This window comes from Amphiura filiformis, chromosome 1, assembly GCF_039555335.1.
Source record: "Amphiura filiformis chromosome 1, Afil_fr2py, whole genome shotgun sequence".
Classification (NCBI taxonomy): domain Eukaryota; kingdom Metazoa; phylum Echinodermata; class Ophiuroidea; order Amphilepidida; family Amphiuridae; genus Amphiura; species Amphiura filiformis.
Window position 1 is genome coordinate 92,241,109 of NC_092628.1, and position 144,179 is coordinate 92,385,287.

At 37.1% G+C, this 144,179-nt stretch overlaps 4 protein-coding genes and 1 long non-coding RNA gene across 13 annotated transcripts; 3 read left to right on the forward strand and 2 right to left on the reverse strand.

Annotated features, from left to right (window-relative positions):
- Positions 1-13,979: 13,979 nt before the first annotated feature.
- On the reverse strand, positions 13,980-45,505 carry LOC140157848 (uncharacterized). The gene is made up of 11 exons (XM_072181099.1): positions 45,214-45,505; positions 27,257-27,361; positions 26,242-26,365; positions 23,386-23,449; positions 22,346-22,429; positions 19,870-20,021; positions 19,392-19,541; positions 18,159-18,198; positions 16,967-17,035; positions 16,087-16,205; positions 13,980-14,933 (listed from the first exon to the last, which is right to left on the reverse strand). The coding sequence occupies exons 1-11, from the start codon at positions 45,356-45,358 to the stop codon at positions 14,897-14,899; spliced, it is 1,089 nt and encodes a 362-aa protein (XP_072037200.1). The 5' UTR covers positions 45,359-45,505; the 3' UTR covers positions 13,980-14,896.
- A 103-nt stretch (positions 45,506-45,608) lies between these two features.
- On the forward strand, positions 45,609-54,238 carry LOC140157856 (rRNA methyltransferase 2, mitochondrial-like). Its single transcript, XM_072181105.1, has 3 exons — positions 45,609-46,026; positions 52,675-52,828; positions 53,102-54,238. The coding sequence occupies exons 1-3, from the start codon at positions 45,820-45,822 to the stop codon at positions 53,524-53,526; spliced, it is 786 nt and encodes a 261-aa protein (XP_072037206.1). The 5' UTR covers positions 45,609-45,819; the 3' UTR covers positions 53,527-54,238.
- A 3,618-nt stretch (positions 54,239-57,856) lies between these two features.
- Positions 57,857-103,516, reverse strand: LOC140157690 (regulatory-associated protein of mTOR-like). Of its 9 annotated transcripts, none has more exons than XM_072180959.1 (33): positions 103,221-103,516; positions 99,705-99,807; positions 96,853-96,935; positions 95,966-96,124; positions 95,264-95,410; positions 93,814-93,998; positions 93,378-93,437; positions 92,914-93,014; positions 92,250-92,394; positions 91,654-91,828; positions 90,799-90,882; positions 90,271-90,381; positions 89,639-89,713; positions 87,025-87,090; positions 83,838-84,029; positions 83,335-83,475; positions 82,603-82,783; positions 75,971-76,108; positions 74,103-74,389; positions 73,056-73,165; positions 72,479-72,659; positions 71,416-71,529; positions 68,904-69,012; positions 67,822-67,936; positions 67,154-67,278; positions 66,763-66,870; positions 65,685-65,729; positions 62,853-62,959; positions 61,547-61,677; positions 60,725-60,814; positions 60,405-60,524; positions 59,780-59,909; positions 57,857-59,168 (listed from the first exon to the last, which is right to left on the reverse strand). In XM_072180959.1, exons 1-33 carry the CDS (start codon positions 103,359-103,361, stop codon positions 59,100-59,102), a joined length of 4,128 nt encoding a protein of 1,375 aa, XP_072037060.1. In that variant the 5' UTR covers positions 103,362-103,516; the 3' UTR covers positions 57,857-59,099. The 9 variants fall into 9 exon arrangements, with proteins under 9 accessions (XP_072037060.1, XP_072037046.1, XP_072037039.1 ...); XM_072180945.1 differs by having other exon boundaries at positions 87,016-87,090; XM_072180938.1 differs by having other exon boundaries at positions 89,603-89,713.
- Positions 103,517-113,347: 9,831 nt separating this feature from the next.
- On the forward strand, positions 113,348-119,278 carry LOC140167572 (uncharacterized). Its single transcript, XR_011861063.1, has 3 exons — positions 113,348-113,499; positions 116,161-116,331; positions 119,119-119,278. It is a non-coding gene; the product is annotated as an uncharacterized lncRNA (long non-coding RNA).
- Positions 119,279-129,520: 10,242 nt separating this feature from the next.
- Positions 129,521-131,451, forward strand: LOC140164360 (uncharacterized). Its single transcript, XM_072187639.1, has 2 exons — positions 129,521-130,440; positions 131,433-131,451. Exons 1-2 carry the CDS (start codon positions 129,521-129,523, stop codon positions 131,449-131,451), a joined length of 939 nt encoding a protein of 312 aa, XP_072043740.1.
- The last annotated feature ends 12,728 nt before the right edge of the window (positions 131,452-144,179 follow it).

Below are 144,179 nucleotides of genomic sequence, written 5' to 3' on the forward strand. Positions count from 1 at the left end.
AAGGTCCCTTAAAGCCCTTAAGCTATCTTGATTATGCTCTAGTTGATAAATTTTTCATAATACTGATCCATCATCTCCCCCTCCACACATACATATTCCTCCCAAATCTCCAGCCCTACACTCCAAAAAAGTCCCCGAACTATTTTCATAATCTGATGGAAGTTTTAGTAAGACAAGAAGTAAACAAGATTAGGCCAAAAATATTATTCATATATTCTGACAAAGGATCAATATTCCCCCAAAAATCATTCATCAATCATGCTAATTCATTATGCATGTGCAGACATGTCTAAATTTTAAAAACATTAGAGCTTAAACGGTGTGTATAAAACATGCTATCAATTGCTAGAACTTGTCATTTTACTTTTAACCACGGCTGAGGAACAACGTTTTTCTCTTACTATGGCATACAAGAACATTAATGACAATTAGGATTCTTTAAGGATATGAATCAATGTCTACCTTCTACCACCAGTTTGTCAGATGATTTACCATTGAAGTTAAAACTTCTCTTCCATATTACACCCCCAGCCATGTTTGGAAGAAAATGTTACAGGATTAGGTGAAATATAATAAATGTATACCAAAGTGTTTGTAATATTAATAATGGTATCAACAACCTAAATAATAATACCAAGCAAGTGGTACAACTACATTTCCCCAATCAGAAATGTCTATCGAATTGTCTTTACTTCAAAGACTGTCAAAGACTTAAACGATGTGAAGAACATTAAGACTTTGCTTTTACTTGGTGTTTTGAAGATGATTTTGAAATACTGACAAGAACCAATGATGTCTGTAGCACCATGAAGCCAGGTACATGTAGCTCCACTAGCATGACCTACATGTATAATGATTTAAGAAAAGACATGGAATGGGTCCGCGCTGCCATAAAGGACACGATCGACTGAACCCAGAGTGTGTATCACAAATTACGCGAACAAATCAAGGACATGGAAGACACGAATGAGTGCTCTTGAATCGGAAAAAAGATGTTGGAAGATAAATTGACAGCGACCAAGATTTGGGCTGAGGGCTGTTCTTCTGACTTTAACGCCGAGAGAAAAGCTCGGGAAAAGATGGCAGGAGAAAGGGAAGATTTGAAGATTAGAGCACAATTACAAGAGGCCAACAAGAACATTTTTTTGAAACAGCTGTTAAACGAACAAGGAATGTCTACAGCCACAACCAATCCAACAGCATCAACTTGCGTGCCAAATGTAAGTTTTAAGTCAATTCTAAATTATTGTTTGATAATAACAATTAATCATTGTGTTTCCCCCTTTTTCAATACTTGATATTATTTTGATAGCGATAGAGAGTTAGCTCAGACCATAAAGATGATGAAGACATGACTGTTAACCAGCAAACCAACCCAGGGTATTTTTTGTATAAAGAGAGAACAGTACAATATTTATTACCAATTTACTTTGTAAGCCAGTATGTGTGTAACACCATCCAGCTCCGAAGAAAGTAAACCTACTACAACCGATATTAACATTAGCAGTAACCAAGCAAGTAATACTACAACTACATTTCCCCAACCAGAAATGTCTATCGAATTGTCTTAATACGCTTACTATCCATAATAAACCCATGGACAAAACGTACAGGAAACATGGGGAAGGGTTTAATACGTACCCTCATGGATACATGTACATAAAGCCTTCCGATTAGGCTTGACTTATTCTAGCGTGCAAAGGTGACACATCGGTCCATACTTAAATCATGCCTATATATAATTATCCCACTTCAAATAAGAGAAAGGTCGCCGACTTATGCAGCCATCACCTATGATGGTTATGAAATTCCTAATGTCGTGACGGTGAGGAGTGATCCAGAAGAATGAGTGATTGATAAAGAAACAGAACCAAAAGATTTTGATGTAAGTTTGGATTTACACCCCTAAACTCTTTCTGTTCAGAAAAACATGGTGCCCTTGGGTGAAAACATCTAAATGTACGTCAGCGTGTGTAACCCTGAAAATAAAATAATGATCGTTAAAAATTATTTTATGGGGTCATCCTCCGAAGGAATATATCCCACCATACGTGAAATACCCTTAAACTTCGATCAATGGAAAAATTTACTATTCTATGCAGATACAATTTTGAATTACGTAAAGGCGGTACAAGTGTCTATAAATGAAGAGACGCCAGGGACTTGTGACTCTACCATTTACTTGCATCGTTGCTGCACCTACAGCAGGGAAAATTTTTGTAAAACGGGTCCTAGAAAATGCGACCAATATGATCAGCCCATCACCAACTACTATTGTCTGGTGTTACGCACAGGCCTACACCCAACTGAGTCAAATTATGCCACATATTCAATTCATCGAGGGTTTAGCAGAGGATTTGTTTAACCCTAATCAAAACAACCTGGTGGTGATTGATGATTTAATGTCAGAGGCTGGTGATGACAAGCGAGTGGCTAACCTTTTTACCAAAGGACCGCATTAAATGAATTTGTCCATCATTTTTATATCGCAGAACTTGTTTCATTTTTGAAGGGATTTCATTTGTGCTATGTAATGCCTTAGTAGCTTAGGAGGTAAATATAGTGGCTATACATATACTCTACTTGGTGACATTCAACTACTGATTTCTTATTGCTTTCCTACCTACACATCTTCACAACATATTAGCTCTGAGCGCACCCTACCTTACCCAGGTTCTTCCCACGGGTGTCATCATGATGACATGGGGTATGTGGAGTCCCCTAACTATCTCAGTCAGTTTTACCAATACCTAATATCGATTGCGGGCTCGTTAACAACTACTGTTTATCACATGAAAACATCACAACTCAGGGTAATTTATGAATGCGATCACTGCAACGCAGAGGTACCCTACCCAGGGGCAAATCACGATTGCCCTGGGACATTGAAGATGAAGGATTTTGTGAGGAGGAGTACTTTTATGATAAGTTCCTAAATTCAGTGGCCTACGATGTTATGGGGAATAGTGAAATTGAGGTGGTGTTGCAAACAGCAGAAAGACTAATCTCGTACCATAACAACAGGCCTTGGTGTATGGTGCAATTGTACCAACCATAGCCAGTCTTCTTCTCAAGTAAATCATGGAACACGCTACAAAACATGCAGTGGTGCTCGTTGAAATGTTAGAGCAGTTAAAGTCCAGTGTCATGGATGCACACGAACCACCCAAGAACTTGTCAAGTATAGACGGACAAATTATCAACCATCATGCAAAGGATATAGATGCTTCGGTCTTGTCAACTACTTAATCTTGCCAACGACTTATAAAGAGGTATATTCACACCACAAACCTCTAGAAGGGTTTATCATTAACATGGCTAACATCAGAGGCATCATACCTCTTGATGGTCTTATCAGTATGGTGAATCCTATTGGAGAAGCTGAGGATAAGCAATTCATCAGAGGGGAATGGGACAGTGAGGACTTTGAGGTAGTCTTTCTTCAAAGCGTTGATAGGCAGATTGCATTACTGATGAAATTGTCCGCTCTAACATTGCGGGCAAATTGCGGAAATGGAGACTGAATCACCCAACGCAAGTATTCTATTCTTTGTGCTTTACTTTAAATCTAAAGTGTAATAGCTTTTATAATTTTTAGGAATATGTAAAATGGGTGAACTTTTATCTTGATTGTCCATCTTGCACATAAAATGTATGCGCTGCAGTTAGAAGATAAATTAAACTGTCGGAGGGAAAACGACTCCAGTTAAGATTTGTCATAAATATTTAGAAAAAATCAAAACAACCATCAGACCTGAAATAAGAGAAAAAGCTGAAAATGCTCAAAAAAGCTAAAAAACAGCATAAATCATTTTAGCTTACAATATGACAGTCTATGAAAGCGATGATGCTATGTCTACGGATGCTTATGATTTCGATTAGAACCCTTGCCAAAGGAAAATCTTGGATGATCTTAACAAGTATCATCAGGATATGGCTAAGCAGGTACATGTAGGTCATATTAATGATTTAGGGCCAGGTGCACCTTTGCCAAAAAGATTAAAAAACCTCAGCAAGGTTTAAATGCTCTTTACTGTTGACTCAAACATGTAAAAATTAATAAAAGGAGTAAAGTTGTGACGTACGAAATTGTACGATTATGGTTTCATAATTTTTGATGTTTTGTAATGAAAAAAAAATCAAATATAACCCAAAGGACATTGCCAGATAACATCACTCATTTTTTGAAAACAAGCGAAATAAAGTGAATCATGGCTACATCAAGACCATCCGGTGATATGGGACCGCCCAGAAAACTTATGCGTATTTCAAACATAAGGGGAAATGTCTGAAGAGGTTGGTTATTCAGGATAACCAACACGCTTACCGTAAGTCGGTTCAGAGAAAAATCTACATCCATATAAGAGATTGCTTTGTCGCCGACGAAGCCAGTTCATCCGGCCAAGCAGAAGCGAAATATATACTCGTTAAGGGGAAGGGGATAGCCCTGACAGTCGAACCGTGGCAGATCTTGACGACGATTGCACCAGACTTGGACAGGGTAGTCCAGGCAGCGAATGCCATGGACAGAGACACGCAGTAAGAAGGTAAGAACAAAATCTTTCTTTACACACATTGTATAATTATTTAAACTATGCTATAATCTTGCGGTCAGAAATTAATAAAAGGAGTAAAGTTGTGACGTACGAAATCGTATGTTTATGGTTTCCTAATTTTTGATATTTTGTAATGAAAAAAAATCAAATATAACCCAAAGGACATTGCCAGATAACATCACTCATTTTTTTTTTAAACGAGCGAAATAAAGTGAATCATGGCTACATCAAGACCATCCGGTGATATGGGACCGCCCAGAAAACTTATGCGTACTAAACATAAGGGGAAATGTCTGAGGAGGTTGGTTATTCAGGATAATCGACACGTTACCGTAAGTCGGTTCAGAGAAAAAATCTACATCCATATAAGAGATTGCTTTGTCGCCGACGAAGCCAGTTCATCCGGCCAAGCAGAAGCGAAATATATACTGTTAAGGGGAAGGGATAGCCCTGACAGTCGAACAGTGGCAGATCTTGATGACGATTGCCCCAGACATGGACAGGGTAATCCAGGCAGCGAATGCCATGGACAGAGACACGCGCAGTAAGAAGGTAAGAACAAAATCTTTCTTTACACACATTGTATAATTATTCAAACTATGCTATAAGTTATGAATATTATTAAAAAACTAAATGATCTGATAATTTCGGTACCACTTGAGCTACAGCGTCGATTGAGAACACATCCTAACCTGTTTCAACGGATTGTCATTTTTGTTAACTTCAATATAAAAAATCTTTTTTACTTTTCATTATAATGCTGCATAACTCTGCCAAAAAGCATGCCAAAAAGCAAACCAAAAAGCATGCCAAAAAGCAAAATCAAACCACCAATGGTGTCTGTTACAGTACTCTGTTGGTACCAAATGTACAGGGCAATCGCGAAGACCTTATGCGCCAATGGACGCGCGCATTGAAAGACCCAAGGTATAGGCGATAGGGCAGTAGCTATAACCATACCAAAGCGGAATATTTTTATAATCCCGGAAAGTACACCATGCACGAGCGTGTTTGATATCATGGTTTTAGCATTGCGTACTGACATTTTGTCGTTGTGGTGGTTGGATGAATACTGCGCGTACGGTCAGAGAAAAAAGATCTTGGGCAAGGCAAATCTGCCTCAATTCTATGCGACAGATGCCCACCATAAATCCAGATAAATTTTAAAACTAGCGAATGTGCTGCCGTTTACCCAAACGGGGCGTTTTTACGCTAGATAATGTTGCGTGGCGGACCCCGGAGCGAGTGTTCGAATAAATCGAACGACCGTTTTGGTGGCCTTCAAAGATAGCCTATGACTATAATACCCTTATGGCTATAAGCACCAAATACCGCGTGTTATACGGGGTTATGTGTCGTTTTTACATGCTTTTCGACCAGTCGCATCAGGTAGAGGACTTAGAGACCTTAAGAAAACTTTTAAACGGACTGACGAAGACGAGAAAGAAATATTTTGGTCATTATTAACCGATATGCCCGGCGAATTGACTGTTGAACAAGAAGCCCATGGCCAAAAAGTACCATCACCAAATTAATTGTACAATTTTGTTTTTTACCTTTGCTTGCTCAGGAGTTACTTGCCTTTTTTTTTTTTTTTTCCATTTGCCTAGTTGGAAAATAGACGAAAAGTCATCAATGGGGTAAGTACGAAGTATATTTCTTGTCCCTTCTTACATTATGGGTGATAATTCTGAATTTTTTGACCGCATTGTTTTAAAAGACGATGAAATTGAACAAGTTAGGTATGAACTTTTGAATGGGGAATTGGGACGTGAAGATTTACCTTTACTTCGTGCAGTTGTTAATTTTCCTTTGGATGTAAAGAAACTGATTACCAAATTAGAAGAAAGTACAGATGATAGTTCTGATGATGAAAATCCATTTGCCAAATTGGAAAGTTTGTTAGGTGTTTCCCGCGATTATGACAGTGCTGACGATTTTCAAAATCCTCTCCCTAATAGTGATAATGATAGGTCTCGAAAAAGAAAAGTCGGTTTGGATCAGCCCTCAAAGTAAGAAACAGAAAACGGACAATAAGAAGCAAAAGCGTAAAAGATCCAAAACAGTTACTGAGTCTAACAAAGAAAGAAAAAGAACGGTAATAAACAAAAACCCGTAAAGGTTCAATGCAGTCTTTTCGAATGCCATGAAAACAAATAGTTACTCATCGTATTTCAATGTAAAGGTTGTAGATGGTTACGATTGGTCTAAAAAGAAAGTGGAATTGAAATCTAAATCCAAATCGTTGCAAAAACATAAGGAAAAACATGAGCGTACAAAAAAGAAGAAAAGGAAATTAAAGAAAATGGCAAAAGCGCGTAAATTGTTGAAAAAACTTTTGGCTCAAAGTCGGAAACTTGCTGAAGAGAGGGTACATGAACCTGAAGCAGCCTCAGTATTGAGCGATGAAATCATTGGTAAAGGCAAAAGACGATCAAAAAGAAATAAGGGAAAAGCCCTAAAGTAACGCTCAAACCAAATAGAAAGTCCTCAACTTGATCCGAGTGATCAGGACGATGATATAATTCTATGAAGATAGCTCTAGCAATTTGCGAAATAGTATTGAACCTGAGAGTACTGCCTTTGACAAAGATTCAGTCGATGACTTTATCGAAATCAAATTACGTAATACTAGGATTAATAAAAAATTCAATGCTAGGGACAAAGATTTTGAAGCAGTTTTCAAACCCATAGATTGTTCAAATTTTTCAGAGATTTTGAAGACGGTAGGAATTCTAGCGGAAAGGGTGTTTGAACGGGCCCTGGACGGTGTCAACGAAAACGATTGGGTATGAATTGTTTGAAGATCGAACAAACTGGCTAGTGCCATTCAGATACCATTTGCTAGGAAAAGAGATGTTGATATTGAGGAGTTTATTAATAGGATGGTGGAAGTAATTAATTCTAACGAAAGTTTTCAATTAAACTCCTCTGTATATTGGCAAGTTGATCTTGGCTAATTGACCATACCTAAATGGTGATGGTAATGACATTGGTATCAGTGTCATATCAACTTGTCATAACACTGGTGTTATTGGAGTATGGTACATATGTGGTAATTGCTGCCGAGGAGTAGGCCTAAGGGCTTTTATCTGGATGGTAAGGAGGACAAAGGGAGTCCTGCCTGCCTGGGATGACGTAAACACAGTCCCTCATATGTAGGTCTAAAGAGAGCCGGTGTACATTGTTGACCAGGATATGTTTTGTATTGGAAAAGAACTGCTGTAGTGATTACAACTTTTGTGTTTTGTGCTTGGACTGGTGAACTACCAGCTCTCCAGAAGAATTGATGAACCGAAAACAAGATGTGAGGCATACATGAAAACTTTTATCTGTACTCAGTAGGGCACCACACCCTGGTGTTTTTTGGTGGATCTTCATATTTCTTTTCATATTACTTTTCCGCCATGGATATACTCAAGATCTTGTCAGTTTTGTTTGCAGACAAATATCTTGCAGCAGTACTCTGCACCATATCATCAGTGAATTCAGCCAATCTTGTTTAATTGTCTTGGATTCTTTTGATGAGACAGAGATGAAGATATTATCTAAGAGGAGGAATTTTAGGAACATTGTGCAAATCATTAAATGCAAGCATCTGAGAAAATGTTGTGTTCTTGTCACAACACGACCGTGGCGCGAAAGTGAAATAATCAACCGATATTCAGTGTATACAAGGCTTCAGCTGAAGTCATTGAGCAAGTCTGATGTTCTTGAAACTGGGTTTCGAGAATGTCTTAATAAGGTATTGGAAAAAAAACCAAGACTTTTTTTTAAAGTTTTTTCCTATCGCTCTGATAGCAAGAATTGTAACTTGGACCAACTTTTACTTTTAAAGCAAGTGCAAGAAGACTGTTACAACAATTCAAGAAATATCAGCTTGGCTGACCTGCTTGCTGGTGATGGGCCTTTCCAAGACAGTCAACTTTCAGTTCCATGCCGACAATCATACATATCATCATCGAAAATATGTGTTTATCAGTCACATCTGAAGGCTTACTTGCTGTGGGACAATACTATGACATGAATGTAAAGATACACAAATTGCAGTAGGCCAGCTTTTGAATGGGGACGGACGTAGTTTGCGCCCGGCACAACCTGGGCAGGTGGCAACCCGTCATCATGCTAAACCATGTAGCCCTGGGTGCCATTATATTGGAACCCGTTCTATGCAGATTGATACATTGGAAAATGGTATTTGAACGGGTTAACGCCAGTTGGAGTGCAAAATTTTACCAAACATAATTTACTCACAAATGACATTATTTAAGGCACCAATCATTTTATAACTGTAATAAATTTTATAATACCTGTCGTCGTTATAGACAATGATTCGGTCTTCGTAACCGCCAATTTCGTTTTCAATAAAGATGTATTCAACTTCAAAATAAAGTAGGTATGTACAATGAAATTCAAGAACAGTTGCTCAGTATTGCCATAGATAATGTAACTCTGCACCAGATCATCAGTGAATTCAGCCAATCTTGTTTAATTGTCTTGGATTCTTTTGATGAGACAGAGATGAAGATATTATCTAAGAGGAGGAATTTTAGGAACATTGTGCAAATCATTCAATGCAAGCATCTGAGAAAATGTTGTGTTCTTGTCACAACATGACCGTGGCACGAAAGTGAAATAATCAACCGATACTCAGTGTACACAAGGCTTCAGCTGAAGCCATTGAGCAAGTCAGATGTTCTTGAAACCGAGGCAATAAAGTACTTCTCAGTCACATCTGATGGATTGCTAGCTGTGGGACAATACTATGATAGGAATGTGAAGATATACAAATTGCAGTAGGCCAGCTTTTGAGAGGGGACAGATGTAGTTTGTGCCCGTTACAACCTGGGAAGGTGGCAACCGGTCATGCTGGACCATGTAGCCCTGGGTGCCATTGGAACCCAATTGGTGGACATCGTAAGAAACGAAAAGAGAGACGTGGTGGTCATCCACCCCGCCTTTGTTTACCAAGAACAATACAGAGGGAAATTAAAAACCCTCACAATGGATGATGACGGCACCCAATGTTCATTCCCAGAGGTGGCAATAAAGGTACTTATCAGTCACATCTGATGGGTTACTTGCTGTGGGACAATACTATTGAGGGAACAGACGTAGTTTCCACAAGGTACAACCTGGGAAGTTGCAACCAGTCATGCTGGACCATGTATAGCCCTGGGTGCCATTGGAACCCAATTGGTGGATGTTGTAAGAAATGAAAAGAGTGATGTGGTGGTCGTCCACCCCGCCTTTGTTTCCCACAAACACTACGCAGGGAAATGGACAACCCTCACAATGGATGATGATGGCACCCAATGTTCTTTCCCAGAGGTGGCAATAAAGGTACTTATCAGTCACATCTGATGGGTTACTTGCTGTGGGACAATACTATTGTTTTTTGCGTTCTATGAACATGAGGATTTCTGTTCTTACAGTTTAAGGCATGCCAATAAAACCAGGGACATGGAAAACCCTCACAAGGGATGATGGCGGCACTGACCCAACATTCATTCCCAGAGGTGGCAATAAATTCTCTCACCCCTTTTTCAAGGGAAAGGTGTTAGCTGTGTGAATGCATAAATGTGAGAATGTACTCTATTGTTGGGAAGGGGCCAAGAAAGTTCCATGGCGACAATCATATCATGTCGAAAATTATGTGTTTATCAGTCACATCTGAAGGATTATTAGCTGTGGGGCAATACTATGATACGAATGTGAAGATATACAAATTGCAGTAGTCCAGCTTTTAAGAGGGGACGGACGTAGTTTGCGCCCGTTACAACCTGGGAAGGTGGCAACCAGTCATGCTGGACCATGTAGCCCTGAGTGCCATTGGAACCCAATTGGTGGATGTTGTAAAAAACGAAAAGAGTGATGTGGTGGTCGTCCACCAAGCCTTTGTTTCCAAATGAAAAACCCTCACAATGGATGATGACGGCACCCAATGTACCTTCCCAGAGGTGGCAATAAAAATGCTTCTCAGTCACATCCGATGGATTGCTAGCTGTGGGACAATACTATGATAGGAATGTGAAGATATACAAATTGCAGTAGACCAGCTTTTGAGAGGGGACGGATGTAGTTTGTGCCCGTTACAACCTGGGAAGGTGGCAACCAGTCATGCTGGACCATGTAGCCCTGGGTGCCATTGGGACCCAATTGGTGGATGTCGCCAACCCTGCCTTTGTTTCCCAAGAACAATACAGAGGGAAATGGACAACCCTCACAATGGATGATGACGGCACCCAATGTACCTTCCCAGAGGTGGCAATAAAGGTACTTCTCAGTCACATCTGATGGGTTGCTAGCTGTGGGGCAATACTATGATATGAATGTGAAGATATACAAATTGCAGTACATGTAGGTCAGCTCTTGAGAGGGTACAGACGTATTTATCTGTAGGGGAACATAACGAAGCCAGACGTGACAAATGCTTATAAAAGAAGCATAAAGACAATATGGGTCCTGTTGTTGGCAGACTCAGGCAGAGTAGAGCTATCTTCAAAAAGCAATGGGAGTCATGTTAGGACACTGCAGCTGAATTCAAGAAAAAGATGCAGCAGCAGTACTTCAGGAAGACATAAGCCTGTTCACAAGGTTTTTTAAGGAAATTTTACCAACTCTTATTATACAAAACAAGATGCTTCTGTCCGTATAATTTGATTTGATACAAAACATTGCTCTTCTGCATTCTCCTAGAGAGTTTATTGAATCAAAGATCACGTCAGATGACAATCCAATTATAACAAACATTTTGCATATGGATGAAGGATAACTTTTTATTATGAAACCATTAGTGATGCAGGAAGTTATGACCTAAATATGGGCAAAAATCCAGTATAGAATGGGACTTAATGATGACCTTGGTGAGTAACATGATTATAACCCGCATAGCCAGTATGTTGGTGAAATTAATCCATTTTAAACCAATCCATCAATCAGTATCCAGCAAATAATTATTGGTTAATCCATCATTTTGAAGGGTTTGAGGATTCCAAAAGCATGTATTTTTGTCAGCCATGTACTGATAACATAAATGCGGTCAGCAACAAAAACTGCCTTGAAAAACAAGAACATGCAAGGCAGCTATGAACTCATTTTTTAGGGATAATAAAGCATAAAGGTACAAGTGACAGGGACAGGGTTAGCTGAACCTCCAGACAAGAGAAATAAAACAAGCAGGGGGGCAGGTGCTTGGGGAAATGTCCAGTCACTTGGAAAATGAGTACTTTATACACACTGGGTACCATTACTGAACATGTTCATCAGGACTGTTATGAAACATAAAATCGGATTATTTCTTACTTCTAGTCCAATAAACAGTACTCACTGTGGACGTTTCGATGTCTACCAGACATCTTTTTCTACACTATTGATGTTGTGACGAACTTCTGTGTACCACTGATGCTGATGGTTGCTTAGCAACGTGGTTGCCAGTTCTCTTTCCAAGAAGATCGTCAAACACGTGACTGATACAAGCGGTGGATTAAGGAGGCGATACAAATCAGAAAACAGGAGACCATCATGAACAGGGACGAGGGGCAATACATTCTCAGTCACGTGTTTGACGATCTTCTTGGAAAGAGAACTGGCACTCACGCTGCTAAGCAACCATCAGCATCAGTGGTACACAGAAGTTCGTCACAACATCAATAGTGTAGAAAAAGATGTCTGGTAGACATCGAAACGTCCACAGTGAGTACTGTTTATTGGACTAGAAGTAAGAAATAATCCGATTTTACACTGGGTACCATTTTGTATATAGCCAACTTCTAATGTTTTAGAAATGTAACTGATGTTAACATAAGGATACCAAAAAATGTCATAAATGTAACTTGCATGACATCGAGAAATGTCACAAACATTGATATTGATGCCTACTAGTTTGGAATACTAGAAAACTTGATTATTATTGAGAACCAGTCCTTGGTAAAAAACTTTTTGGGTCAACAATAGACAATTTTGTGTGAACTGTGTGTGCATGTAAACAAACGAAGTACATGTTGTCCCCAAACTAATCTGCCTGATTACGTTGCTCCATAATTAAATGGTATATTAACTATAAATGTGTGCTGAAAATAATTTAGGAAAATTTGTAGTCTGCTCCCTACCCACTTAATAGATTCTACAGTGCACTGGGCCAAAAAAAATTGGGGTCAATAATTCAAAATTTTCGTCGGTAAAAATATTTCATCGGTACATTAACAAGTTTGTGCTCCCCGGTTCCAAAAACCTGGCTACGCCACTGATAACAGGTATGAAATACTACCAGTCACTGATTGATTGATACAAATGCAGAAATATTAAAACATTAAATAACTACAGCCTGATGGTGAATTGTTCAAAAGAAATGGCATATTAACACTAAGTACTGAGCCACTATAGATTTGTATATTATGGACATCATTTTAGAGCTGCCATTTCTGTGTTTGTGTTTCACAACTGAGGTGTTTTGCATTAGACCCATTCCATGTCAACTCCAGGGATGTGCACCGCAGCACCTCTTCAATTTTTTTTTTTTTTTGTGTGGTGGTAGATATTGATGAGAAAGTAAAATTCAAAATTTGAGCTTCATACTTGATTTCGCATGTATAATGACTTATGTACAACTCTATGGAGAATGCAAACCTTACTGATGTGTTGAAGCCATCGAGTCCCAAAGCCAATATCTCTCAGAAATGTTGTCCAAGGACATATTTTCAACATACCTGAAGTTGATGGTGGATCAAAATGCCTGACATTGGTTTTCAGGGGGGTCAAAATGTACAAAAAATGTACAATTGGGGTTTTGCATGGGTAATATCTCAGCTAAAAATATTCTAATAGGCTCAATATTGGTTAAGAGTAATGTCCTACCAAAGGGCTCCGACTAGGAAAAAAATGGACAATAAAATTATTTTCACTTTTGGAGTTTTGACCCCCCAAAGTTGGTCCCGGATGGACGAAGTTGCATTTTGAGGGCCCTATATCTTTTAAAGTAAAGGAGTTACAAGTTTTCTGATGCCAGATTTGAATTCTACACAAATAAGTACCCCAGCAGGATACATACTTTTCAAAGTTGTAAATGGTTCCCTTTATACATTCATGGACCTCCAAACATCGTCTTTCGCTATGCACACATTTTTACGCTGACCCTCTAAATTTCAAATTGATGCCACGGGAAAACGAAATGGAGTATGAAGCTCAAATTTTCGGATTTTACTTTCTCATCAATATCTACCACCACACAGAAAAGAAAAAAATTGAAGAGGTGCTGCGGTGCACATCCCTGGAGTTGACATGGACTGGGCCATTAATGAGTTCCTACCTCCCCCCGATTATAACTAAATCTTAACAAAGTTGTCAATTGTCATTTTATCATGGGGCAGTACCTTTAATAAATGTCCTAGATCATTTATCAAAGTACAAACCATCCCTATGTAATAGATAGGGAATGCTTATGGTAATCAGTTATCAATGATAATAAAATAACAATGATATGATATGCACCAGGCGATTATGCTATACTCGGAGGCAGATATTCTAGTTCGCGTCTGATGACCCGGGTCAATCAAATACCCTATGGCTCATGATTGGAGAGCATAGTGGAACTAGGGTGGCGCCTTCCCAAGTTACACTATACTAACCAATCTCAGGCCATAGGGAGTTCGATTGATAAGGACATAAGATGCGATCTAGTTTAGTTTCTGCCTTTGAGTGTAAGCACATGCAGAATAACACAAAAACCCTGTCTGCTAATACTGGCCTATAAAAATTTCAGATATTCACATGTTGCATTCATTTGCATATAAATATTAGTAAGTCAAGGGTTCAGTGCAATACTGACTCTCTCATCTCCAGTACGGCTATTTTGAAAAAATTGTGTTGGAAGAAATCTGGCCTCATAGGCCTTTGTAGGCCCATGTCTTTATTTGGGTTGGGAATGGGCATAAATTTTTGTTGTTACTAGAAGTAGAAAGCCCATAATATGTTTGAAATGTTATGGAGATACATCAGTATTGCTTTGAGCCCTTGGATCATCATATATTAACATAATTCAGAATATCCTACATGTACATGCACCATTGTCAATATCAAGTCCTGTTCAGTCCATAGAGCTATGGCATAGTACTATTCAAGGATTTGACATCTAGGCAAGCGCATCTAGCATCTTTTGGTGTCTTTCTTGTCTTCTTCCATAATTCTTTCACAGAGGGTTTCTCAACCAAACTTCAGATATTCTGAATTAAATTACAATGTATTGAATAATTCAAACCAACTCTATCCATTCATTCCTGCATAATGTGGCGTTGCATCATTCTGGCATGTAGTGTTGCATCATTCTGGCATGTAGTGTTGCATCATTCTGGAAGTGGCTGCAAGTCTGGTGCTTGATACCTACACAAAAATGAAAGGCAAATCAAATATAATGTCATTTTGTGAAAGAAAAAAATTATCCCATGTTGAAGGGGCACTTCATAACGATATTCATCACCACTTCCCTCACAGCAATAATGAGATTACTATATCAACAGGTGCATAGCCAGCCTTCTGTTCACCTGGTCCAACATGAAATTTCATCCTGTTTATGTTCAATTATACTTCAATATTATACAAATATTACATGCCTATGAGTGTGATAGTACAAAATATATCATGAGGTCAAATTTTGACTTTTCTATTTCACAAGGTGTACCCGAGTGAAATAGATCAGTCAAAATTTGACCAAATGATATATTTTTACTATTACACAAATATTGGCATGCAATATTTGTTTTATATCATGATAGCACATGGTTTCTTTTCATGCCATGTGATAGTAAAAACTATCACATGGCTAAAGTCACTGTAATCATGATATAACACTTGATGAGCAATATCACTTGATAAGATGAAGAAGACAATTTTATTAGTTTCATTGTCCCAATTTTACAAAATATCCAGCCTATAGCAGTCTGCACCTTTCCTGCAGGCACCACTGAGTATCATTTCATACCCTTTGTCAGAATATATAACTAGTGATATTCCAATCTCAAATATGATTTTGTTTGCAAATGATTTCCATCTAAATTGTTTTCCTTCCTTCATACACAAATAAATCAGACCATATACAAGGCTATGATGATTGTTTATCAGGTGTGAGCCAGCCTTTTGCTGACCCTATGCAAGTCCGGTGCAACATGAAAGTTTCGCACTATTCATCATGTTCAATTATAGTCGAGTTTTACAATTTGTGGTCTGTTGATGTCTGTACCATTTGAATCCCCTGCTTGTTATATCATCAAGTTTGTTCATCTTAAAATTACTCGGTTTTTGTTACTGTGTGCATCAATTAAATACAGACTCACGCTTGTGTAAATTCACATAATCGTGTGCCAGTCACGCAACTAGTGTAAGTTTTACTCCCAACCGCATGCATGCCATTCTATATCAATACACAGTGTTATGAGTCTTTATTGTTTTTGCCAATTATAAGCTGAACAAGCTTTTAAAAAGGCACCAAATATTTTCAGGACAGCATGAAATAGATGACACTTGTCTGTTGTCATACCTTAGTCTTGCTACTGGTGAGTTGATGAGGTCTTCTGAGTAGTACTTGAAAAGAAGTTGTCTGTCTGTTAAGTGTCTGTTCACAGCTAAGAACTCTTCAAATGTTGCATTAGGATCACACTATTGGTTAACAATGATAAAAGAGAACATTCAAGTTAGTGAAGTCTTCACAATTATAGAACAACTTTCAATTCATTTGAAATTATTATACTTAGTCCTCTGGGTTGATAGGGTGAACAAATTTAATCTTTATGCAGAGCAGCCAGCGCACATAAACACTGCTCAGTTTGTTACTGTTTACATTATTTTACATTAAAATATTGGATCAATGTCTTTGTAACAATGAAATTTAACAGGTTTATAGTATTGATAGAATTTAAGCAGAGTTACCAAAATATCACTTTATTTAGCAATAATTTTACATCTACAACTTTGCCTAATACCATATTTTGCAACAATATTTCATTATGATTGCAATGCATACAATATGCAAGTGCATTACCAACAGCCATATTCTGGGTTATAAATCTAGTCAGGGTCAATTTCACTAAATTTACCCTATTGTATCTTGAATAACTACTAATAAAAAAGTATTCTTTACCCATTCAAACTTTATGATGGGTTCCTGCTATAAATCCCTATTACTTGAGATGCATGGCAATGGCATTTATGAGGCATCATAGCTTATAATGAGGACCTAACATGCATGTGAATGTTAGTGAATTCCATCTTTGGACAATCCCTGAACTATACAGAAATGTTCCTTCCTTTCTCTGAATTCTCCTGTCACTACCATGTTCTATGTTTCACCATGTTCCAAATGGCTCATCTAGAATTACATACTCAATATAAATAATAATAATACCAAATCTTGTACTAACCTTCTTAATAGCAAGTGCAACTTGTGAAATATAAAACCTAGTCACTGTTTCATGGTATCCCCTCTCAATCTGAAACAAGTAGAATACAGATATGTTTAAGGTGATCAACCCTTGAAGTGCATTTTAATTGATTGGTGTGCCTTAACAGATTGAAACAACTGCTGGTGTGTGGCTGCTGCCTGGTTTGATCTGCATCAATGTTTCTTTACAACATGTGCAGGCTTTAAGGTGTTAGCAAGCCCAGGCTATATACTTCATCTTGTTGACAGTTCACTCAGTCTGCTCCAAGTGTCCCGGACTTGAGCCATGTGGTAGTGGGTTGAGTGTTTTTGTCCCAGGAACCCTCCCTCTCCAATGCAGCTTCTGTTGTGACATTACATGGATCTTCCGCCTCTCCATCTCAAGTTACAAAGTTCTCCATCACTTACAAATTAAAAGGTTACATACACCAATGTGCCAAGTCCATACCCCCCACTTTGTCTCTGTACTTGAGCGTAGAATTTCCAAGATTTTCAAGGAACAAATCATTTTCTATATATCGTGCTTGCAAGCTCCCCCACAATGCCATATATACTTGACAGTTTCAATGGTGTTTTGAGCTTTAGAGCAGAAATCAAAAAAGAGGCATGCATGGGAATAAGCCCAATCGGCATTAGAAGTTTGCAATGCATTGTGGGACAGTTTTTGCAGTTTTAGGACACTTTGTCCTTTGACCTATCGGGAAAATTGCTGTAATTATTAATAATTTATTTATTATTGTCATAATGTTATCATTAAAAATATTTAAATAATTAATTCATTTAATAATAATGTTTTTTAAGTTTGTTTTTATTCTAGTAACAAGTTTTAAATTATATTTTGTACGCACAAAACCCAAATTTTCCAGATAGGTCAAAGGGCAAAGTGTCCTAAAAAAACCGGAAGTTACAATAGCGATTTGGCTTATTTAGCATACAATTAATTTGCTCAAGCCCTTTGGGTGACATTACACATTCCATCTGAACTGTTGAGTTGTCACTCTGTCAGCTCACTTTCATTCTTGTTATTTTCAGTAATATGATGCCCAAATCTTTAAAAATGAAATATATGGACCTCAAATGAATTCAATTGATGTATAATATTATCATATCATATGCAGAATACCAAATTGATAAATTATTGCTTAAATTTTATAACATGAAATTAAACATACCTTTTCTTTGTTCTGTTCATTATATTTCTGGATACCATTTCTGTTTGTTAAAGTTATAAAATAGAAAAGAGTTAGTTGGTGATGTGAATTAATACAAAATCAAACAATGTGAAATTATATACCATATAAAAACACACACACAACACTAATAATCACTGTGAGCCCTCATGTTTGTATGTCGCTCATGGAAGGCAAAATTAAGTACCTCCGGATAATTTGGCTATGCACCCTGCAAACTTTGACTCAAAGTATGTTGTTGTTTGCATTTTGTTTGTAACATGTTGTGCCAAAGATATGTGCAAAGCTCTGTAACACTCAAGCTTAAGGTTATTAATTATTTTAAACTGTTGTGATTTGGTAGTTCACAGCATCTTGCGAATGGTAGTGAGCTTTGGCAAAAACTGCATTGCTCAATTCATAGCGAGCGTAGAAGAATTAAAATATCACAGATATACTTTTATAGGTGCTGCGGTTCTTGAGTTACGCTGTAAAGAGGGCTGAAACAACAACACTTTTGTAAAACGTACATAACTCATTAACAACAATAAATTAAGCAAGTTTGCAAAGTATACGATTTGTAGAACTAACTTTTGCAAAACATCAAGGTGTTAATTTCTAATAATATATTGATCTAGATAATAAAAATCGATTTTTAGGTTGCTTCGACCAACAATACCTCGTCTACCCTTAAATGCACAAATCACCATTCAATTTTGGGCTTCTGCTGAAAAACACAAGAGGTACACTATTTGCTCTTCATGAGAGACAACCCAAAATGGCAGTTTGACAATATTTATTTAGAGGTTAATGACTGCGCATCAGTTGTTTTGAGGGTATTGTGAAAATATCTAAACATTGTGCTTAGCATAATTAGATATTTCACAATACCCGAAAAATAACTGATACAAAGTCATTAACCTCATTCATAACTGTCACTTTTCACTTTTTAAATTTAATTTACATCAAATTTTCTTTTAAATTTGAAAACAAAATATAATTTTAACTGTATCTTTTGTTTTCCCTGTAAAAATCGAATAGCTCAGTAGTGGGCAATCAGTCAATGTCCAAATACGGCGGCCAGCATACTTTTAGCTATGTCACAAGATGAGGTCATTATACTTTTTCAATAACCTGCATTTGCGTAATTCCTGCATTTGCGTCCACGCATTTTAAAGTTATTATCTGTGATTGGATTAAATACGTCGCGATACTCTTTAGGTATAATTAGCTTACCTTATAATTGGTGTAGCTTGCTCTTCTCCATATTTCTTGACATAATTCCAAGACATTCTTAGATGAGCCTCATGAGTCCAGTCTTCAAATAGAAGTGTTGTGTCTTCAAATGCCTTCATGAAAGTCTCATCACCAACAGAGTGGAAGGACCTGGGATGCGAAAAAGTATGGTAGGATTTCAATGGACAAACTTTATTACAATGTCCAGAAACAACAATGCATTTGAATCCATTGGTGGGTAATGATGGAAGGGTGAAAGCAAAACTCAACAAGCAAGCACTTTCCCAGTAAGGGGTTAAAAAAGTAAGTCCCTTAACCAGCATGCATCTAGAAACGTAACTTTGTATACATGACTCCAATATTTCCTATCTGTTATCAATGAGTAAGTCATTTTTGAAAGTTGGTTGAGTTTTTGACTGGAAATGGCTGAATGGTCAGTTCTCAATGTTAGAAAAATTTGTCCTTGAATTGTCCTTACTTTGCAAAATAAATTAGAGGGTGGTTTCCATTATTGCCATGTATATGTGCATCTAGTACTTCTCCATACCATACATGATGATCTCCTATTGTGTGTACATCATAGGCTTGGCATTGTAATACACCTGCAGCACCATCTATTAATGGGATATCCTGTAATAAGACATCATAATATTACAGCATTTAAGGTGGCTGTGTACTCTCAGACATGCATGTAGTAAAAGTGCAATAACTTTGTAATTATTTGCATAGCAAGACATATAAAAGTATACATTTTTATAAAGGCAAGACATCAATAAATCTTAATATAAATACAGATTTGGGGTAAAAACAACAATTATGAAGAAAATCACAAAAAAGTGAGTTTTTGGCAATATTTGTTAGGTACATCATAACAAAAAAATACTCTTTCCAAAATATTTTATTTTGTTTTTAGCTCAATCTTGAGGCTCCATTCCAAAAACTGTTTTTTTATTTTTTTGATATTGGCCTTAGTTTTAGAGATATTGACCATATAAGGCATCAAAATGAACTTTTTAAAATTCACAAACGCCTATTTTGCACAAAATGATGCCTAAAATCGAAATAGACCAAAATATAAAAAATGAGAAAACCGCTTTCTTGAGTCGATCATGCTTTTTACGATGATCATATTTGCTTACCTATAGATACTGTATTTATTGAGTTATCGTGTACCTAAATCGTCATTTTACCGAGAAAATGAACATTGAAATAATGGCCGTTGAAGTTTAAAGTGGTCACATTTTGCCCTTTTATCGAATCTCACAGGAGAATGCGGCAGTTTTTGTTTTTCTACCTTATATTACGTGAACATCGGGTAAATCCAAAGCCCGTTGAGAAGTTTGAGCGAAATCCATTCATAACTTGATATTCAAATCGAGGGAGAGAACTTGAAAAAACCCACATTTTATCAGCTAAAACGGAGCCATTTGACCACTTGAAATTAGTGTTTCCAAAGGATGCGCCACGCATGCAGATAAGCGTCGGCTGCGTCGCGTATGCGTAGCGTATCTGTGCGTTAACAAATTATGCGCGATGCGTTGTTGCGCCAAGGTACCTCGCTGATACAACAAAGATTTTCTCTCTTTTAAAATTGCAAACACGAATGAAATAGTGAAATAAAATCCATAAAATAGCGCAGTTGGAGTTTATAAATCTGGATTTTCTTTCCTTGTATTTATAAAAAACATAACAAAGTAACAAATATCAAAAATCTCAATTTTATGAAAGAAACAACGCCTTGAGTACACAGCACAAGTAAATAAAAACAACATAACAGGGCACTTTCTGATCTACAGCCCGAATTGAATAATTGATCTAAGTGACTTATAGGAAGGCCAGTGTGTGAGGTTGGGGTATAGCACTGAACTGACCTCAATGTCTTACAACACGACCAAGTGTATGATGTATACCACTGAACAGATCTAAGTGACTTACAGCAAGGCCAAGTGTATGAGGAATAGCATTAAATTGATATAAGTGACTTACAGCAAGACCAAGTGTATGAGGTATAGTATTGAATTGATCTAAGTGACTTACAGCAAGACCAAGTGTATGAGGTATAGTATTGAATTGATATAAGTGACTTACAGCAAGACCAAGTGTGTTAGGAATACTAGCATTGAACTGATCTATGTGACTTATAGCAAGACAAGTCAAGGTGTAGCATTGAATTGATCTAAGTGACTTACAGCAAGACCAAGTGTATGAGGTATAGCATTGAATTGATCTAAGTGACTTACAGCAAGGCTAAGTGCATGAGGTAAAGCATAGAATTGATCTAAGTGACTTACAGCAAGACCAAGTGTATGAGGTATAGCATTGAATTGATCTAAGTGACTTACAGCAAGACCAAGTGTATGAGGTATAGCATTGAATTGATCTAAGTGACTTACAGCAAGGCTAAGTGCATGAGGTAAAGCATAGAATTGATCTAAGTGACTTACAGCAAGACCAAGTGTATGAGGTATAGCATTGTATTGATCTAAGTGACTTACAGCAAGACCAAGTGTATGAGGTATAGCATTGAAATGATCTAAGTGACTTACAGCAAGACCAAGTGTATGAGGTATAGCATTGAATTGATCTAAGTGACTTACAGCAAGACCAAGTGTATGAGGTATAGCATTGTATTGATCTAAGTGACTTACAGCAAGACCAAGTGTATGAGGTATAGCATTGAATTGATCTAAGTGACTTACAGCAAGACCAAGTGTATGAGGTATAGCATAGAATTGATCTAAGTGACTTACAGCAAGACCAAGTGTATGAGGTATAGCATTGAATTGATCTAAGTGACTTACAGCAAGACCAAGTGTATGAGGTATAGTATTGAAATGATCTAAGTGACTTACAGCAAGACCAAGTGTATGAGGTATAGCATTGAATTGATCTAAGTGACTTACAGCAAGACCAAGTGTATGAGGTAAAGCATTGAATTGATCTAAGTGACTTACAGCAAGACCAAGTGTATGAGGTATAGCATTGAACTGATCTTCTTCATCTTTGGCTGGTGTAGAAAAATGTACTCCATAATGAACCTGAAATGGCATCAAACATTTTGTTTATTGTTAGTTCCTTTGGCAAGACATTTGAATAACGGTCCAAAAATGGCTAAACACATGCAGTCAATTGCTTCTCGCAACGGTGGATCTATGGTATTAGGGTTGGTCAGATAAGGACAACTTTTTGGGGGGCCTACAGGTTTTGATTTGTGGTTATGTGTACTTAGGGTTGCAATATTAGGGTTGTGATCAGAATGAAGATAAATTGTGGGCTATAGTAGAAATTCCAATTGAATGAACGCAGCTTTAAATAGTGTGACGTTTTTTGCGTACACTGCACAATGTACGCCAGCGTGTGTGACTATGCATCAGTAACACGGAAGCGAATCCAATCATGCCAACGCACTCGTGATTGGTTAGCATTGTATCCAAGATCGTGTGTTCGCGTCGTAGTTTGAAATACACGATATATGATCATGGTTGGATCGAGTACAGCTGTTGAAAGTTACGTTCATTCAATTGGAATTCCTACTATAGGTGTTAAGAGTTTGGATTAGGATTGGGATAAGCATGACTATGATTTGTGTTATTAGGGGAATACTAGGGTTAGGATTCAGATAAGGAACATTAGGTCATTAGGGTGATAACACTTTTTGATGTAATTTTGAAATATGTCTATATAGCGGAATAGAGGTTATCCGTGTTCTATAAGTTGCATATCCTATCAACGACTGCTATACCTTGTTTAGGACTTTCAAAAGAAGTACCTGCATGTGCAACCATGACTGTTTCAAAGTAGCCCGCCAAAGTCATGCAGGTAACTCCGAGGGTCATGTATTGAATTGTGTTGAATGAGGAATACTACGGGAACCAGCGCCTTTTGTTAGAAGTCACGCATGAGTAAAGTGGATAACCTCTATTGATGTGTTGTGTATTCGTGTGGGTGTGTCTTTCCATTCTGTTACACAAGTTCATTTACCTATACTACTCACCTGTTCTTGGGCTAGTACATTGACTGCAAAACGCTTGGTACGTATCATTAATGAATGCATACGACTGAAAAGAGATTAATATATCAATGCAAAATAATATTAACTTATAACCAATTCATAGACAAGCAGAACATTCAATTAATTAAAATAAAATGAGTCATTTGTCACTTAAGGGCAGAGTAATGGGAGAGAACATGGACCTTTTCGAGCATAATTATTTTTGAATTGTATGTCTAAAGTATATAAAACTATACATTTTTGGAAAGGAAATGAGTCAAGGAATCCCATGGTGACGTCAAAATTGTTCAAAAATCTCGAGTTTTTGAAAAATCACAAAATGCACTTTTTACCCCAATTTTTTGTGACAACTTAAAAAAATTCCGCTCGAGTAAAAAAATTTTAGTTACTTTTTCATGGAGAAGAGACATGAACTTAGGGAAGGTTTTTTTATTTTTTGAAATTGCCTTATTTTTCGAAATATTGCAAAAACATGTGAAAAAAGCACTTTTCTCACTCTGTTAAGCTAAAATTGCACATAATGGTGTATATTTTTGTTTAAAACAAATATTTTGAAAAATGAGAAAACCTTCCCTAGACTTTGTTTGGCTCTAAACGATAGTGCAAAAAGTTTACCTTTATCTTTCATATTTTTCGAGTTATCTTGTCACAAACATCGTACAATGTTGTCAAAAATGAACTCTGAGAAATCGATGTTTTAGTAAAAAATGTCAAATTTATGCACAAAACGTCCTTATATTTTTAAACGGCAAGACTTTCACGCTTGTAAAAGCTGTATCTGGTGCGTGGTCTAAATATGCATCTTTTTGCACCAATGAATCTATAATGTCTGCTTTTGGTGCGCCCAAATCCAAAATAATTAAAAAATCTAAGTGGCTTTTTCACTGCAAATTTTTATTTTGTTTACATCACATTTGCTGGCGTTAACAACATACCCAATGCGCCTTGACTCGTTGGACATACGCCAGAGTTATACGCCGGTCACGCTTGACGCTAATCAAGGTCGTAATCACAATATTTCGATTCACGCATTTCTGACTCATTATTTCCCGCCAATTTACTAAGCTGTTTTGAGCCATGTGACTTTTTAGAGTTAAAAAGAGTGAAATAAACTCAAGCAAAAATACGAATAAATATTAGCAAGTTGTATTTTATCAGTTTCAAGTGAAAGAATACATCTTAGTGTTGATAAATATCGAGAAATCTCAAATTCGGGCGTGGACGAATGTGTCTTCCATTACTCTGGCCTTAAGGGATCTAGAATGAGCGTTTATTATGCTTTCGACAGTATTTTTTGGGACATGAGAGCACCTCAGACCTATCGATTGTATTCTGAATACGAAGCATGTCTTTCTGATATCAAATAATTTTCATTTTTTGAAAATCACAATATAATACAAATTTTATGACAAATTATAAAAATTTGATATTTTTCAAATTTTTGATATATAACAGTCCTCGGTAATTATATAAATCTAATGATATATTTTAAAGTGTATGTAGCAGGAGGAAAAGTCGACGTCAATTGAAAATTTTGACCTTTCATATTGAAGATATGGATTTTTTCCCAAAAAGACCTTTTTTTTTTGGTGTTTTGGGAAAAAATCCATATCTTCAATACGAAAGGTCAAAATTTTCAATTGATCGTCGGCTTTTCATCCCACCTACATACACTTTAAGTATAAATCATCAGATTTATAAAGTTTACTTCAAGTACTGTTAAATATCAAAAATATCAATTTTAATGATTTGCCATAAAATGTGTATTAAATTGCGAATTTCAAAAATAAAATTATTTGATATCAGAATGACATTCTTCAGATTCAGAATGCAATTCGATATGTCTGATGTGCTCTGATGTCCCAAAATAAATACTGTCCAAACGCTCATACCCCAGCCCTTAAGTTTGTCTTTCACAAGATGAAAAATTTCACATCAGGCAAAATAAAATTCTAATTGTGATGGGATATTTACTGCACTGGAGCCTGTAAAATGAACAGGAATATTAACATTTGAAAATCATGGTCACATCATTGACTTCCAGTTGAGTAAATAGCATATTCCTATTATAATAGGACAGAATTCGTTGGTTTTGGGAGTAAGAAGAAAATCAAAGTATTTGAATTCATTACTTATGGACAACTGCTTTAGCCTACTTTTGATTTGATGTACCTCTTAGTGCCCCTGTACTCTTTTATACCTGTTTGTGAGTCATTTAAAATTACCTTGATTATTACCACTAATTTTCACATGATTTATTAAAGATTTTACATGAATATTTTGGATTTGAATGGAATCTTTATTTTCTATAGCATACAAAATCACTATAAATCACTGCTCTTTTTTACTAATAGTAGCCAATCACGAGTGAGTTGGATTCACTTCTGTGTTATACATATTACACACCCCCCCCACACACCCCGGCATTCATCACAAAGTGTATGCCGGTTGGCACCTGTGTACAGTATAGACCACTTGACATGTGACGTCATTGCCCGGCAGTATGCGCACGCATTATGTTACTTTCCATTGTTCTTTGCCCTGCAGTGTGCGTGCGCATCGTAGTCTGCTCAGGACATGTGTATTTTAAATCTCCCACCACATTTCATATAGTACAAGAAAGCCATTGAACAGTGAAGCGGTTCGTTCGGGCATATCGACAGACCAATCCCTCGCCTTTGTTGATAAACAATGATGTAAAGTGGTCTATACTTTCATTCAAATGAAATTTTTGCTATAAATCCTAACACGTACATATGCAGACAATCCAAAGCAAAGGTGTGGCACAAAATGGTCTAATATAATATATTAATGATCAACACTGATCCCAATACTCACCTAGGTTTAGTGATACATAATGATATGATGGGTGGCTGCATGGATACACTGGTAAAGGAACTACAGGTGACACCACGCTTGAAACACTGCCCATCTTCATCTAGAGAACTGGTCACTACTACCACTGAAATAAAACACATAAAACTGGTAATCAATTGATTCAATTCCCAATGCTATCACTGTATCACACATTGCAAACATGGATATCAAGAGAAGGCAATAAATACTATATTCGCAAACAATTCTATAAGGCGTTCCATCACAATTCTCCTGTGTGAAGGAGCACCATCATGCATCTATCTGCAATGATTCGCACAACTGCATTTGTACTCGGTTCACAAAAATAGCCACTGAGTCTTAATTGATGGTCACACGCCATTGATATTACTGTTGTGAGCCCGGGTTGTGAGAGGATAAGATGTTGGTTCAGCTACATGTATCAACTGGAGCATTTGAACCAAATACCTGATGCTTTGTAAAAATCTAGTGGCATTTTTCAAACTACTTTATTTTGATACACCCTGTTGATAAAAAAAGGTAGACCAACATCAGAGCAGGGAAGTGCAAACCACCAGAAAACCATATCTGTCATTTACATCATCTAAGAGAGGCCTTCCTTTGTCATCTGCACCACCTAAATAAACCCAAAGGCCTGCTTCGGACCTTAACAGCACTGGTGTTGTGATAATGTTACTGACCCAGATAATAAATACCATCACCATATAGTCAATTACACAATATTGTCTGCTAACTATTTATATCTAAATAGACAAACAATTAGTGCTGGGGCTATGAGAACAAAAGAGTAGAAGTTTTGTAACTCCTACATGTACCATTAAGTGATTCTTGCAATGCAATAATATAATCGTAATAATATGGGGACATGTTTGGGACATCTTCGCATGTGTGATGGGCATGTAGGGGTGTGTTTGTGGGTGTGTATGTGGGTGCGGAACTGCTGATGTAGGGATGTGTGATAGCAAACCTAGAGGTGTTTGTGTGTAGATAAACCTACCTGGAGAAGGAACACTCCTCATAACATCTTTGAATTTTGGTAGAAGCTCATCAGGTGATGTAGTCTTCTTTGAAGAACTTTCATTTCGTAGTACATTCAGGCATGCTGTAATGTCATCAAAGAAATAAACACAAAGTGATCAGCTACATGTACATACATTTTCCTTTCAAGGAAACTCATTGGGCATTTTCCCAAAGCTGTGCAATATCCTGCCTGTGCATATCAATATCACTTTATTTGAAGCCTCAAGAAACTCCTCAAGCTTTTTTTTTTTTTTTTTCACTCCAGCATGTAGCCCAGCACCTACTCTTATAAAGTTTATTCTGATTTATGTTGAAATGAATACACTACATGTAGATCACAGGCCTCATTTGTTTGGTCACAGGAAACAAGCCCCATGTTACAATTTGCAAATATGTAAATACTGCTTACATCCTGGATCCTGTATGTATTGTTCTGCTGGTATTGGCCATGGTGGGATGATGAGCTTTGCAAAACCTTTTCCCACTTAATTGTCAAGTGCAGACTTCACACTACTGATGACTCATGATTCACACTGACTTTATTTCGGAAGGAAATGAGGGGAATATATTATTTTATAAAATATTGGCTGTCAACCATTAGCGGTATCTGCATATGGAAAAGTAGTCTCTTTTGCTCAAATAAAAGGGGTCCCACAGTAAAGCAATGGGAGAAAATTGTCTTTTAAAAAGGGAAAGTCTCTTATTTTTTGGCTCACTCTTAATTGTCTCATGTATATATTAAACTTTACTTTCCCTGATTTTCAAGGAAATCTGATGAAAGACCTTGTCGTACAGGAGCACTAAACACCGCAAGGTATTCCCAAAATCTCACTCGATTTACGGCTAAATACACTGACATGCACTCCGTTTCATTAAAGAAGCGTGCTATAGACGGCCCTCACTTGATAATAGAAAGTCTGATTGACTTGGCTTAAACGCTATTTCCTAGAAATGCCAGATTCTACTCTCTAAAAAGGAATCCGATTGGTTACAAAATGCCGTCGTACCGTAGGAAAAACCATACCCTCTTCCGTACAGCCCTGCTTAGTGTGCTGTGTGGTAATGTATGCATTGTGCATTGACCTTGAACGCCTCTGTACACACACAGCGTGCACACACTGGAGTCGAGTATAATTTATTTAAAGAGACTTTCATAGGAAAACTTTTCCATATGGATAGGAAGTGAAAGTTGAACTTGAAAGCACATTTAACACAGGAAGAATTTCTTTCTACATTTTGATTTTCTATTTCTACCTCTGCTGGACAATACAATGAAAAAATATTGAAATCCTCCAGTAGGTGAACATTTGGACAGGTTAGCAGGATAAGCCAACTACTGTAGTGCCTTTCAGTAAAGTAAACAAGAGCTCAATCTTATTACCCGATAATAACCAGATAAATTCCAAAACAAATTTAATTGAGATTGAACTAACCCTAACAGGCCTGGGTACCTGGGTACCACCCATAGCAAACAACTTCTTTTGTTTTTTCTCTTTATTCCTTCCTTCTTTCCATTCCAGTTGCCAAAAAGCCTTTTGGGCATTAGGGTTAACCAAATTTAATTTCAACTACATGTATACACAGCTTATTTTTGTGGTTGAACAGTTTCTAACAGCTGGATATTTTAATAGTTAAACTATTATAAAAATAAATATGACAACACCTATAAATAGGCTTTCCTTATTTGCATCTTTTATCTTTTCATGCTCAATTAGGCAAAGCACCAAGACAAACAGTCACAGGCAAACATCTTAGTACTGATTATGTGACTATGTAAAAAAACACATTGTGGTCTTTAACAAAGGTGTTTATCCTGGTTATAAGAATATCCTATCTGGATGGAATTGTTTATCTGAGCTGAGTTGCCAAACTTGTGATTTGGTAGCCCAATTTGAAGATCCCCCTGTGACTTTTGATATTTCCTGTCCCGTGTGATAGAAACCAATGGTTAGGCCCTTTACAATTAATACTTACTGTTTAAGATTTTAAAAAATGCATGAAATAACTTAATTATGGTTGATTTTATACATTGATAATAATGCAGGAGCGTTCTCTGTTTGTTCAGCATCATACTCATTCATAGTTAAGATGATCAAAGTAGAAACTTAAAGTAGCAAATTAATGTAATTAAAATGTCATTTTACAGAGAAACTATCAAATAAAAAAATTAAAAAAATATTTTGCAATTCTCAATTTTGGATGTGAAGGGCCTTTTAAACAATAGTTACGAAAAAAATTAGGTGACTTTTCAACATTGGCTCCTGTGAGTTTCAGATAATTTCCTGTCCCACAGACACCAATGGTTTTAAAAGAGAAAAATTGGGTGACTTCAATTATTTGACCTGTGATTTGTGCTTTTTTTTGTCAGTTTGTTTACAACCTAAGCTAGGTCTAGCTAACATTAAGTGAGTAACAGAAATAGGAATTTTCTTCTAACTTTTCAACACTGCTATTATGGAGGATTAAAAGTAAGACAGTTTTCCAAAAGTAATGTCTTGTTCCTCTCCCCCCTCCCCACCTTGTGGACCAGTAGTAAAAAGATAAGCAGAACTGAAATCAAGTACTGTATGTGCAAGTGCAGAAAAACATACCAAAAAGTAATTACATCCTTTATTATGAGATAGTAACTCAAATGCATCAAAATTTAAAACTGAAATGCCAAAGGAGGCAATTGAATTACTTTTTGGTGGGTGTTTACAAAACAAGCAGGCCATTTGGTAGCCTAATTGGGCAACTTTTGAAGATTTCCTTTTGACCATAGAAACCAATGGTTAGGAAAACAAGTTGGACTGAACCTTTGTGGCAATACTGGCCTAATCAAAAATTAAAATTCCTTTAAAAAAAGGAATGGGGCGCCCAATGGAAGCTTTGATGTTATGTGCTGAAATCTGGGCGGGGGCTTCCTTTTCTAAAATTTTCTTTTTATTGTCTAAAATTTCAGTTGTAACTTTGAGAAGTTTGAGAAGTTCTATAGCCTTCTATAGCCTTACAAATGTATAAGAAGCACTTCAGGACAGTTTTGTGATCAGTAGAGGGGCATAGGTAAGGCCAAAAAAAAAAAGTGTTTGTTTGCCCAGACACGACCGACCCAAAAAATCAAAAAAAATCATACACTTTTTTTTTTTTTTTTTTTTTACAATGATATAAAAATAAAGAAAACAATGTTTTTTCCCAAAAAAAATGCCAAATGACACTTGAAAATTAATATTCCTGGCAATCACAGCTTTCATTTTTCCCATTTAGCCCTCCCCAACCATGCCAACAATATTTTACCATCAATCAACATCAATATAGAGAACCAAGCATGACAAGTACATGTATGGTCTGGGATTTTGTACTCCAGCCCGGTATTGTTACAGGTTAAACTTTTATGGCAAGGTGGAAATACATTTATACTCCTATATCAAAGCGAGCCAATCAGAAAAGCGGTTAGAAAAGTATCAGTGCAGAGTACATTGATTGTGTGCAATCCGCGTACTATGCGCAGTGCTTTCGCACACTAGGGTTTATTTATTTTTTCGGGCGGGTTGATGCATTTATATTTGGTCTTATTTCCAACATTTTTAGTGATAGTTTTGTTGTAAAAACAGCACTAAAATCACATGTATTTTTCTTCTCGGGTATTCAAATAGGCTAATGAACACGTATTACTTGTTGCTCGAGAAATTAGACAAAATAATGCACTTGTGCTACGCATCGACGCTAGCGCGCATGCATTATTTTTGTCTAATTTCTCTTCCTACAAGTAATACACGCTCATTAACCTATAATTAAAGTTTGACACAATTAGTACAAAATGTAAGGCTGAATGTCGATATTTTCTCTTACCCCACTTGCTGCAACACATGTACAGATCTAAAAAAAAAAAAAAAAAAAAAAAAAAAAAGGAAATCGACCTACCGACCCACTCCTTTCTACCCCATGTCTGGGCAAACAAACACTTTTTTTTTTTTTTTGCCTAACCTACCAGAAAAACGAAAAAAAAGGTCTCCTCCTTTTTTCCCAGGTATCGTAGTGCATGCAAATACATGTACAGACCAAATAAGGGTTTGCACCATTTTTCAAAAAGAAAAAAGCCCCTCCTCCTTCCTTATTTTTCAAAAACCTGGACTCTATTTTTTTATTCGGCCTAAAGCTTCATTTTTCAAATTCAACAAAGGTTCCAAATCTAGCCAGAACCAAAAATTCTCATTACTATTTTTAATGACAGTTGTGTCATTAATTCCTGTTTCACATCTTTGTTTCCAATGAAATACTCCAATGCTATTTTGTTCAGTGAATATGTATTGTATAGTATTCAAATTCACTGGCCATTTGCTGATTTTATCTGACCGTACCATTCAGAACATACTTATTTCAATGTAAACATTTGATTGTTAAATGCCCCAGACATATGAGACGAAAAGAGAGTCACAGATCAATCATAAAATAGCCAGAAAGAACCTGGAGAAGAACATACCTTTTTGTTCTTTCATTATAGCCCCAGGGGTACTCAGTACAAATGACCATACGGGGGCGTGCATAAATATGGGTAGCATTTTCAGCCTTCTGGTATAGCAATGACCCCTTTTTCAAAGCCTATTTTGGTATATGATTATGAATGGGTCCTTTTTTCAAAATTTTCTCAATTTTTTCGAAAAATAGCCAAATTTTTCCTTAATCTAGCCCAAAATTTTCAAAATTTCCACAAAATTTTGGGAAAATTTGTAAAAATTAAGACAATTTGGGTTAAATTTGCCCGAAAATTTTGACTTTTGGTATATAAATGGGTCCAAATTTGAAAAAAATTGGTATATTTATGGGTCCACTTTCAAATTCTCAGCGGCACGTCCCTACCAAAACCAAACTTGAGTACCCCCGGGTTATAGCCCCTCAATAATTTATTTTTATGACATTTGAAACAACAGTCAAAATGCACATTTTCAGCTTTCTGTACAAAATATTGTGTATAATTAGCAAGGCAAGTAAGCTGGGCTTTTACTACAGGTTTGCGCTCTGCACACATGGCAGAAAGTGCTCAAAAAAAAGTTATTTTGATTGAAGGAAGCAGATTCCCAGCCTGCGCCAATTTGAGCGCCACCGCTGCTTCGCACCTGTGCAAACTATCAAGTTTAGGGCGACGTCATCATTTTCAAACTACAATTATCAACTTCTGAAATTGCAGAAAGTTTCCTAGATTTATTTATTTATTTCTTATTTAACCTGGGGTGACCAATCAATGCACTGGCACTGTTCTCCCTTGGTTCCTAGGGTAATTTATTTTATTTTATTTTATTTTATTATTTTATTTTATTAGATCTTATTTTGCCTGGAGAACAAACTCAGTGGTCCACACTGATTTCCAGTCTGGCCCAGGGGTCAAACAAAATACATCAAAAATACAAATGAAATACATACAAAAGAATTACATACCATGGAATTAACAAATAACATCATAAATGAACACACCAAGGAAGCACATCTGTGCTGGCCGGCTGCAGTGCAGCAATGTCGGCAGGCTTCTAAGACAGCCCGCAATCAAAGTTGGTGAAGTACAGCATGTCTGGCAATGCCGACTCAACCAGAACCAGAACCAGGACAGAGTCCGCACTGCAGCAAATTAGAAAATTCTTGTACAGGGATGCACCACACAGACTTTCAGATGCTGACTTTCTCTATACCTACTTTTCTTGCTATTTTTGCAATCCATTTATACCAATTTTTCACAAATTTGCCTTAATTGTGTAAAATTGGGCACTTTCGCTCAAATGTGCCCAATTGGCCACATTGGTCTCTACTGAAAACAACAGCTCTTACTGAAAACCCACCCATTGCTGAAAAGGTATTTTGTTATTCAGATTTCCTTTTACAAATTAAGCGTATTGCTAGCCGTCCAGCGTGTATTATTTTGCACAAGGTCCAATGCACACGCTTGATGTTGCACACGTATGTACGTGATGGTTAACGCTGAAAAGGAACCTTGGAAAAAATGATACCCCAAAACCGTGGCACATATGCACATACATATAAAAGTCTTGAGTACATGTATGATGATACAGGCAGATAGTGATTAATCACAGAAAAAAAAGTATTTGGATGGTTATAGTTGGTAGTACATGTATGTATACATGTAGTTTGGCTTGAGACCTCGATTCAAAATTGAGTTTGTTTGCCACAAATTAAACAAATTTATTTAAAGGAAACAAAGTAAAAAGGAGATATAGTATAATACTAAATACAACTTCAGGGTAGCACAAAAGGAATTAAGCGCACCTAAACAATTACAGGACTTTTGAACAAGCCGTGCAGAATCAGCACTACCCAGCTTGCATAAAGCTTGTTTTAAAATACAGTATAAAATGAAAAGAAATAATTATAACATACCTGTGTAAGGTGCAGAGAAGATGAGAAAAAAAAGCCTCTCTATTAAATAAATTTGGCGAGAGCTATATCCTGTAGGTGTGTCCCTACTGGTATCATGAAGGCAACTGCATCAGCCCAAGCAAATCTTTAATATTATTTGCAATGTTATATATCACTTGTGCTGTGGTTTTAATCTATGTGGGGCGATTGCACAATGCACAGTGTTGCCAAAAACTTTTCAGCTCAATTTGTGGGTCAAATCATTGAAAAGGCACCCATTTTTTTTTAAAAACCAGTGGTTTCTATGGGACATGTGCACAATGTTGAAAGTCACCCAATTTTTTTCTTCACCATTGGTTTATGGACAGGAATTTGTCAAAAGTTGTGGGGAAAATCTTCATAAGTCGCCCAATTGGGCTCCCAAATTGCAGGTTTGGTAATCCTGTTAACAACACAGGATGTATGGTTTGCTGGCTTCATAAACTGCTAATGATTGTCCATGTATTTAAGTTATTGATCTGTAAAAAAAAAAAGCTTCACTGTGTTTACCAAAGGCCTTCAAACAATAGTCCTATTATGTCATACCATTATACCTACAATTTACAAGTTTCTGCAATAAATAGATTTGGTCAGAAACTTTGATTTTTTTATGCATACTGGTAATATTTTTTGCTTTATACATACAATACATGTAGGACAATAAAAAATGTTTGCTTGTCCTCCACAGCTTTTCTATGGCAGGAAAAATGTTTTTATTTTAAAAATGTCTTCCTTCTATAATCTGTGACTGCATCTAGACAAACTGTTAATTTTTTTTTTTTAACAGTTAAAACATGAACTATATTTATTTGCATCATGATGGAAAAATATCACAATAAACATACTATAGGCTAAAATATACTTGAAAGCAAATCAAGTCAACAACATTAATATATCAAATGTTACCAATATACAAAATTACCTTAGTGTATGATTAATTTTTCCCTTCCAGTAAGGAATATGACTTTCTACTTTTATCATAAAATGAACTCAGCCAAAAATATCTGCTCTTCAGGGTCGGCACTCACAAAAAACCAAAAAAAAACCCCAAATTTTATCTTTTTACAGATTCCGGAAGTGGATGACGATATTTCATCATAAAAAGAGCAAAAAACCCCTTTTTTTAGGGGAGTGGAACCCTCAAAGCCCATTCCCCGATCCCTAGCGTTCACTAAAAAGATAGTGCGAGGCGCGAGAGCTTTGCTCGATACGCTTCGCCTTTAATTAATATTTTAACCAGTACTTTTTGGTCCTGGTGACAACCCTGCTGCTCTTGAATGTTTACTTTACATAATACTGTTTCTGAACAAAAATTATGTTTACAATTAATAAAAAGGCCATGATCAAAAATATTGTATCCCAAAATAATTGACAAAATAGTTTTAAATCTATTCTTAATCCACAGACTGTTTCAAAATACGATGACAATATTCCAAAAATTATTTACAATCTCAAATTTAAATGTACCAACATTTCAATGTTCTCTTCAAAACTGTCAAATTAGTCTTGAACGTGGTATACCAAAGTCAAGACTAATTCACCAGTTTTTTGTGGAAATATACTTACACTTACACTTTAAAAGGTATGATGGGAATAATTTAGGCATCAGCCTTTTTGACCCCATATCCATTTTCGCTCTTATACCAAAACTTATCAAGCTGAGACTTGAACTGGTTTGTTGTCTTAGCCTCTACCACTATTTCTGGGACTGAAAAGAAATTCTTCCTGCAGTTGAGGCCCTTCTTCAGTGCTGACTTGTACAACTTGTAGTTGTGTCCTCTACCTCTATGCCTCTGCGTATTCTTCTTCGTTGCTGCAATCCCTTCCAGTCCTTTCATGATCTTGAATGTTTCAATTAGATCTCCTCTTAAGGGGTACTACACCTCTGTGGTAAATTTGTGACTATTTTTGCATTTTTCTCAAAAAATAATAACACACTGGTAACAAAAGTTATGTATATTATTATTATTATACCACACTGAAATGTCAGTGACTCAAGACAAGCGGTTCAGTATATATGACCGGAAATGAGGTACATCCTAACGGTACCTTATTTCTTATCATAAATAACAAACCGCTTGTCTTGGGTCACTGAAATTCCAGTGTAGTAATTGATCTTCAAAACTGTCAAATTAGTCTTGAACGTGGTATACCAAAGTCAAGACTAATTCACCAGTTTTTTGTGGAAATATACTTACACTTACACTTTAAAAGGTATGATGGGAATAATTTAGGCATCAGCCTTTTTGACCCCATATCCATTTTCGCTCTTATACCAAAACTTATCAAGCTGAGACTTGAACTGGTTTGTTGTCTTAGCCTCTACCACTATTTCTGGGACTGAAAAGAAATTCTTCCTGCAGTTGAGGCCCTTCTTCAGTGCTGACTTGTACAACTTGTAGTTGTGTCCTCTACCTCTATGCCTCTGCGTATTCTTCTTGCTGCAATCCCTTCCAGTCCTTTCATGATCTTGAATGTTTCAATTAGATCTCCTCTTAAGGGGGTACTACACCTCTGTGGTAAATTTGTGACTATTTTTGCATTTTTCTCAAAATAATAACACACTGGTAACAAAAGTTATGTATATTATTATTATTATACCACACTGAAATGTCAGTGACTCAAGACAAGCGGTTCAGTATATATGACCGAAATGAGGTACATCCTAACGGTACCTTATTTCTTATCATAAATAACAAACCGCTTGTCTTGGGTCACTGAAATTCCAGTGTAGTAATTGGATTCCTTGCCCCTATAAAATACATAACTTTTGTTCCCACTGTGTAATTAGTTTTTGAGAAAAATGCAAAAATAGACACAAATTTATCGAGGGGTGTAGTACCCCCTTAATCTCCTTTGCTCCAAACTGAACAGCTTCATCTCTTGTAGTCTTCCTGGATAGCTCAGATGTCTAATGCTAGGGATGAGTACAAGTTTTGTGGCTCTCCTTTGGACTTTCTCCATCATAATGATATCCTTCTTGAGGTATGGACACCATGCTTGGACTGAGTACTCCAGGTGAGGACGGATGAATGTTTTGTATAACATTGTGAAGCTTTTCTTGTAGAAGTGCTTGAAGGTGTGCTTTATTACTCGTAAGCTGTTCATTGCCTTATTTGCTGCCGCTGCACACTGCTTACTCGACTTTCCGTCTTCTGTAATTATCACTCCAAGATCTTTCTCTTCTGTGCCATGTGAGATAACCTCATCACCAAGCTTATATTCTTATTGAATATGATTTTTTTCAAAAGGAGGATTAATGATTACTGTGTATGAAAGCCATTTAGTACGAGGAACCCATACCGTACTTAGGGCAGCATCAATAACGAAAATGTCATACCGATAAATGACACGTCTGTTATGCCCGTTTTTTTTAGTTTGCCTTGCGAACTAAAAGCCATTTGGCAGTTCATAGTTTGATATATTGCTTTCTATTTGAAATAAATTCTTACCTGATGAATTTTAAAAGAATGTGTACATTGTAAATCATTTTTTAGCCATTGTAACCCTCTCCATTAAAGTGTATTGTTGATATTAATAAAAAACCTGCTAAGGGGTCCAATTTTGACCAGAACCTGTTTAGGGGTACTTTTTTTGGGGAAAGCGTGCTAAAACCTACAGGTTAAGGGGTGATTTTGAAAAACAGGGTAGAACCTGTTTACGGGGTGTTTTTAAAACCGTTGTTCACGCATGTGTACACCAATATAGCTGAGTGCCCCCCTGGAAAAACTGTTTTGACATGTACTGTAAACAATTTTTCACCACGGGGATCCATTTTAGACCAAAGCAATTTTATTCAATGAAATCTAACCTGAGACGAATATAGTTAAATAGTCTCAGATCTAACTATCACTGCATGATATTAAACTAATTCTGTATCAAGGATAAAGTACCAGTAATTTTTGCCTGCATCACTATAAAGTTTCTGGTGTCCAAATTTCTTCAAAATTTTGTACTTCCTTGGGGATTACAGTAATGCAGTTTTAGGGTATCTCCAGCAATCACAACATTATGCCTTACATATGTAAGAAAAATAATTATCAACCACAAATCACATGGTTTTATTTAAAACAAGCTCATAGTGACCATAACAATTTCTTAAATTCGGGTTCGCCAAAATCTTGCATGGGGGAGGGCAAAGATTTTTGGCACATCAAAAGGGGAGGCAAAGGTTTTTTGGCACATCAAAAGGGGGGGCAAATATTTTTTGGCATGGCCAAAGCTGGGGGAGGGGGGGTTGGCAGACCATTTTGAGAATTCACCACCCAGGGGGTACACATAATTATTGCACCACCTCTTTATATGCTTGAAATGTTAAGGGCAAATTTGCAAAAGTGTCCTTGGAATTGTAAAATGGGCATTTCAAAAGTTACATGTACCATTTGGGGTAAAAAAAGGGGGTAACGGTCATGGAAGTGACCCCACTGGTTCCCCGGTGCTTTTTGGCAAGGCAGGGGGTGGGAGGGGGAAGAATGAAGGAAGAAAGAACCGATACCGTAAGAAGAAGAGAAATTTTTTTTTGGGGGGGCGGGCAATTTGAACCACTGACCCCTGCACGGGGATACGTTGCCACAGGGGCTACCTTGGCCGGCCAAGGTTTCTGTGCCATGATTCTTTTGCATGATGATGCAATATTTACATATTTTACATACGGTACATTAATTTATATGATAATTAATTAAAGGAGTATTTCGTGATCCTAGCATCCTCTTTTTATGACATTTTTCAGTACATATCCACGAAAAAAGCATATTCCCAAAATTTCAGTTGATTCCGATATTGCGTTTGCGAGTTATGCATGATTACACTGCAAAATTCCTGGCGCCAGAGTGACTACATCGCACTGGAACTCTGAAGTCACTACCGCCGTCACTCCAGAATAACCTACCCTATGGTGGCCGACAGAGTCACTACAGGAGAGTGACTACATCGGAAACAAGGCAGTAGGGCACTATGCAGCAGTGTCATCACGTAGTGACTACAACTGCTAGCCTCCGATGTGTTACCTGCTCGATGCAGCATCGGCGACTCATGATGTACACCACCGACTAGATTCCGACAGTGGTCCACATCTTGTAGTCACATCAAAGTGACTTCCGTATCCAGTGCCCCATGCGTCGCCTGCTCGGTGCCCAGTCGGCGAACTTCAAGAATAACACACTGGTAACAAAAGTTATGTATATTATTATTATTATACCACACTGAAATGTCAGTGACTCAAGACAAGCGGTTCAGTATATATGACCGGAAATGAGGTACATCCTAACGGTACCTTATTTCTTATCATAAATAACAAACCGCTTGTCTTGGGTCACTGAAATTCCAGTGTAGTAATTGGATCTTCAAAACTGTCAAATTAGTCTTGAACGTGGTATACCAAAGTCAAGACTAATTCACCAGTTTTTTGTGGAAATATACTTACACTTACACTTTAAAAGGTATGATGGGAATAATTTAGGCATCAGCCTTTTTGACCCCATATCCATTTTCGCTCTTATACCAAAACTTATCAAGCTGAGACTTGAACTGGTTTGTTGTCTTAGCCTCTACCACTATTTCTGGGACTGAAAAGAAATTCTTCCTGCAGTTGAGGCCCTTCTTCAGTGCTGACTTGTACAACTTGTAGTTGTGTCCTCTACCTCTATGCCTCTGCGTATTCTTCGTTGCTGCAATCCCTTCCAGTCCTTTCATGATCTTGAATGTTTCAATTAGATCTCCTCTTAAGGGGGTACTACACCTCTGTGGTAAATTTGTGACTATTTTTGCATTTTTCTCAAAAAATAATAACACACTGGTAACAAAAGTTATGTATATTATTATTATTATACCACACTGAAATGTCAGTGACTCAAGACAAGCGGTTCAGTATATATGACCGGAAATGAGGTACATCCTAACGGTACCTTATTTCTTATCATAAATAACAAACCGCTTGTCTTGGGTCACTGAAATTCCAGTGTAGTAATTGGATTCCTTGCCCCTATAAAATACATAACTTTTGTTCCCACTGTGTAATTAGTTTTTGAGAAAAATGCAAAAATAGACACAAATTTATCGAGGGGTGTAGTACCCCTTAATCCTTTGCTCCAAACTGAACAGCTTCATCTCTTGTAGTCTTCCTGGATAGCTCAGATGTCTAATGCTAGGGATGAGTACAAGTTTTGTGGCTCTCCTTTGGACTTTCTCCATCATAATGATATCCTTCTTGAGGTATGGACACCATGCTTGGACTGAGTACTCCAGGTGAGGACGGATGAATGTTTTGTATAACATTGTGAAGCTTTTCTTGTAGAAGTGCTTGAAGGTGTGCTTTATTACTCGTAAGCTGTTCATTGCCTTATTTGCTGCCGCTGCACACTGCTTACTCGACTTTCCGTCTTCTGTAATTATCACTCCAAGATCTTTCTCTTCTGTGCCATGTGAGATAACCTCATCACCAAGCTTATATTCTTATTGAATATGATTTTTTTCAAAAGGAGGATTAATGATTACTGTGTATGAAAGCCATTTAGTACGAGGAACCCATACCGTACTTAGGGCAGCATCAATAACGAAAATGTCATACCGATAAATGACACGTCTGTTATGCCCGTTTTTTTTAGTTTGCCTTGCGAACTAAAAGCCATTTGGCAGTTCATAGTTTGATATATTGCTTTCTATTTGAAATAAATTCTTACCTGATGAATTTTAAAAGAATGTGTACATTGTAATTCATTTTTTAGCCATTGTAACCCTCTCCATTAAAGTGTATTGTTGATATTAATAAAAAACCTGCTAAGGGGTCCAATTTTGACCAGAACCTGTTTAGGGGTACTTTTTTGGGGAAAGCGTGCTAAAACCTACAGGTTAAGGGGTGATTTTGAAAAACAGGGTAGAACCTGTTTAGGGGTGTTTTTAAAACCGTTGTTCACGCATGTGTACACCAATATAGCTGAGTGTTTCCTGGAAAAACTGTTTTGACATGTACTGTAAACAATTTTTCACCACGGGGATCCATTTTAGACCAAAGCAATTTTATTCAATGAAATCTAACCTGAGACGAATATAGTTAAATAGTCTCAGATCTAACTATCACTGCATGATATTAAACTAATTCTGTATCAAGGATAAAGTACCAGTAATTTTTTGCCTGCATCACTATAAAGTTTCTGGTGTCCAAATTTCTTCAAAATTTTGTACTTCCTTGGGGATTACAGTAATGCAGTTTTAGGGTATCTCCAGCAATCACAACATTATGCCTTACATATGTAAGAAAAATAATTATCAACCACAAATCACATGGTTTTATTTAAAACAAGCTCATAGTGACCATAACAATTTCTTAAATTCGGGTTCGCCAAAATCTTGCATGGGGGGAGGGCAAAGATTTTTTGGCACATCAAAAGGAGGGGAGGGCAAAGGTTTTTTGGCACATCAAAAGGGGGGGGGGGCAAATATTTTTTTGGCATGGCCAAAGCTGGGGGGGAGGGGGGGGTTGGCAGACCATTTTGAGAATTCACCACCCAGGGGGTACACATAATTATTGCACCACCTCTTTATATGCTTGAAATGTTAAGGGCAAATTTGCAAAAGTGTCCTTGGAATTGTAAAATGGGCATTTCAAAAGTTACATGTACCATTTGGGGTAAAAAAAGGGGGTAACGGTCATGGAAGTGACCCCACTGGTTCCCCGTGCTTTTTGGCAAGGCAGGGGTGGGAGGGGGAAGAATGAAGGAAGAAAGAACCGATACCGTAAGAAGAAGAGAAATTTTTTTTGGGGGGGGGGGGCGGGCAATTTGAACCACTGACCCCTGCCCGGGGATACGTTGCCACAGGGGCTACCTTGGCCGGCCAAGGTTTCTGTGCCATGATTCTTTTGCATGATGATGCAATATTTACATATTTTACATACGGTACATTAATTTATATGATAATTAATTAAAGGAGTATTTCGTGATCCTAGCATCCTCTTTTTATGACATTTTTCAGTACATATCCACGAAAAAAGCATATTCCCAAAATTTCAGTTGATTCCGATATTGCGTTTATGCGAGTTATGCATGATTACACTGCAAAATTCCTGGCGCCAGAGTGACTACATCGCACTGGAACTCTGAAGTCACTACCGCCGTCACTCCAGAATAACCTACCCTATGGTGGCCGACAGAGTCACTACAGGAGAGTGACTACATCGGAAACAAGGCAGTAGGGCACTATGCAGCAGTGTCATCACGTAGTGACTACAACTGCTAGCCTCCGATGTGTTACCTGCTCGATGCCGCGATCGGCGACTCATGATGTACACCACCGACTAGATTCCGACAGTGGTCCACATCTTGTAGTCACATCAAAGTGACTTCCGTATCCAGTGCCCCATGCGTCGCCTGCTCGGTGCCCAGTCGGCGAACTTCAAGGTGACTACGCTGCTGAAAGGTCGTAGACCGAACCCTGTTATGAGTTCGAACACTCTGGGGGCGCAGCGCGATATCTACCAAATACTGGCGCTGATGATGACAAATCGCCGTATCATGCTTGTTTTAATGCTTGTATACGCTCATGAATGGAATGAGTTGGTTTTATAATTAATTGATTGATGCATGCTGTACAGTGCAGTGGGTCTGTGGTTCTCTACTGCCGTCTTTGTTTTGTTTTTATCGTGCTTTTGCATTCTTTATCATTTATATTTCAACTGTGAGACTTCCGATTCATTTTGTTTCATTTATTTATTGTTCTCTTTTATAATATTTTAATTCTTTTCGTGCTGCCTGTTTAATAATCTCATCAACTGTGTGTGTTTTATTTGCAGTTCTTGTTCTTGGTTTATTTGTTTGTTTCATTTCAAACATTTTTATTTTGTTTATTTGTTTGCTTGTTTTCCCACAAAACTTATATCATTGCTTTGTTTACTTCAGTGGTTAGATGACATGTTTTGCTTTTTTCATATTTTGCATGATAACGTTATATAGGCCTATTGAAATGCTATTTTTTTAATATTTAAAACGAATTGTGTTTTTAAATGTTTTGAAAGAGATACCGTATTAATTTTCAGCCTATTATAGGCCTAGCATTTTCAATTTATACATTTTAATTTGCCAAAACTTTACTTATTTTGAAGCAAGAATTTTTCTGTTATATTTAAAATTGATTTATAGGCCTAGCATGCATTTTGTTTTACTTTTGTCACTTTCCTGAAAGGTCTACTGCAAATTTATACTTTTACTGCCGTAAGTTTATGCAAAACTTTGGCTTGTGCTATTTTCTTTTCCGTTTTTCAAAATGGTGTTTTTATAGGCCTATTAGTTTGATTTGTTTTTCATGTTGGGTTTTTTTTACGTTATCAAATCATGCCTATAAATCGGTGTCACATCAATATAGGCCTGTTGCAATGTTTGTTTGAAATTGTCTTATTTTTTATCGCAAATATTAATGCTTGTTATGAATTATTATTGTTATAATTATTTATTTATTTTACACATTTAATATTTTAATTCATCAATAGGCCGACATGCTTCTTATAATATTCCTACTTTTAACTTCTTTATTTGCAATTTTTCTCAAGTTTTTTTTTTTCGAAGTGTTTCTTTGTTTCTTCCATTCTTCGTTTATTGGTTTCTTCCTGTTTATTTATTTCTTAACTTTTTATTTATTTAGTTATTCAATTAACCACCAATTAACAAAAATGTATTTTATTCATCATATTAGTTTATCATGAATTAGGCTAATGAAAGTTGATCCCCAGTTTCCCGTTACATAGTTTTTCATGACTGGGTAGGTGACTGTTTCATTATTCATTATTCATTATTTTCAAACTTTCATTATCGGTGCAAAGTTAATTACGGAATGCTATGTTTTGAGGCCCAAATAAAATAATAAAGTATAGTATTAAATGACCATGCTTCACTCAAATATTTTACCAACTTAGTCTTCAAAACACATTTTAATTAAGCACATCTTCTTTGGAATCTTCAAATTAGCCTATAGGTTGTGCAACATATGAAAGCACCAGAAGTCCATGATAGTCTTTGGAGAACCTGGACTACAACTTGCTTTCCCCAAACACTGCATCTCACTATCTCGAGATCAGACAGCGACAGTCCGGCAAATAAAACATTAAATGATTGACCAATGTCGGTTGTAATAATTGTCCACAGCAGTCGGACCTTGCCCTCCTCCTCCACCTTCACAGAAATGAACATATTTATCAAAAACGCCAGTAGGGGAAAGTAAATTATCACAGTCAAAATGAACAAATAAACAAAATTGAAAGCAGAAATAAACTAAATTTGACAATTCGAACGTTCACATGGAGGTTGCTGGTAAAAATCATCACAGGGTGCACGTGTTAATAATAAAACAACCATGCAAGAAATTGACAAATAAATCATTTTATTTATAAGTTTATTTTATTAAATACATATATTTGTAAGAAAAGCAGAATAAATTTGACTTCAAATTTTATTTATTTTATTTATTTTGATGTTGTCTATAGCGCTACATAGTGCACGTAGAAATGCTTTCATATTTGTTCATACGCTGGTTCCTTGAACTTGGCTGCCTCTCTTTGTGTTCGGTCTATCCATTTAGTGGTAGGAGAAACTTAGATGCAGGGAATTGCTAGTCTCCAGTAAATGCGCCCTACGATATCGCCATTTTACCACGTAGTTTAACCCAGCGTTTGCAAAGACTATTCGGGCCGGTCAGGGTCGGCGTAAAAGTGCTTAAAATACGTGGCGGACGTGAAAGATGACATTAAAACTATCCCTCAATTTTTTCTTAAAAACTTGAAAAATGAGAAATAATGAAATAATGGAAAATAATGAAATATTTGATCGGCATTTTTTTCTGACCGGAGTCGGGTAACGGGAAACTGGGAGTCAACTTTCATTAGCCTTATAGCCTACTTTGTTTACTGATCATGTTTATTTCTTTTATTAACAAATTTATTTTATTCATCTAATATTTCCCTTATTTTTAAAGTCCAGTTTGCAATTTCCCTCCCTAATCCCCTAAAAAAGCAAGAAATAAAGAATATTATTTGAATAAATCAAGAGAATATAAAAATATGGCAATAAAAGCAAAACCGCAACCCAAAACGCCGGTACTGAGCACCCAGGTCCAGTCGCGTAGTCACACCGGTGTGACTCTCCTGCGAAGTCACCGCGCCGCGAAGTCACTCTGTAGAAACCTAGGAGGCTGGCTACCTGGCTATTTCGGACCGGCGATATGGAAAACCGAGGTGTAGTTTCCGATGGAGTGACATTCTGGTGACATCGGCGTCACACAGATGAAAATCTTGCAGTGTATGTGTATTACACTGCTCCATACTCCCCATAGACAATACGTTGTAATTTCGTTCTGGTGCACCAGAACGAAATTAAAATTTCACGATATCTTGGCTAAACGAATTAATCTGCAAGAGATATTTTGTACATAAACATTATGTAGCCAGAGGTTTCCAGTGATATAAAAATCTCAACTTTTTTTGAGTAAAGTGGGGGGATGAGGCTGTGGATCACGAAATGCCCCTTTAAAAAGTAAAAAAACATGCATTTATTTAAATAATTCTATACTTACGTGAGGTATTGAGATGTCTTTTGATCATGCATTTGTTTGCTGATGACCTTGTTAAAATTCTGAAAACGTATCTAGACCGCATTTTGACGACAAATGAAAGATTTTCTCGAAGTTTTAGACACAACCCGGCATAATTTCTTGTCATCTTGAGAATGTCGTCTGGAGCTGGTGATCACTATTGGCAGCATGTCGCCTAAAAATTGGATTATGCAAGTAAAATAATGATTTAGTGACAATTAAATAAAAAATAAGTCTCCAAATATGCCATCGAAATATTGGAATTGAAACGCTATATATTTCAAGCAAGAAAATACCTATTTTACATCGTAAGTTTGGATTTTTTGGTCGGCCTAAAATTTGAGACCGGCTCTCTGTAAATCAATTACACATGCGCAGTACAAGTTAGCTGTGAACATCGACATGCAACAATTTTTTTAGCCAAAAAAAGATAATAATCCAACAAATTTACCGTGTTGAGTCATTCATATTTTTCCAATTTCTAAACAGAAGAGCTCAGAAGTGTTCAGGCTGCATTCATGCTGAAAATAACTCTGACCTGTGCTATGCCTGGGGCTCTTCTCTGACTCATTTTATCTGAATTTTCTGATGTTGTCTGTTGATATGTTCATCATGACAAGCACAAGTAAGCTAAAGCTTACTCTCTCTTTGCAGCCGCAGCTTTGGATTAAACAGTTTCATCTTTCATGCTGCATGCAGAAGAAGAGACCAGTGAAACTGAAAAGTAAACATTCACATAGTTCACAGCAGTGGCTTCAACGTCAGATGAAGGATCCATTTGTTCAACAGGCAAAGGTAGGTGACATGTAGTCCGAATAATCAGACCCAGAACAAAATATTAATTTCTGACATCCTGTACTGGGTCTGAACTGTTTCAATATGAAATCTTGATGGCAAATTGGACAATAGAAGCACATGGTTCTACGTGACAGCTTTTTAATCCCTATTCATGTTACGTGAATCACGCTATTGTGGACCATCCTTCTGATACTTGAGTGTTTGGACAAGCGGAGCGGTCTTTTGTCTACCTCTCTGTTTGTAAAACAAACCAGGAGGTCGAAATCGCCCTCCTCGTCGAATCACGAAAGTCAGCGTAATAATACGGCACTAGGTGACATGCACCGGGGACATGCGCATGCATACCCAGTGGGCACAATTGGTTGCTACTATGTTGTGTCAACGTCAATATCTAACGTTGGACGACGGTTGCCTGGAGGATGGATATGAAAGTTTTTTTTATGCCAAAATAGAACGTTGGTGCGACGTCCACATTCAGCGTTGTGCAGACGTTAGCCAACGTCGATCCAACATTGACCCAACCCTAATAAAGATGTAATTTGTGACGTTGGGCTAACATAATATCGTTGATGTTGGGCCAATGTTATTAATCCATCCATTGACCAACGTTAAACCAACGTTGAACCAACGTTGATCCAACCATTGGCAAGTAACCCCAAAGAGACGAAAAATCATGAAAAAAAGAAAGAAGAATATTATTTAGTAGCATATACTCTACTTACACAGAGTCTTACACTTACTACTGTCTATATTACAACGGAAGCAAATTTCCTAGCTTAATTTTAAACATAACACTTACCTTGATGTACTGCCGGGATTCGAACCCATGACCTTTGGTTTATGAGACTGATGCCCTACTGACTGAGCTAACGGGATTTACATATTCTATGAAGTGTTTTAAGTTAATATAAGCAATATTTTGATGGCTAAACCTGCTAAAGTGCATTATTTAAAGGATATTGATCAAATTTACTGTAAATATTGATAACATTTACTAAATTTGTTGATTTTCTTTTTTTTTTAAATAAAAAATCTTACTGACGATTGAATTCCAAAATTTTATTGTTAGTATAAATATAATTATATATTCATTAGGTTTATATATTACATTATCACTAAGCATTATATTCATCACCATCATCATCATCATCATCATCATCATCATCATCATCATCATCATGAGTTGCAACATCATCATCATCCTCATCATCATTATTATTATTATTATTATTAGTTTATCTAGTGGGCTTTTATAGTCTTTATAAAGACTATAAAAGCCCACTAGATAAACTAATGTTACATGTTAATGTTACACTTTAATGCGCCTAGTAAATAGAAAATTTTGGACCAACTTGACCATTCCGATGACTTGGAAACAGTAGGCCTGTCAACTGTCATGCTGTTTACCAACGTTGGTCCGATATCGCGGACGGCATTCTGACCGTCATATTAAGGTTTGTGCGACGACGTTTCCCCAATCTCGGCGTAAGAAACTGTCATTTTAAGACAATAAGCCAAATGCAACATATTTATCGTCGGTCGTACCGAATTACCGATGTCGGCAATTAAGTGTTACTTCAACGTTAGTATTGAGGTCATCGACAACCAGCGCTGTATGGCAGAGGCGATGTCGTCAATGAAGTGTTACCTCAACGTTATATTGAGATCGTACAACAACCATTGCACGGCAGTCATTATGTGACCTTAATACAACGTCTTTATCGCAGTTGTACCGATGTCGTCAATAAAGTGTTGCTTCAACGTTAGTATTGAGGTCATACGACAACCATTGTACGGCAGACGTTGTTGCGACGTCTTCAGTCATTGGTGTACCGATGTCGCCAATGAAGTGTTACCTCAACGTTATATTGAAGTCGTGCGACAACTGTCGCAGGGTAGCCAACAGGTGACGTTAATGCAACATCTTTATTGTCAGTTGTACTGATGTCGGCAATAAAGTGTTGCCTCAACGTTATATTGAAGTCGTACAACAACTGTCGCAGGGTAGTCAACAGGTGACGTTAATGCAACATCTTTATTGTCAGTTGTACTGATGTCGGCAATGAAGTGTTGCCTCAACATTGTATTGAAGTCGTACGACGACCGTCTTACGGCCGACATTACAACAACGTTTGTGCGACGTCGTCACTAATAGGTGTACTGACGTCCTAGATTATTACTTGTGTTAACGTTGGAATTTGGTTGCCCGACGTCCGATCTTATTACAACGTCCACACAACGTAGTTTTTGTCTCGCCTGATAAGGCAGGAGACTATATAATCACTTTTCCGTGCGTATGTGTGTGTGTGTGTGTGTGTGTGTGTGTGTGTGTATGTGACAAATTTGGTTAAAGTTTTGGTTAAAGTTTGCCTTCCGCCTATTTTCTCGGAGACTATGAGTCGCACATTCCTCAAACTTGGTGGGTGGGTGCATCTTGACCCGAGACAGAACCGGTTTGTATTGGTTAGTGCGTCAAGGTCACTGAGGTCATGTAGGGGTCATCTGAGGTCAAATTAGTAAAAACTGTCGTATGGGCATGAAACTTGGTTGGTACAGTCAACATTTAAAGCCAAATTTTTGGAAGGTCATTTCAAGGTCACCAGGGGTCATCTGAGGTCAAATTAGTAAAAACTGTCGTATGGGCATGAAACTTAGTTGGTACAGTCAACATTTAAAGCCAAATTTTTGGAAGGTCATTTCAAGGTCACCAGGGTCATCCGAGGTCAAATTGGTAAAACTGTCGTATGGGCATGAAACTTGAGGGGTACAGTCAACATTTAAAGCCAAATTTTTGGAAGGTCATTTCAAGGTCACCAGGGGTCATCTGAGGTCAAATTAAGTAAAAACTGTTGTACGGGCATGAAACTTGGTGGGTACAGTCAACATTTAAAGCCACATTTTTGGAAGGTCATTTCAAGGTCACCAGGGGTCATCTCGGGTCAAATTTAGTACAAACTGTTGTACGGGCATGAAACTTAGTGGGTACAGTCAACATTTAAAGCCAAATTTTTGGAAGGTCATTTCGAGGTCACCAGGGGTCATCTGAGGTCAAATTAGTAAAAACTGTTGGTCGGGCATGAATCTTGGTGGGTACAGTCAACATTTAAAGCCAAATTTTGGAAGGTCATTTTGAGGTCACCAGGGGTCATCTGAGGTCAAATTAGTAAAAACTGTTGTACGGGCATGAAACTTGGTGGGTACAGTCAACATTTAAAGCCAAATTTTTGGAAGGTCATTTCCAGGCCACCAGGGGTCATCTGAGGTCAAATTAGTAAAAACTTTTAGATGGGCATGAAATTCGGTGGGTACAGTCAACATTTAAAGCCAAATTTTCGGAAGGTCATTTCAGGGTCACCAGGGTAATCTGAGGTCAAATTAGTAAAACCTGTTGCATGGGCATGAAACTTGATGGGTACGGTCACCATCAGCCAGATAATCGTGCCCAGCCGATAACCACCAAATTCATTTACCTCTACCAAAAGTAATCGCGAAAGCAGGCGAGACTCGTGGTTCGAGAACCGCCTTGTTCCCGATTATGTGCCCACTGGGTAGCCTGATTGAGAAATCTATCTACTTTCCAAGATGACAAGATTTTCTGGACCTAAAACTACTACAGTCACTCAATAATCGCCAATTTTCAAACGTATTAAAAGTTAAAACAATATCTTTGTGAAGTTTAATGTTACCAAAATTTATTTTGATACCGGTATTAAGGGGGTACTACACCCCTGGCTAATTTTGTGCCTATTTTTGCATTTTTCTCAAAAATTATAGCGCATTGGTGACAGGTAATATATGTATATTATAGGGGCAAAGACTACAACTACTGCACTGAAAATTCAGCAACTCAAGGCAAGTAGTTCTTGATTTATTGATCAAATATTGGTTTTCCCTAATTTTTGACTGTAACGCCACAACTGTGGTCTGTGCTGAAATAAAATTTCCAGTGCAATAGTTGTAGTCCTTGCCCCTATAATATACATATCTTACTTGTCACCAATGCGCTATAATTTTTGAGAAAAATGCAAAAATAGGCACACAATTTGGCAGGGGTGTAGTACCCCCTTAAACTCTTTGTAATATCTTCAGAGCAAAGTTTGCTATAAATTATTGAAAGGTTAACGATGCTAGCAATTTACTGACGTGTAGTTTTTTGTGCGCTATAACCATCATGATCGGCGTTGTTTACTTCCGAATTTCCATTGCTTTACATGGTGTCATGCTTCACTGATTCTGACACGTTTTGAGATGGCTCCATTTCTATCCTCATATCCATCGTCGGTTATCAGTGACCTGGATTGAGGATAGACTTTTGATCAAATAAATATAACAACATGCAAATTTAATCAAGTTTGTGAAAGCAAGGCTATGGCGGAAATTAATTATTGGCACAATTACCAAATAGGGTGCAATTTAAGTCCAGTCCTTGTTTACGGAGTTTAGGGTTAGGGTTGGGGTAGGGCAGTCTTGTAATAAGACTAGTAGAGTTGCTCCTAATTATCATACCCTTCTAGCAATGTAATTATATAAAGTTGTAACATTTCCATAAAAATAGATTTGTACCGGTATTTCTTTTGCACAAAATGTTAGCTTCACTGCTGCCAGATGTCCCTTTATATTTTGAGCCAAACAGAATGATGAGGTCTCATTAACTCTTTCAGTTGTGACATAATATAGTGTTATGAACATTACATGTGTATGCGTTCAATGTATATTCAAAAGCCTTGATTTTTGTCATGTAAAAATCAGAATTATTTTGTAAAACATTGAGGGTGTCTTCCTTAACCAATGTTACAATATTTAGTGAGTTTAAGGCCGGCGTCGACACATCTCCTGTCAAAATCCTGTCAATAAAGTGAATTATGTCAATATGTCGACAGAACTTCTTCCATTACGACAGAAAGTTCATCAGTGCCCAGCAAAACTTGTCAGGCAATCTCATTTCCACTCAAAATATTGGCCATTTCCAATTTATTTTCAACAAAATGCAGTGCCAAATCTTTTACCTAATATTTCGCCAACTTTTCTTGTTATTTGCCTTAAAGGCCCATTCAGTGATTTGCTCATCCGGACGATCGTAAAAATCATCAAAATTCAGATTTTGGTAACATAGCCTGCTAGTGGTTCGGTCGAAAGCCGTGTATTTTAGACAAAATAAAGCATTTGCATGATTCTGGACTTTTGATACTGACAGTACAAAAAGTCCGACTCGAGATCGAAAGAAGCTCACTCTCCACGTACCAACACGCGTTGCGTATTGTTTCTACTACTTATTACATCAGTAGCTACTATTTTAAACAAAATACACAATTTTAACTGTTTTTCATATTTGAATTGACCGTTAGTTTGCCTCGGTGACCTAACTGACCTTTAATTGCTTATTTTGTTTTCTACTACAAAAATTAAACGTCTGTTTTAAATCAATTTAGACTCTACTTCCCCGTGTTAGAAACACTGGACTAGGAAGTTTTTCCAGTCGATTGGTGGCGCACTGTACGAAAATCTCGATTTTCTCGAGTCGATCTGAGTTGAAGTAGAAAACCTTTCTAAAACTTCTGTTTTTGACTAATTTGTCGATGTATTCAGGGAAAAGTGGTTTAATGAAATTCTGTAGACTTATTCTTTATTTCTAAGCAACTCTGACAAATTTCCATTTTTTTAATGTTCCTGTGAAATCACTGAAAGGGCCTTTAAGGGGTCCTACTTTTGGCATTATTATGTTTTTATGGAATTCATCCAAATGTGTGAAAATATTAGATCCAACACATATAATGATAAAATTGGATGCTTTACGCCCAATATTTATTGGTCTCGCTATGCGTTTTAAAATATTGGACTCGACTATGTCTCGTCCAATATTTTAAAACTCATAGCTCGACCAATAAACATGGGCTCAATCGATCCAATTTTATATCAGTATTTTGCCTTGTTTTCTGATCGCTATGAAAATGGCCGTCTTGAATTTTGCCGATGGTGTTTTTAGATATTTTCAGGGAATTTTTTACAATTTTTCTAAAATCATGAAATTTTTTTTTTGGAACCCAAATGTATGTCGACATCAAAAAACGGTGACAATGCCGGCCCTAGCCGAGTTTCCCATTTGGAATTGATCTTGCTTCGAATTTGCTCATCGATAGCTTCACATGAGGGTTACGTCCAAATCTATCAAAATCGAGTAAATCAATGAAGTATGACACCATGCAGAGCAATCACTAAAAATGTTGGACATTATAATTGCACTTCATCAACTCAATTTTAGACTGTTCAAAATAGGCAACCTTTGTTCTAAAAGATAAAGTTGATTTATCGAAATAACTACCATCCAAATTTAAACATCGACAGAATATAGATACATACATTGCAAATAATGATTATAGCCTCGAATGCGTAATTATCGTGTGCCAATTTGGAAGTTCTAGTTCTCCAGTAAATTGGGAAGGATCAGCTATTCCAACACCAGATTGATAATAACACAAAGCAATACACAGTATCATCCAGTTGAATACAGAGTTATTAGAACCAGGATCATTCAAAACTTTTAAATTTGGCAAATTTTTAACAATTTTTAAGTTACCGGTAATTGGTTTTCTTCATCTTTTCTTCCCCTACTTTTGTTTACTTGCAATATTCCAATCTTTCTTTCAGCTTCAAAACTACAGAGCAAGGAGTGCCTTCAAGCTTCTAGATATCAATAATCAGCATCATATATTAACTCCAGGATCTGTTGTCATAGATTGTGGGGCAGCTCCAGGGTCATGGACACAGGTTGCAGTAAATAAAGTCAATTCGCTTGGACAAGGTAAAAGAGCACTATTAAAATGCAGGGTTGTAAATATTTCTAGCCTGAATTGCTAATGAAATCAAAAGCACCCAATAATCACCCAAATTGGGTGTTTTTAAGGGCACTTTTGCCCAATTGGGCACATTGGTCTTCATTGATCAAGATCATCAAATTTGAAAACAAAAGTGGACCCCAGATTTTGATCCAAGCAAACCATGGCTTGACAAATCAGTCATTATGCTTGTGTCACATGTATTCACCAATCGTAATAATTTTGATTGCCTTCTGCAGATCCCACCAAACCCAAGGGCAAAGTGATTGCAGTGGATCTTCTCTTCATCGACCCAATAGATGGCGCTGTCATCATCAACAAATCTGACTTCACTCACGATGACACGCAGAAACAAATCTTGACTCATCTTGAGGGTAAATCAGTTGATTTAGTAATGAGTGACATGGCACCCAATGCAAGTGGTATACAATCAATGGACCATGATAATATTGTACAGCTTTGCAGGACAGCTCTCACATTTTCAAAGTTGGTTTTGAGGCCAAAAGCAGCATTTTTGTGTAAATTATGGGATGGATATGAGACGGGCAATCTGAAGAGAGAACTTGGTAGTGTATTTCAAATGGTGAAAATTATCAGACCCAATGCAAGTAGAAAAGAATCATCCGAAATATATTTACTTGCCAAGGGCTTTCACAAACATTGATTCTTAATAATTTCTATGAATTTATACTGCAGATGACAGATTAAATGGTGTACCAGTGCTGATGATGATAATTTTGTGGTCAGCTTTCTTCTTTTTATTTCTTGAGGGATTGGAAACCATTAGATACACGATGTAGAATACATCAAGATAAATAAATGAGGTTCTTATCAACTATGTATAAATGGAAGGATGAACATTAATCTCAAATAATGTTATTTGAAAACCAAATAATCTTGGCAATGTAATCAGATTGGCTTATTTTCCTTTCCAAACTGTGGTCTATTACACAATGAGGTTCTACTGGTCCAGCATTCGTCAACCCTTCGCCTCCAGATGCAAAATACCACATCAAATCCTGTTGCATGATGGAGTGGTCATCATGATATCTGACATAGCAATGATAAAACCCATTGCAAATTGGCCATAAAAAGCGCATATCTAGTGGCCGTAGTGGGAACAATGATGCGAAATTAATCTCAAACTGCAAATAGCAATTTTGGTTCCAAATGATCCTAGCACAAAACAACCATCAAATGAGTCAAGTGCATACATATATTTTTTTATTTACATTCAACGATTTATTCAATAAATCAGTATTTTCTTAAAAATAATATGACATTGTAAGTTATTGCTGTACCTCAATTTATACATCAATGCAATTTCAATAGATTAATATCACCTTTGTTACTGTGTAGACATTTTATAATTCAAAGAATGAGCACTGATTAAAGAATTATTGAATGAGATACCTACAGGTAAGGATCATGTATAAATTTTATTAAATAATACAGGTGCGTAATTTACTTGTGACCTTTGTAAAGACAATTGTTTTACATACATACAAGTCTATGGAGATAGTGGCTGTTGAGGACACAATAGCCTCAATTTTTATTCAATCAACCCGTTTAGGCTTCTAGCCCCCCACCCCCCGGCACCTTTTTTTCTTTTTTGCACACACAGATGTTGGTAGTGTTCTGGCATTCAATTCAATGGTTCCATAATCAGTGCTCCTTCTCAAAAATTAAATGTCCTATACCTAAATGGTAGGCCTATAGACACAAAGGTGTGATATATATGTGGTTGAAACAAATCATCATATTGCTGTGGAAATGCTGAGGCTACAATCAGGACATCCTCCTTATATTTGGGACCCAATCAAAGCAAAATGAGGGCAATGTTGATTTCAAAGCCAATTGACCATTCAAATCATTTTGTTCTTTACTGGTTAAAGACCCAATGTTTTTAACCATAACTTGGCTTTCTTATTATATCTAATTTTTATGGAATTTAGATGAAGTTGAAAGTGGACTGAAATTTAAAAAAAAACACAAAATGTTTTTAGAAAATTTTGTATGGTCAGGTTATAGCATATAAAACGTTTTTGAAAACTAAATGCAAAACATTTTAACATAATATTAAAGAGTTGACAAAATATTTTGCAAAAGTTTTCATTCCAAACACTGACTTTTAAATAAATGGACATTTATATGTTATTAAAACATTTGAATAAAACCAAAGCATGTTTATAACACATTTATAACATTTAAAGAAAATATTTGTGTTAGCTGGATTCCCATGTTGCTTGATTGGGTTATGATTCATGGAATTAAGAATGTGTTCTCCATAGGCTCTGTTCAGACATTTGCCTCATTATAATAACCATCACTTGGTCATTTATTGTTTGCCATAAATGGACTATAAAGCAAATTAAGAGTAAACAATGACAAGCTGTCAATCAAATTTAGAATTTTAGCGTTAGAAATGTATGAAGCTGACAGTTGTGTGATTTGTGCTGTTTCATCCATCCAAGCACTTCAAACGGCCTTGTTTATAATCTCAGACAAAATTAAAAAGACTGACATCAATGTCAATCAATCAAACTCGCGCGTAAAAGGAAGGTTGGTCCATCTGGTGCCAATCAGGGAAAAGGAATCGCAGAAAATGATGAAAAATAGCGGTAGTTTTACAAGGCAAAAGAAGTCCTAGTCAAGGCTTTCCCATTTCATGTCATTAAATTAAAATCACACACTCATAGTTTAAATTTATTGTAAGGCAACTGACAATGAAAGTCCTTATTTCTGATAAACCAACACTCTGCTTTCTTTTATACATAATCCTTTTTACATAAATATAAATTCATTTGACAGATATTGGATAAATTGAACTAGAACCGATGGATAATTGCACAACATACAGTAAAACCTCATTATAACGAAATCTGATACAAGAAAAACCCTGTTATAAAGAAGTATTTTTCCAGAACCAAGATACAAAATTCTTTTGTTATTTATTGTTTTTACAACCCTGATATAACGAAATTTGGATATAAAGAACTAATTTCTCTGTCCCTGACAACTTCGTTATAATGAGTTTTCACTGTAGTAGAATAATGATATGTAATACATTGCCCTCATACAATGGAATCACAGGTATTACAGGAACATAAATAAAACCTTCCAAATATTCCTGTTTGGCTCTATGTGGAAGGTGGACCCAGGTTTTCACAGCCATTTTTAAAAAGTGATGAAGGAATGATTAAGAAAGTTCTTGCTTTATTTATACACAGCTGGCGTACACAAATAGCAGTACTATACCATTTTTTTACCCCGATGTAGCAGTGACACCACATTGGGTGTAGCATTAGATTGCTAGCATTTGTTCAAAGTGATGGCGTACACACACATTTAAAGATGCTGCACAGATGTGCTCCTGAAACGGCTGCCTCAACACGTTGAGGTCACTGCCACAGGTTTAAAGATGATATACAAATCATTGCTGTGCAACTTTTGGGATTTGTGCCCAGCAGGTATTTCTAATAACTCAAAAGTATTTTTATTAACACCTGTTCAATTTTGTAGACATGACTTGTGACCTCTGTTGGACATTTCGTCCTCATACAATCACACATGCGCTGCTGTAATGATCACCACATCTTTTCAAAGTTCAATTTATCCAATATAGAATAACCTCTGTAATATGATACATATACATACATTGTCAGCTGCATGTTTCAACATAAACACCTGCATCAACCTTGAAAACAATAAATAGTTAAACAGATGGGGCAGGGGCTGACCCGCATGTTACCAGCTTGGGTGTTTTAGAAGAAGGAAGTAACTGTGAACTTTTCAAATTTGGGCCACTACTCTGTGATAAAATTTTTATCAGTAAGACTGTGAAGAGTTTCAATTTGTTCTATAAGGACAAAAGTGTTTACTTTTAGTACATATTACACTGGAGTGATGGGAAAAGGTTAAAGGTATTGGACCTCGACCACTGTCTGTACTGGAATTAAGCTTTATTGATCTCTTGCTAACTGCATAATGCGGAATCAGTGAGTCCAACAATTGATAATAATACCTGTACAAAAATAAAGGTTACTCCATTCAGTTGTGGAATGTATAATAATTGAATATACACCTCTGAGAGAGCAAGAAATGGGTATCAAAAGTGGCTGCTCTAAGCTCAAAAGGAACTAATGTCAAATATTTTGGTTTCATTTGATTAATTCTGAAAAGGTTCATGAAGTGAAGCAAAGTCAACTGATAGATAGCTAAAAATACATATCAACAGACTAATGTGACATATGTTTCAGCAGGGTTCCAACAAAATTTAAATCCAAGTCTGCTTTCACCCACACCTCATCAAGTCAGCCTCAGGACTGTACTAGAGCCACAGGGCATAATTTCTAAATTGTCCCCTGACTAAAATGACAAATGCGCACAAGAATTTACAATTTTAATGCTCAAATGGGCCAAAATAAGGACAATCGTGTTCAACAGCCAGACCAAAGGAAGATGAAAATTACAACTTTTGGTCAATCTTGTCCCAATATTTCTCAAGCCACTTGCCATATCTCTCTCCTCTGTCCAGTGTATCATAGCTGTAAGATAATATGTGACACGATCTGATCCATGGGGGCCGAAGGAGTCATTTTGAAAAATTGAGTTACTATAATTATTACCTTATACAAACACTAGGCTATCATATACTGAAAACACCAAAGGTCTTGCATACTTGGTTCTTAAGTTATGAAGTTTCGTGATGTCTATTTTCTTGTTTTTTATTGTTTTTTACCTTTTTGCCTTTATCTCAATTTCAATGAGTTAGACTAGTGTAAAGACTCCATTGAGAAATTTAGCTGCATACAGAATAAAGCTTTATAATCCTTAAATAAAAGGTTAAACCCTTTTACCACGGATCCTAGATTTTTTTTCTGCTAAAAATAATTTCAATATTTTGTCAACAATAAAACACCCAATTTTCTATGACTTATGCTATTTTGACAAATTCCATGACTTTTGCAAGTTAAGTTGTAAATTTTAAATAAATAGCAAAAGGTAGTGACCACAGCAAGTCTTAATTAAACTCACAGAATAATAATAATGTCAATATTACTATGCAACTCAACCAATTTACTATTATAGTTGTGGTTTGGGGTGCGATTAACTTATTTCATTTTGTATAATAAATAGTACTTTGGTTCATGTTTGGCAAATTATTTCACTGAGACAAACAAATATTATGTATCCTGCAACAAGCATTTGTAGGGTTCAAAATCTAACAAAATATCAATGTTATATGGCCTGGATTTTGCCTGGATCAGTTTTGTCTCATTTAAGTTTCAATGACTGTAAGGTGGGGTAAAAGGTAGGTCTGCATTCAAAGATAAGGTTGGATCCAAACAAAAGTGTATTATCTTTGCAATTTCTTACAAGATGCATTGTTTTGTCATCATAGGGCCACCCTACCTAACAATCACAAAAAACTGGCTTTTGCACATTTCTTCATTGTTATCCAATTGAAGATTACATGTAGAGTACATGTATGTGACTCTCCCATCTGCACGTGCACCTGTGATTCATAGCTCTATTTGGTGCATAACTTCCAACATCATCCATGCCAACTTGATGAATTGGAATAGGTAATATTGTAGCTCTGATTTTCACCTGTATGTGTGTGTGGGGTAGGTTTTTAAGACCCATCAAACATGGACTGGTTCTTGTATCACTCCAACTAACCGTGGATGCACAACCAATCACGGACCTCCACAGTCTGTCATCCCCCCTCAAAGTAATGCAAAAAGCTTAAAATGCCTTTAAAGTTTGTCAACAGTTGACTGGGTATAAATGGTCCACAATTTAGTGGTAAATTACTGTCCATGTTTACTGGTTTTGCTGGTGGGGTGGGGAGGGGTGTGTTTGCTGACAAATGAGGACACACGCATGATAAACTGTGGACCTCTCTGTAATGGGGGACATCCTAAGTTCAAGGAGGTTCTACAAACTACTACAATTGCATGTCTAATGCATTTGCAAGATACGTCCTGTATACATAAGATACACCATCTGCAATTGTTAGGTAAATGTTCATCTTATACACATACACACAAAAGATGGCGGAAAACATCATTGGTAAGTCAACTGAATGGGGATTTAGACATCTCTGTTTGCATAGTACTAAACTTTGTCCACAGTTGGAGGGGAACACAAATAGGGGTGTGTGCGGTGGGTGGGGATGTGTGTATGAAAGGAAAGCGTCACCAAGTTGATGGTGCAGTTCAGGGCTTAATTTCATCTTGCTTTCTTCTCTGTTGAATAGATTGATAAGAAAGAGTCTCTGCTTCCTGCCGCAAGGTGCATCTGAAACGACAAACAACATCAAAATCAAAAATAACATTTTCTTCATTTTTCCATCCCTCATTTCTCCTGAACTAACCAATTGGTTTGCCTGGCCTAATTTTAGCAACTTTTGTATTATTGGCCCAGGTCAATTCATACATATGTATCATAAGTAACTTCCAACTTTTTATAACCGCAAAACAAATAACGAGAAAATCAGCTCAAAAGAGGAACTCACACCCCTGAACATTTTTAAGTGTAGATGTGTTGATCCCACCAGACCAGTTCTCTGTCCTTGCCCATTGCTCAATTTGATTGCCAGGCAAATGAATGATAACATTTCAAATTTTGATGAGGAACAATGAAATGCTCTTAATAGAATGCGGCAACTTTTCAAGAGTTAAAAGAAAATATCCAAGGGTGAAGACAACTTGAGCTATTCCAGTTGACCTGAATGACATCACCGTAATCTTCCACACTGGGAGAGTGAATTTTCAAATGGGGTTACCTGAATGGGTGACTCCATTTGAAATTTACACCCCATGTGTGGGAGATCACAGTGATGGCTTAAAGGGGGTGTATGGATTTCAAATGGAATAGCCCCTTGCAAGATTTGGTTCTGCTCTGCTTACCTTTAATGGATGGAAAGCAAGACAGCTGATTGGTCCAATTCGTTGACCTATGAACCCTTCATAGTACTTGATATTGCTGAGTGTGTCTCCGGCCGTATTGTATACACTAATGAGTTGATTGGCTGACCCGCTGCATGGGGAATAAAAACAACAACTAGGGTTTAGCTTTACTGCAATACTGAAGTCTAACATAACCAGCTGAAATCTGAAGAGCGAACATGTCACACTGAAAAATTGTTCCCCAGATATTAGGAAGTTTTCAAATTCAGTCATTTACATACACGTATGTTAGTACGCAAGAACTTGTTTAGCGCTCATTTATAATGTATCTAGTAAAACTAATGTTCTTTGTCTTGTTTCAGGAATGAAAAAGACTTGAGCCAGATAAACATGTTTGGTTAACAAGATATGCTGAATTAAATTGTTATTGCAAACTTTTTTTTGGGGGGCCTTTCAATTTCTGATTGAAGAGTTTATGTCTATCCAAACGAGCATAGAGCTGACAGTGTGGTAACATGCCCAAGGTGTGGCTTCAACCCTGTATTTTTCAGTAAAATCATGCAAAATTGTTGGGCACATTTTTGTTACTCAGGTCTGTGAGCATGCTCCTACAGTGTGTACCTACCATGCTATGATGTTGGCTTGTTGATGTACTGCCATTGCTGTAAGTGTGTTGAATGGTGTATTTATAAGTTTCACTGACTCTGTAAATCTTGGATCCCAAAATCGCACATCCCCACTGACACTGCAGATAAAAACATAAATACATTATTACAACAAACTTGTTATTATGGCATTTGATTCCTAAAGAAAGAACATTTTTTTATATTATTAAATTATTCTAATTGGGTTCAAGAACTGTGAAAAACTGTTGCAAGTTTTGGGCAGCCTGGCCGGCAATGAACCCATCTTTTCTGCAATTAAACATTGGCTCTTATTACTTACCTTGCACTGATAATCTTGCCATCACCAGCACCTTTCTGTAGATGCACATTGGTAACCCAGCCATTATGCTCTCGTAATGTCATCACTCGACTGAAAGAACAAAAATCAACTAATCAAATCTCAAAATTAATGTTTAAAACTGAATGCATACCTGATTGCCTTTGCAGAAAAGCCAATCTCACACATGCTCTTTATCTATGTTTGTTTTCAAAGCGTTTCAAAGCATCAAGCTGATTGATTGATAATCATCACATTATGCGACTGCCAGGGCTTGAAAAAATGTTTATTTCCTGGGAAGCAAGCTAAATTTTCCACAATTTACAGCATGTTTTTATATACAAAAAAGACACAATTTCCCTCCAAATACCAGAATTTCCCTCCAAACACCAACATTTCCTGGGAATGAGCTTCCCAAATTCCCCACTTTTTCGAGCCATGGTGACTGCATTGACAAATTATTGCACATCTATTATTTTGCATATTAATTTATTTTTCTTGACAATTCCCTTACCCTCGCATGATATCAGGAGGTTATTTCATTCTTACCATTCTGCTGGTGATAATCTCCTATCATATAACCTAACTGAGCCATCACCACATCCTGCTATGAGTAGTGACCTGCCTACTGAATCACAACCTCTTCCCTTACCCTCACATGATATCAGGAGGTTATTTCATTCTTACCATTCTGCTGGTGATAATCTCCTATCATATAACCTAACTGAGCCATCACCACATCCTGCTATCAGTAGTGATCTACCCACTGAATCATACTCTCTTCCCTTACCCTGACATGATATCAGGAGGTTATTTCATTCTTACCATTCTGCTGGTGATAATCTCCTATCATATAACCTAACTGAGCCATCCCCACATCCAGCTATGAGTAGTGATCTACCCACTGAATCACATGCTAAGCTGGTCACACAACTGTCAGCACCAGTAGGAATATCCTGTCAACATAACAAAATCATAATTATGATTAGAAATCACAAGCTACAAACAAGTTGCACAAAAGCATACTTCTTGATTCATTGGGAGCTAGGCTTTGCAATTATTCTTAAAGATGTACAAGTAGACTTATTGAGCAGGATTTTACCCTGAACCCTTCAAGCTGCACATTCACGTTACTAGTTATGACTTTGCAAACCCCACAATTATGTTTATCAGCCAATCACAGTCTGTGACCCTGTTGCGTGTCTACAGGTATGCAGTTTCTGTGTAATTGTGAAACTGACCAACTTCAAGCTGTCGTCAGGTTTACCATTATGATAAAATGCCTTGACGTGTCTTGACATCAAAAAAATAAATATATAAATAAAAAAATAAATTAAAAATGAGTATCTAGAACTGAAAAAGACTTGCCAGATAGCACTTTATGAATAAATTCAGTAAAATACAGCAACAGCCTATTAGTACGAAAAGTCATTGATCCAAAAAGGGTTAAAGTTAGGGTTTGGGGCATTTTAGGTTAGGGTCACTGTTAGGAATATAAGGATAATAAGGTTAGAATTGAGTTAGTATTAGCGTCAGGGTTATGTTTAGGGTTAAGGTTCAAGTGAAGTTTAGAGTTAGGGTTTTTAAACTTCTGCTTTATGTTTTCAAGTGCTCTCAGGGCCGTGCCCCCAATTATCTTTGTGAGCTTCTTTCAGCCTATGCTCCCGGAAGAGAATTGAGATCTTCTTCCGATAAGACTCTGCTTAGTCAGCCTTGGGCACATAAAGGATCTGGTTTAAATACCTTCTCTGTCTCTGGACCGAGGGAATGGAACAAACTCCCTAAAGCCATCAGGGAGTCTCCATCAATTCCAGTTTTCAGGAAGAAACTGAAAACTCACCTTTTCAGTTAGCTTCTTTTCTTGTTCCGCTGTGTTTCTTTTTTTTTTTTCCCATCCTTTCTCTCCTTGTTCAGCGCTTTGATAAATTTTAAAGGCGCTATATAAATACCTTTATGTATGTATGTATGTATAACTAAGTTATGGGGTTTTGGAACTATTGACCTGTAACCTATAATACACTTTCGAGTTTTAGTGTTGGGCTCCAGCACTGAAATCAACCTTTCAGTGCTGGGTGGCCTCCACTGACCACCATAGCTACAACCCTGCTTGCTACATATGATGACCACTTACCTGGAGTTTCATTTCTCGTTGTGTATCCCACACTCTTATAATCCTAACATCTCCAGATGCTAAAAGCATTCCTGACTCTTGCTCCCAGTCTAATACAAGACCAGAACCTGGATAACAATGCAAACAAATAAACCAGTATAAAATCAAATGCACCACTAATCAGGGATGAACTGATGTACAAAATACATAGGTGAGTTGAACAATGGTGTCATGTGTCCTGTTGTTCCACTCAAGTGAAATAATGAGTGTTTATGGCAGACCACATAAATGTTTTCAAAAGCAAACTTGCAAAAACTTTTGTTTTAAATGTGTGATATTATCATAGCTTTAGCACCTGAAAGCAAATTCATGTACACTATGGGGTCTTTTACCTGACAGTTTTTATCTTAGACCAACAGAGGGTGTACCAAATGAAAACATGTGTTAACTCATCTATAGACATACAAACAAACAAAACTGACACATAAACATTATTAGTATTGTAGATAATAAAGTATCTCATCACTCTCATCCCAGACAAACAGATCCTTTCACCTTTCAAGCAATCACTGCAAGATGCCACAACAGGTTATCATTTTTTGAATTTTATGGATAGTTAGTTTGGACATAATCAAACAACTGCTGAAACAAACTGACCAGTGTTCTGAAACAATAAGACAAGAGCCCTTGGGTGACATATAATTAATCAACACAATCAATTTGGAAAAAAAAAAGATTTCAACATACGACCCAAACTTTTTTGTCCCCCATATTTCAAGCAATAAAAAAATTATCAAAATATCAGAAAAAATAATTCACTTTCAACTTTTCAGCAGAATAATTTTAAAATGTTATTAGATGTTATTTCTGCTAGGTTGGCACAATATACAAGCAACAGGTTTTTCATTGCGCCTCAACACTATGCAAGATCAATGTTGTCACGTAAAACAGCAATTAGGGGGTACACATGCTATTAAGTTTAAATACGCTCTTTGGATTTTTTGGCAGCTTTTAAAATTGGTGATTCTTCATTCAATATGAGCCCTGCCATGCATGAAAGCAATTGTTGGGTTAAAATTCTCAGCCAATGTTGGTATGATACCTATGATGATGTGTGCCAAGATTCGTTTCAATTGCATACATATTTTTGGTCAAATGTAAAGGGGAACTTACTTCTTTTGAAGTGTTTATTACTAAATGATGTCAAATAAACCCAATCACATGCAGAATGATTAAATGTCATGCAAGGGTTTTTTTTCTAATCAGATGGTTGTATGATTTGCATGACTGTATGGACTGCAAGTAAATATTATATTACTGCTAAGAGAAAACATTCATTTACACCCAATGTAAATTTGCATGCAAGAGATTTTAATGAACCAAATCTATGATAAATTTGCAATTACCTATTTGCTAAAGACACAATTGCTCAATATAAGGAACAAAAAGATTTTTTTATGGATCTCTTTTTAATGGAACAATCATACCACTTCAAAGTGTGGAGTTATAAGCCCTCAATTGATGATAACCAGGCCTGAGAGTGTGTCTTTGAAAAAATATCTGTTTTTGGCGAACGGAGGGTCTGGAAAAACTACAAAAAATCTGAAATATTTAAACCAAACATAATTCTGTACACAAGAAGTGTAGAAAAAAATCTGGTCATTGAAAAAAAATTCTGGAAACAGATTCAAATCTGGTCTCTCACACCCCTGATGATAACTATGTTTAAAACTGTAGAGGTTGTTTCAGTAAAATATTTAACAGCAAAACTGGGACAGCCTAAGTGATTGAGTATCCTCATATTCTCATCAACCTAAAAGCAACAATTGTGAGTGATTCAGCAGTGTGAATTGAAAAGTTAATGAAACAAGGGGGTAAAATGATATCCATGCAGAGACACCACTAGGGCAATACCAACACAAATGTGGGTTAATTCTAGCATTTATCCTTTGTGCAAGCAATCAGAAAATAGCCAACTCCCAATTCTAGAAAGATACAGCACTTCAATTTTAGGAATATTTCAATATATTGGGTTTTTGGCAAACATGGTCCTTATTTTGTTCATATCCTAACACTAAAATTAAGAGAAAAATTAAAATAAAGATTGATGATTTTAGCTATATTGTATGCTTCAATCTGTGCGAAGTATGTGCTTGTAAAGTCTGTACAGGGAAGAAGGCATACACAATTTTGCCAATATTTTTAGGTTTGTCTATGTGAAGGATTAATATCAAGTGCTCTTGCAAAAATCTTTCATATTTTTCTAGATATGAAAAAAAATTACTTTAAATACAAGGGGATCAGTGTAAAGACTTTATTAAGCAGCCTGTTTGTGAGCTGCATAGTCATCAATGATAGTCTTTACTCTGAAGCTTTTCCTCTATTTGCTAACACAAAGGATTTATTTTGTCGGTTGAAGGCAAGGAAGATGTAAGTGCATTGGGCTATCCCATTGTGGAAGATTAGCTGATATCTTCAACAGAGGGACTACAGCATAGATAATTGGGTAACTTTCAAATTGTGGAAGATACAGATAGGGGGAGTATGGGTTTCAAAATAATTAACCCTAACCTGCGGTGACTACAAGCTTTTTCCAACTATTGCGATCTTGAACAAGCGAAACAATTTTGTTTGACTGCATCATCCCTTCAGTATCTCCCATGTGGTGGAATATAAAGGGCATATTCTTTCACAGGCTCATCGTCTTTAAGCCAATTCTGTATGAAAAAATAGTCCATCTGTACACGGGTATGGTATATTTCAACTGGAATAGCCATAACAAAGCACTTACAGCCTTTTTGCATTCAACCATTAATATAATCACACACAGTCATGCATTCAATAGAATCTCACCCAAACGTTCTTTATTGAGGCGACGGGTTCGCGACACAGTTTCAGCTGGAGAGTAGAAGATATGGCACACAAATATACAACTGATTCTTACAAAATCTACTACTACTACATACACAGAGCAATGATTGCTACACCATCAGTTTCCAATTATTATGACCAAGTCTGCCGTATCAACATGCAACATAAGATCCACCAGATTTGCATAAGATTAATGTAATAAAGGATAAAGCTTTAAAATAAATACTGGTCATTATTTCAAAAGGATCCAATGTTGCTTTTGAAAGAAGTATCCATTTCAATTTCAATAGATGGGTCCAGGGATGTAAATGGGCAACATAGCCATTTCCTGAAAATCCATCTTGTCCTTGGACAGGTGGCCGACGGGTTGCGTGCGGTATTGAACATTTAGGGAGTTTGTCCATGGAATATGCTCTTTTTGTAAGAAATTATCATAAAATTCAGATTTTATTTTAAATTTCTGGAATTCACGTAATTTCCAGAAGATTTACATCCCTGGATGGTTACCAATCATGTTGACACAGCCTGTACTAAATAAAGGCCCAAGTTTTTAACCTGATTTACATTCAGTTTGTAAACTGTAACTAAACACTGCTAGCTGGTGAAGATCATAAAGCATGTGCTAAACTACAAAGCAACAGTATTGAAGGTTTGCAACAATATCCAAGTTCCAGCAGAAAGCAGGATCATCATAACCCATAGATAAGATAATATCCAGACCACTGCCAGCAACCATTATACAACTTTCATCTAATCTAAAAGCAATGGGGTATACCAATTTGATTACAAGATAACATTTATGGAAACTTTAACCAATTGGTGCAGGCAAATTTGATGAAGGTGCATGATATTTTATTTACAATTAGTAGCCACATTCTGAGAGAGAATATTTTCATACAACCGAGTCCACTCCCAAGACAACGCAACACAATTTTTTACAACAACATTTTGAACCAATCTTTCTATCCAAAGAAATATATCATCTTTAATTTCTCCATTTAATTATAGCTGATATTTTGCCTGTACAAGCAATTGACTGAGCTAGCATACGTTAACTGACCTCTTGTTGACTGCAGCATATCAGAGAGTGCCTGCCAAGCTGACACTAATTCCACTGGCTTGTTAGATTGACTCCAGTAATTCCTCCATATCCTAACAGCACCATCATCTGTCAAATACAAAACAAGATATTAAAACATGTAATATTCAATGCTTTTGGGTACAATGTATTGTGAACTAAATATATATCCTCTGCACCATAAAACTAACCTTAAAACACAAACACTAACACTAACTTTAAACCCTAACCTTAAAACATATGCCCAATGGGTTTTACCACTTATAGTTGTCAACCCAGGTTTTAAAAGCAAAGTAGCAATAAGATTTTTGATGCCATGCAGAATGATACATTGTTTGCTCATTTTATATTATTGCAGTTGACTGACACTTACCTGAGCCTGTCATGACTAGTGTGACATCATGTGAATTCAGGAAGTCCATAGAGGTAATTCTACTGTTCTTTGGGTTTTGATTTGTAAAGTAATTCAGCTTCTCTCCATTTTCCCAATTCCACACACTGAAAATGGTGGCAAAATACATTTTTTTGTTAAATGGTAACCTTTTCACAAAATACTTTTCAAATGCTGATGGCAAGTTTATACAACACCTAAAAGGAATCCTAGTTTAGAGGTACTTATCTCAGATATGCAAGACTACCAACAGGGCCCTGACTGAACTGGTTATAGTTTGCATTCTATAGAGTCTGATTGAAAATAACACACTGGGTATTGCAACTTGGTACAAGCATGAGGGATGCTATCGGGGCTGCTAATTACGTGCTAAAGAAGCGTCGGGGTACAAAAGAAGAATAGCATACTACGCAATCAGCAACGCTTGTAGTAAGCGTTCCAAGCCAAACATAAGCATCAGGTGTTTAAGGAAACACAATAGCAGGGTAATGGCGGATTGCATAGCTTTACAATTATTAAACTAGCTGTAAAATCTACAACTATTAACATTTACATAAATGTAATGTCACTAAATGTACCCATGGTGTTGTTAACTAATTACTCTGATTATTTAATCTAATCTGAACTCACATCAAATATTCTAGACTTACCAAATTCCTTCCTTATCAGCTACTACTATGTGAGGATTAAATGGATGGAATCGGACTACTAGAGGTGTTGCTGTGTTCTTGTTGATGAAGATTTGATCATCTAATCTACATGTACCTGCAAACAATTACACAATGTGAGGATTTAATGGATGGAATCGAACAACTAGAGGCGTTGCTGTGTTCTTGTTGATGAAGATTTGATCATCTAATCTACATGTACCTGCAAACAGTCATTGATAACAAGATTCACTTTTGATTCTCCTGAAAACACATGTGTGACTGGATCTGATAAAGCCAGGCTAAAGGTAGCGATTGTGAAACTGAGATACAGACAAAACAATGAGCAAAAACACAATAAAAACACACTTACTGTTGCTATGTAAATTGGTTATGATAACAACTCAATTTTCAAACTTGCCTCTTTTTGCCTGGTTAGATCAGACCCTGTCAAATATGTCACCTTGGGTCCATTTTACTAAACTTAATGAGCTTCATAAGTCTCAAAAATCAATCATAATTTAATACGCATTGTAAATCCATTTCACTAAATGACTATGAATGGTACCCTTTGTAAGTAATAGGGATTTACTACAGGGATCCTTCAGTAAAGTCTAGTAAAAGGGTATTCTTAACTTACGAATGGTTACGACAGTTACAAAGGCTTATAAGTTTAATGATATTGACCCCTGATCTTATCCATCTAGTAAATATGAGTTGAAACCTGACAAGTTTAGCATTACTAGGTTACAATTTTTTAGCAACTAATGTTCTTATGTTTTCTATTGTTTTGCAACCCTATTTTGGAATTATCTCAATTTTACCATTTGCAATGTTAGATTGATTGGATTACACCAGGTCACATCATCTACACTCGGCAAATTGGTTGAAATCTCTGAGGTAAATCATGAGTCAGTGAAATGGCAAGTCATCCCTCAACCAGAGCCTGGATCAATTTCACGCTGGTGCTGAATTCTTCTTTCCCCGACTTAGTATATTACGCCTTTAACCCATGCTTGCTTCTCAATTTGTGTAAAATTTACAAACAAATTGCTTGCAAACACAATGAAACTTTCTTCACCTACCTGCGTTCTCGATGTGATCCAATGCTTCTCTTCTTAACCTTGCATTCCTAACAAACCTCCACTCTCTCTCATGATGTAAACCACTGAAGGGGTCCATCTCATCTGGGGGCTGAAATAATAGCAGCCAAGGAATATACATGTCATGTAAAATCTACTCATTCATAAGTATTCATATGGAATCCATTTTGTGAAAGATTATTTCAGGCATTCAGTAGTACAAAATAGACAAAAATATGAATCTAATTCTGGACACAACAATGATTGTTGCGACCCATACGCCGGGTTTTCATCAGGCTGCACAGAGACTTGACTGATGGTTTGGTCATGTGATGGTAATCGACATCATCATCTTCGATAAGAAGGAAAAGTGGCTGGATAGGGGTGTTAAAGAAACCATCCAGGAAAGAGCCAAGCGCCCAGTACTCAATAAGAAGGGGGTCTCCATTTTCGGGTCTCCATTTTCTGCTATCACACACCTGGCATCCCACCATATTAAATGACAAAATAGCCAGTGGGGTGTCATCAGGTGCTTGTGAACATCTTGACTGCCACTTCTGGCAAGATCAGAAGACAAACAGTAGTCACAATGCAGTTACATCTGGCAAATGGTACTACCATGTGGACAATTCGATGAAGTTTGAAGAAATGAATAAAGAAGGTACAAATTAAGAAAGCAGAATGCATTATGTTATCTTTATTTAATTGTTTATGTTTACCTTTAGGATGGGATGTTTTGATAGATTGTAAACTATCCTTGTAATTTTACAGTTGGTTTTATCATATAGTTTTAGCTTGCTTTGTGAAGTAAACAACTGGGTTCATTTATGAACTTATAATTGATTCAAATTAAAAATTTATTTTCTGCAAAAGACAACTCACTTTGCAGGATCACACATATACACATGTGGGAATAAACTGCTGATTGGATTTGACACAATCCCTACATATTCATTTAAGCTGAACACTCAAGAAAATACCAATTCCCTCTTCTCCAATCTACTCCAGATATCATCAGAGAAGTTGGAGGTTACTCCTTACAGAACACCCTGCCAACATCCAATGCACCAGCATCAACCACCACTGTGTTAACTACTCCCTTACTGGTGGTAGAGGAGTCACACGATGGACTACAACCATTGAACCTAGAAAATTTGAAGATCGCCATAGAACCATGGTCACCAGAAGAAATGATCATTCCAGAGATTGGACTGAAATCTGATGAGCTGAAAGTGTAAGTGTAATTATAGTCTGCACTTATCTTTTATGCTTACTTGTACCATTGAGGCCTATTGAGATTGACCTTGACCTATTTTGCTGGGTTACCTAGGTTACAAAACATCAAGATGATGCAATCCTATCCTTATTTGAATTGATTTTTTTAAAAATTTGTTCAGGTTTTGACAACTGTGGATAACCCAAGAAAGCCTCTATTGAAGCTTATTTCCATTGGGGTCCATTTGAACACTGGGACGGGTTGGGAACAGTCGGGGGGTTAACACTCTAGTCTTTTCAAAACTGGCTGCGAGATACATGTACAGGTATGGCTCTCTGCACACAGGACCGACGGCTTAACGGCCCCTTTGAAGGATGGAGTACTTTCATGATTCATTTACCTGATTCCAAATGAACCATGGGGAGAGCAAAAGTCTGAATTTAATTTACAGAGCTTGCCAATTAATTTCAGACTATTTTTTCCAAGTCAATATCCCAGCAAATTGCCACTGCCGGGAATTGAACCTGAGACCTCATGCACTAAAGGCAAGTACCCTAACCATAAGGCCACGCTTTCCTCCTGAGAGCACTTTCATTTTATCTTGTTATTTCTGCTTAAAATGGACAGAACCCCTTCCTGACAGTTATTACTACCGTAACCACCCGGGTATAAGCCCACCTTCAGGTATAAGCCCACCCCCTATTTTTCAAAGCATTCTGGGAACAAGGGTGCACTCGGCTATAAGCCCAGTACTAAATTTTAGCCAAGTTCTTAAATCAAATCAGTGCTTTTCTCTCGATCACATTTAAGAACAAATATAAAAAATATCAGTTGATAATTAACATTCCACCCTTAGAAATTTAAGAAATTGACATAGATGATAAGAAATTACTGGTACATTGGGCATATACAAATGGGGATGATTTTTCTTATTTCTATAAAATTCAAGTACTAGCCCATCCCCGGTTATAAGCCCACCCCCATTTTTGAAGTGAAATCTGCCATCTAGGGGGGTGGGCTTATACCCGAGTGGTTACGGTAATATCATTTCAACATTTAGGGAATAATTAAATTATAATTTATCGGAAATCATATATTATGGCTCAAACATTTCTGATACATTGTATACGTAACTCAAACAAAGCTGGAACTATTTCTAATGATCGGGTATCACACAAATCTCAACTAACATCAAATCAGTTCCAAGAAATGTTGCAGATATAAGACTATAATTTGTAGGCCCAATCTAAAAGAACTGTGATAATTCACTTGACATAACCATCAACTATAATGACTTACTTTCATAACAGATTGTGCAAAATATTTACAGCACCATTCACTGAAGTCCGTTCCTACAGCCAATGAGGCAGGCGTCTCATTCACCTCTTGTTGCTCTTCTTCATAGGTCTCAGGCTGAAAACAAACACCAATCATACCAATAGTTCAAAGGTCATTTTGCAAGACTTTCAGTAATTTAAGGAGAGTTGGAGCCTTCAGGCCATTTTTTTTCAGTTTTGGTAACTTGGCTTAAATAATACAGTTTACTTTTGCTGGGTAATATATTGATATTATAGGAAATGAGTCAGGAAGCCAATGGTCATTCATACTTCCATAATGTTGTGCAGTTAGAGTTATGACAAATAATAGACCAAAACAAAAGTTTTTGCTATTTCCCCCTTCCCAGGAAAAATTATGCAGATGGAGGAAAATGAAACCCATTACAATGAGCCCTGGGATCTCACATATTGAACCCATACCTTTCTCTGTGAGTGTGGGCTTTATTTTTCTCAAATTTTTTAATGGTTTCAGTAAAATAGGAAATATTAAATCTACCTCTGGGGCTGACAACCTATTTGGACCTGAGGCCCACAATACAAAGTTCAGAGAGCTTCATCATCATCATCATTATCATTGTTAACTCTGCTTTATATATTCATCCATGGGCAACAGATTGGTCATCGCTAATCAACCACTGATGTAATGATGGGCAACTTCAAAAATACCATACATTTCTTTACTCACATTTTAGACCTTTTTACTGTCCAACAGCTGGAACATAATGAGAATATATGACTTATGTGACGTGGAAAACCCACCTGTGCTACAGGCCTAAACAACCCCCTGGTTTTATGTTTTAGCACTTTTGTTTTTAGCTGTATACATGTAAAAAAAATGCCAGAAGTGGACTGATTTTGAAAAGAAAAAAAATCAGAAAATTTGCAAAATCCCAACTGACCGACCATTCTTGGACGGTCTGTCCACCAGTAGAACAAGATGTTTCTTTTTGTCACCTTTAGGTATGATTATTTGCAAACCAAAATAAAAACAACATTGTGTGCAAGAGGATCAAGTACATACTTACTATAATAGGTCCTTTATCAAATAATTTCCTTGACCTTGAGAATTGTTGTGTATGAGAGAAAGCAGCACCAATAGGAGGGGGGTTCTGTGGCCTTGCTGGGGGTGGTTGCTCACCAGGCCTGATGGGTACAGGTTTAAGTACCTCGTTGGGGATGTTCAGAGTTGACGGTGGCGGGGAATCACTATATAAGAAAACAAACAAAAACATTTGGTTACAATTTGTTAATTTTTATTTGTGCTTTTATTATACAGGGTAGCTCCTTCAGTAACAAAGCAATAATATTCTAGGGGGCTCTGTTACAGAGTATAAGAACATAAATAAAGGTACATTAAAAATGGAATAATATTTACACAGTACATAATGAAATTGATTATAATTAAAAGCATGATTACATATATGTGACACGATCAAGGGGAATGAGTCGGATAAGGGTAATAGTGCATTTTTTAGGGCTACAAGACAAGTTATTAACATTTCTCACAAGATATTTGCAGTGTCTTAGTACCTAGGAAAAGGTTTGTAATTTGATGTGGGTAAACACATTTTAACTTACAAAATACATTGAGTTGATACATACCTTAGATTCTGAGGGGAATGGTTAGCTCCTCTTCTATTTGTAGGACTATTTGGGGCAGAGTTTGTCCTTCTTGAGTCTACTACTAGTTGAGGTTTGGCTGTAAATGTGGCCTGATAATCAAATGAAATACAAGTAGGATAACCATTATTGACCAGCAACTCTACACACAGCAACTCCCCTATACCCCATCATGCATTTGGCTATTCCAGTTGGGGTTACCTAAATGGGTGACTCCATTTGAAATCTACACCCCGTGTGGGAGATTAAGTGGGTGTATGGAATAGTCCCAGGTGGTTGCACACTTTTATCTGAGCAGTTTGAATATGAAGGTAATCTAATATTGGAACATGGCAGGGATGCCAGTGGGCTTTAGCAAAAAAAAAAAAAAAAATACTAAAAGCCATATGACAATGCCCGCAGGGCAAGCATAGCGGCATGCCAGGGGTCTGACAGTATTCTTCACCGTGGCATCAATACTCTTTATATCAGCATCCATATATACTTCCATTTTGTGTGATTTTTTTTTCATTATAAGCTTACTCACAAATCTCCAGTAAAGTTCAAAATTTGGCAAGTTTCCCATTGGCCATCCCATGAAACAGGAACGCAATATGGTGCCTCATTTAACTAGGTTCTATTCCTCTAATACTACAATTCCTGTGCGCTAAAAATCGGCGATCACTAACGTAACGTGACCTCACATGTTCAATAAATACAACAATAACAATCTGTGATTGCGACTATAGAAGTGCACCATCTGTTGGCAGGTCTTCTTCAATTTTAATATCAGCGATTGCAGGACAAGGTTTTTATTAAATTTTCTTTTGCCTGATTTTTCAGCCTATTTTTCTTTTTTTTCCGGCCAGTATCAAAGAAAATTAACAGAAAATATTGGAAACATGAAATAACCGCAAATCTGGCAACTGGCATCCCTGACATGGGCATAAGATTGCCTCTGCCAGAAGAACCCCCTGCAATGATGGGAACAAGATATATTTTCCAGGCAAAGTCAAAACAATTTTTTCAAGGATTATGCCACTGACTCACCTTTAAGTTAATTGCATTGACCAATGACTGAGCTAGATATTTGACTTCAGGATACGGATCTGATGCAAGTTGCAGCATAACCTTCCATATTTGGACATAAACATTACTATATGAAGAACTAAAAATAGTTGACAACGCCGCTGTTGAGGGTATCCTCCTCATCTTCTCAAACATGATTGGACCAGCCGGCGGTGTGAACCCATCGCCACTTCCATGAGACCCGTAACTGCTGGACGAACTTGAACTACTCCCACCTGGAGTGGGAGGTGATTTGGACAATTGCGGCCCTGTGGGGTCAAAGGGTAGAGGTTACAGTTAGTATCTACAATTTAAATGGTGGTTGTTAGAGTGAAAGATGAAAGTGTTCTAAATCACAATTATCATATTCCACTCTAACAATTAAACCTGTCATTTGTTCAAATCAACTGATCAATTCTTATTACATATACTCATTTATATTTTCCTACCTGCTTGCCTAAATCTATCAAAAATGGCATTAATATGATCATCTAGTAATGTCATATGAGATGTTAATGATTGCCAAACAAACAAAATACAATGCTTTTTTTCTCTATGCCATACACAGCAAACATGATTTCATTCCAACATACAACCAATAAAGCCATACAATAGCAAGCAACAGTTAGCTGGATTATGCCAAGTCGTACTCAAATATCCCACTTTATACAATCTACTATCCTTCAGAAATACTAAGTGATGGGTTGACCATACTTGGTTAATATATATATCAAGGTAACAGACTGTTTTATTCAAGGAAGGAAAATGTTTGGCAATACTAAATTTTTTAACATTTATTAGGTATCAACTAAACAAAGGTAACAAAACAAAAATAACAAAACAAAAATAAAAAACAAAAACAAAACTAAAAAACAGAAACAAATGAAACACAAACTGAATCAGTAAAATAACTTGAGAACAAATATATTGATAAAATAAGATACTAGATTTAACAAGGGTGCTTTAAATTTGGAACTGAAAGCCACTTAACAATATTTCAAAAATTGCAACACAGTGTACATTATGACCATCACAGAGGCACAATAACCTGCAACATGCAGCAAATAAACTGTATGTGGTTTTCATTCTAATAACCTTTTGCTATACTAACAGTTCCACACTGACTTTCTCATACAAAGCATGACCTTATCAAATCTTGTTTTACTTGAGTGATATTTTATTTGAGTGTACTGTAAAGCATAATCACAGAAACAGGTGTTCTCTCCAAAATGCACAATTTTAATGCTGCAAAAATATGCTTTACAGTACTGGTAATTGAAATGGGGATATAATTTCCTTTTCTTATTCATATATTATACATACTTTGATATATGCACTGGGAAAATAAACAAATGCCGAAATATCCCTTCTTTTCACTTTTATCAAAAAATCACTCAACTGATCAAATGGGAAATGGTGCTTGGTGAAGGAAAGGGAGTGTCGAGACAATAAAAGGAATAAAGGGTGCAACATGATTAAATAACAAAGAAACTGACAAATGTAAAATAACAAACTTGGGCAATTCTTCACTTTGTGACTTTAACAAACCAGGTATCTTTGGATAAAACATCATCAAGACAAAACTGTCTTTCCTAATTTGATGGTATGTGTATCTTTTTAAAGCTGTAACCTTCCAAGTTATCAAACATAATTAAGTGTGCGTGCAACAAAAATATAACAAAAATTAAGAATGCAATTAATCAAAATAAAGAATGCAAATAATAGAAGAATATAGAAAATTAAAGTAATAAAAAGCAAATTACAGTTTTTCAAGCATTTTTCCCCAATTTAAACTAAATATTGAATTGCCCAATAATAGTGAATTGCCCAAGCCTGGCAGCAGTGTATACCATTTGGTAGATGATGGTGCACAAGGTTGCCTCCAACAGTAGGTGACTTGTGAAGAGCCGAGGCCTTGAGCCGCCCAAGATTAGCTGGTGCGATAGGTTGCAGGGAATGTCTCCTACGAGACAAGTCTGGACCGGAAACTACATCAAATCAAACACAAAATGGATGGTCACATCACACGTGGGTTAGTTAGTCTCTTCTACAGATTCATGATAATAATTAAATCAATGTGTTGTATGGAAATGGTGATTTGAATATCTATCCTTTCAGTAAGAACTAATAATCAATGTATTCGGAGGTGAAACTGCTGGCATAAATTTAGGAAACAATTGGCTGGATAGAATACAGCCTTTAAAACAAACCACCACCTAATGAAATGATATGAGTAATTCTATATCAATTCATGAAAGTATTGTAGTATTTACTTGACCCAAAAATATTGATTTAATCCAATGAAAGAGACAAACTGTCATCAAAACACACCTCACAAAAAGACCAATCTAGTGCATGCACTCAACGCAAATTAACGGCAATGACATGAACGGTACCATTTGTTACGCAAATCATTTTTTTTAGGTTTAATTTAAATTGTAGATTTGATATTACCAAAGAACTTATAAGACAAAATGGTCAAAATTTGAATAAAATCAGAGCAGATTGAGATTGGGTTATTCCAACTGAAATCCATACACCCATAGGCGTAGATCCTGGGGGATGGGGGATTTATCCCCCAATATTTTGCCAGGGGATGGTCCATACAATCATCCCCCAATGTTGATGCCTGATAATGGGTTTCTGACCAAATTAACCCCATATTTGCACATTTTTGCCCCAAAAGTGCAAATTTTCAAGCGCTTCGACCGCACTTATTCTACTTTTACAACATATTTCATCAGTTTAGCTTCAAAAAAGTAACAAAAATTTCGCGCGCAATAGTACCATAAACTTATTCTGTCTCCAAAAGATGCTGGATTGACCATACTACTCCATCCCCCCAATGTCAAAAAGAAATCTACGCCACTGCATACACCCCTATGGAAGACACAACCTTAATCTTCCATACAGGGAGTATGTATTTCAAATGGGGTTACCTGTATGGGCGACTCCATTTGAAATCTACAAACCCTGTGTGGAAGATTAAGGTCATTCCCTTCCATAGGGGTGTATGGATTTCAACTGGAATAGAACAATATGATCTAAATTGGCATCAAAATGTGATTCAGATATTGAGCATTGCTCACACTAGTATACTCTAATCAGCTCGTAATAGGCGAGACTCATAACATTGTGGATTGATATAGAATTGCGTACATACAGCTGGGCGCATACCAAGGCGTACTGCGCTTTGCATATTGTGTGAATGATGGACGCTTTTGTGAATTTACATGAGCGTACGTTCGTACATTATTGACTTGCGCAGTAATAAAAAACAAATAATTCCCACCTATTACGAGCTGATCATAGTATAGATGAAACTTTTGCAAGTTTTCCATTCATAAGAATATTTCCAATCCATCCATATTGCTCTTGACTAAGATTCTGGTCTTCAATAACTCAGTTTTGGGACATGTGGTTTTCTTTGGATCAGTGAAAAAATGCTGTTAATTAACATTTTGGGCAAAAGTGAAAATTAATGTATTATGAAAATAAGGTAAATGCATATATTTTAAGATATCTTACAAGACTTAGAAGCAATTAATTAAATTTTAATTAAAAAACAATAAATTAGTAAAAAGATTGAGATCACAAAATGCTTCTGTAAAATGAAAAAAAATTCCGATACAGCATTCTTGCACTACACAGCAATGTTTTGTTTGCTTTCACACTGAGCCATATTTCTAAAAATAAATCTGCATCTAGATTTTTTCCCATTCAGAAATTCATCCTGAATCTATTCTATATACATGTTTCAATCAATAATAACCCGATCACTTAATTTAAACGAGAGAAACATGAGATCATATTGCTGATCATACTGAACATAAAAGCGTAACATTTTGTAAAATTGGAAGCTAAATCCCTTTTACAAAATAAGCATACTACTAAACATTTTGAACAGGGTCCAATGCACACACTTGATGTTGAGCGCAAACTACACAGTGTTTTGAAAGAATTAACATTTTTAGATCAAAATCAATAGCAATATGTTGTTAATCAGAAACACACTACAACGGAATGCTACAACATGTATAACATTTTAAACACACACTACATATATGTGACATGATCAAGGGGAATGAGTCGCATGTCGGCAATTTTCAATTTTTTTACATCATTTTCTGGCAGTTTACGAATGCTACATTTTGATGCAAACCCCATCAAAATCGGACATCTGGTTACTGAGTTATAGATAATTTTTCAATGGCTGAAAACAATATAAAACAAAAGAATTTGAACACTGTTTTTGCCAATATCTCAAAAACAATATTAGCGACATCCGACTCAATCCCCTTGATCATGTCACATATATGTAGCTTTGTTGCATGCTTAACAGCAACAATACTTTCTGCCACCAAACATTTGCATTGTATGTCTGTATTCCTATTGGATTAGTCCAGTTGAAATCCATACTTCCCATGTAAGACATAACTTTAGTCTTCCACATGGAGTGTGAATTTCACACGGGGTTACCTGATTGGGCGACTCCATTTGAAATCTACACCCGCTGAGTGGTAGACTTAAGGTTGTGTCTCTCATAGAGGATTTCAACTGGAATATCCCATTATACCTCATCAAACTTACCTGCAAACCCAATCTATTTTAGTGATATTTTGATATTAACTTACAATTGATTTACACTCATATGTTAAATTTTAGTGATTTTAGAGTGGACATGCCTTGAATATGACAGTGCATCATGCAGTGACATGCATCGTGTTTGACATCTAGTGACGTTATGTTTATATTCTAATTCTGCCGCTAATTCTTCCACTTTGCTCTGAACAACTGAATTTAATTTTGCACCAAAATGCATAAAATAAGCTTCGTCTCGGTCCCAGCTGATTTGTGCTCCTCGGTCACTAAACAAACCGTCTGCATCAACCCCGAAATGACGATCGCTGATTGGTTAATGAATTTCCAAATAAAACTGTTTTCAATTGGCTATAGGACGTGACTTGTGTAAGTGACACAAAACATGGGAGGCCCCTCACTATTTGTAGATACCGCAGATGCAAAATATATGCTAGCTTAGCAGCCACTGAGGCGCCAATCATCTGATATCGCCTTTCACGTCATGCAGCGACTCACAGTGAATACTCGCGTATTAGCGGTCACTCAACCGCTGCATGCGTTGAAACCCAGCACTGATTGACGGCCAATTCTCAATCGGAACATTTTCTTATGATGATGATTGGCCAATCAGAAAAGACATACTATGAAGTTGTCGCCAGTCAGTTTGTTTATCGGCTGGGACCGAGACTAAAAATAGCTTAGCCAAATGAAAACATGTATAGATTACAGGCACAATCTTTTGTTTATTGTCTTACACTAGGATACACCAATAAACAGAACACACCGACTGGTAATACAATAGTTACATTACTATACAGTGTTATAACGAGTCACTTCAATCACGCAACCATGGTAACAGATATGTATGGGTGAGGTACATGAAGACACAACAAAACATTGGGATGGAATGCACATGGATAAGAACATAGAATATTAAGATAAACTTGTTATCAAGGATTGATATTTTTCTTTGTTTCGTAATAAAATGTCAGAAAGTTTTGTTAAAATAGAACTTCACACAATGTTACAAGTGTTGCAAGAAGAAAAACATCAAAACAAAATGCAGATTATTGAGATAGTTCCTCAACTAACCAGAAATTGCAGCCTAATATGAACATCAAATACAAAGACAGAAAGAAAAAACTATTCATTTCCTTGACTCTGACATATCATAAGAGCAAGCATACACCAGCTTAAATTGATGACCACATCACATCTTGCCATAAAGGCAAACTGCCTATTAAGTGAAAGACTTTCGACAGAGATAAAACATTCAATGCAGTATTGTTGAAATATCCCTACTCTAGCCTGTCCCAGTGTATACACTGAACTTATAAACAAGTATACAAGTGCACATTAGTGTGAACCCAATCACCAAGTACATGAATATGATTTGTGTGTGTGGGGGTGGAGGTGTGGGGGGGACTGGAGGGGGTGTAGGTTGTATGTGTATGTACATTGTGTGTGTGTGTGTTCAAGAAGCCCTATGCAAAGTGGACATGTATTCAAAAGAAGCACAAAACATGTATGATCTCTATTGGACAGTCAATAACCAAACTATCTCTGGTGATGGATGGACAATAGGGATTTGGTAGGTATTTATGTGTATAGACGTGTGAGTAAGTCTAAACTTGACATTTTATATTTCAGAGATGACAAGAAAACTTGGAAATAAAATATAACTTTCTATGTACAGGGTTAACATTCTTGGTCTCAGTTGGTGAACTTGATACTACTTTAGGTTTTCATTTTGTAGATTATTTTGGAGACCTTGCTCTGTATTAGCACTCAGTGTCTGTATGTGGATTTGTGTGCATATGGATGTACATGGTGATAATCTTGACCATACCAGAAACAGTGGACTCAAGTTACTGATTACAGACACTAACACTTATTGATACATGTATCGGTAGGAAACCTCAGAAGTTACCTAGACAAAGGGTGGATAGAGTCAGAACAGCTACAGCTACATGCCCACCATAATAGATGCCGGAGAGATAGAGGGTACAAATGATAAAATCACAACATAAAACACACTGAAAGGGGTGGTACAATAACTAGACAATTAAGACAAATCAACCATAAGTGTTCTTAACTGATAAGTGAAACTGTCACATTTTATCCCTATGTCATTTATATACACTTTATCAGCAATGCTCAAATCTACTGCTGATATCAGGTAGTTTAATAGTTTCAAGTTAACAATCAAGAGGTAATTTTGAGTCAAAGAACATCTTCATACAATAACTATTGCCACTTTTGCCTTTCTCATTTCATCTCTTGTCATTTTGTCCATGGTCTTTATTATGATTTATAGGTTAAGATTTTGAATAGTTTTGTGATAAGGGTTAAGATTAGGGCAGGTGTTAGGTTTAGGTTTGGAGCTAGAGGACAAAATTACACACAGATGAAATGCAGGAGAGCAAAGAAACAACAAATCCAACATAAGTACTGGGGAGAAGGAAAATGTAAACAAAGGACAATAGTGTTCAAACAATAATCTGGAAAGGGAAAGTAACATTGGACGTACAAAGAAAAACACAACAAAACATTTGGATTTCATTTTTCTTGTGTTACATGTACCGATATCATCACTAAACCATACTTGAATGCTGACACTCATTAAATGAACCATGAATAATGCTTTAACATACCTATTCCCAAACCTTGCTTTCTTAGTAGCTTTCTCGTACAATCTTGGAAACCACTTGAAAATACAACCAACTTATGGAATATACACTCCCTATCAGTTTAAATTATCACATCACATTGCAAAAATAACTAAACCGACTTAAAGCACACAATTAGCATCTGTTAATGTACATGTACACACGTGCAAGCGCTAACTTAAAATTTTGATCCATACCATATCATTTTAGCGCAATATTTAGCACTTCAGTCACTAAGATGGAAGGTCCAGCATCCTGTCCCACCTTGAGATAAATGTCATCGGAAAGTCAAAGTTGTTTTGCCTTGCTGTGCACCAGGATCAAATTAGTGTACACATGAAATGTTTTGATGAAGCCTATCAAATCAAATCAAATGCTATCTGGCATATGAACTTACAGGTTTGTGCACATGATCTTTAGCTTTTCACACAAAATGCAAACAAGCGTGCTGCAAAAATTAAGTTTGATGATCATGTGGCCATCATTTCCAAATGCACACTACTTTCTCCCTTGATGATGTGCAAACATGGCAGTTTATTATCTTCAGTATAATCCATAAGGATTTGTGGAATTATTAAGTATCTGGATGCCAATAATTTTCATCTGAGGTAAAAACCAAAGAAATAAATTTCTACATCTTAAGATACTTTTTTCAGATCCCAGATTTCGTCTTGGTCTGCGAGAATCAAAATCCATCATAGTCTCTGCACTTACTGTATGATACAATGAGAGATTTTGATTCTCGCAACCAAATCTTACGAAAATCATTACAAGAATCGATTCTGTGATTCTCGTCAAAATCTAGGCCCTTGTGCCATTTTGACCCTAATTTTAAAAAAAGTTAAGTTTTCCTTAAAACTCACAAGGCATTTCAAATATCTAAACATATTACAGAACTTTTGTCTCATCACAAGTTTCAGAAACTTGATGAGATTTAGACCAGGAAAGCATTGCAAGCTGTCTGCCTTTGATGTTCATGGATGCTGGACTTTCAGAAGAAAAACTCAAATATCAAGCAGGATTCCTTTTCAAGAAGTACGCGTATCATCCGCATTGCGAACAGGGAGGTCTTAATGCTATTCTATCCACACATTGTTTGAGTACTGCATAATTACGCGCTGAGCGTTTGAATCATGCAAATTTAGTGAAAGGAATCTTACTTATATTATACAAAGAATGACAGTATGAAAGTCAAGAACAAGGGCTACAAGACAAGATGCATATGACTATACCATTAGTTTTGACAGCAGACTCGCCATGCAATACCACCGTGAACCCACCAGATGCTGTGCCTGCTACTGCAGGCGTCAGATTCTCATCCTTCCTAATGTCATCTTCTAAGATCTGCCTGGCAATGGATGCAAACTGGCCTTCAAACTGCCTGATGAGTTGATACAACGCTGCTACTAGTTCCTGTTGAATAATCACATCAGCGATATTACAGTACACTATCAATATCTATTTATAGATAATTTTGGTGCTTTATGCTTTACTTTAACATCGAAAACATTCCAATTTTTTCAACCCTTTTGTTCCAGAATTCCTTTGCAAAAACTATGTCATCATCTCGTCAATGCTCGACCAGTTAAGAGTGCATTGATGATAATGTAGTCTGCTTCTTTGCAAGGGAATTAATTAGAAATTACCCAAATGGTTAATGAAATGGTACTATTTCATAACCTGTATCAGCCGGGATCTATCTTGCATTGTTCACTCACATTAAGCAGTACATCATCAAGTAACAAGAACCATTTCTGAGAACAAAATATTTAAAATCTGAAATGTAGTGATTCCTTGGAATCAAAGTTCATCTTTTGATTATTAGATGCAAACAGTTTTTTTATTTATTTAGTAATATAACTATTATGTTTCTGACAATGGGACTGCCATCCTGGGCCATGTTGATAAGAGTCATACCTACACTATATGGTCTATATTGGTAGCATACACTACACATCTATTACCTTTCTGACAATAGGACTGCCATCCTGGGCAACATTGATAAGAGTCATGCCTACATTGTGGTCTATATTGGTAGCATGGTCCGTCCTATCTGAGCCACTGCCTATGAAAGTTCCTAGTGCTATTACTGCCGAGGCTCTGACCTAGAACAATGTAAAATACATGATGCATGTGGTGAATGAGATATCAAACCATTTGCACAAGTCAAAATTATTGATCTTTGGTAAGTTAGCTAAAATACTCTTAAGCGTGAGTTTCTAACACTACATGATATTGTCAGAAGCTGAGTGGAAATCTTCGGAAACTACTTCAGAAGATGTGAACAAACACACTACACCAATAACTCACTGGTGACAGCATGTTCCATAAGCAGGAGGCATTATATGATTGTTTACACTAATCATAATCATGTCACTATGTTTAACATAAGAATACATATTTCAAACATTATGAGTAATGCATTACGCATCTGATTAATCAATATTTTCAAACTTCATTTATTTACCTCAGGTAGATTGTCATTAAGTAGTGTATAAAGCTTCTCATGAGCACTGTCCCTGACACCACACCACCTAGCAGCATCAAAATTGGTCCACACCCTGGCAAGACATAAAGCTAACCATTGACGTAACAATGGATGGTTATCACTCAGCTGCTCCAAACAGATAGCTACAACGTTACCCTGTAAGGCTGCCTCCTGCCAAATACAACACACAATATTATGCATTAGTTGGGCGTTAGCATTACAATGTTAAGAGGCAGCTTTGCTATGATACCCAAGGCTGCAAAATACAAGACATGATCTTATGCATTAGTTGGACATAAGCATTATAATGTTAAGGTCATTTAAACCCTCTCCAAATGGGGGTCAATTGCAGATAACAAGTTTCAAATTTTCTTTAACAATTTCAGAATTGTACATTTCCATTACCACATTTGAATCAGCAGGAACAATGCATTAAAATGAGCGCAAACAAGCCCAGGATTGGTTCTGTGGTTCTTTAAAAAAATATCTCAAATCTTTTTATATTGAAGCTTATGGGCAGCACATACAGCATTAAGGGTTTATAAAAATTACTAAAAATGTTTACCAACTAGATCATACAGTTAATGATTCTTACAAAGGTTCATCATCAGATGGTCAACTTCAGGTAACCAACCAAGTACATAATCTTTATATGAATCACTCACACCCCCTTCATTTATACACCAACAAGCACTCGCAAATGCACATACAATGAACACACTCATGCTCAAGTACAACTTAGAACTGGTACCTTTTCTTAACTTTGAGAGAATCTTACAAAATCTAAAACACACTTTTCATTTAAATTGGAGGCGCATTTCTATAAATTGAAACCAAAATACATCCTTCTGGTGCATGTATGGCTAGCCAAACACCCTTGACCAAAAGTCCCATATCTACTATAAAAGCAACTGGAGTTCTAAAGATTCATACATTCACTTTTTCAACCATTAGTGGCCACAAACACAGAAATGATACCAGTTCACTTCACATAATCGCCTTCATCTTTTACCCATTTCTCACAATACAGTCAGTCTACTCTGAAGTACAAAGTACAGACGCGGACGCACACATTGTGCCGACTTTGAAGGCACGCATACCTGCAGCAGAGACGCAGCACTACGCACTGTGCCACTTTGTACTTCAGAGTGGACAAACTGTAGTATATCTACAATTTCTACCTCTCAAAACAGGCAAATCGGACACACACGATATCAGTCAGGCCATAACAAAAATATACGCTACACTTCGTAATAGATAATTGCATAAAACAAAACATTTTGATTCAGTGTGGTCCTGAGATGTTGAGGATTCAACTCACCCAAACCAACCCTTCCCTGATGATTTACCCTAGCCTCCCATATCAGGAGGATATCATGTTAATCCTAGCTCTCTAATGACATGTTGACATCCTCAAGCACAGACTGCTTACGAACACACTGAAATGGATTATATATTGCTCTAGAGGCAGGTATGCATCGAACACAAGAATCAATGGATTTTCAAAAGAAATTATAAAATTTTGGAACAGGATAAAATCAAATATTTCATACTCTATTTAATATTTAATACTCTATGCAGGGTTTTATACATGAGTTGACTTGTGACGTTATTGCCAGGCAGTTTGTCCGACCCTAAAAATAGGCCCGACCCTAGATTTTTTTCCTTATATTTTTGCAAAAAAATTGAAATTAAAAAAAAATTAAAAAAAGTTCCAACTTCCAATTTCAAAATGTGTGTAAAATAATTATTAAAAAAAATAAATTGCCGACCTACCCTATTTTTTTTTTTTTTATGTTACGCCAATTTTTTTTAGGCTTAAGGCTATTGAACAGTGTAGTGGATGTATGCAGTTCGCTCAAGCATATCGATATACCAGTCCCTTGCCTTCGTTAATAAACATTGAGGTCAACTCATCTACAGGTTGCATTCAATTTTAAACTCAGAATCAGTGATGTAGCACTAAGACAACTTGTACCAAACAAGATCCCACCCTTATTCACCCAAACACAAAGGAATTTTTCATAATTTCCAAAACACTTTGGTGCCTTCTTCCCATATTAAATTGCATGATATGTGCTACGTCCCTGCTCATAATATACATTTCACATTCATTAGATTATAAAGAAAATGATAATGGGGAGAACTGGATGAAACTTAATGTGCTAGTAGTAAACAAGCATTGGTGCTTATAATGTTGTGCAACAGAAATAAAGCTGTGGATCATTAAATTTGTACAGACCAGCCTTGCTGTATAAAGGCAAAGCAACAACTAACTTCTTTTGTAACTTCTGTCAAGTCCAACAACTACTGTTAAATATGCTTCACTAAAAAATTCCCTTCACTTTTGCACATACTTTTCATTATTCCTTCTTCTTTGCATTATGCATTTAATCGTAGTGCAAACTTCACTTAAGTTATGATCAATGCATTGCTGATTGTGAAGTACAAATTACATTAGGATTGATGGGGACGGTCAGGGTTAAGTACCAACCATCTTTTAGCAAAACTGCCTGTGTTAAATACCAATAGCTTAACATCCATCCAAAGGACCAAATACAGTCATGGTATATTTACCCAATTCTAAATGCACAATGAGATGAGTGGAAATCTTAATTTAATTGATAAGCTGTATCTATTCAACTCAGCTTTTACCCTGTACATACCCCCGTCAATAACCTAGGGGGCACGGTGGTGCAGCAGTCTAATGACTCACAATTGTGAGGTAGCTCGAGGTCATGGATACAATTAAAAGTCTCTGCGGTGTTGTGCACTTAGGCAAGGTTCTTCACCCCTATTGCCTCTCCAAACCCAGTTGTACAAACAGGTACCCGCTTTATTCAAAGCCTGGAAGGTAACAGACTCGCTGTGGAGGAGGTGTGGTGATCCCCCGCAGCAACATTATATGGAGAGTTATATAGAGTCTGGCCTAATTGCTTAGAAAGAGAGATGGGCACTCCGGCCTGTGAACACAGGTACATCCCCTTTGCCCTTTATTTACCCTAAGCAAGAAAGATCTACCTGTACAATACATACCTAGCAGGAAAAGAAGTAGCTTGACATACAATCACAGGGCACATACATACCAATAGGGTAGATATTGGTTACACATAACATCACTGAACAGTGAGAATGAATGGAGTTAATTATTACTTACAGTACGTACCTGGCCATTCAAATAGCCCTCTACTATCATGGCCAACACAAATGCAGCCATGGTTCGATGCTCACCCTGGATAAGGACAGAAGTATGTAATAAGGCAAAACATGTTATGATTAGGTGCAACAAGGCCCTACCTGTAATAGCTGCTCTATAGACATTTAACAAATTCCTGCATTCTATATTGTAAACATCTAAAAATATGACACCTGGCAGCTATTGCAGATTGGGCCTTGTGGCAACAACTTGTAACCTGGAATAAGGCAAAATATGTTATGATTATATAGGGTGTCTCGTCTCAATTAGAGAGTAACGCCATGTCGGATTACACAGTGGCGAATTCAAATCAGTGTGTTTATACAGTTGCTACTGTATGAATAAGTGTCCCTTCTACGAGTGTGTACAGGCCCAGGATTATTAGGTTAGCCCGCAAGATTAAAATCTATTACTGCGAAATCCAACATGGCATCACTCCCAACTCAAGATGAGACACACTATATAGGTGTGTTTATCATGGCACCTGTTATGATTAGGGGATTAACAGTGTGTTCTTCATGGCTGAATGGGTGAGCTTTTTACACCATGCATAGAAGTTAGTACAGAGATAGCTGTGAATTATTTCTTAGCTACAGTGGAGGACTGAAATTCAAAGAAAAATTAAGGGCGTTTCTGGGGAGCAAATCACATTGTATGACTTAGTCCATTCACAAAGAATGGACTTATCAATCTGTACCAACCAACCCATAATATTACAAGCAGGGAATGCTTGTAATTCTGAATAGGAGACATACACAAAAGGCTTGATCAAACACTTGTAGAAATCATACATGCAAAATAAATATGGTGAGCATGCAAAAGGAGTGTGTGCTAAACAGGTAATTTCCTATCTTGGCATAATGTCCGATGATGCATACTATGTGTGGATGTTACAGACCCGGATGCTGTCATGGCTATGAAATGCAGGTAATTTGTATTCGGACCAGCTCAAGTTTTGCAACTTTTATTAACACGATTAATATCAATGAACACTAAATGCATGACATGGTCCGATATTCAGGGGTATGAAATGAACCATTTTTACCCAGTTTTTGTTGACACCATCTTAATGAAACATATCTCAGGCTGCAGGGGTAAAGTGTTATACAGGGGTAATGAGAAGAATAATGAGCTATCTTCAGATATAAAAATCTCAGTTGAGGTCAAGTTGGGGATGAGGATTTTGATCTAGTCACACACCTTTAATGTAATGTTAACATGCAAGGTGGATTTATGTCATGTGGTCATATCTCAAATAAAAAGGCAGTATTTGAAAGTAATAACAAGGTTAGAATTGTGTTCTAGGGATTCCCAAACAGGGTTGTGGCCTAAATTTGGGTCACAAGCCCTTCTTTAAGGTGTCGCGGAGCTTCACTGAAAAGGGAACAAAAGAAAAATAGAATAAAAATAATTGATGTGCAATTAAAAATAGAAGAGGTTCACCTCTTTAAAAAGAGGAATTTGCATATGTTCCCTGCAGCTTTTATCCCTCATCACCATGCATCAATCCTAACAACAACTCCACAACCCTACTATCTTTATTCAAAATAATATAACAAAAAATATACTGCATTTTTACTTCTAATGAAATCCAGGTGAAAAGAATGAGGGTATCTGAAATGGCAAAAATGAAATGAGCAAATATCATGCATAACATCAATCACTATGAACTATTTCATTCTCACCTAAAACACACACTTCACATAAAATAATAACTGAACTGACAACTAGGAAGAATAAATAAAGTAGCACAGATATTTACACCCTTTCACTATAAAACAATTCTTTTTGCGTTATCAAAATTTTGGGCTATTCCAGTTGGAATCCTCACATCCCCGAAGGAAGACACAACCTTATTCTCTCAACAGGAGGTGTAGATTTCAGATGAAATTCCCACTCCCTGTGTGGAAGATTAAGGCCATGTCTTACATGGGGTGTAAGGATTTCAAATTAAATAGCCCATTGCTGAAAGATTCTGGGCCAAAATCAGTATAGATTTGATTCTTAAGAAGTTTGTTACCTTCAGTAAGCATGCTAGTTATACATTGGTTTGCTTCAAGTTCGGTAGTGACATCAATGCTTTTTTGCGGTTGTGCCACAAAGATGTTGACAAACCGCCCTTGTACGCGTGCACGTGTACCCTTTACACAATTAAGTTTATGCGTGTGATTTGATACTGATGCCAGCGAAATACGCAAATACGTCATTACCAAACTTGACGTGAACCAAATTATATATAGCCTAGTAATTAAGACTTTGTGGAAAAAATTGGTCTAATACGTCAATGATGTCTTGATAATAGGCTAATATTGTGTATGCTTAAATGAAGGATATCCTCAAAGAGTGCGATTTTAACCCAGAAAGTAGCAGCACCATCCCCCACCCCTTTGTAACCGAGCTTTGTCCCCTCCTCAACCCCAAGTAAAGTCAATCCCCTCTATCATTAGGACCCATTTTTAAAGCAGACATGTCTGTCTGTAGAGTGTGCCCTTGTTGTAATGAGAATAATTCATGGTGAGTGAGTAGGTTAAGACCAGCGATACTCAACTCTATTACAGACCATGGTGTTCTTGGCAGCACTCACCGGCATGTATGGGTCAGCCAGTACCGAGAGGAAGTATTTGTGACCATTGTCTTTTACAAGATCTGCTTTGCATGACTGGAAAGAAAAAAAAACAAAATTGTTATGTTAGAAGTTCAGAACATAATGGGATATTGTCACTTTTCTAGTGTAATGATCTAAAAATAGGATCAGTAACAAAACATTAGATTAACATTTTTCAAATAATAATAATAATAAAGGGTACAAGATGCCATCATGAATTATAAGAGGGCACTGATTAGATCAATCACAGCATTATCCTGTTGCAAGGTGCTCTGAGGTGGTCTACAATATGCAGCTGCTTGGGAAATGGTATATTTTGGCTACATCTCTCACATCAAGGTGAAGAACAGGTGTCTGTTTTTCAAAATATTTAACACTGTTTCTCCTTTCCATTGTTGAAATAAATAATTTTTGGCAGCTCGTGTTGCATGAGGACTACATGTGAATATTGGAGAAGCTACGACAGGCTGCATGGTATAATTACTTTCTTAATTGCTTTCATCTTTACTTCATTTGCCAAAAAGCACTTCTAACATTAGGGATATGATTTTGTGACATTTTAGGATCACAATCCATGGTTTATGTACAGCTTTTTAATCTTTTTCACTTACCCTATCTACAGCTAATATTTTTGCCCATATAAATACTAGAAGTGGCCTCAGTTCCCTAGCTGAACTTTGTAGAAGCTTCAGAACATATGGGAATATACCTACAGAAAGAGCCTGTTGAGAAGGAAATGTATCAGAAACAAGATGATTAGAGCACACAACTATAATTTTACATAAATTATATAAATTTGCATAAATCATAAGAAATCACGGGGGTGCGACTGACCACATATTTGAAAATATTATGTACAAGTGTTCAAAAAAAGTTGAAAAATAAAAAGAGCTGAAATCAGCTTACCTCCATGGGTACTATCAGCTGATTTATCAGCCTAAGAACTACTGTGATTTATAGTTAGCTATATCATGTATTGCTGAGTCAATCAGATATGGTAAGAATAGTCATTAGGGCTAAAGGGAATTAAGCTCAAAATTGATTTAAGATACAGTGTGTGAAAAACATAAATCAATATCCTGTATTATTTTATTTATTTTAGTAACAAGAAATTCTATTCATATGATTATTTTACTTACCAGACTGACAGCCCATGGACCCAGGTCTAGAAATCTACCTAGTAGATCTAATGCTCGTAACCTGTGCACTTGACTTAATAGCACCTGTAAAAGAATACATAAAACACACTTTCAAATTGTGTCATAAATACGAGTTTGTAAAAAAATCCTCAGCAGCCTACAGTATTGGGCTTTACTACTTGAAATCCAAATACCCCTATAGAAGAGACAGCCTTAATCTTTCACACCAGGTGTGTATACATCAAATGGAGTCCACCATTCAGGTAACTTACTTTGAAGTACATACTCCCTGTGTGAAAGATTAAGCTCATGTCTTCCATAGAGGGTGTATGGACTTCAACCGGAATAGTTTATTACAGAAGAGATTATTTGCTGTTGGCTTCACTACTTGTCATGAACATGCAATGCATTCTGATTTTTATGGACAAACATACATTAACTGTTTACAGATAAACATGCATGCACAAACACTGATACACACACAAACAAGCACACACCAAAGCAGTGATTTATAGTGCGCTACGCACAGGCATAAACCCACAAGGCTCAGCAAACTTTACAAGAATTCGCTGACCACTGCATGTGGCCTAAAACAAACCATATTTATGAAGCCCACACCATATACATACCACAATAAACCATCACAGCCAGGATCCGCTCCCAAAGTTCTCGCACTGGTATTCAGGTAACTGACACAATACGCAGTTAGTTCCTTGCCCAGGGGAACTTCAAGTTGGTTTAATTACTTCACATGAATAAACAGGGACTGCGCTGTGGCTCGAACCCCTATGGCCACACACCAATACAGAGAGTCTAAAGCCTTAAAATATATCTATACAGATAATGAGTACTAACCTGTAATACAATTGGTAGTTGTTCAGGGGGTTCCCTCATCTCTGACCCCATGGTGAGCCAGACTTGAAATGCAGTGAGTTGCTCAGCAAAGAAGGGACTGTGTTTGTATTCAGCACCATTCAATAATGCTGGCAGCTGAGAAAGACATATATCTACTGCTAGGTCCCATGCTTGCCTGAAATGTGAAAATTTAACCGCGCAAATTAGCACATGCAGAGTGTGAACCTGCTTATTTGGAGTATTGCTGATTATGAATTTATATATGTGCAGAACTTTATCAATTAACATAATAATGTAGGTCAATCAGATAATAATTTGTTGATTTAAAAAATAATAAATAACTTATTAATGGCTACGCCAGCATTGACTACTTATATTCCTATTTTTAAGCTTGGTGTCTGAATTCAACAGCTTTGCATGTGCAAGAATGAAAGTAGGTAAGACTCCTAATCAAACTTCATGTAAATAATTTTATCTGTGTTAAAATACTTCTTTCACATATCATAGTTGTGCAAACTATATGCTTGTAAAAATCACACCAACATCTGAATTTGGTAGAAATGTAGGTTTAATAATAATAAGCAAATATTTCTTACCACATAGGATGTTGATATGTTGGTGGTAACCTTGGACTAGAGAGTGGAGTACAATTATATGAACGCATGATGCGTTCAGCTAACAGGAAGTTACGAAATAAACTGGCAACCAATAAGTCTTGTCTGAATAACTTCTGAAAGAGTTCTGTAATAAACAAGATAATAGCATACATGTGGTCAGTATGTGTCCTGCTGCTATATTTAATTCTCAAACACAGGTGTACATGCATTGCAAGTGTTGTGACAATGTGTGTGCATACTACGTAGAAGCTATGATCTTAGTGACTGGCTGCTAGTAACAACATTGCATAGCGTGATTGGTTTATTATTTTCCAGTTGTGCGTAGTTTACAACAGCATTCCTTTGTGGGACGCACTTGCTGCTTTCAAATGCATGTGCTGTGTCTGAGAAACAAGTGAACACTGTAGTATATGCTTCAAACACATGCATGTCTGTATTACTACAATTAATCCCCTACTTACTTCAACATGGTTTCTTTTCCAGGGACCTCATGCAATTTTGAATTGTGAAGTTTGCTATTACTTTTCATGTTTGACTGAAGGCAAGCTTAGAAATTGCCAAGAGGTTCCCAAGGACATTTGCCATTTCCAATTTAGAAGTCCTTGTCTAACCCGAGTTGCCTAACTGAATTTGCTATGCTCACCTCTGGGTAATACATTCCATGCTATTGTGTCTGTTATTGCAGTGAAGATCCAATTGAGTTCCCCTAAAGGTGTCCGCCTATCATTCAGACGACCTGGAATTCTGTAATAACAAAAGTAAGGGCAAAAATTAACACCTGCACAAAATGAAACTCATGTATTCTCAATTGTGGGCTCTTCTTCTTGAAATCCATACACCCCATATGGTGGCAATGAGTGTAAATTACAAATGGGCAATGGGGATAGTTGAATGGATAACTCCATTTAAAATCTACACCCATGTGGGAAATTATAGGGGGTATGTGGATTTCAACTTGAACAGCTCTTTAGGCCCTATGATTGTAATCGGTTAAACTAATACAGTTTCATCTGTCTTTACAAGTGTTATACCTCTACCTCTTCCCCTCCTCCTCCAAGTTCTTTCTTCCATCCACATTACAATTAAAGATATTTTCAATACACTTACTTGTCTAGTAACTCTAACGTTATTCCTGGAACCAAATCACTACTCTTCTGATTGCAAAACCTGCAAATATAATCAAACAACATGGTTTCAATACAGTGTTTGGCAAAGAAAAACGGCACTTGTTTACACGTTGAGAGCGTACAGAGCGTAAACATGGAAGTGGGGTTCAATCGTCTGACAATCACAGCAACAGACCGATAATCTGAATGGCCGATTATGCATCAAAACGTTGGTCGGTGCAGATCAGTGCAAAAATCACAACTAAAATTTACCAAAAAACTTTTTTACCTGACCCATTCTATGCACAGCACTATAAACATTTTATAACATTAATGTACAAATTAGGGGGATCTTAATATAGTAGCCTTGTCCAAATATCACTAGAAACTATTTGAGTTAGTACCCATCATTTTCATACAGCCTATAACTTACTTACCATCTAAGTGCTATTTTAATTGGTGTAGTAAGACATGAAGTGAAGAGGTCAGCTGGAAGCTCTGGATTCATGGGCAGTAATTCCCTCGAGCCGCACGCAGCCAGTTGAATGCAGTTCTTGGCTGGTGGAGGCATGGACATCTGTGTGCGTGATGTAATGCCTGATATTTGTGGATGATGTAAGGCCTTTGGGTAAAAATAATTATAATTTATATTATTATTGGAAGGTATTTCATAGGAAACCTAGCACAAATGAAATGTTTTGCTTGAGTACAAAATAAAACATTTATCATGAACAAATGCAGTCATCACCCCTCCCCCCAACACACACCCACCCACCCACACCAAGTCTCCCTCTGTCATTTAAGATAAAAATGAAATATAAAATGCACCAGAATATTCAAATATTTTACTTGACTACAAATCGCTACATGCTATAAGCTTGCAATTCCTAACAAAGTAAAGAAATAAAATAATAATAATAATTTATGAAATACTGAAACAGTAAAATGATATCTCTATAAATAATAGCAGTCCAGCTGTTATCTAGAGTTTCACAATATTGAAACTAACATTGCTGTTTAACTTCCACCATCCTTCAGTAAGTCAGGAAGTGTGGTCTCATATTTGAAGATTATGAAAGTTCTGGTTTTCATTCTACATACAAAATCATACATATATAATGACAAATTAGGAAGTTGTATATTGCATATATGTATGGTTATAGACTAGAAATAATAATACATTTCGTTGTAATTAATCCAAAACTTAAAGTAGGAATTACATGTTGGTAAAAATTTTTTTAATAACTTTTCATCAGAAACAATCATCATTGACTAAGACAAAGTCAAGAGTATGTATCATCACAACCACAGAATGTATTTATTCCGAGTAATATTGTGGCTCTTGATTGTCTCCAAAAGTATTTGTTTGAATAACAGCCTATAATTCAATCCAGCTAGCTACACAAAGTTCAAGAGTAATAGTTTGTAAATTGAAGATGAGCTGTCTTGACAATGTTTAGGAAAGCGTAGCAGGTGCGTGATTAAATTTGATGCCAATGGGGTATTCCAGTTGAAATCTATACAACCCCTAAGAAAGACAAGACCTTTTTATTCATACACTCCTAGATTAAAATCTCCCACACAAGGAGTGTGAATTTCAAATGGGATTGCCTGAATGAATAATTCCATTTGAAATCTACACCCCCTGTGCGAGAGATTCAGGTCATATCTTCCACAGGGGATATATGAATTTCAAATGGAAATAATCCATTGGGATTATAATTGAAGGTGTGCTACACATCACTAATTTTCATCAGGAGAGCTTTATGTAAAAGTGATCCCTCTTGCTTTGCCTAGTCATTCAGTCAAAGCATGAGAATGAAGATGTCAATGAATATCCCAAAATAAAGAATCTATCATATGCATAAATTTTTCATTACTACTTACATCTCTCTCTTGCTCCTTTTGCATAGCAAATTGCTCAAAAGACTTAAGGATAAGGCCTGCATTGGAACAGTCATATACAAAGATGGACGGACTCCCCATCCACGTCTGTAAGTCGTACACTGACAGTGGAATATATTGAGTATATGTCTGGAAAAAATATTCAAATTAGGACAAAAATTCAACTTAGGAAAGACAGATTATTTGACTTTAGAAAATACAATCAGTATTTGCAAGTAGAATATTACGCCTTACAGAGCACCATCTATTGAACTTGACAGACAATACATGCTATTCCACTTGAAACCTATACACCCCCTACGGAAGACATGACCTTAATTTTCCACACAGGGGTGTGAATTTCAAATGGAGTCACCCATTCAGGTAGTCCCATTTGAAATTAACACTCCCTATGTAGGAGATTAATGTCATGTCTGCCATAGGGGGTGTATGGATTTCAACTGGAACGGCCCAACACCTGTCTGCTATCAGTCCATCTGATTTCTTGTTTAATGTTCTCCAGTTATTAAAGCAATTTTCACACACGCTCTTTGCATACTTGTTTCAAAAGCGTTAATCTGATCGATAAATAACCATCACTTTTGAAAAAGCAAAGTCTTTATAAAACTTGAGGCTACTATAATAATAATGCTCCAATGTGTAGCCTTCATTTTTATATTTCTTCCTTTGATTCCATCCACTTACCTTGTTAAAAACCCATATTTCTCCATTAGTAGTCGGCCTTGGCACTCCATGACCTGTGTAGTGAAATAAAACTCTCTCCTCTTTGGCATTTCTCCTTAATGATGTACATAATTTCTTGACTTCATCTACTGTAGGATCAAGACTTTGCTTATATCTTGCCTGAAGAAAAGAAGACAAACAAAAATGACAATAATTAAAAACAAAATCTTATTAATTTACACAGTACAGCAATCATATCAATTTGCAGACTATGGCACAAAATATGTGAAATATTTAGAATGGAACAAATTGGGTCTTTGGCCACAGTTCTTTGTAAAAGTATCTGCATTTCTTCAAAAATAACTGAAGCCTGCCTCCTTCATATCTTGTGTACACAAATTACTGTAAAAGTGGACATTTTCACACAGTTAATTTTTCACACTTTGCCAATTTTGAACTGTTTCCCTTGTTTTTAAATTTATGATTCTGCATTTCCTTACATTGACCTATACACAAAAGGAATATGTTTGCATGTTATTTTGGCCGTAGAGAAAAGTGCAAAAATAAATGTAGCACAAAAGTGTCCAGTATTTAAAGTTCCTTGTATCATGTGTCAAACTCCAAGTCCATAACAATTAATCTTCCTCATCAAATCTTGTTCAATTAAGAGAAGCCATCTATCATATCAAAAGCTAATGAACTAATTTCTAAATAAAGTGCAGTGGTTTTGTGGTATGGCTTGCCATGCAATGGGATTACAAACTTTCATTTCCACAAATACATTACGTGGCAAAATTGTACAAATTTAGAATTGCAATGATTTAATGGATGGGTCCTTCTAACTTCTATTTTCACAAAATCAAATAAAGTATTGTAAATCATTTTTGGACACCTATTTTCAGGCTTACCCTTGGCTGCCACCTTTCATACTGTTTCTGTAGACTATTTCCAATGGCTTCCAATGCTTTCTGTGGACTTGTAGCAAGAGGATCTAAGGAGAAATAAGGTATAGAACAAACAGTAAAATAAATATTTCATTCTGCACGGAATGACCAACATTGTACATCAATGCAATGATCTGAAATGATGAACTTTGCCCTGCCCAGGAAATATGTACGGTAACCGAGAATAACACTTATTGTTGTAAGCCCTACATGTTATTTAGAATAAATTTTGGTACATGTACATTTTTGTATCTCAACTGCTTTAGTGATATTTAGAGGTTTTTTGCACACAGTCATTATGTATTTCAAACCAAGGTCTACTGACCTTCAACTTCAATTCATGACAGAAACACAAATATTAAGCTTCCTATTATATGCACCTGCATCTAACAATAAACAGCTGTGTAGCAGCCTCCACAGTATTATTTCCTTGTCATCACATTCAGGCAATAGGTATTGTCACTTTGGATTTCATCAAGTACTACATTATACATTATATCCACATACACATGTTTGATTAGTGCACCATCAGGACATTTTTGACAGTTAAATGTTACATGGCCGTGTACAATATGTGTACCCCCAGGTAGTGAATTCTCAAAATGCTCTACCAAAAATCGCATGCTCTCCCCTTGGGTTGTGCCAAAAAATCTTAGCCCCCCTTTTGACGTGCAAAAAAACATTTGCCCCACCCTTTTGACGTGCCAAAACAGTTTTGCTCCCCTTTACACATAACAAGATTTTTGGGAACCCATATTTAAAACCTTTTTATCTTATCATATGATATAATGTGAGTGCAGCAAGCAGGAAAGTTTGCATATTTAAACATGTTAAAATTTTCCTACACCTGTTAAATAGTTTCAGGCAATTGCAACATTAAAATGCCTTATAGTTATATGAAAAATAATTATCGAGTATGAATCACATGGTTTTACTTAAAACAAACTCATCTTGACCAAAAAAATGAATCAAAACATCCGTCTTTCAATGCGTAATATTCAAAATTCCCTGGCGCCGAAATTGTCTAGTGCAATAACGTCCTAGTACACAATGAAGGCTGGCGACAATTGAGCACAAATAACCATGACGTCATTGCACCAGGCAGTTGGCGCCCGGGAATTTTGAATATCGCATCTTGAGAGACGGCTGTTTTTATTAGTTTTATATGGTCAATATGAGTTAGTTTAAAGCCATGTGATTCATGCTTGATAGTTATATGCATAATGTTGTGATTGCCAGAGACTTCCTTTAAAGGCGTACAAATGTTTTAGAAATGGTGTCCAAAACATTTCAACCGGCCAAAAATTGCTTGTCCCCCTCCTTTCAACCTGCCAAACAAATTTTAAAAAAAACAAACACACAAATCCCCACAACATGACCTACATGTTAGAGCACAACAACAGTTTCCCTATGGGCCAATGCACAGTGAATACACAGACAGACTAAAAGAGTGAATGTTGCAAATAAGTATACAAAGGCCTACAGAAAGTGTAAGAATATCAAAAGCCTTGTACACTAAACAATTTCAAGTATTCAATATCATCTCAAAGGTACTCCTTTCTACCTATTCCTAATGCCACATAAACCTAGAAAAGCTATATTACTGTCAAACCACAAGAGAACAAACCTCAAAACACTCTACTTACTACCCCTTCAGCAAGAAGAATGAATTTGTTCTGCTTGAGATTATGAACCATTTACATATTGTGATCAAGTTTACTGCTCTTGCAGATGCATGAACCAGATAGGAACAGGCATAGATTGAGAAGCTGGATGAACAGTGGCAGGTATTGTATGAGGTCATGTCCCAGGGGTCATGTCCTGATTGTCTTCTATGTCCACATGTAGATCTTCATAATAGATACATACATACATGTACATGCTTCTGTTTTAAAAAGAGTTGGACAGTCAGTCATGGTTGCAAGTAAGCTCCTGACTTAACTAAGTCAACTTAGTTCTATGCAAGAGCCTAGGCAGTCAGCTGTGTAGGGAGTGTTTTACACACCCAAATTTGAAGTTCTATGGAAGTAGCATATATCTTGTACTTGGTGGCATCTTGTGGTACCAGAGAAGATGTAGGCCTATCTCACATTTCCCACAATGCATTTCTTCCATTTCAATTTTCTGTACTGATTTGCTATCTAGTGCAACATAGGTCGATAGAGACAAAAAGTACGAACAGAGCCCATCCAGATGTGGTAAAAATGTGTTTATTTCTTAACTATCGACCCATGTTTAGCCATGAAAACAAAGAGTACTCAATGCGAAGCGTAGTGGTGGGGTACAGGGGCAACGCCCCGGTGGGGGTAGAGGGTTTCTACACTGTAAAAACCCTTATAAGCTCCTTACAGAAGACACATTTTAAAGAAAAAGTTGCCAAAAACTTTGAAGAAAAAATAATCAAAAAAAAAAAAAAAATCTAATTTTTTTTTTCTGAAAGATTTTTGACACAGGTCTGGAAATCTAGAAATCTTACTAAATATGACAAAATCTTACTAGTTGGCAGGTATGCTATTGGCTTTCTAAGGAGAAAGGCTTTCCATCCCAGCAACGAATGAAAAAACTGAGGGATGAACTAATACATTTGTAGCAGATGGTTATCATATATACATGTACATGGGTTTAAGTAGAAGATTATGAGTAAAATTTGGAGGAAAATTGATTTTATCGATATTGAGTGGCCAATATATCAAATTTTTTTAAAATTCTGACAGCGCGGTCCTTAGGCAGAATGTTGCAAAGGAAGGGTAAGACCATCTTATCTGTTGTGGTGTACACCACAAAATCACCAAATATTTCTTGTGAGTTTCACTTACCTATCCAGCACTCAAGTCTTGCACATGGTGACGTCTTGACTACATCAGGAGGATCTACACCAACATTGAGACACATTACTAAGGCCACACTCACTGTCTTCATCTGAAACAAATCAAGTTTACATTACAATCATCAGGACCCAATAATATATGGTACATTAGAAGTGTCATAGATCTACAAATACCATGACCTAAATGTACAGGTGAACCTAAAATATGTACAGAGAAAACCTGTAATCAAAGACATAATTAAAGACTAGTTTGCATCCGACGTTACTGTCAATCAAATTCCTGACCCTGAATTGGTTAATAGCGTGTAAAATGAATGTTGATTCACCTGGTGCCGATCGGAGAAAAGGAATCGCAGAAAATGGCAATGAATACTTACAAAGCAATTCAACTTTGACTATAATAAAACGGGAACACTATAAACTAGCTAGTGGCTAGTGATAAACGCACATGAACATAGCGCGCTAGGCGCGGTACAGAAGAAAGCATACACACGTCTTACATTGCGTACACGCTTAGTACGCTACATGGACGCAACGCGCATGTTCCAGTTTTACTGTCTAGGCATTGTTGATATTTTGATAAGAATTGCTAATTTTTTATACTGATTGTTCATTGATTTTGAAACATTTGAGACTGGAGTGCCGGTTATTTGGGCTCAAAATTAAGTACCGGGTGGAAATTAAGAGTGCCAGACGGGTCCGCCCCCACCGCCAGCATAGCTATAACCCTGTCCAGAATAAATAAAAATTCATTAGCACATGATCCAAATTGTCGCACCCAAACTGAGATGGCACTTCAGTGCAAACTTAAATTGGGCAGCACTTGCTCGAGAAGTCTAGCCAAGAATTTGCTCACCGATAGCTTCACATTCTAGGCTAGAGACCATTGCATTCAAAATCTAGTCGGATTAGCTGAAGCATGACACTGTGTAACTGTAAAGCAATGGAAGTTCAGAAGTAAACACAGCCGATCACAACAGGCGATTGCATCAAAAATGTTGCTAAAATTACACTTCAGCAAAATTTTAGACTGTCCAGATTTGGTAAATCTTGCTCAAAGGATACAATTGACTCATCAAAATAACTTTCATCCAAATTTCAACATTAACCCTTGCACCAGAAAAAAAACACAGAATACCACGATGAATCGGGAATTCTTGTGATTTTATTTTGTCATTTACAACCTTGGTACTTCCAAGGTAGGTTCAAACTATCTTTGTATGTTATATAAAAGTTCTATGGGGACAATCAGACCCAACAACTTGCCAAAAAAAAAAAAAATCAAAAAGGTTTTTTGAAAAGTGCAAAGTTCGTCACCATTGAAATACTGTGTCACTGAGGCCTGGCTGTGATATCCCTAGACTTTCACCCACAATGCACTCTGTTCTGAATTATCAAATTCAATGCATTTTGAAATCATTAATAGACTATGACATGAATACAAATTATCAATTTTCATATTAAAAATACAAAACATCTTGAAATTTTTTTTTTTTTTTTTTTTTTTTAGGTCAACCATGAATGATCCTAGCATTTAGGCCTAGGTCCAGGGACACTACAAAACCGAAAAAATAAAAAACTTTAAAAAAAATTAAAAAAGGCAAACCTTAGTTAACACATTTGCTAGTCAGCCAAATTCAATCAATCAATCAATCAATCAATCAATTTATTTCATCCATTCATTATACAACAATATATTGATACAATGAGTTACAATAAGGATGTATTTTATATGCAATAATATAATGGAAAAAGCAACTATTTTTATGAAAAACGTCAATGAGATGGATGAGGACACTGCTAAACGCAGAGCGTGAGGTGCAGTGCCCTCGGCCTAAAGTTACAACATACATTTAACCAAAAAATAAAATACGCTTGGTACAATTTTCACTAAAAATCGTGCACTGAGTGCCTATGGACGAGATAGTGAAAGCAAGCAGTTATGGCCACAAGGCTGTCCATGCACTGGGCACACAATTTGGAGTGAAATGATACATAATTGGAAAATATAAAACTGATGGTAAACTAAATAATGTACCAAAAAATTAGGGTGCCGACATAAAGCTGACCGTTTTAAAGTAGCAATGAAACATGAATGTAATTACGATTCACTTGGCAAATATTTTCCAAGGAGATGTTTTTTCATGTGTTGTTTAAAAACAGCTACCGAAGGTGCGCTTTTCAGAATTGGTGGTACATGTAAATTATTCCAAAGTAATGCACCTTGGATTCTGATGGTGTTATATGCAAGGCACATGTTGGTTTGCTCAATATGGATATCACCTGCATGACGAGTGTTGTAGTTATGCACATCACTGAACATTGATAGTAAAATAATTTTGATCAAGTAGGTCGTTAGGAAGGAGACAATGATAAAATTGATACATAAAAATTACAATTTGAATGAATTTTTAATGTTTTAAGTGATGAAAAAAGTGGGTCAGAATGTGCTAACCAGAGTGAGTTAGTGCAGGTTCTGACGAGCTTCTTTTGCAACAGGAGAACAGAGTCAAGGTGTGAATTATTATTATCAGCCCAGATAATTGCACAATACATGTAGTTTAAGTAAGGATAAACCAACGAGTTGTATAAGGTTGGCAAGGACTCAATTGGAAGAAATTGCTTAACTTTTCTGATGATGGCATTATATTTAGAGATGATATTACAGACGTGAGTGGTGTGGGACTTCCAACTTAAATTATCATCAATTAGGATCCCTAAGAATTTAGTAGTATTAACTTAACTCGCCGACATTGTCAATGCATATTTCGCCGACAATATATGTCAATGCATATTTACATTGAAATTTAAAACAACTGGCCGAAGAAGGAAACCTACATAAATATGTTTTCTATACTTCACTTGACCCAAATATTTGATTTTTTATGGTGATAACACAATCGCACATGGAATTTTAGAGGGATTTTGATAGCAGTTCCATTAAAAAAAGCTGCTATCATAATGAGACTAAGAAGTAAGATCTAGAAACACCCCCGAAATACCGTTTTGGGGAAGTTTGCTAGCTGAATCTTTTTGATGAAACTTGAAAGTCAATCTTTGACAAGATGTAACTTTGCTACGGAAAGTGCTAGGAAAAAAAGGTTTTCAGTTTTGGCTTTGTTTACTCAGTCAAGGGCTTTAATTTGATTATAAAATGATGCAGTTTGATGGCAAATTTGAATTCACCTAGCATACCTACTGTACATGTGTATGCAGTTCGCTCAAGCATATCAATATACACATGTATACCACAATTACCAGTCCCTTGCCTTTGTTGATAAACATTGAGGTCAACTGAACTCAAATTACATGCATGCACATATTCATATGACTATTGATTGATGGTATCCATCATCATCATCATCAGTCATGTCAGTCACTGACGAGTCAGGACTGGGCCCAACACCACACAGTCATGACAGTCCCAGTGCACAATACCAGATATTCATTTCAACATCCAATCGTTCCTGTAGCTACAAACGGTACAATTTTGAATTTAACTTACTCGTTCTTTCATTCTCCATGTTTGTGTTTCAGTATGACTGGCTGCAATTCTCTCTGTATGACGTTTTTTCATGAAAGCTAATGGCAGCTGCCAGTCACACAGATCGCTCTCTTCTGACTCTGTTATGTCCTCATACATCATTTTGTACTATTACAGTTGCCCTCAAAAAGAGTCAAAGAATCATAATATGTGATTTATTTTGTCGATCCATGAAAATCAGGGCGAAAATATTGATGAAAGATGCAATGTTTTTATTCAGTACACCTCTCTACAAGTCGCCATTTTACTCATGCGACTTAGGGATGGGCGGAACACTAAAATATTGTGATTAAGTTTCGAGTTTGCTCGTGACTAGATCACGCCTCTCGCATAGACATTAAAAAACCTAGATAGCTACATGCTCATAAATCAAGAAAAAGTTTGGACACCCGGATTTGTAAAAAAAACCCAAAAAACCCAAAAACAAACCACACTATCACATTTTCTTCGGAAGAGGGGGGGGGGGGCCCAAATATAGGGGGGGTCATACCGGTACATTTTTGGAAAGAAAAATAGGGGGTCATAACATTTTTGACGACCAAAATGTAGGGAGTATCAAGATGACCACTTAAAGGAGGATTTGGTGATCCTAGCATCCTCTTTTTATGACATTTTTCAGTAGATATCCACGAAAAAAGCTTATTTCCAAAATTTCAGTTGATTCCGATTTTGCGTTTGCGAGTTATGCATGATTATGTGTAGCCTATCACTGCTCCATAGACAATGTGTTGTAATTTCGTTATAGCCGGTCCGTTCCGACGTTAGGCCAGGTATAGGCGGTCGCCTAGGGCGGCAAACGCAGAGGGGCGCAAAAAAATTAAAATAAAATAAAACGGCAGGAAAATAAAAAGGGGGCGAAAAGAGAAACAGAAAACGCGGCGGAAAAGTGAAAGGGATCCCAAATACTAAGTATTTTTTGGTATGCTTTGGTGGGGCGGCAGGGAGAGGCTTTGCCTAGGGCGGCAAAATACCTAGGAACGGCCCTGGATATAGCCGATACATGTGCAAGTAAGGTCACCCTCTGCGCCCCTCTGCGTTTGCCGCCCTAGGCGACCGCCTTACCTGGCCTAACGTCGGAACGGCCCGGCTATAATCCAGTGCCCATAGGGTGTAAACCATGGGGTCAAGGGTCATTAAGCAGGGAGGTAAATAATGATAATTTACTGGGTGGGCAATTTTTTTTTGCCCTCAAATTAGAGAAAATAATTTACTGGGTGGGCAGCGGTAATTAATTGCATCCAGGCGTTTGGATTTTCGGAAATATAGACCTGTTTTTACGTAGAATTTGGTTTTGATGTCAATAGTGAACTTAACTCTCCCCCTAAATGCATCTTATGCCAATACCACATGCTACAAGTATTGCCAAACCAGGTATACTAGTAATTTCAATGTCTGCAAGTATTTCCAAGTAATTTCCGGTGTCAGAGATGCCACTTTTCCTTCTTTTGCCTGAATTCCTTCTTTAATAAAGTTAAAATGTCCGCACTTTTAATTATCTTCAGCCAATTTTGAAACTTTTTTTAATCCAAATTGACACATTATTTCAGGCGTTTTTCATAAAGTTCCGGGTTTTTTGTTTTAAGTAGCCCTAAGTGACATCTCTGTGGTATAAGTTGGTATTCCTCAGTATTTTCCACCAAGCCGGTAAACGAATTTACTAGAATTTGGCAATATATGGCCAACCCTGAATTATATTCCCCAATCATAATTAAAATGTTTATTTTGCCCACTAACATAGGCCCCAATGTTGCACAAAATAATAAAGACCCATATAGAATCACAGCCGAAAGGTGTAAAAAAGTAACAAAAATATTATGTATTCTTTAGTTTAGATTGATTGCAGGAAATTATTTTCCTAATTATATAATAGTATTACCAATTTGTGTATACTCAAAGACTTGAAATGAGCAGGTATATCTGGATTAAGTTTCAACTAATGTTTCAAGTCTATTAAAACATACCTCAAAATCCAAATTTATGGACTCAATTAATTGCTCAAAATAATATGAATTTCTAGCTTCCTATACCATTGCATACTGTATGATAACAATTCCTACTCCGAAGTTGTAAACATTGTAAATGAATAAATTGGAAGATACATCACTTTCATTATTCAACATCACTTTCATAATGCAACTTGATTTCAAGAGATGCACCATGGTACTAGTTTTATGGTGCATGCCCACATTTTTTGTGGGCAAAATAATTTACTGGGTGGGCAATTTTGGGCAATGGGCAAGTTGAATTTACTGGGTGGGCAAGATAATTTACTGGGTGGGCAAATGCCCACCCAGTTAACATGTTATTTACCTCCCTGTCATTAAGGGGCAGTGGCGGCGCCAGGATTTTTTTCCGGGTGGCATTGAGGGGGCAAAGTGATTTTCAGGGGGGGGGGGGGCAAAATCACCAAATGTTGCGCAAAATTGCCGCAAAAAGTGGAATTTTTTGCAATTTTCGGTTTTACTGGGGGCCTAGAACTGTACTGGGATTGCATGGGGTTGTATGAGAGCGATATTTGTCCCCAAACAGAGCTTTAGATTCAGATTGTGGTTACAGTCTATTATTGTAGTAATAAATAAAAACCGTGAAAGTAAAACAAGGTGTCACCACAGTTTCCTTTTGTGGTCCATCATAACTCCTCCAGTGTGTAGCCGGATTCCAGCTCCGGCAGCAAACCCACCAATAAAACCACTTGCTGCGAAAACAAGTACCTAGCCGATCGGTCCCGTCACAAGTGGTGGCAGCGGTGGGATTTGTGTTGAGATTAGGAGGAATTGTGAGTTTAGATGGACTAGGTTACTGCGGTGGAGTAAAAGGAAATCAACAAGTCAAGGAAGTGGAGCAAGTAGTAAACCTGGAATCTGGGAATTGCAAAGACCAGGAATTTCAAAAGAGTTGGATGACCAGAAGTAGCACACAGGAAGATCAGGAAGACCAATAAGGAAGTGTATGGGTGAATATAACAACATGGCAGGAATTGATAGGGACCCTAGTGGGAGTGAACAATTGAGGTAGCGACAGGGAAGAGCAATGCAATAGAAGGAGATTGGGATAGTGATTATTCTAGTGAGGAGTCTGGAAGCGACATTAGAAGTGATTCCGAGACTGATACCGGAAGTAGTTCAGCATGTTCAGGCACTGCTAGTGACTCATATACCCCAGAAGAAACTTCTGGTAGAGGGCGGAGGCTACACGTTTTAAGAATATGGCTCAGAAACTTAGGAAAAGTACTTCTAATGAAGACAGACAGGCTAAGATTATAGGAGGGAAGAAACTGATGCAGACAAATAAGCTGTCAACCTGTAAGACCTACAGTGACTCTGTTATGCAACACCTCTCATTGGTAGAGAAGAACAGAAGACTTGATGAATTGAGGAATAATTCAGTAACCCGATAGATTGCTACACGATTGGAAAGGAAAGCTTCAAGAGAAGACCAAGTTAAATAATGTAAAGAGAGAAGAGCTTCAAGAGTTGGGACACGATAAATAATGCGAAGAAACAAAAACTTCAAGAGTCGACCAACTTTAGGGATTAGCAGGATAAGGAAGAAGAACTTCAAGAGATGATCAGCCAGTTAAAGCAACTGCATCAGGAGGAGAAATGCAAATGGGACAAACGCATTGAGGAATATTGAAAGAGAAGAGAGAATTTGAACTTAACAAACGCCTTAGATAGTTACAAGTGCGAGAATGAAGAGAGAAGCAGTACTGAGTGAAATTGGGACATAGATAGAGTCAGATGACGGGATGGAAAGTTGTAGAGTTGCACAGGTTATCACAGAGCCAGAATGTAGAAAGCGTGAAGATCACTTCCCTACTGCTGCAAAGGTTGACATTAGAGAGTCCAGAGTGGTCATGATACATATCTGGTCTTGGGAGGGGGCGAGACAGGCGATGGTGATGACAAACAAAACAGGACGTGAAAGTGGATTTGAAGAAGTCATTGGAAATGTAACAGAAGCAGTTGACAGACATAGCTGTGAATTTGGACAATACTTTAAATTTGCGAGATTCAACTCTGAGCTCAGCAGAGATGATTGCCACAGCTTAGACTCTCTTAGTCTAAACTCGGGTTTTGACGATGTCAACGGCATAGATGATGATGACGACAGGAGTGTGTCAGAAAGTTCCTATGACGGTGATGACAGTGACTTTGACGTCACTTATGATGTTCCAAGATTGAGTGAGTCAAGGCACGAGGAGGAGATATTAACTCATACTGTGAATGAATGGAGTAAAGAATACGAGAGTGCAGAAACCCAAATCAAGGGAAATCAACTGTAAGAATGAACAATTGGAGTTGGAGAAATGGGAGCATAATGTACAGCTGCAAAGGGAATATCACAAACAAGAAGTTGGCCAGTTGGAGGAGCAGAAAGAAGAAGCAACCAGGTTGAAGGATTGTCGTGAACAGTTTCATCGTGACAGAGAAGAATGGGAAGAGACCGTCAAAGAGAAGATAATGATCGTCAAAAAGAAGATAATGACCGTCAAAGAGAAGATAATGACCGTCAAAAAGAATATAATGACCGTCAAAGAGAAGATAATGACCGTCAAAGAGAAGATAATGACCGTCAAAGAGAAGATAATGACCGTCAAAGAGAAGATAATGACCGTCAAAGAGAAGATAATGACCGTCAAAGAGAAGACAATGACCGTCAAAGAGAAGATAATGACCGTCAAAGAGAAGATAATGACCGTCAAAGAGAAGATAATGACCGTCAAAGAGAAGATAATGACCGTCAAAGAGAAGATAATGACCGTCAAAGAGAAGACAATGACCGTCAAAGAGAAGATAATGATCGTCAAAGAGAAGATAATGACCGTCAAAGAGAAGATAATGACCGTCAAAGAGAAGATAATGACCGTCAAAGAGAAGATAATGACCGTCAAAGAGAAGACAATGACCGTCAAAGAGAAGATAATGATCGTCAAAGAGAAGATAATGACCGTCAAAGAGAAGATAATGACCGTCAAAGAGAAGACAATGACCGTCAAAGAGAAGATAATGACCGTCAAAGAGAAGATAATGACCGTCAAAGAGAAGATAATGACCGTCAAAGAGAAGATAATGACCGTCAAAGAGAAGATAATGACCGTCAAAGAGAAGATAATGATCGTCAAAGAGAAGATCAAAGAGAAGATAATGACCGTCAAAGCGAAGAATTAAAAATGAGGAAATTAAAGCTAGATGATAGAGAAATCAAATTGTCACACCGACGTGTAAAGTTTAAAGCTGAGCGTGAACTATGCGCAAACACTTTGCAGGAGAGACTGTTTAAATTGAACAAAAAAGAGTGGGAGTTGCACAAAAGATAAGTATAAATGCTACAAGCCCTTGACACAGAATTAAGGATGAGAAAGCAAAGAGTAAAATGTGTTGTATGAGACGAAGCCAGTCAGGAGAAAGAAGTCCAGTATTGAGGTGAATAACAATAATGCTAGGCCAAGGCGAGAAGTCCAATTCAGGTCGATGGAGTGGGTTTCATGGCCGTCGGTTCGTGTAAGGCCGTCGGTAGACGGAAGGTTTTGGTGAAAAAAAAATTGGGTTAACAATAGGCTATTATTCACCCAGGGTGACAGAAAATTATCAAAAAAATGATGAAAAATTGTGAATGAAATTGAATTTTACATAAAAATTGTGTGTTTTTATGCCTATTATTTTTGCTCTTCAGTTTTTCAAACCACAAACACAAATATTTCCGTCGGTACATTTACAAGTTGTGCCCCCTCGGTTCAAAAATCCTGGTGGATATGCGAGTACAGGAAGTTGACGGAAAAGAATGTCAAAAATGGAGCAAGTACAGAGGACATTGACAAAAGTCGGAAGAGTGAGAGAAAAGTAGGAAACAAGCGAGCAGGGGAAAGGAGGAAGGATTCTGACAATCGTGTAGCAGATACTGTCTACAGGACAGGTGCTCTTGTATACATTCACGATGATCCTAGACAAGATAGTGGTGCAGAGCAAACAGCATGCTGGCAAGGACCATTTACCTATATGTATCCATTTGTATTGAAACAGAAAAGGGAAACAGCATAATCCGCAAGGCAAGGGTGAAGCCAAGTGTACCAAGAGAACTAAGCCACCGAGGGATGCGAAAATCGCCAGAAGAAGAAGAAGTGGATCCCAATGGTCATTCTGAAGAAGACATCAGAGAAGATGGCGAAAGTCTTCAACTAGTAAGTATTAATTTGGATTTGACAATCAAAAAATCTAAATCAAAAAATCAAAAAAGTTTAATTTCTACAATCCTACAAATGCATCTATTTCATGAGTTTTTAAAACGTTTTTATCAGGTTATATTTTTGGATTTTTGGTTTTGGTAACATTAAATGTCGGGTTATATTTATATATATGAGTCAAGAAAACGTTTTTTTTAAAAACGTTTTGTATTAAAACACACTACAAAAATATTTTTGAAATGTTTTCAACATGTAAAATTATAAAATATTTTTTGCAAACATTTTTTGCCAAATATGTTTGTTAACACTTAAATAACATTATGTTAGAATATTTGCAGTAAGTTATCACAAAACGTTTTTGAATGTTATGAAATCGTTTTATACCCTATATATACCTTTTATATAACCCGACATTTAAACGTTTTCTGGCAACCTTTCTAACCTTTTGCGAATGATGGTTTTATATAATAATACTGGATACCTAACGGCAATTTATCTGATTTTGTAATAACTCTAATAATATGTTTATCTTGATAAACTTCACATAGACAGCGCTTTGTGACGTATGACACATGACAGAAAACGCCTTCTGATTCACAGACTTATTAGCAGATTGCAGTAACTTGTCGTTTTAACGGTTATGCCGCTGTTTTGAAATAAACATTTGCTGCCTAAAACAATATTGCGATGCTAAAAACAGAATCACCATGGAGATTGAAGATTTTTGTCTTATTCTGGATTATGTTTATATGGTCTATAGAATTATATTATATTGCTGCATAAATGTCACAAATGTCACTCAGGAATGGACATTGGCAAGGTGGATTTTGTCGTCCTTTTCTTATTTGAATTAAGTTACAAAATTGCGCCTTTTCTGAAAAAAAAAAAGATTCTAAGGTTGAAAATCATTATCATTTTGTATTATTCTTTCCATACTTACTTTTATTTACTACTTTTGTATTGAAATTTGCTTGTCTTGCAAGTGCTATCGTATCTAAATGACAGAATACAATTATATATATTTTTTTATGCATACTCTTAGATAAACGTAATGTGGACGCTATTTACAATAACGAATGTGCTGTGATTAATAATAAAAAATCGCTTATTGTTTCCTCGTTTGTTAATCATGGTTGTATTGTGACTTTTGACAAATGTCATTTCCATTTAATGTAGATTAGACATCCTTTAGACCTTCCATCCTGTTTATGATTCTATTATATTGCTCACTTTTGTCGTACATATTAACATCACTATTTGCTGACAAAAAGAACAAAGTAAAAATCCATTCATTCATTCATACAAGTATTTAGTTGTGGTTGTTATTAATTTTGGGAGCTATATTTTATGTTGCAAATTTGACATAATGACAAACACTTTTGGGGTAAAAATTAACTAAAGACTGCACAAAAAGTTGCTTATTTCGGGTGGTTTTCAAAAACCACCAAAAAGTTGCAAAAAACGGGCTGTTACACCCGTATGCTTAGGGCAGTGTACAACATCCATTGGAAACAGCACATAAGCAACAAAGAGTTGTATGGAAACCTCCCAAGGCTCTCAGAGAAGATCAGAGAAAGGAGAACACGCTTCGCTGGCCACTGCTTCAGGAGCAAGTGTGAACCTGTCGCCAACCTGATAAACTGGGCACCCAAACATGGAACAAGAAACCCTGGTAGACCACCCCTTACATATGTTGATGTACTCAAGCAAGACACTGGACTGGAAGCATCTGACCTGGGAACGGCGATGCAGGACAGGAGGATATGGAGAGCTGTCGTGGTTCGGGAAAACCACCCGAAATAAGCAAGTAAGTAAGCAAGCACAAAAAGTAACGCAGCTGTTATAAATATGCCTATAGTTTCAGAACTAATAAGTGTTTTCACAATATTGCAACGCAGAAAGAAGGAGGATTTATTTACGCGTATCTTGATATTCGACCAATTTCGTTGGGAGCTTTACCCATATACTACTTACTCTGTTTTATTGTATCTCTATTATAATGATGAAAAATATGAAAGTATACATTTTCAGAAAGGAAATGACGCAAGAAATCCAGCTGGCATAACAGATTCTTGATAAATGTGCAGTTTTTAAGAAAATCACAAAATTTTATTTTACTTTAATATTGTCTCGAGGAAGGCATACGGACTATAGCCGGCATAGCCCCTAGCTACTATACTGGTTTACGAGCGAGACTTGACAATCTTATAATCAAGATTGAGAATGCATGTAGGAAAAAGATGTGAAGAAGAAAGGAGAGGAAAATAATTCAATAAAGAAGAAGATGCTTAAAATCACATCAGGCCCTTGTTGAATTTGTTTCGTTTACTGCATTCTATTTTATTTTATTTATTTTTCTTTTAGCCATAAAGACATACCGTATGGGACGTTGCTTTGGGCGGTAATCATGAGATAGTATAACCTAATCTTGAGCCATGGGAGCTGAATTGAAATTGTAAGCAGTACTCGTGTTGTTGTCACGAATCAATATCAACATTCAATTTATTCCTTATTTCTCAGGAAATCTTTGCAGACTGTTTTTCACCTAAGAAGTTAAAAACCCATTTCATTGAAGATCAAAAGATAGACTTACAGACTGCTTATCTTGAGTTCAATCGTACGGCATGAGCGATCGCCTTGGCCAATGACTGAAATTATATTTTGGGCATCATAAATAACAATCCGTCGCATTGGTTGGTGCCCAATCTCAGTAAATTCACCATATATTGGTGAAAGATGACATATCCCTGGGTGTGCAGGCCTATATGAAAACATACATCCCCGTAAGTTAAATGTAATTACTTTCTCGCAATTCACTTATTACCTATTGATGAAAAAACAAATTCTCGTCGCTTCCGTGATCCCGTTATAACACCATTTTCTTAAATAATACTTGGTGATTTGATACTCTTCGATATCGGCTGCCATTTACATTTGATTGTATTAAGTAACTTAAATCAGCAAGGCAAAAAAAAACTCTCGTTACGACATTATCTTTGTACCACAATTGTGCTAATTGTACCTCTACAATATTATGCCATGGAAATAAGATGATTATGCCAAGATAGCTCAAGATTGACCATATCGACATTCATTTGCCGTATTGAGATTCGTTGTGTCAAGAAAAGTGAGAGTTTATTCGGCATCATCCAGTTTTTAAGTTCTGTTGTATTATTAGACTATGCCATAGTCGATTTTTGATAAATAAAAATGTTATTAATCATGATGAACGCATTCAGTTGAACTCGAAATTATACTGATATTTAGTACATCAAAATACTATAAAATGGTTATGAAAAAGTTTAGGCTATATAATTATATTTGTGACAGTAAAAGTAAAATACCCGGTATAGGCCCTACGTAGGCTTATATAATTGAATGCAACATATCATAATGGCATAATTATAATGACACTTCAATACTGAACAATTCTAATTTTAGAATCTGCCAGTTTATTATCCGAAAAGCTAACAAACAGAGGGCGTACGGTGACTGAAAAGATCAGTTGTGAAAATCTATCAATTGTGCACTCATTAATTAAATCAGAGTTTTAAGCTTAAATGTAATAGCCAGAGTAGTGCACAATTGGCAAGTGGACTACGGAGAAGTCTATTGTATTATTATATCAAAAAATGTAACCACCCCTTAAGGGAGGTGGAATGGGCAAGGTCCAAGACCCCTCAAAAAAATTTTCCAAAAAATTTTTTTTGCCATATTTTGTTTAAGAAAATCATAAGCTATCAGGTCAGCCAGATAAAGTTAAAAATTTCCTTTTCAAAATGCGAATTTGAGGGGAATTTCATCTCTTTCAATTTAAAACGATTTATGGCAGCGTTGACTTGCTATACAAGACGTAACCAGTTTGGTTTACGACTGGTGGGAGACTAATCAACGAATCAGCTGATCAGCTGGATTGGTATATGTACACACATGCGAAGAAGAATTCCAGTCATCTTATTCTTTCTAGTGAATAATTCATCCACTAATATTACTTTTACTGATATCCTGGCATACCTGGAGAAAGAAAGAAGCTTCGTTAGCAGCTATCACCTATAAGTAAGTACTTCAGTCTAAAAATATGTGTGACGCATGGACGTGTGTTTAACTTAGCCCGGGTAACAACATGGGTAAGCTTAAAGTAAACATGATAAAGATATTTAGCATTCTCTCGGTCGGGCTGTTCCCGGGCATGCCGGGGACTGTTCTATCTATTGCACTATACCTACTTCTGACGTAGGGGCTGTGCAATAATTATGAGCCTGGGGGGGGGTTCTGGGGTTGGGGTGGGGGGTTGGGGGTGGGGGTGCGATGTAAAATTGCCACCCCCACCTGGAAAAAAAAGTCCACTTGTACAAAATAAGCACCCCCTAATGCCCTATAAAAATTCCTGGCGGTAAAATGGGGGGGTGGCAAGAAAATTTTATCGAGCCGAAAGGGGTGGGGCAAGCAATTTTTGGCAAGCCGAGCCGAGGGGGGAGCAAGTGATTTTGGCACACATGGGTGCCTTGCTCGAGAAGAGATAGCCAAGAATTTGTTCACCGATAGCTTCACATTCTATAGACTGTATGCCAGGCAAACACATTTGCTAGTCAGCCAAATTCGCCGACAATGTCAATGCATTTTTACATAGAAATTTAAAACTTGTGTCCGAAGAAAGAAACCTACATAATATGTTTTCTATACTTCACTTGACCATATGATTTTTTATGGTGATAAGTCACTCGCACATGGAATTTTAGAGGGATTTTGATAGCAGTTCCATTAAAAAAGCTGCTATCATAATGAGACTAAGATCTAGAAACACCCCCGAAATGCCGTTTTGGGGAATTTTGCTAGCTGAATCTTTTTGACATTGTTTGATGAAAGTCAATCTTTGCTACGGAAAGTGCTATGAAAAAAAGGTTTTCAGTTTTGGCTTTGTTTACTCAAGGGCTTTAATTTGATATATAAAATGATGCAGTTTCATGGCAAATTTGAATTCACCTAGCATACCTACATTCTAGAGACCATTGCATTCAAAATCTAGTCGGATTCGCTGAAGCATGACACGTACCGTGTAAAGCAATGGAAGTTCAGAAGTAAAATAATAAACTACACAGCTGATCACGACAGACGATCGCATCAAAAATGTTGCTAAAATTAAACTTTAGCAAAATTTTAGACTGTTCAAAATAGGCAAATCTTGCTCAAAAGATAGGCCTACCGTACTGTAGTTGACTCATCAAAATAACTTTCATCCAAATTTCAACATTTAAACAGAATAAATATAACAAAAGATTGCACGCTGTCCCACGAAAAACATTTTAGCAATGCACTCTAGCATCGAATGCGTAACTATCGTGTGCAAAAAAAAAAATTGAAATTCGAAGCTAGAGATATCAAGTAAGGGGAGCCTTTTAAATAAAACACTCTAAAATGGCTTTATAAAGGAAAACAGTTACGGAAACACTTTGCCAATTTCCTGCTCGCTCGTTCACAACAAGTATCATGTAGATTAGGCTTCCTCAAATATGTTGAAGTGCCACATGAAATAAAAGAAAACAGCAAAGTGCCACTCAATGGCTGCTTTAGCACCTGGGGTGGGGGGCCAGAGGGGTGTCCCCCCTGTGAAGCTATCGATTTTTAAAAATTTGAGGTGCAAATGACGCCATTTGGTGCAATATTATATTTTGTACTATTTTAGCCGTTGGTAGAGGACATAAAAAAGGGCAGAATGGCAGTCAGGAAGGGCATATTTTACCTGTATAAAATTTCGTGTCAATAAAATACATCATATAAAAAATTCGATATATACATCATGCATTATCTATAGTATATTCCTTTGCTAAATCGTAAATAAAAAATTGAAATGTAGAATATTGGAGATATTCCTGCTGGATGAAGTGTGATCAAGGCATTTGATTTGATTTTTATTTTATCCATTCTGAGGGATAAATCACAAATAGTACCAAAAATAGTCTTGGAAGCTACAATCAAGGAATTTAATAGTTGGTACACCTTGACAATATGTTGGAACTCTTCATTGCCGCTCTGAGAGTTAAGTGAAATTAGTATAACTATGTTTGATGAGAAGTACATACCTTCTCCTTTCCTCTTCCCTCCCCCATTCCCCTCAATCAATGTTGGGGAGACTGGAGAGCCCAATGGAAAAAGTGCTTTCATCAACATTGAACTGGGGGAGAGGGGTGGCGATTTACATTTAGTATGCCCGAGTGTACCAACATTAATTTCTTTGATTGTAGGGCTTAGGCAGCCAGCAAATGTTACACACCCAAATTTGTACACGTCCAGTTTTTGCCCACATGGCCTATACTTTGTACACAAATGTTTAAATTTACACACCCAGTTTTTTCAATTTACACACCCAAACCTTCAAATCTTGCCTAAGACCCTCAAGTGATCCATGGATGTTCTTTAATAAAATTATTTTTTATGTGCAAATGCCCCCTGCCCCCTAGTAGTGCCACCACTGTTTAGAACTGAGGTATACTTTTATTTAGACATTTGATGAATTTAGTTGTACAGCTGTCTTTCAAAAGTTTCTTTAAGGGTGGTTATTAGGAGAAGGGAACTAATTATGGTGAATACAGTACCTGGAGGCTACTTGTGTGACGTTGACAGCTAAATAAATTTGAGCCAATTTTTAACTTTCATTCAATCTCCATGAACTTTGCCAGTAAGTGTTATAATTATACTGAACTGTTTTACTACTTCCAGATGGTGGAGCTTACTCCAGGCATGGCAGTGTTTGTGTTTCCAAGTACACTGGATATGGAGAAGACATTTGCAAAACTATGTAGAAGATTGATGGATGATTTTTACAGTGGGGCAGAACAGGATTAGATGTGATCAAACAAGACCATGAATGACACACACCAGCCATTGTTGGTAAGAACAGCTATTCCCGTATATATGTTTCTTTTCATGTTGCCTGGTGTAGCTAGGGGGTTGTGCGCCAAGGGCAAGGATACAAAATGGATGTGCCCCAAAGCTGTGAAACTACCAACTTGTCAAAATTATCACTTGGTCATTTTGTGAAATGCAGTTACACAAATATCTAGAAACAAAATCAGTGGCTCCAGAATAGGGTACATCTCGTGCCCCTCATCACCTCATGTCACACAAATTTCTTGTCCCCATTGCAAATTTAAAATTATTCCAAAGTCGTTTTGGGGGTCAATAGCCATATACCATATGCATAAGGCAGCTTTTTTATTCATGCATTGTGTACATTACAAATGACTGCTGTACTAGTAACTTAGTACTTACTACTATCAATGAATAAAAGATGATCAAAATAACAGTCTTACTCAAAAATAACAAGGCCAAGTTTATGTAAACAAAATTGGCTGCCATTTGCTGTCTTTACTGTGTAATTGTGAATACATAACGTTACTGTTTTTGTGCCAACTTTGACCTGTTAGGCTGATACTACTACAGAAGAGTGATCGCACACTTGCACATTTATAGACCTTGCTCAATTTAATGAGACAGCAGTCAAAGCACCCAATATGTTAAAAGAATGGAGGCTGAGGTTCTTCAAATCTTCAGATGGGAGTTCTCAGCAGAGGTGGTTTATATCGTGAAGTTGTGGATAGGTAGTGGTGAGCAAACTCAGAAGTTTAAAATTCTAGAGCATTGTAGATGCTAGGCTAGATGAAAGACAAAGTATGAAGCAGAATGACGTAAATAATCATGACACATATATGCCTTATTGGAACTGGATTTGGGAAACCCTCATCAGTGTCTACAGAAATGACTCCATCTGCAGCCCTTGCTGATCTAGCTGTGCAATGTGCATGATCCTTGGATCACACTTCATATTCCAGAGATAAACAATATGGTCCTGATTTCCTTTCCCCCAGAATGTTGAGACTCTGAAGCATACATGTACATGTACCAAAGCATCACTCAATGACATTAATGCCCTCAATATCAATGAGCGTTGAGCATGGAGTAAAACCCAGCTCTGATTTCCTCAAGCAGTGCCAATCGAAGATATCCAATCTCAAGATTTGAAGAACCTCAGCCCTCTGGCTAGCCCTCTAAGTTTCCTCCCTCATGACCAGCACTTGAATCTTATCACAACTTTTGGGCTTGGCAAGTCCATGATCAGGGATGTAGCTACAGTGGGCGGTGGTGGGCGGTAGAGCCCACCAATCGGTTTTTGAGCTTATTTCTCTGCTCCAATTTTAGCATTGGAGCCCACCACTCAGAGGCCAAAATTGCACCATTTTATTGAATTAGTTAAGAATTTGGTCTATTTTGGCAAACAATTTCCACCTGGGAACTAAGGAGAACAATGCCAGTGCATTGATTGGTCACCCCAGGTTAAATAAGAAATAAATAAATAAATAAATAAATATGCAAGATTTTCATCAAATGCCACCCAGCACTAAAATATATCCTAGCTACAACCCTGTCCATGATATGACCATCACAGACTGTGGCTGCTTATAATCATGTGTATTAAGTTGAACAATCAAACTCGGGTTGTGCCTGCGAGCTCGTATGGCGAGACAAGGCTGTTTGGCGGTTCGTAGACTGAGCCCAAGTTCAATTTTTCAGCATATGCACGGTCATTAATAGCTGTAATCTGTGGCCCTCACTGACTTCATGAGCCCAAAAATAGTTCAAGCAGGGAGGAAATCTTAGAAGGCCTTGAACAAGGCTACCCTCGAGCTCATCAGGCCTGTGTGTGTTGTCTCATCAAATTGAGCAAGGTCTAGATGCAATTGCAAGTGTGTGATCTCAAGTCTGTAGTATTATCTGCCTAACAGGTCAAAGTTAGCACAAATAGGAAAGTTATGAATATTTTAGCAATTTCACAATTACACAGTAAAGACAGCACAAGGCAGCCATTTGTGTTTACATAAACTTGGTCTTTGTAGATAGCTCCCTTATGTTTAATTTTGAGACAAGTATGCTTTTTTAACATCTTTATTCATTAATAGTCCTAACTGCATGAACTAAAATGCATAAGGCAGCAATAATTTCTAACATTAACATTAGGGTATGGTCATTGACCAACAATTTCAGCATCACGGAGGCCCCCTCTTATGGTTTTGGAATAATTTTAAATTTGGTATGCAGTAATATATTGACCAATGGCATGTTTTGAGACTAGGGACAAGAAATTTGCTTGACAAGAGGGGCATGAGATGCACCTTACTCCAGAACCAGGGAAAGGTTGGGACTGGGGTGGCACCCAGCATACTGAAATATGGCCAGTCAGCCGCCATTGGCATGTAACTTTTGGCCTGGCGGAAATTTTCTGACTGGCATTTAGTTGGCTGGCCGGTAACTTTTAAGGTCAAGCCTGGCTGGCCTGTAACTTTTTGAGGCATATTTCAACACTGGTGGCACCCCAATATACGCCACAGTATCGTTGTGATGAAAATGAGATTTTAATATGAAAATTTTAATGTACACAAAATCATATAGATCTACATCATGGTTTGTATTTACACAGTGCACTCAAAGTAGCAATTTTGAGTTAAGATGTTATGTCCCTGAGCCCTTGATTTCTTGTTTATTAGGAGAAGGAACTAATTATGGTGACAATTAATTGAAGATAATATATACAATGATTTGGTACATTGTAATAGTGTTTTAGGAATGAGAACATTTCAACAGAGGTATGTCAATAATAATCGTATTTTTTTCTATCCACAGCATACACACTTGCTTCACAACTTGATGTGGATACTGTTACAGAAGCCAAGCGAGCATCTTAAAAATAAGGAATACATTTACCATGTTTACAGGGGTTGCTATCCCACAATAAGAAGATCCAGAAGACATTAATGTGGGCATCATTGTGAATCTTGGAACTCAGTACCTCCTCAAGCCACGTCAAGCTTCACTATTTTCTTCTTCGTCTTGGATACCGCTTTTACGATGATTAAGTTTAGACTTATCAAAATGAACTTCTGGGTGAAGCTTGAACTAATAAAAGCATTCGTATGATTAAGGTTAAACTTGGCTTTTCGCTTTCAGGCATTATTATCGTGAACCGATGCATGGTGACAAATTGAACGCATAAATGGTGAGACAATGAAAATCCTTTTGGATGCATGGTGAAGCTTGGCCCAACAGAACACTTTATATAGTGAAAGTTGACTTCAAATTTGTGAGCAAAAAGTAAGCTGATCGAGGTGAAGCTTGACCTCCAATATCAGTTAAGGTGAACAAGGATGAATGCTTCAGGTTGGCTGTCATTTTCTTCAGAATGGGGTCATGAATATACTAGGGGTCATACAAATTGTATACCAAAAATAGTGAGGGTCATAATTTTTTACACCAAAAAAGGAGGCTATAATTACTACAGTTTCCTTCAAAGAAGAATGGCACTTGTTTACATTTTGAGAGTGGGCACAGTGTAAACACGGTAGTAGGGTTCTGATCAGTGGCGTAACTAGGTTTGGTAGCGCCTGGGGCAAGAAACAAAATTTGCGCCCCTACACCCCCCAGAATATCTTAGACGTGGGAAATTTTTGAAACATTTGCGCGCGGGACGCGCAGAATTTTGGACAAATAAGGCCTACCACTAATTAATTTGGTGCCCCTTAAGGGTAGCGCCCGGGGCACTTTGCCCCCCTCTGCCCCGGTAGTTATGGCACTGGTTCTGATTGGCTGATTCAATCGTCTGACAAACATAACTACAGACGTGATAATTTGATTGGCCGATTACGCGCCTTAGACATTGGTCTGCGCAAACAAAGCTCCTTGTATATGTCGCTCATTAACAGAATAACAGGGCATTCGCGTCAATCTGAGCAAGGGCTGCCGTTCTTCTCTGAAAACGAGTGAAAGGGCGTGTGACTTTAAAAAAATGTGGGTGCCCTACGAGCACATTTACACTTTCCATCACAAATTTATTTCTGCGCATTATGACACCTTACACACCGACATCGCCCCGTTAATAATTACATTATACACCAGAGACAGTGAAATGAATACCCGGGATCGCTACACGAGAATGTGCTATGCACGATTTGATATTCAGACGATAAATCTTTGGATACCGGGTAGAAAATGATGAATATCTCCCGTAATTGATTGAGTCTAAAGAAGCCAGAATTAGTCGTTAGCTTGCGTCTTGGGAAAGAAACGCGTGTCTTGAAGTCAAAAACTGAAAAAAATTCTGATTTTATATGTGCCGAACTATAGCATAACGTAGGCTAGCTGCACTCACTGTGGGGCAGTCTAAAAGCAGATGACCATTGACCTCATCATGGCGTATACATGCTCACTCACACAGAGAGAGAGAGAGGGCAATTACCAGGCTATTGTCAGTAGCCTTAGTCGGATGTCCCTCGGCTCATTATGCGTCTCAAAGGTCGGAACAAAATGGCCATGCGTGGCTGTGGATTCAACCTACCATGGCGATTTCTGCCATGAAGATATCGGGCGATGGCATTGTGCCTCATTTGGTATAATTTAAATGGTGCTAATATTGTTATCATGTCTGGTATTAGTACATTTAAATAAAACAAACCCAATATTTGAAAGTTGCAGCAAACTCGTATTGTCTTGTATTCAGTATTCACGAGAAGAAAATAATGTTTTTGGCCCTCATTGATTTATTCTTCTTGTTTCGTGACAGTTCGTGAATTTAGAGGAGGCCAAAACCTCATAGGGTCATAACCAATCACAATTATCATTATTCACATCAGTGGTCTTTGTTTTCTTAATCCCATATCGAAATCGGATTGAAATATGACAAGTTTCTGACCAACCACAGATTAGAATCTGTGGGCCAGCAAGATCACAAAGATTACATCTGTTGGTGACACCTGTCACATTGAGTATCACATGCTTATATCCCCTGAAATGCATGAAACAAAATGAATAATCCAACGAGAGCTGTACAGATTTCCTTCAATGGATACTGAATACAGGGTGTCCCAAAAAAACGAGGCCCCTCATTGTGCCCTCTTCTTCTCCTATTTCTCAAAAATTGATCAAACATATTTTGGTATGTAATGAAACCGTGAGTCATTAACTATAATAAACCAAAACAATTATATCAATCGGCTCACAACTTTTGAAGATATGCTCTTTTAAAGAAATGTACTTGTTTTTCACTCTGTCCACGGAGAAGGTTTGGCTATTTCAAAGATTGAAAAGGAATACACATACCATGCATGAATATCAAACATTCCTCAATGATAACTTTATAAAATAACTTTATTTATGGAATGGGCTTTACCGGTGGGTTTATGGGCAATGGATTTTGTTAATAGTGTCATTTTAATTTGTGGGTAAAATGTAGACTATGCCATAGTCGATTTTTGATAAATAAAAATATGTTATTAATCATGATGAACGCATTCAGTTCAATTATACTGATATTTATTACATCAAAATACTAGTATAAAATGGTTATGAAAAAGTTTATATAATTATATTTGTAAAAGTAAAGTATACGTAGGCTTATATTATTGAATGCAACATATCATAATGGCATAACTATAATGGCCTTTCAATACTGAACAATTCTAATTTTAGAATCTGCCCGTTTATTACGAGTTAAAAATCGACTATGGACTTTCACTTTTAAGCAGAACTTTACTCAGGGACTTCGTTCTCTAAAACACACTGTCAATCATACTTGTTTATCAATCAAATCTAACCACAAGACTAAGCATGGTGGTACAATACGCGCTAGATGCGTACGTTCATCCACCAACTTTCGCGCCAGCACAAAAGCGCCGCATTCCAAAGATAGATGTGTACCATGTATAGTTAATGGTAATGGTACGTGTCGGGAGGATTTAAACAATAACGAGATCTGGGCGACCAATCACAAGCCAGATTCATTTATAGATGCATTACATCATGACCAATTTTAGTTCTCCATAGAGTCCCATGTTAAAAATGTTAACCGCAATCCAAAGTCAGTAGTCCACTTGGGAAGCTAACATACAGAGGGAGTACGGTGACTGAAAAGATGATCAGTTGTGAAAATCTATCAATTGTGCACAAATTAATTAAATCGGAGTTTTAAGCTTAAATGCGATATCCAGAGTATGCACAATCATGACAATGGGCAAGTGGACTACGGAGTAGTCTAGGTAAAATGGGACTTCTTTTGCTTTACTTGCAAATACCTATTTTTTTCTTGGTTATTTATGGCTTTTTGTTTTATTATGTTTCTTACTTTGTTGTTTCTTGCTTTCTTTTTTTTATTTACAACATAAGTCTCTTTTCTTTTTAGGATAAAAGGTAGCCCTAAAAGGCTGTTTGGTTTGTCTTTGGTTCTTCTGAAGTGAGTTTACTGTGCTGCTCTGCCCTCTACCTGGTTGCCTCCTTGGCGAATACAGGTTTCAGTCCTTGTCCTCATTGCATCAATTGCGTTGCGTACCATCCTTGTGTGCCGGATACTTGCGAATGCATTCAGTAATACGTTTGCGAAGATCTTGGATTTTGCCACAAAGGAAAAAAAATCTGTTTGCTATCCGTGGACAGAGTGAAAAACGGGTACTTTTATTCAAAAGGGCATTTCTTCAAAAGTTGTGAGCCGATTGAAATATTTTGGTTTATTAAAGCTAACGATTAAAGGTTTCTTTACATACCAAAATTTATTTAATAAACTTTTCAGAAATAGGAGAAAAAGAGGACGCAATGTGGGGCCTCTTTTTTTGGGACACCCTGTACATGGCAATATAGGATTTTTGCTGTAACTTCAAATCTTGGGCTACGTTAATTTATGTACGCTGCAACAGCAATGTTGGGATAATTGCAACAAATATTGCAGAGGCTATGTCAAATATGATACACCGTTTTTTTTTAAATAATGGAAGGGGGGGACGGCAGTTACATTTTTTTATGTGTTTATACTACATGCGTATATCTGGGATTAATATCATATGGGCATAAATGCTTGCTGACGAATAAAATGAAATGAAATGAAAACTTTCAATCCACTTCAAAGTGGTACCATACAAACCAATTCTAATTCAACCTTTGCAACGACACAATGTGGTCGACAGTGTCGAAAGCTGTGAACATGTCAAGAAGCATCAGAAAGACTGCCTCTTGCCTTTCCACTGCAACTGCATCATTCTATATGCCACTCTTTACCTTCAACCGGAGCGCAGTCTCGGTTGTGTTGGCAGTATAGAGAGCAATCTGGAAATACTCACCAAGAAATACAAAGACATTATGATCAGTGACAACTTTCTCAATGAGTTACGAGACACGGTCTATAATTTTGCAACTCCTTAGAATCAATAGAAGATTTCTTGAGAATTTGGGTTACAATAGATTGACCATTAAGAGACTAAGAGACTTAGTTACGGGTAGACTAGGTATTGTTGGTCGAAGCAGCCAAAACAGCTTGCTTGATTTATTGTTGTGAATGAGTTATGTACGTTTTACAAAAGTGTTGTTGTTTCAGCCATCTTTACAACATAACTCAAGAACCACAGTACCTGTGGTATTTGAATTCTTCTCGCTATGAAATGATCAATACAATGTTTGTCAAAGCTCACTACCACACCATTCGCAAGATGCCGTGAACTATCAAAGCACAACAGTTTCAAACAGTTGATAACCTTAATGATACGGTTGAGAGATGGCAAAATGTGCATCATTAGTAACGTTTTAAAAATATTATCCGCAAAAACTTTTTTATATTATTACAGTGATGTGCGTAATACAATTGCATTTTCCATGCATCTTCACCAAAGAATGTCACCCCTTTTTGAGCAAACAAAGCAAGTGTCTTTCGTTGACAATGATTGATGTTTTCATGCCCTTTTAAACACATTATTGGCTCCAAGTTCGATACCAACATGCCCAATGTGTCTTGTTTTCTTTATCCTTTTCCTCAGAAGCAAGGGTCTTTCTTTGCCGATAATTAATGTTTTCATGCCCTTTTAAACACATTAGCATGATTATTGGCTCCAAGTTCGATACGTTCATCATCCAGTTTTAAGTTCTGTTTACCATGTTTTATATAATTATGTTCTATAACAGGCAAGCTTTCGCCGCCAGCAGTATTCGTATCTCTGATATTAATGATATGGACATGTGAACATTGTCAGAACATTATGTGAAAATTCTGGTTAAGTGACTACGAATAATGTCACCCACGGGTAAGGTATAGATGATAAAATTCAGAGGGCCTTTGACCGAGCCCTGAGGTACACCATAGAGCAATGTTGGAAGTATAAGCACTATGGAAAAGACTTGATCAATGTCAACTTTTTCAAGTTTTGAGAAACAATGTTTGATACCGGTCTATAATTTTGCAACTCATTGGAATCAATAGTAGATTTTTTGAGAATTTGTGTTATAATAGCTTGACCAAGATATTTTGGAACATATTAGACCATTTTAATGTTAACGTATTTTATTGTTAACAAGTCTCTAAGTCTCTTAAAAGATAAGACTTGTTAATAAAAGAGACTTGTTAATAATACAATTGAGAGATGACAAAATGTGCACCATTAGTGAAATTTTAAGAATATTTATCTACATAAATATTTTTACATTACTATAGGGTAGTGATTTACGTACATTTACATGCATTGCATTTTACATTCAACTTCTATGAAGAATTCCGCTCTTCGTCACCTATTCTTAGCCTTTCTGAGCAAGAAAATTAGCGTCTTTCATTAATGCTTTCATGTCCTTTTAAACACACGTCGCAATTTCATGAGTTTGTTCTTGTAAAAATCCCTTATCGTCCGCTGTGTCCCTGCGTAAAATATTGGGTCAAGAAGTGGATTACACTGCACCAAGCCTATTAGTATAAAGATCATATTCGGATCTGTTTTACACTCAGGACACAACACGCCTTTAAGGATGTAGACACAGTAAGGTAACATACAGATCGCCATCGCAGTAACGAGTGCGGCCAATGTAACAGCGGGTTTTATGTAGCGATTTTTTGCTACGGTTTTATGGTCTTCTAGCTTGTCGGCAGCAGAGGCCCTTGGTTCAGAGGCCCTTGGTTCAGTGCCACCGTTTGTTTGAGTATTGGTTCCAAGTTCGATACCAACATGACCAATCTGTCTTGTTTTCTTTATCCTTTTCCTCAGAAGATGAAAAAATATCCCGCTCAGAATGGCAATTACAAAAACGGGAACACAATAACTGATAATTGAAATGCCGAGTCCAAACCACTGGATTCTCCGTGGAGGGGATAGGCAGTAGTATTTGAAGTTGATATTAGCAGCAGCCGGGCTTATTCTTTTCGCGACATTCCAGACACACGCTTCAACGACAGCAGGTATCAAACCAAAGATATAACACAATCCAATCATCCATTTCATTCGTGATGCAGTTTGGGTTTTGACATACTTAGAGTAATTCCATACAACCAGTAATACTCTATCGATGCTGATAGCAATCAAAAGCAAGTTACTAACGAGGATGACGTGACCCAATACTATGGCAAACATACAGCCAATCTCACCATAAGGATAACCTTGTATAGTAACAAAAGATGGAACAAACGTGAACACTCCAAGATATATACCGTAAATCAAATCCGTTATAGAAAGCGTTAAAACAAGCAAATTGCTGGGTTTGGCTCTGAGACTCTTTTCGCAAACGAACGCGATTGTTGTTAGAAGATTAAGAACGACTGTACCAACAGCGACGCTAAAGGACGTGGCACAGAAGATGTAAAATGCATTTGCCATGGTATCAACGAGTGGAGAAATAATCACAGAGTAAAGATGAATGTTAAAATTAGCGATGCTTGCCTTGTATGCAATATGATGATTCGAAAGTGGCAGTAGTAGCCTATATCGTATCATCATATCATTGAGCCGCGATGACGCACACTCATAGAGCTATTCGACGTAGAACCGATGATGTAACAGTATTAACTTATTTGCAATGAAGTTAAACAATTGCGGCATTTTGAAAAGAAAAATAATATTCAAGGGACAAAAATCGTTAATATTTTGTATTGCTTTTCCATCCTTATTTGTACAAGCTGTATCAAAATGATTGGTACCCATCAGTTTTCATTTATAATGGATGAGCCTGACACATCAAAATTCAAAATAAGATCTAAATAATTTATATATAGATTAATTGTAAAACAAGTCAAAAACTATACATTCTGGACATTTCAAGAGTATCCAATGTTGTATTTGGAAGAGGCAGGCTTTTCAATAAACATGAAAATTGATGGGTACCAATCATTTTGGTACACCATGTATTTACTATTTTTGTATTGATATTTGTTTGACATGCAAGTACCATTGTATCTAATGACAATATATATATATATATATAATTTGGACGCAATATACAAAATATCATATCGACTGTCCTGTAATTTACAATAACGACTCACGTAGACCCCAATTGGGCTCTTCCAGAAATTAACGGCACCTACCCCAAAGAAGACATGGGATTCCCAATAAGTTTGAGTTTTCCCATGTCTTCTTTAGGGGTAAAAAGCCGTCCTCAGCAATTGCGAGCACCAACATGCGAGGGGGGTATACACCCCCCCCACACACACACACACATTTGAACATGAGAGTCCGTGATCATTATTTTTAGAATCCAATTAAATATTCATAGCTGATTGATCATTGATTATCGGTTATCGACTATCGATTAACACCATCTCAAACGCTGCTTACCAGCGTGCTAAGGTAAGACTGTGATGAAATCCGTAGGCATGATGCTCTATGTACTACTGCTGGCTATGATCTTTGCTTTGTTTTTTCTTATTTCATTTGTCTTATGATTTACGAGGTCAGATCTTAAAAAAGATTAAGATTTCCCATGTCTTCTTTAGGGGGAGAGCCAAAAATATCTGGATGCGCCCATTGCTTTGATTGTATTGTGACTTTTACAAATGTCATTTCCAATCAATATAGATTATAGACATCCTTTAGACCTTCCATATCGTGTTAGTAATTATGATTCTGCTGTATTGCTCACTTAATTTGTCTTATTATTAACATATTTGTGGACAAAAAGGAAAAAGTAAAAACTCATTTATTCATGCAGTGTTTGTCATAACTTATTGCCTCACAAATTGCAATCCTTTGGTTTTCATTCTGACCTCCTCAATTGGTTTCTTCGCCCTTATTTAACAGGGCGGAATCAGAGGGTTGTTATTGATAGGGTTAAATCCGACTGGCTTCCCGTTGTTTCAGGGGTGCCCCAAGGCTCAATATTGGGGCCAAATGTTTTTCCTTTTATACATTAAGGGGACTGGTAGGCAAGAAAATGACTAAAATGAGCATATATATGTGTAATTTGAGTTTTGCAACTTATTAAATTCAGCTTTTAGCTTTAAAATATTGGTGGTTTCAGACTCCAAGGCCCACGGAAGTGTTAAACCTGCAAAAGACATGGATCAATAGGAATACAAAAGTGCACTGGAACAAGTGATGAAAATCACTATGCACAAAAGCAGACATAGAGAACCAAACAACCAATGTAGGTACAGGCAAAGTTCGACATGATGCAGTCATGTCTACAGTAGAATTCATCTCGACCTTTGCAGGACTTAACCCCATTAAAAGCTATTAAACCAAGATAACACTCATTGAAACAGCTCAACTGATTAAATCGGATCTTCTCTGGTTGTGCACAAGTGACTGTTTTCATGTGCGATATCGCAATAAAGATGGTATTCATAGCTTCAGTTGGGTAACCGATTATAAAGGAAACGAAAGGAAACAATGTTATGTGTGGCTTTGTTCACGAAATCAGACAATGTCGTGCTTTTTGTAAACCAGCATTCTTGAAAATGAGCAACATAATGATTTTTGACTTAACACGGTTTAGAAATAATTTCTTCATATTTTTGGTGTTATCTGTCGTTTACATATCCTTCCTAAAACACCAAAGTACGAGTATTTCCAAACATCTAAATTTGCTAAAAATTTAGGACATGTTACAAAACTATATTGTCTAGAATTTTAGAAGAGTACTTTTAATATTGGCCGGTTATTTTTCACACAGCGACGTTAACTAGTCATATCCCCATACTGTTAACGTAGGGCTATTTGTAAAGGTCACGCGTCAATGGGAAAGAGCACTGTGTATTGTGTATAGGAAAACGGACAGTAACTGCAGTATGATGGCCAAAAATTGCCAATTAGCCCACAGAAGTGTCAGGAAAACAGTACAAAAGTGTACAAGTGATGAAAATCACTGTGCACATAAGCAGACCAAACAGACGACAAAAAAAAACCCCGACGTTTCGAGCAGATAAACTGCTCTTCTTCAGGGATGGACAACAACATGTAAAATCAAACAGCGGACACTACATGCTGTAGTTTAAAAACAAATTCAAGTCAAAAACTAAAGGCAAGTTCAAATACTCGTAGAACTCGGTAGCAAACACGACAACAAGCTTAGAGCAAAACAAGCCGTGTCTTTATTCTATGAAGGCAAGTTCACAACCTCGAACTTTGCCTGTACCTACATTGGTTGTTTGGCCTTTTAGAAATACTTGGTGAACCGCGTCCACTGCTGTAAATCTAACCTTCTCAGCTCTTCTCTCATCGATTATTTCATTTATTTGACAATCAAGGAGACTCAATGTATAATAATTTTTTTATAATAGTTTATTTGACAACACTTTTTCAAAACAGTTACACACGTGAAAAGCGGTGCATCCAAAAGAAATATATACAATAGGATACATAGACATCCAAAATAAACACGTACATAAAAATAACAAATAAATAAAAACTACATTGATAAATATAATGATGTATATTCATACGTAGCGGTAAACGTAAATAGGAAGCAATTTTAGACTTCTACGCTACTCAATTTTAGTACACTCACCGGAGCGCTTTCACCGGGTCAACCGGCGTCAGTCAGCGGATGTTATTGCTCTGAAGATTTGTTGTTGCTAGTGATGTTGTTGGAACACCTCCGATGACGTCATAGATGTAGATGACGTCAAGCTTGAAGTTGGCAAGTAGACAGTGCTGAAAACCTTAGTGTTGACAATATTATCCAATTGTTAAGCTTCTGCCTTAATACAACATATTTTGTGTTTAGGGGCCAAAATTACCAGCAAAAAGATGGGTGTGCCATGGGCAGCCCTTGTAGCCCGTTGGCAGCGAACGCTTACATGGAACACTTTGAACGTATTGCTTTAGCGTCTGCTCCTCACCCACCGCGTACGTGGTATCGTTATGTGGATGACACCTTCTGCGTAATTAAATCGTCGCATGTGGAGGAGTTTACGAACCACATAAACAGTCAGGACCCTAATATCAAATTCACGCGCGAGGAAGAGCGAGACGGGCAACTCGTTTTCCTCGATACGCTAATCTCTCGGAAACAAGACGGATCTGTGAAAATCCAAGTTTACCGCAAACCTACTCACACGGATCAGTATTTGAACTTTAGCTCACACCATCCGCTGGAGCATAAACTGAGCGTCGTGAGAACACTTTTATACAGAGCGGAGACTGTTGTCACTGATCCTGACGACAAATCGGAGGAGATAAGGCATGTGAAGGAGGTGCTACACGAGAGTGGCTACAAAGACTGGACATTGTTCAGGGCGCGTCCTAAACCAAAAGAACAAAATAAGGACAGCGACGAAGATAGCTGCAAGAAGGGCATTTTTGTCACCTTGCCGTACGTGGAAGGCCTCTCGGAATGGTTATGCAGGGCTTTTAATTCTGCTGGTGTCAGCACATCCTTTAAACCGCAGAATACCCTACGTAGGTCCCTTGTCTCCCCAAAGGACAAAACTGAACAAGAGAAACAATCTGGTGTTGTGTATAGCATCCCTTGCAAAGACTGTGACTCCTTATACATTTGTGAATCTGGACGCAAGCTCGAAAAGAGGCTAACAGAACATAAATCCAAAGCGGCCAGTTTTAAGTCAGCAATCAAGGAACATATTGACAGGAGCAAAGGGCACCAGATTGACTGGGAAAACGTTAAAGTGTTAGAGAGGGAGTCTAAGGACTTCCCTCGTAGGGTCTTGGAAGCCATCCATATCAGAACCAAAAGACCTCGACTGAACGGTGACAAAGGGTTAGACATCGACCCTGTTTGGGACAACCTCCTGACCCCCCGGAACCAAGGGGCGCCACCACATCTTCAAGCTTGACGTCATCTACATCTATGACGTCATCGGAGGTGTTCCAACAACATCACTAGCAACAACAAATCTTCAGAGCAATAACATCCGCTGAAGACGCCGGTTGACCCGGTGAAAGCGCTCCGGTGAGTGTACTAAAATTGAGTAGCGTAGAAGTCTAAAATTGCTTCCTACATTGATAAAGTATAATACAGAGTAAAACTGTTTTAAGGAGTTCAGTTCTATAGACCCGAGCACTTTTCGCGTCTGGTCCCACGGCACCTGATGCATACATAGTGTTGGAATTGACTTATACTGCCCAGTGCAATATTTCTAGATTATATTTTACAATTTAAAACTTTTTTCTCTAAAGCCCAATGCTATAACACCACTCACCATGCTCACTGTCCGACAGAGTAATAAAATCACTACATGTGGTAGCCCTGCCTCCTTTTCTGCTTACAAGAACCATGACGTTACACATATACCAGGTATTGCCCTGCACAAACTGGCTCTTTGACCCATCATGAAATGTGATTATACCATTTTGTGACAGGGGATTGCTTAAATATATTAACTCTTAATAAATGAAGAAAGTAAGAGATTTCAGTTAAATAAATGAATTAATAATGTTATTAACTAATTAATTAATCATCCGGGATCAAAGGTCATATGGGGTCAACGGGGCGGAACAGTTTCACTATCATGCTGCAACAAGGATTATACCGATGTCATCCGGGTCCAAGATCATGTGGGTCAATGGGGTCAAACAGTGTCAATCAAGTGAGCGAAAACACCTGTCGCTGCTCCACCAGCATTACATTTCTTACAACATGTTTGTGGCAACTTTCTAATAAATTGAGCTAACTTTTCAAACTGTATACAATCAATAGCCAAATACAATTCACACATTTCACTAAAGTCTTTTTTTTATATAATTGTTCAGACATATCTTGTTTCTCTAATACCATCAACAATACAAACTAATAATTGTCAAACTTTCTTATCATTTTGATATTTAATTACCACCAACTCCATTTATTTTTATAAAGGCCATGAGAATACATGTACTAGTATTTGATTCCTGATTCTTAAGTCTGTTTCCATATCTACAACGCATCCAATCTCCTCTCCGGACCAGACGCATCCTTTTTAAAGGGATTTTTATTAGATAATATTTGCAAAACCTGTCGAAAATGGCTTGTGCGTCTCAACTTACCTTGACACCGTTAATAGGATCATAGATTATAGAATCACCGAGCATTAGATGGAGCTTGATATGATGTCAAGGTCTCCAGCCATGAAAAGGAACCAGAAATTACTTTTGGCACACAAATCATTTTCTAACTTGATAGCATCAATCCTAATAGTTATCAAAGATGTACACGTGAAAAAGTGGCACAATATCTTCAATATCGTTTTTACACAAATTGCAACACAAATTACAAATACATTCAGAATCAGACTGCCATCTAATTCTGTGTTCGAGTGGCAAAGTGGTTGATCTTGCTTTAAACTACATGAATAAAAGTCGTTACTAGACTGATATGCTTTGCTTACAATATTATAATCGTTCAACGATTTTGTATTGCATAGAGATTACCATTCTTTGGTGATTACCTCATCATTACGTTTGAAATCGCGCACCCATTGTTGTCGGAGCTTCGTAGTGAAAGCAAATGGGTGTCTTGAAGCGAGCTGATAAGGATCCAGCCCAGATCACCGTAAAGAGCCACACCCGGGGAGCCACACCTGTTGTGTTCCTTGTGCTTTCAAAATATATCTTGCCATTTGCAATTGCAAGTTTTCAATTTTCTTGATGTCAGCGTTGCTCCCGTAACCACACTGAGCAAGCATAATTTATAGCTGGGAGTGCTAGTGTGTTCCATAAATTGTCGCCCTAATAAACCCTCTTGAAATCATCGTGACGATCAATAATTGATTTAATTATGCCGTTAATTTGTTACCTTTTTAAATATTTCATTAATATGAAAATGATCAGACAAATTCCTAGAAATGTAAACTCCAAGATATTTGTAGTTATCACATTCACAGATGCAGTCATTACTTAAGTACCATAATTTGTCCTTATCTGCTCCTTTTCCTAACCACTAAGGGACTGTTCACAAACACTTGGGGGAGGGGGGCTGATGCGAAAAAATTTCATCGCGAAATTTTTTCGGGGCCCCCTTTTTCAGATCTCAAAAATGTCAGGGCCCCCCTTTTGCATCAGCCCCTCAACACATATTTGTGAACGGTCCCTTAGACTTTTTATTTGTCATGATTAAAATTAAGCTTCCATGTCTTGGAGAAAGAATTCGCAATATTCAACATCATCTGAGGGTCATCTGGATTGTCAGCCATGAGAACAACGTCATTCGCCCAGAATAAGCAGCCTAATAATTGAATACCACAAATGCGGACTCCTACGTCTGCGTTCCTGATTAATTTGGCGAGTTCATTAATATAACTGCAAAACAAAATTGGTGATAACACACAGCCCTGTTTCACGCCATTTTCAACATCAAAGAAATCGGTTTCAAAGCCACCGAATTTAAACAGAGCTTGTTCAGCTATAATTCTTACATCTTCATTGCATCTGCTTACCCGACTGTCGTGCCTTGGATTATTCGAGCGTGGACAAACGGTGGAGAGGACCACCTTAACGCCCGACGCTTTTGCAGGCCCTATGTCCTGTAATGAGTTCCTTAAACACACTAGATTATAAACGTTTCCTAAAGTTTTGAGTTCAGCTTGAAAAAAGGCCAGCATCATCAAAAACCCACAACACAGTAAAAGTACAGCTTGTTCTCTTTTGGAATAACTACAGACTCCGAATACAAAGATTTTGAAAGAAGAAATCTCCTAAAGATGGTCTGCACGAGACGAAGATGGTAGACTATCTGGGTCATATCCACGAGACGAAGATGGTAGGTTATCTGGGTCGTATCCACGAGACGAAGATGGTAAGTTATCTGGGTCGTATCCACGAGACGAAGATGGTAGGTTATCTGGGTCGTATCCACGAGACGAAGATGGTAGATTATCTGGGTCGTATCCACGAGACAAAGATGGTAGATTATCTGGGACGTATCCACGAGACGAAGATGGTAGGTTATCTGGGTCGTATCCAATTGATTTACGTGCAGCCTCATACTCAACTCCTTTGATTCGTACTCGCTCTAGCCTTTCAATGATTGCTTCTGCAACCAATGATTTACCATCGTTTTCTATTGGATAACGTGGTTGAAGATGTTGCTGTGGTAGTTCTGGTTCCTGTTGGGGGTTGACTCTATTGCCTCGTCCACAGAGTGCTTGTTTATAGCATTTGTAGACACGCCTATTACAGGTGATGACTAAGAAGACGAAGAAACCTTGGGATGAGTTGAGGATGATAAATACATACCAGAGAGCATCAATACCAGTGAAGGTTGCTATATAGCCGAATATCCAGGTGAAGCCCATCAGTATCGAGATCTGGATTAAATAGAAAATAGGAGAAGAATCCTGTTATATAAAATTCAACAGAAAATAAAGCCCTAGGGCATGTAAGGGAAATTTAATCAGCTTGTATTGTTTGCTAAAAATACGTTTTTTGGTATTCCAGCAATATTCTTAAAAGATGGTACAGCAGTAATTAGAGATCAAATTGCTTTCCCACTGATATGAAAGTTGCTAGAGTAAGGCCTTTAAAAGAATTAGATCTGATATAGGCAATTATAGACCGGTTAGCATATTATCCATTGTTTGAATTCTTGAATCTGATAACAATTTGATTTATAACCTGCAATCTGATTTCAGAGGCTCATACTCTCCAATTTGTCTACTGGTCATGTCTAATACTTCACCGATTTTATATTAGACTACAGATTGCAAAAGGCATTTGATACAACGGGCCATTGGCCAGTGACTTTGTAAGAACTTGCAGGCTTTGGGTATTCACATTGACTCTGTTAAATGGTTCAAATCATATAAATAACATATTGTTAGTGTAAAACAAGTTAAATCCAAACCCATGAATATATCACGTGGCGTGCCACAGAGTATTATTAAGGCCACTACTCTTCTTGTGTTATGTTAACGATATGTCATCAAGCGATAACGATAACTGTAATATCTTGTTATATGCTAACGACAGTGCCCTATACACATCCCATAAAGACCTTAAAGTAATTTTTGATACTTGAAATAGAGAACACGGGTCCTGCAGACAGTGGTTCATTGACAACAAATTGTCTTTACACCTTGGTAAAACAGAGTCTATTCTTTTTGGTTCTAAAATCAGACTGAGCAGGGTGGACAAATTTGAGCACTATTGGGTATTGCCTGTGCTTTTTGCCAAATGTTATAAATAAATAAATAAAAAGTTTCTTGTGGTGGTCCCGGGTGATGGTAAAAGTATTTATCCCACCAACTCTGTCAAGTACCTTGGGATTACTCTTGATGAAGATCTAAGTGGTGAAAGTGTTGCAAAGTCAGTAATCAAAAAGTGTGTGGTAAATTAAGTTTCTTATACAGGCAAGGTCAGACCCTTTGTACTGCCCTTGGGTACTGCACTTATACAATCACTCGTTTCAAGTTATGAGTTTTTGTTTCTCTTTTGTTCAGAAACCAAAAATGAAGGGAATAAAAAGAGGGCCAGAACTTGTCTGCAATCATGATATCTAAAGCTGAATTTATATTTTTCACTAATTACAGTTACCTTCATATATATGATGAGATATTTCAACGACATCCTTGCACGTTCCTTCTGTCGGACCGTATTGCTGACGTCAGCATTTCCAGATGACGTCACTCTTCTGTTGTCATACCTCGATTTACATATTCCCCAAACGATACCAACATAAAAGAACGTATTAACTACAATCATCATCGCAACCGGGATACCAAAGAGTATGAAGTTTGCCCAACCATTCTGTATCCAGCAAACTATCTCCCCTCCATATTGGACATATAAAATGGAACACTGACAGGAGTGAAGTATAAATGTAGGTGCAACAACTGACAACGGTACACCCCACCCATAGGATAAATAAATATATAAATATTTCTTTTCTAACTTTTTTGGGGCAGGGAAGGCGTCTGCTGATCCAAAGGTCAAGAAAAGATCAAATCCTAAGATATTCATCCAAGAGAAAGAAGACAACCAGAAGTAATGAAGTAGTATTGCAACCATTACACAGGTTTGAGGATGTTGCGTTTGATGACCCCGGTAATTAAAACGAATTCAGCAAGGAAGAGAGCAGTGACCAAATTAAGCAATAGAGGACTGGCTCGGTTGCGTAATGACTTAAAGAAACAGATAGTTAGGAAAGTAATGGTACAGCCGATGAGGGATAAAGCCGTACAGATATTGCTAACAATTTTTTTTTGCTGCAGAATAAACTACCACTTTTGGTCTAGTGTTGTTACTGACTGTGCTGACATGAATGGAGCATATCTGAATTTCATCATCAGAAGCTATGACATATTCCTCTGGACTCAACAGCGCACCTGTTGGAGTGAATTTTAACCAATCAGGTTTGTTTAGTACACTCAGGAACAGCATACGATTAAAGGAAAGAAGCGGACATGATAGGTTTGTATGTTGATTCGCGCATTGTTTGATAAAATAGACTTCTGAAAGAATTCATCGTCTGTGCTTTGGGAATACTTTAATTGAAGTCCAAAAAGATGAGAAGAATTTTCAGCTTCAAAGGTACTGGCAATGTTCAACGTGTAATTATCTGCAACCTTATCAGACGTATGCTGGGAACAAAGGTCCGAAATACCGCTTGACGCACAAACAATATCAAATTGAATCTCAGAAATTTTGCATAATTTATCTTCTTCACTTTTCATAGACTGAAAGTAATCGTCCAAATTGGATTCAAACTCACTAAAATATCCTAAAGAAACCAAAGCAGTCGACACAAGTTGCAGGGTTCCATTGTTGAATACCTCATGAAACAGACTGAAATATGCGTCATTCTTAACACCTAACATTTCTTGGAAACATTTTGAGAATTCTGAAACAATCACTTCCTTCTGGGTGAATTTCACTGACAATGTGACATTAAGCTGACCTTCAGAGCCATGACAATGTCTGTTGGAATGCGACGGAAACACACAAGTATCACCTGATAACACCATTCCAATCGGGCAAATCAATCGGCGGCATCTATCTTGAAACGGATCGTAAGACTGACCAATGGGACATTCAACAACCTCTCTGTGTAACTAAATTATAGTCCTGTACTATCGCAAACCTACTTAACCTGCCGAAGTTTAACAGTACAGAAACAGGAAACAACCCGCTATACCAATAATTCCCCGTGTCTGGATAGAGATTGAACATAGACCACGAACCATAACCTGGGAAATTCCAATAATCACATGTCAGATTATTGAAATTAGACTCATTAAAACTTGTAAGATTGAAGTAACACAATACGCAGTGAGGATTTTTAAAGAATGTAACTTCAGAACCATTACTTATTTGTACATAAGCGGTGTATTCAGCGCAGTCTTTGTGCGCAGGATGAGATCTACTGCAACTGAATTCGTCAATCACGTCAATATTCAAACATAACCTTGCCGACAACTCTATTAGAAGTGGGTTTACATCAGGGAGATAGTACGGGAGAAAACTGCATTCTGACTGTAGGTAATGCAATACATCAGATGTACTTGCAATGTAAAGATTAAATGATTCAGAGTGGCAGAGAAACTCAACATTCCAAAGCGATAGTTCAGTGATATCCCGAAAGTTGCAGAGAGCGCAGAATACATTTCTGAAGGTGAAACCATCCATATGAGTGACAGGAATTGATGCATAAACATCGTTATTCACGACATTTGTGCAGTGTCTGATGATTTCTTCATCTGTGAACGCTTTGTTACATGTTACTATCATCTGATAACCCCATGAAGGACCCGCAGAATATATTGGGTCAATGCACTTGATATCTTCTGATGTAAATTCGTTTGATTCGATTTTAGCTTCGATTTCGTGTATGTTGGAATCGTCGTTGCATTCGGATAAAGCTCCCGGGCAACAATCGTTGAATAGGTGACATATAGATGATGTGCAGTAGCACAGAGGATCATAATATACCACTGGACATGACAATTCCTGGCAAGATGTATGACGCTCTGGACATATTGCAACTTCTAGTTCTCCGTCTCCGATGTAAACATACTCTAAAACAAAAATAGAAATAGAAATTACAATGACAATAGGGTTCCTATTACTCAAGTATTATCCCGATGATCATGATGATACTGTACACCTGAGATACGTGGCCCAACGACAACGAGCCCGCGTCTGCAAGTCTATATTCATTCCTCGGGTGGCCCAATGAGAAGAGAGAGGGAGTGACCTCATCTGCAGGTCTGTGTTCATTCCCCAGCGGGACCACTCGTCAGGGTATTAACCAGGTGTAAAAGCCTAAATTATGGACTGATGAAAAGTCATCCTTGGTCAGGATTTGAACCCGCCAAGAACCAGGTACCAAGAAAACCCGTGGCAGTTTATTCATTTCAGACTCGGTCAATTAATTCGAGAAATAGTGACGTTTGTTTCAACACGCTAAAAGTAAAAACGTACCGGTACTTTGGGCGCAGATTTCAATAGATATCAGCAATGTACAAAGGAAGATCACTATTTGTAATTCCATCTCGCAATCAGGGTATCGGGAAGATTACACTGTGAACAACAACAACAAAAATCAAACAGACATACCATTAAATATAAATCACTGAACTGCCACCACCTTTCACCATCACCACCACCGCACCATCAAAAATATCATCGACATTGCCAACCCCCTTATATATCAGTGATTTAAGTAGATGTAAGGGATTTTGCAACCAAGCTCTTCATTTGTGGATGTCCAGGCAACATGAAAAAGACTTTTCAACTTTGAGAAATTAACCTTTGAAATTGGGTAAAGTTTTTTGACCACCCTGTATCTAATATTAAAAGATCTCTCACTCCCAAACTACTAATCCCCACAGATGTCATTGTTTTTGTACTTTTAGAATATTTACTAATGTAGTATTAAGGGCAGAATGCCGAATTTCAGATTTATTGATAAATTTATCACTTGACAGAGACCACGTTAATACATCTTGTTAATATTTCCTCCAATTTTTGCTTGATTTAAAAATCATTATTTCACTCTTTTCAACTCTAAAAACATAGTAAAAAGTTACGTGGCTCAAGAGAGCTTAGTAAACGTGTGTAAACAAAACAAAGATTTGCAGTCAAAATGCCACTCAGATTTTTCAATTATTTTGAATTTTGGCGCACTAAAAGCAGACATTATGGATTGTGATGTACCCTGTATAATTGTGTATCATGAAATAGGGGAAGTTACCTTTATAATCATGCAATAGTTTGTTTATTGTGACATTTCTGGAAAACCCTCTATGACGGAAATAACAACATAATTTATCAAGACTATTTATGTCAAAGTGAAAACCCCCTGAGATTGTAAAGTGAAGATGACATCATATGGGATTCCCTTCAGGAATGTTATAATTACGACTTTCCCAAGATTACATCATGTCTTGTGAAAATAGCAATTGGCTAGTAATATAATGGGATTTCCCATTGCTTGGTATATAAGAAATTGTAATCAGAATTCTTCACCATGTTCACAGTTTAGTGTTGCTTACAGTCCATTTGCCTTCAAAGAAAGGGAATTTTGAGCCAAAAATATTTTATGTAGTCAATGTACTACTACCTGCCAGTATTATCGGAGATCTAGTTTACGTCAAAGAGCGTACCTCGTCCAAGAAAGGAATACTCTTCTGTCGACTTGCTGAAGTCTTGTTTATGAAACAGCACATTCTGTCAATGTAAGTGGAAACAGATGGACACCTGTATGCGACACGTCTGTTTCCGTCCTGAAGAAATTGTGTGAAAGGAGAAAAGAGCACCATTTTGGAGTCAACTGCGAGGATTTGTTTACCGTGCGCATGATATGAGTTGCTTCAATTTGGACGCACGTACGCACACGAACTTTCTAAGTAATTTCTAAGGCGACCCATTTGAAATTTAATGTAATATCCCTTTGACACGAAACATATTGTAAGTGCCCTTAAAATTTCACATCTAGAAATTACGAGGAAAAAAATGAACATAAATAGTAAAACTGCTTGTCTTACCTGTATGTTGAGATGCGAACTCGGGACCTCCGACCTCATTTGATCACAAAATGTCGAGATAACAAGTGCGTACAAATCAGTTTGTCAACATCTCGTATGACCCTTCTACGCTTCCATAGCTGTGATATGTTGAAAACGAATGTGGTAAACTGTGTGGCTCCTCCGGTGTGATCTCTACTCTTTATTACAGACTACTGAACTGAACAGCTTTACAACCCGTCTTAAAGCGCTTATCACTTAGACGACGGAAACATGTTTCATTTTTATCGCTCATTAATATGCAGACCCGTTACTATACAAATAGCGCAGTGATATTAGTCTTGGTTGTCTTGGATCAAATTAATTTTTAGATGAAAAATACAATATTCCCAGAGGATAAGTTTTTAATCATGATTAATTAGACCTGGTGTGTTTCATTAGATATATACGATCTTTGAACAAGTTACATATACAGTGCTCGTAACGAAAGGGACTCCTTTAGGCAACAATCAGATGTACGGACAGTCTATAAAGCGTCACACTCATGTAGGCTATAAACACGTGCAAATTTAACCATGCAAAATGGTACCAAAACTCAAAGGGTATAGTCTTTCTCCCTTCCGCACTACCGTCAAATAATGCTTTTACTTGTTCAAAGAATGCGTTCACTTAACCCACCGACACCCCGGCCCCCAACACTATCCCCCACACCCCCTCACACCAGCACACACCAATACACTCTTTCACATATCGGCAACTACCTATACCTCAACCACTAACACAGCCATGCAAGATATAATATATAGTACAACATCTCAAAAGGTAGTTTTTCCACTTTCCTCCATACTGTCAAATACTTTCACTTGTTCAAAGAATACTTTCACTAAACCCACCGATTTAAGGAAAGGTTCCTGTCAGAAAAATAGTCCGGGGCCATAGTAGGCGGCTAAATCAGTGGCGTGCCTGGCCCAGTGAGTATTAGTTCATTTAAATTTTACCAAGATATCTGAACTCAACAACATGTAATCGTGAGTGCTGGAGGAAACAAGTACCAAATTAGACTTCATACTTATACGGAGTAACAGCTTCACTAGTGTGAGACCAGATCAAAGAATAGTGTCGGCGAGAATTAGACTTAGCCTTAGAAAGAGTAAGACCTTACAAAGAAAGAAGCAGTATGATTGGAATGACGTATCAAGTTCAAGATCTTTGAGAATGAGGATGAAACTACCACTGGTAAATGACACCATTAATTAATTGACATTAATTTTCATTAGTTGTGATATTTATCTCCATTTGATTGAATTTGGAATATTCTGGAAATTCATAGAATATTCTGGAATGCTTGTGATTAAAGTGATCAAGAAATTCATATCTATATAGTTACATGTGGAGGTTTCTGGAAACATTTGAATAGTACTATAATGATCATGCAGCTTCTGGAACATTAAGTGGTGGCGCTATTACAATAACCATCTATATACAGAAAATCTGATTGGTTTGTGTTGAGGTAATTCACTATATTAAGGTATAATGTACGCAGATTAATGATTGTGATTGGCTTGTGGTGATCTAATGAGTTATTTTTAGAAAGGCTGTAATATGCCATAAATAGTTAAGATTATTCTAGAGTGGTAAGAAATGATAATTATATAAACCCTGGATTGGATATGATTGACACATCAGTCTAGAGCTTAGAGGGAACTCTTTGAAACTTATGTTAGCCAGTATTGGTACAAAGTTACCATTATTTTGTGAAGTCTTCAGACTTCGGTTCGCGGTTCTTGTGCGTGTGTTGGAGAGAATAAAATGCGCCAAGGCGGTAGTAGAGCCTATAGTGTTTTTGTCGACTCAAAGTAGCGGCAGACTGAAGTATCTCCATCAACGAACTGTGACATTTTGCTGGACTAACATAGTGTGTTATCTGTCTGTCAAGTGGAGCAGAAAGCTTGCTCAAGATATCTCCGAGAGAGGAGCTTAGAAGACCAGTTGGAAAACACTAGCACAGCAGCTAGGATAGTGAGAGCATAGTCTTCAGGACTTGGACAGAGACTGTAGTAGACAGGATCTTGGAAATTTCCGGATCTTCGATCAAAAACTGAGATTGTCAAAGGATCTTGTGAATCAATCACGACCTTGTGAATCAGACGGTACAGAGGCGTGCTGCCCGGTTCGTCAAGTCAGACTTAAGACTACGACCAGAGGCATAGTGTCACCAGCATGCTGGAAGATCTTAGCTGGAAAACCCTTCATGACAGGCGAGCTCACAACAAAATGATCATGATGTGCCGCATTGTTCAATCTTGTAGCTATACTATCTGGCCCTCCTTTCATGTACCAATCCTCCGAGACCAGCAGAGGACACAACATGCAGTACAGGCAACAACACTGCAGGATTCAAGCCTACCAGTACTCATTTTTCCCGAGTGTCATCTGCATCTGGAACCGACTCCCAGCATCCGTAGTCTCAGCTGAATCCCTGGACCAGTTTAGAAATAATCTGCGTCCACTGGTATTACGTTAGTCCTCAAGTCTGGGATTCTTTTTACTCGCACCTTATCTGCAACTGCACCTGTAGCTACCTGTATATATTTTCTTCATGAGCAGCTAGAAGCCGTGTTCCCGCTCGTCCACATTTGCACTGCACACAGTACGACGATACTCTCGAAGAGAGGAATGTACTCACCGGTCATGTCGGTAGAAGGAGAAGAAGAGGATTCGCATCAGAAAGTCAGCCAATCAAGATATATCTCCAGCGGGATCTCCAGGCTTAGCTAAGTACATGAAGTAACCATAGCATAAAGAAATCTTCGTAGTAATTTTAAGTAATTGTTGTAATATTGTACTAGGATTTGAGTGATAACCATACTGCACTATCAGAAGTTGTTCTTTGTAATAAAGTGCGGTTTGCGTGTTTAGTGTTGCGTGAACTCGGAAGCAGGTGATTATTATTATTATTATTATTATTATTATTATTATTATTATTATTGTTATTATTATTATTATTATTATTACTATTATTATTATTATTATTAATCAAGGCTAGGTAGGCAGGTCATGTTCAGTATACTGAATGTTTACTTTGTGATTAGGCCTATCTGTATAGAAAACTATGCAGCAAGCTACAATGGGCTGTAGGTGGCTTAAAAACCTTTAAATGCGAAATGAGATCCTGTAGGTGGCTTAAAAACCTAAATGCAAAATGAGGTTAAAACAAAAATGGTTTTCCAGAGTCAAGACGCAGATATCATTAAGCCTCATATCACTTATGTATTGTAGTATTAAAGTGCAGAGTAGGTTAGATATGAATATTAAATGTTAGACCAAAGTAGCTCAAAGTACTATACACCTGATCCGTGAACTTGTCTTTTTTAAAGACAAATTTTTGTTTTAAATCTAAAATGCTCTTGTTTTGTTTTCGATGATTATTCGTCTTTAACTGTACTTATATTGGACTATTGAAATCCATACACCCATGGAGGTTATATAAACATGGAGAACAATAGATTACGTAACCATGGACGGTAATGTATTGTTCCTTTGATGCCGATTTGATTGCCGACCGAGGGCAAGGCTAATAATAAAAGTGGTAACATTGTTTAGAACAAAAGGGTTTCACCATTAAATTGGCTAAATAAACTGACTTGACAGCAAAAGAAATTACGAGGAAAATATCGAGTAAAAAGCGACTTGTGTCGTATCTGTGTGATATGTTCAAAACGAATGTGGTCTATTAAACTGGGTGGCTCTTCTTCTCACTTACATGTAATGTAATGTATTTCATTTTAATCTCTCATTAACCCTAGCGCTAAAAGTGGTTTTTAGCTATCGAAAAGAAAAAAAGGAACGAAAAAGGAAAGAAGGTGAACAAAGAAGTTTCTTCGGCACCCCGGGCTTCGAATCTTAGACCCCTCAGGTGCCAAGCACTAGATCACCGACCGGTATTAAGTTAACCATCTTTTGCTGGCCCGGTCAACGCAAGCGTGCGTATATGTGACCCGTTACAGCGAAAGGTACCTTATGTCGGCTGCTACAAGTGTCTCTTTTTCCCCACTGTTGGCAGAAAATATCAAACAATAATGACAATCTGAAGTGGCGGTCATTTCAAATCATCTACAAGTCAACGAGGTTCAGGAATGTCTTCTCATTGTTAGTGGGTGGCTACATACCTATACAAATACAATACAATGCTTTTGTAACCCACCACTCACGCCACTTGAACAGGGATTAGCCATATCAAATAAAGACTAGAGCTGTATAACAAACAGTTCTATAGACAGGTACAAGCTTATTATCCTCTACAACAATAGGATTAATGATTGGTTTAGAATGCATTTGTTACTAGCAAAATAAGGCATATGTAGCTCCCGACTTAAGGTACCTTTTGCTGTAACGGGTCACATATATCGCTTAGACTCCTTGTGTCATGTATGCACAGTGGTTTTGCTTTGTAAGATTTTATATTATGCAAATACAGTAGTGATTAGTTGTCATGGATCAAATTAATTTTTAGATGAAAAATACAATATTCCCGAGGTTATATTTTTAATCATGATTAATT

Coding starts and splice junctions, on each gene's coding strand:
- LOC140164360 (XM_072187639.1), top strand. CDS start 129,521: ATGGAACACTTTGAACGTATTGCTTTAGCGTCTGCTCCTCACCCACCG.
- LOC140157856 (XM_072181105.1), top strand. CDS start 45,820: ATGTTGTCTGTTGATATGTTCATCATGACAAGCACAAGTAAGCTAAAG. Junction 46,027..52,674: donor CATTTGTTCAACAGGCAAAG/GTAGGTGACATG, acceptor TCTTTCTTTCAG/CTTCAAAACTACAGAGCAAG. Junction 52,829..53,101: donor AGTCAATTCGCTTGGACAAG/GTAAAAGAGCAC, acceptor TGCCTTCTGCAG/ATCCCACCAAACCCAAGGGC.
- LOC140157848 (XM_072181099.1), bottom strand. CDS start 45,358: ATGACAAGAAATTATGCCGGGTTGTGTCTAAAACTTCGAGAAAATCTT. Junction 19,542..19,869: donor CCTCTAATTTATTTTGCAAA/GTAAGGACAATT, acceptor TTCGCATCCCAG/GTCCTTCCACTCTGTTGGTG. Junction 17,036..18,158: donor ATGAACAGAACAAAGAAAAG/GTATGTTTAATT, acceptor TACTTGTTTCAG/ATTGAGAGGGGATACCATGA.
- LOC140157690 (XM_072180932.1), bottom strand. CDS start 103,361: ATGATGTATGAGGACATAACAGAGTCAGAAGAGAGCGATCTGTGTGAC. Junction 87,091..89,602: donor ACACCATGGTCTGTAATAGA/GTTGAGTATCGC, acceptor GTCCTTATCCAG/GGTGAGCATCGAACCATGGC. Junction 62,960..65,684: donor CCTCAATAAAGAACGTTTGG/GTGAGATTCTAT, acceptor ATTGTTATCCAG/GTTCTGGTCTTGTATTAGAC.